Source organism: Alosa alosa, chromosome 14 (assembly GCF_017589495.1).
Source record: "Alosa alosa isolate M-15738 ecotype Scorff River chromosome 14, AALO_Geno_1.1, whole genome shotgun sequence".
Classification (NCBI taxonomy): domain Eukaryota; kingdom Metazoa; phylum Chordata; class Actinopteri; order Clupeiformes; family Clupeidae; genus Alosa; species Alosa alosa.
This window is the reverse complement of record NC_063202.1, coordinates 27,867,014-28,008,174: the sequence shown is the minus strand read 5'-3', so window position 1 is coordinate 28,008,174 and position 141,161 is coordinate 27,867,014. Positions and strand designations below refer to the sequence as shown.

At 42.2% G+C, this 141,161-nt stretch overlaps 10 protein-coding genes across 19 annotated transcripts in view; 6 read left to right on the top strand and 4 right to left on the bottom strand.

Annotated features, from left to right (window-relative positions):
• gatm (glycine amidinotransferase (L-arginine:glycine amidinotransferase)) overlaps positions 1–2,649 on the top strand; it is a 4,296-nt gene extending 1,647 nt beyond the window's left edge. The window contains exons 5-9 of the mRNA XM_048262652.1: positions 108–245; positions 380–544; positions 1,216–1,279; positions 1,405–1,521; positions 1,642–2,649. Coding sequence (XP_048118609.1) covers positions 108–245; positions 380–544; positions 1,216–1,279; positions 1,405–1,521; positions 1,642–1,754 — 597 coding nt within the window. The 3' untranslated portion in view covers positions 1,755–2,649. The remainder of the gene's footprint in view (positions 1–107; positions 246–379; positions 545–1,215; positions 1,280–1,404; positions 1,522–1,641) is intronic.
• A 2,947-nt stretch (positions 2,650–5,596) lies between these two features.
• pde8a (phosphodiesterase 8A) lies at positions 5,597–41,221 on the top strand. The gene is made up of 22 exons (XM_048262650.1): positions 5,597–6,875; positions 22,896–22,952; positions 25,225–25,415; positions 26,595–26,651; positions 26,938–26,992; positions 27,438–27,526; positions 28,305–28,383; positions 29,067–29,207; positions 30,050–30,138; positions 30,264–30,315; positions 30,425–30,467; positions 30,757–30,834; positions 30,972–31,042; positions 31,162–31,326; positions 33,104–33,152; positions 33,378–33,513; positions 33,966–34,164; positions 34,643–34,860; positions 35,358–35,490; positions 36,297–36,461; positions 36,807–36,936; positions 37,613–41,221. Exons 1-22 carry the CDS (start codon positions 6,714–6,716, stop codon positions 37,717–37,719), a joined length of 2,466 nt encoding a protein of 821 aa, XP_048118607.1. The 5' UTR covers positions 5,597–6,713; the 3' UTR covers positions 37,720–41,221.
• Positions 41,222–45,700: 4,479 nt separating this feature from the next.
• LOC125306977 (KH homology domain-containing protein 4-like) lies at positions 45,701–51,449 on the top strand. 2 transcript variants are annotated; one of them, XM_048262649.1, is made up of 14 exons: positions 45,701–45,848; positions 46,954–47,260; positions 47,363–47,482; positions 47,585–47,661; positions 47,747–47,799; positions 47,893–48,119; positions 48,511–48,719; positions 48,809–48,869; positions 49,122–49,179; positions 49,344–49,579; positions 49,849–49,962; positions 50,054–50,133; positions 50,382–50,473; positions 50,957–51,449. In XM_048262649.1, exons 1-14 carry the CDS (start codon positions 45,832–45,834, stop codon positions 51,085–51,087), a joined length of 1,782 nt encoding a protein of 593 aa, XP_048118606.1. In that variant the 5' UTR covers positions 45,701–45,831; the 3' UTR covers positions 51,088–51,449. The 2 variants fall into 2 exon arrangements, with proteins under 2 accessions (XP_048118606.1, XP_048118605.1); XM_048262648.1 differs by having other exon boundaries at positions 50,954–51,449.
• Positions 51,450–58,918, bottom strand: LOC125306976 (fibronectin type III and SPRY domain-containing protein 2). Its single transcript, XM_048262647.1, has 13 exons — positions 58,721–58,918; positions 58,072–58,530; positions 57,905–58,000; positions 57,586–57,819; positions 57,471–57,493; positions 56,874–56,995; positions 56,181–56,339; positions 55,731–55,865; positions 55,479–55,632; positions 55,008–55,141; positions 54,397–54,529; positions 52,573–52,749; positions 51,450–51,950 (listed from the first exon to the last, which is right to left on the bottom strand). The coding sequence occupies exons 2-13, from the start codon at positions 58,513–58,515 to the stop codon at positions 51,698–51,700; spliced, it is 2,064 nt and encodes a 687-aa protein (XP_048118604.1). The 5' UTR covers positions 58,516–58,530; positions 58,721–58,918; the 3' UTR covers positions 51,450–51,697.
• A 178-nt stretch (positions 58,919–59,096) lies between these two features.
• Positions 59,097–75,353, top strand: LOC125306975 (WASP homolog-associated protein with actin, membranes and microtubules). Of its 2 annotated transcripts, none has more exons than XM_048262646.1 (10): positions 59,097–59,754; positions 62,963–63,136; positions 64,247–64,397; positions 65,033–65,202; positions 70,433–70,598; positions 71,503–71,687; positions 71,943–72,029; positions 72,272–72,367; positions 72,701–73,136; positions 73,868–75,353. In XM_048262646.1, exons 1-10 carry the CDS (start codon positions 59,182–59,184, stop codon positions 74,188–74,190), a joined length of 2,361 nt encoding a protein of 786 aa, XP_048118603.1. In that variant the 5' UTR covers positions 59,097–59,181; the 3' UTR covers positions 74,191–75,353. The 2 variants fall into 2 exon arrangements, with proteins under 2 accessions (XP_048118603.1, XP_048118602.1); XM_048262645.1 differs by having other exon boundaries at positions 70,433–70,607.
• Positions 75,354–77,195: 1,842 nt separating this feature from the next.
• On the bottom strand, positions 77,196–109,519 carry homer2 (homer scaffold protein 2). Of its 2 annotated transcripts, none has more exons than XM_048262848.1 (9): positions 108,803–109,519; positions 99,328–99,484; positions 88,948–89,079; positions 88,699–88,791; positions 83,688–83,827; positions 83,144–83,300; positions 82,702–82,812; positions 80,739–80,819; positions 77,196–79,334 (listed from the first exon to the last, which is right to left on the bottom strand). In XM_048262848.1, coding segments are annotated over exons 1-9 (1,062 nt in total). In that variant the 5' UTR covers positions 108,805–109,519; the 3' UTR covers positions 77,196–79,145. The 2 variants fall into 2 exon arrangements, with proteins under 2 accessions (XP_048118805.1, XP_048118804.1); XM_048262847.1 differs by lacking the exon at positions 108,803–109,519 and adding an exon at positions 108,065–108,605.
• A 319-nt stretch (positions 109,520–109,838) lies between these two features.
• Positions 109,839–110,986, top strand: LOC125307079 (RNA guanine-N7 methyltransferase activating subunit-like). The gene is made up of 2 exons (XM_048262849.1): positions 109,839–110,029; positions 110,295–110,986. The coding sequence occupies exons 1-2, from the start codon at positions 109,851–109,853 to the stop codon at positions 110,473–110,475; spliced, it is 360 nt and encodes a 119-aa protein (XP_048118806.1). The 5' UTR covers positions 109,839–109,850; the 3' UTR covers positions 110,476–110,986.
• A 5,782-nt stretch (positions 110,987–116,768) lies between these two features.
• On the bottom strand, positions 116,769–121,310 carry LOC125306895 (BTB/POZ domain-containing protein 1-like). 2 transcript variants are annotated; one of them, XM_048262498.1, is made up of 8 exons: positions 120,733–121,310; positions 120,090–120,246; positions 119,715–119,820; positions 119,359–119,556; positions 118,382–118,574; positions 118,113–118,200; positions 117,718–117,864; positions 116,769–117,597 (listed from the first exon to the last, which is right to left on the bottom strand). In XM_048262498.1, exons 1-8 carry the CDS (start codon positions 121,140–121,142, stop codon positions 117,439–117,441), a joined length of 1,458 nt encoding a protein of 485 aa, XP_048118455.1. In that variant the 5' UTR covers positions 121,143–121,310; the 3' UTR covers positions 116,769–117,438. The 2 variants fall into 2 exon arrangements, with proteins under 2 accessions (XP_048118455.1, XP_048118456.1); XM_048262499.1 differs by having other exon boundaries at positions 118,382–118,511; positions 120,733–121,307.
• LOC125306896 (transmembrane 6 superfamily member 1-like) lies at positions 120,514–127,361 on the top strand. 3 transcript variants are annotated; one of them, XM_048262501.1, is made up of 11 exons: positions 120,514–120,633; positions 122,083–122,166; positions 122,284–122,387; positions 122,494–122,591; positions 122,701–122,804; positions 123,363–123,445; positions 123,536–123,654; positions 124,125–124,229; positions 124,906–124,998; positions 125,129–125,248; positions 126,713–127,361. In XM_048262501.1, exons 4-11 carry the CDS (start codon positions 122,571–122,573, stop codon positions 126,899–126,901), a joined length of 834 nt encoding a protein of 277 aa, XP_048118458.1. In that variant the 5' UTR covers positions 120,514–120,633; positions 122,083–122,166; positions 122,284–122,387; positions 122,494–122,570; the 3' UTR covers positions 126,902–127,361. The 3 variants fall into 3 exon arrangements, with proteins under 3 accessions (XP_048118458.1, XP_048118457.1, XP_048118459.1); XM_048262500.1 differs by lacking the exons at positions 120,514–120,633; positions 122,083–122,166 and adding an exon at positions 121,586–122,082; XM_048262502.1 differs by lacking the exons at positions 120,514–120,633; positions 122,083–122,166; positions 122,284–122,387 and having other exon boundaries at positions 122,548–122,591; positions 122,701–122,912.
• Positions 127,362–127,782: 421 nt separating this feature from the next.
• On the bottom strand, positions 127,783–138,912 carry hdgfl3 (HDGF like 3). 4 transcript variants are annotated; one of them, XM_048262495.1, is made up of 7 exons: positions 138,853–138,912; positions 137,450–137,586; positions 134,512–134,588; positions 134,118–134,256; positions 132,274–132,423; positions 131,257–131,403; positions 127,783–129,332 (listed from the first exon to the last, which is right to left on the bottom strand). In XM_048262495.1, exons 2-7 carry the CDS (start codon positions 137,531–137,533, stop codon positions 129,306–129,308), a joined length of 624 nt encoding a protein of 207 aa, XP_048118452.1. In that variant the 5' UTR covers positions 137,534–137,586; positions 138,853–138,912; the 3' UTR covers positions 127,783–129,305. The 4 variants fall into 4 exon arrangements, with proteins under 4 accessions (XP_048118452.1, XP_048118451.1, XP_048118453.1 ...); XM_048262494.1 differs by lacking the exon at positions 138,853–138,912 and adding an exon at positions 137,750–137,967; XM_048262496.1 differs by lacking the exon at positions 138,853–138,912 and having other exon boundaries at positions 131,257–131,400; positions 137,450–137,966.
• Positions 138,913–141,161: the final 2,249 nt, after the last annotated feature.

The window sequence follows — 141,161 nt, the reverse complement described above, 5'->3', positions numbered from 1 at the left end:
ATTTGAACCTTATTTAGATTGAGTTGTCATTGAAATACATGGCAGTTTTATGAAGATTCTTATTTTTGTATTTACTTTATCATTTCTTCCTACATCATTGTGCATAGGACTACCCTATTCGCACTGTGGAGGACAGGCACAAGCTAGCAGCCCAGGGCAAGTTTGTGACCACTGAGCATGAGCCCTGCTTCGATGCTGCTGATTTCATAAGGGCTGGGACAGATATCTTTGTGCAAAGGAGTCAGGTTTGTAAATCAAGCATGATTTCCTCTACAATTATGAGTAAAGGGTAACCTATTGCAATGTAAACAGCTTGCACTAATTTCAGATTTGCACAGTTTAATATGATGAACTGATATGGCCATTTTTGTCCTAACAGGTTACAAATTACATGGGTATTGAATGGATGCGTCGTCACCTTGCCCCGACATACAAAGTGCACATCATTTCCTTTAAGGACCCCAATCCCATGCACATTGATGCCACTTTCAACATTATTGGTCCTGGCCTGGTGCTGTCCAATCCTGATCGCCCATGTCGCCAGGTGGGTACAAGTGGAAATCTTGGATGATATTTTGGCTGATTGCCGATGTTAGACTGCAGACATCATTTTTATTATTATTATTATTATTATTTTATTATTTATAGGAATTAGCCTATTACTCTTATCGTAATAGCTTCCTTTTTAGATACAGAAAATACTTCCTCTGATTATACCAGAAATGTATTCTTTAACAAATGTAGACATTATTTCAAGAAAATAATTTTTAAAAAGTCAAATATGCCACATTTTTAAACTTACATTTTCAAATGAAAATCTCAGTCTTATCCTACTTCAACAGGGTTGTATGATGCCTGCCTGAGACCTTGTCTGCGAGAGCTAGATTGGCAGAAATGTTCATTATCTGCTAATGCAGATTATCACATTTCTTCAGTAATTGTTAGCCGATACCTTTGTTTTGCCGATATTATTGTACATCTATAGTGCGACACATTAATATTCAATCTATGGCAGATTATGGGGCCATTGAGAGCATGTGTAATTTATTTTCTCCTAGAATTTTGTGGTGAGAGATCTCCCAGAGGTGGAAGCCATTGCTTACCTCACATACCATGCCAGAGCAAGGCTGTTTGGACATGCAAATGTGCTGCCCTCTTGTGGTATAATGTTGCAAGACTTTACAATGGAAGCTAACAAAAACTTCTCTCTTTCAGATTGAGATGTTTGAGAAGGCAGGCTGGACAGTGGTAAAACCCCCAACACCTCTGATTCCAGATGGTGGGTTTATAACGTGATTATAAATAATCCAAAGTTATCATTTACTGTTGAGTTTGAAGTAGATTTCTATGATATCCTGTATATGTCTAAGGGATATGGTCATGTAATCGTTACTCCCTTGGTAGATCATCCTCTGTGGATGTCCTCAAAATGGCTGTCCATGAATGTCCTGATGCTGGATGATAAACGAGTCATGGTTGATGCCAATGAGACCACCATCCATAAAATGTTTGAGAGTCTTGGTAAGTTTAAATGACTTCCCTATGAGCCAGACTTTACTAAAGGTCTAACACATTGAAAAATATAGTTTAGTGAAATGTTTTTGTGGTTCTAAAGTTTTAAATTCATTTCTCCTCCAAAAGGCATTAAAACAGTCAAGGTGAGCATCCGTCATGCCAATTCCCTTGGAGGTGGCTTCCATTGCTGGACAACTGATGTTCGTCGTCGTGGTACCCTGCAGTCTTACTTCCATTAGCCATGCCAGAAAGTAGCAGTTGTTATTGAGCTTTGAATGTTATCTAAAAAATAATCAATGATACATTTTTTTGCTCTTACTAAAAGGCCTAAACTACTGCAAGTTGATTTCACAAAGCTGTGTGTGTTGAAGCTTTTGCAAAAATTGACGTAAGAAACAGCAACAATAAGACAACCACATTACTATTAACATCTCAATAATTACTGCATTTCTGGCCAGCTATGGTTTAACATCTATTGTAAGCGTGACTGCTGTCATTTGTAAATTGGGCAGGGTACATTTTTGGTATGAATATCAGGACAAATGAACATGGGGGTCGTTTTCTACCTCCTTTGCAAAATCCAGCAGATATTACTGAATGTCTTAATGATTATACAGTGAACCTCTTTTTTTAATTTTGTATCTATTTTCTAAAGTATTATTTAATGTTGTCATAGCAGGTCATAACAATTTTCACTGTAACCTTATTTGAAAAAAGAACACAACACTAATGTAAATATTTTATATTGTTATTGGCATATATATCCCCAAAATACTTTTTTATACATTTGCATAACAAATTGAAGGTCCATATCAAATATACCTTTTGCCTCAATGGTCATCTGCAATAACAGGTCTGAGCCAGGTATAGTCAATCTAACCATGCTTTGCTGCAGTCATAGGGAATTCTTAAATCTGCATGCGCTTATTAGGACTATTTCCTGAATATAGTGGATTTCCTCTTTGCATTTAAGGTAATACTGTCATTTAATTCTTCCATGCAATCATTCAGAAGGCCAGACAGTGGTTTTCAGAAAAGATTGCGTGAAAGGAGAGGATGGAATATGTCAATGGCTTTAGGTTGCTTTATGATGTTTTCTAAACAACCAAATTAAAAACAAACTTATAAAAGTTATCTGTGGCTTTGTTTCTTTGGGGAAAATGAGTACAGACCAATCTTAAAGGAATAAGACATTTGATGGGAATTTTGGTGAGAAATTTGTGGGAATAAACGAAACGATCCAAAGTTGTCTATGGGATTTTCCAGGACTAATTAGGCTACTTTGGGAAACCAGGTAAATCATGACGAAATCCATGACCACTCTGTGCTCCTTACAGGATTACAGGATATGGACTGAATTTTATTCACTGTAATATTCTTTCAACATCAGTAGTAAAAATGGGTGGATTGACGATCCGTACACATATATGTGCCAATCACGGTCTCTTGTTTAGCAGGCTTTCTTAATAATGTCTGTGTCAAAATGTGGCACAACATATGATAAAACTGTATTCCTTACTGACTCATTATAATGTCAAAATGGGTTCAATCAGATTCAATGGGTTCTATGAATCGTCACAGATGGGTTTTTTTTTATTCAGAGTGGCTCACTGCCTTGCTCCCACAATTTTGTGTGACTCTTAAAAGTGAACACTGGTTCATAAGAACTAGCAATGCAGGCAAATTTCAGCTACACACCATTCTTCATCACTGAACTTTATAACTTTGATGTTTCACTGGGTCATCTGATGTACTAAACTCATACTAACTTCAGTCTACCACACACTGTCCACTAGTGTGATCAGGACAGTGGCTGTACCAATAGGTCTGCCCACTACCTTCTGTGGTAGTAGATGTCGACCAGGAGCATGGACACTACTCAGGCCTGAGTTGCCCCCTAGTGAGGCATCAGCAGCACTGGAATTTTCCATCTTCATCACTGGCATTTGTGATCCAAAGCTCTGAAGTTCAAAATGAGTTGTCAGTTTTGTTCCAGTCTTACAAAAGCATGAATAGAATGGCTCTGCAGCCAATGAAAGAATGAACGTCTACAGAGTAGATCACTACATCTAATATTTTATGTACATTTTCCTCGTCAGACAACAGGTTTTAGATAGCTGCAAAAGTCTGTTAATCATTTACAAATATGACAGGGCTAAACCACCATGTGCTGACTAATATATTTGCATAGCATAGGTTATGTTATCAACATCATCAGCAAAGACTGGCATGAGGTCACCAAGTTCAATCTAGTATTAAAAAGGAACATGTATCAATTTATATATATAAAAGTATATGAAAGTATAACCAATGTTCAATTTAAGGTGATTGTTAAAGCAAGGAATATCATGAAATGCAAGAAAATATTAGGTAATATTGTAATGAGGTTTTGTCACATTAAAGCCTTCAAAATTTGTATGTGATGTTATGAACTGTGCTTCATTATCTTCAGGACACTAAATTCAATTGTATTGTACCAACAGATGTCATTGCTAGAGTTACATGTGTGAACTTGAAAGATGAAGCAGCTGAAAGATGGTGATGCATAATATACATTGAACCCACACTCTTATATCACATGTAACTGCTGCCTATTATCATTATCTGTTGACACACTGGAACACATAGCTATAATAGAAGTTAACACTCTCGAAATAGTTACAGTATACAATAGTTGTTCCAGTTGGCCCACCACTCCCATCTACTGGTGAATAAAACACACCATGACGTGGAGGAAAAAGAGGAACAAGCACTGACAGCTTATACCCGTAAACCAGAAAATGATTAATGAAGAATGAGAAAATGCCCAATAAAACGTTATCATAACGATACGATATCAAATTAATCTGAAGACTGTCACATGTTAATGTACCATATTTTAAAAGTGTGCACTCCATGGATGGATGGTACATGTGAACATTTACAGTAGGCTATGCCATGTCCATTAGCCCTGACAAGCCACAGAGGTGCTGCTCTAGGCTTTGTGTCCTGCTGGGCCCATCTGGGTTAACTGGTGTTTAGGGAGCCAATAGGAGTCAGTCAGACATTCACAATCTGGTTGGAGATATCTAATAGAAAACTATTCTGGCCTTTCCATCTTTCATCACATAAAAGGGGTGAGAAAGATGAAACCCCCACCCCACCCCACCCCGATGATCATGCAGCAGTGATTCAATTGGCTATTTGAAGGGGATGTCAGTCAGAGAGCATTGCATTAACCAGTGCAAGTATTATAATCTTAACTCCCTGGGCTGACCTAGTGCCTATGGTGTGCTGTTTGTTTATGTGAAGAAGAAAAATGTCGACCTGAATTTAATAAACTAGGTGGATATATAATTAATGGCTATTTTTAGCAATGTAAGAAACACGTGTTTCCCTAAGTCCTGAATAGATGAAAATGTGTGATATTGGTAATGTATCTGTGGGGTGAAGAGTTGGTTGTCTCCTTTGCTTTTTTTTTTTTTTTATTAGGTGTTTCTGTTCAGCAGTTTCGTATATGCATACTCTGTGTTGAGCACTTGGCAGTGAAAAGACAAGAGTGAGCAAAAAAAGAAAAGAACAAAAATCAAATAGCCTACATCCCCATCTGATGGTTTTGACTTGGTTATCAAGTCTACCTCCCCTGTTTGGCACTTATTTGGCACTTGTGCGTCAAAGTAGGTAGAATGTGATTAGACTTGCGTAATTTATTTGGAAGCACAGCTGTAGACATAAACGCTATGACAATATATCTGTTGTTTAAAGGGATAACGTAAGACCGCAGATACTGGACTGGACAAAGGTGAAAAGGAAGTCACGTGAAAACAAACGATCCACACCATATTTACTCAAACACACGAGATCACTATGCAATTGAAACACAAACCTGTGCTCGACGCATCCATTAAATCGCGATGGAATGGAAAACGTTTTTAACGACATGATATGTGTCGAAAAAACGCAGTGACAGTATCTCAAACGTTAGCAATTGCAGTACATTTTCAAAGTTCCCTCGGAAAATGGGTACCTCCCAGCTGCGGGCTAGCTGTCGCTGATTAGCTCCGTTCAGCTCATTTGCATTAACGTCAGTAAAGGCTGGAGGTCAATCCTTGCGGGTGCTTTTATTGGATCTGCTGCTGTCAAGCAGTGCTGAAGAATTGGAAGGGCAAACGCGAGTAAGGCAGAGAAAGACTAACAGAAGACACAATTATGTGGCTGATTTCTACCTTTACGTCTAAAAATGACCAACATAAGATTTCCTTTTGGGGGACCTGAAACTTACCGCCGTATATCATTTTCTGTTTTTGTGCGATTGCATTAGGCAGAGGTGGTACCACAGATAATTTGACAGCCTCTACATCTTTTTTTTCAAAAAGAGGAAAAATTGTGGGCCTTTGATTCACTGCTGCCCATTTTACTGCTTCAACCTACTGAGGATTTTTTTCTTTCCACGTTGACAATGGTTGCTTGAATGAGGTTTTACGCAATGAATTATATTTTTCGTAATAGTTATTTTTTTGGCAGATAAATGGAATGTTTTATTGGACTACACGCATTTTGTTGCACGGGGGAGCCTTCAAGTCGGAGCGAATGCCGGAGGAATAGGCTTAGTGAATATTTGAGCCTGTTGATGATGAATGGCACAGAAGTGGAGCAAACTGTCGTGAGAACCGGTTTGTGCCTAATGTCTTGAATTGAAGTGGGTAACCAGATTGTGAAAGGAAAGGAGGACATCCCACTAAATTGGATGTTTTTGGGTGGAGAAGGCGACATAACCCAAAGGCACGGACGAAAATGGATAAAACTATTACATAAATCGAGGAGGACTGGCATTCACTAGTGAAGAGCAAAGTTAAGAATGTGTAAATGATGTGGTACGAAGAGGAGTGCTGCGAGTGTGATAGATAAATAGCATATGGGATTGGGCTGTCGAATTGAAGTGTAGCGGGATTAATGTTAGCGAGAAAAAAATCGCCACTTTGAAACAAAATATACTGTCTATAATTTACTTCATGTAAAAGGCAGAAAGGAAATCTGTTTCCTGGTTGGGGGGGGGGGAAGGAAGATATATTATTCATGGTCTCAGTGAGGGAAGCGGTGGAGAGAATTTTGCATTAAGATTAAAAAGGAAAAAAGAAGACGTCAAGGAGAAACCGAATAATTGGAGGGCAGAAGCAGAGCACTTAAGCAAAATAAATTGGTTAAAGTGGCGTTGAAGCATGGGCTGTGCTTCAAGCATTCATATCTCTGATAGGGTGGTCTATCATAGTGGAAAAGAGTCCGAGGAGTCCCACTCGCCCCAGCAGACCAATACCACTCAGCAATCTCAGCAGCAAGGAAATCCAGCCCAAGGATTACCAATTAAACCCTCAAGTTGCAAGGTGAGACTTACACACGTTGCTTCTACTGGTGAACATGGTGTAAATACCTTTCTTTCTCTCTCTTTCATGTGTAAAATGTGCACACATCAATATATTATAGTCATCGAACATCATCAGTTGTGTAGACTGTCCAAATAGCGAATCCCTTGGAATTTTTCGATCTTAATACAGCCAACTGAGACCTACCGAGCTCGGACTATGACATATCCATATTATGAACGATTCTACCTTACCCCTCCCCACATGGGTTTGGTAATTGTTTGCAAAATCTCCCTTAGTTTGGCGACATTGTGACGCATGGTTCGTCTCCACCTATCAAATAGTTCACAGCCGAGTTGGTCCACAGGATCTTGACATCATCATTAAGCATCCCTTTCAGTTTCGTGTGGGTGTTGCTGATGACAATCTGTGGACATTTATCTGAAAATATCGTAATGTCTTGTGTCTAGCTAACTTCAAAGTTAATAACTTCAATGCTCAGTTCCGAGGAGGTCTACATTTTAGGGAATTCATTTCATAATTCCATCTCCCATTGACTGTTTTATCTACTGAGAATCAGGGACTAACTCTTTACCTATGTCTTGCTGACATGACATATAACTAGCGATTTTACTGTCTGGAAAAATCATATTTGTAGCTGTAATCCTGCTGACAATGGAAGGAGTTTGCTTGGAATGCTTTCTTTACACCCTGGAGGTTTAAATGGTGTACATATTCTCAGATTTACAATAATGGCACATCATGTCACATACTATACTGAGGAAAAGCCCTGCCAGAAGAGACATGCACTGCAGTGTAGGCCCACTTGCACATCTCTGACAACAGGTCAGTTTGGCCTTGGATACATGGTCACATTTGTTGCCTTTTGTGTTGAAAACAGATTTTGTTGCAATTTGCTATTTTATTCAGCCTCCTTTAGGTGATCATAATTTCAGAAGCACATATGTACATGCATACAGAAGTATCCTCAAAGTCAGACATATGCTAGGTGTAGGCTTGTGCAGGCCCTAGTCAACTGATTTTCATTCAAGGAATAATGCTCTCCTGATATGTCATAGCTGTGACCAGTGTGACTGCTTTCGCACATTGCATACATGTTGCTATTGCTATGATTGCATGCATGTTGCACAATAATGAAATTGCAATGATCTTTAGGGCGACTTATGAGCTGAGTAAAAACATCAAATCTAGGCTCGTTGGGCTGTTTGTGATTGGCCTTTTGGCATAAACTATGGGCTGAGCTCCTGCACTGTGAGAGACCTTGTGACATGGTGGTCTTAGGTTAGACATAGCCGTTAGTGCTAAGAAAATTTCTGGTATCTTTTTACCTCCTGAAGGTCCCATGAAATATCAGTGGTGCACACATTCTGATGACCAAACTTGTAATTGATGTGGTCTTGGAATGTGTCCAACTATAACTGTGTAAGCAATTAAAGGAAAAGTATCACCTTACAGTTCACAAACATAAACATGGAGAGAGCTCATTATCATTCCGTTATGCTTTTTGAAATCTCATAGCAGATGTACAGCACAGAAACAGGATTTCATACAATAGACTATATATTTTTAACATATGCCATTACAGTGTAAATGAGTGCATCTTTAGATATAAGGATCATAATATCCTTCTTTGTTAATTATTTGGATATTAAAATATCATATATTTTCGCATGACCATAATGATGGTTACTCACAGAAATTATATACTAAATGGGGATTCATTCAACCAAATGGTGATAGTGTTGAGCCCAACTGTCTTGCAAAATGTGGGCATTCCTACTCTGAGATAGGTTTGGTTGTGTGTTCAGAAATGAGGTTGAGGATCTGTTTAGTATGTGAAGTGAACATATTTATCCATATAGGTACTGTATTAGGTTTGTATATCTGAAATATGTGTTTTCACATATACACAGCATTTATGTCATTTTAAAATGCATTCCTATCCCTCCGTGTTATAAAAGCACTGAATTCTGTGTGGAAGCCCATGGTGATCGGCTGTATTCTTGATTTGTTTGCAAGAACAGGGTTGTGTGAGTGTCTGACTCACAACTCTGTAACGTTACTGTCTAAAACTCAGTCGAACGAGTTAATGCAATGTGTCTTTTGCCAATTGTTTTGTATTATTCAGTGGTGCTTAAATTATAGAATAAAAAATTGCCAGGGAAGGCTTTTGTATTTATTTTTGGAGTGACTATTAAATCACATCCTGGTAAAACAATGAAGTGTGACTACCAAAGCAGATGCTGGAAAAATGTGAAATATATATTTCACCTACTCAGCTAAGGCAGCAGGTGATAGAAAACATGGATATATTTCAGCATGATGCAAACTTGGTTTGGTAATGTTCATGTTACTAGTCACAGTTTTTTGTTTAAATCTTCGTCTAGGCTATTTAATAGCCATACTGTTGTGGCATTTGCATAGCATATTACGCAAAAACCGAGGTCACGTAGCCAGTGCAATATTCTACACTTTTGGCTGCATTGACATTTAAGAAGGCTGCGTTTTAGCACCGTGTAAAGGGCCTACTAGTTATACAACCATGTCCCATGTAATGTTTGTTTACCTCTGCAAGAACACCTACACCAAAGTCATGGAGTCAATCCTTGCCCCAGGCAGGCAGGCAGGCAGGCAGGCGGTGTCCTAGCCTGTAATGGTGTGTGGCAGTGCCAAACTTTACCTAAAGGATATTGAAGAACTTTTGTTCAGCCAAAGAAATGCATTCAGGTAATTATAAGTTAGACTACCCAACCTCTAAACTGTTGTAGTGTTTCTTGAGGCTGATGAAGGAGCATCAACATTTGCTTCGTTTAGTAGTCAACGGCATCTAATTTAGTGAAAAATTAGCTCATCCTAAGTTTACGTAGGCCTATATATTTGTTTTTCAGTGGTCTTGAAGTTGCTCCTCTTAACACTTCTCATCAATGTAGAACAGTAGAACCTATGCTAGAATAGACTGCATTACTTTTGTTGTCTGTACTGATGGCTAATTGTGTAGAAATTGAAGGCCACATGGTTTAAGTTGTTAATACTGTGTGTCTCATAGTCCTAGCTATTGGAAATAGGCTACTGAGTCTATACCTCAAAAGTCATTTATGTCTTTTTTTTCTCAATGACTGCATGTCCTGATAGTGCTCATGTAATCAATAAGAATTTTATGGTTGATTAAACCCTGCTCACTGCCATGGAAATGAATCTCAGTAATGATTAGGGAAAAGTAGCTTGGTAAAGATGCAAAGTGTTTTTTCTTTCTTGTCTTGTACTCACTGGTTTAGTGATGGTTTGTGTTGTGTGGTGCAAATGTGTCATTGGGTTAAAGTTCCCGGTTCCCATTCAGCAAGGACCACACTGTGTGACCGAGCTGATCTGGGCTCCCTTTAGAGCATATGACATTTCAAATGCTGCTGTCAAGGCTTAGTTTAGCCCCACAACTGTAGGCTTCCTCTGCCATTGGCAGTGTGCTGTGACCACCACCGCGCGTTAAATGCAACATATTGTTCTTAAATAGAGTGCTCATTTTCCCCATCTGATAGTCTTAAGGGTGTAAGCGTCTGGCTGCTGCCTCACGTGGTTCCCTCTGCAGTATGTGTCAGGATTGCTCTTATCAGTCTTGGGTGGTGTGTGTTTTGGCCAGAGCAATAGCCTTTGTTTTGACAGTTGGTTTGCACAGGCAGTTATTTCAGTTGAATGCAGGGGCTCTCTCTGGCCACAGGTCTACGCCGGCTTGCCTAAATGCCTGAAACCGGAGAAGTCTTAGCAGTTGAAAGTCTGTGTCAAGGGCACAGCACCACTGGACAGTGATAAGAGTCAAGTACAAGGTCTGACGATGGGTTTTCTTAGTCTGTCTGAGTGCATTCCTGCCAGCGGGCAGAACTCTGTGTTGGGATGGTCCGGCGCTTCCTCTAAAAAGACGCGAGTTTATCTAGCCTTGATGTCCAGTGTCCCTCATGGCTGTTCCCCTTTGAGTGTCCTCTACCTTTATCTCTTGGGTTATTTTAGAGATCCAGCAAAGTTTGAGGGGATCATGCCAAGATCATCGGAGTTTACCTTTGTACCTCTGGACCCAGCGATTGATGCATTGATTTTCAGAAGATGTCCGTCTGCAGCTCTGAGCTTTACACTCTAATTCAATTGACAGACCTCGCCAGGGCAGTGGGGAGCTCCTTCACATTAATTCCTGATCCTTGCTCTTGTGGGCTCTCATGTGCTGCCCAGTCGAGCCGAACACTGTGATGAATGCCTTTGTGAAAGTCTAAGTTGAGACTCATTGGATAATTTATTCCAGAGTAGGGCAAAGTCTTAGTTGGCTGATGAATTAATCCACTGTGTTGCTCCTCTTGGAGCTAAAGGAAAGTAAGAGGAGAGGCCACCCGGCCCCACCACTTGCCCTCTCACTCTCTCACTCCCTCTTTCTCTCACTCTCTCGTCCTCCTCCCAGTGTTCCCTCTGTTTATCTCTGTTTCCCTTTCTCTCTGTCTCTCTTTTACTCAATGTGGTTCTCCTCCCATCTGTCTGCTGTCGTAATCATAGCCATAACGAAGGAATTGTTTCCCAACTGTTGGCCAATGAGTTTGGTTGACAGCATTTTGACCATTCTTGCCATGTTTTGCATGTCAACCTCCTTGGTGGAGGTCATGTTTTGGTGCAGTTTGTCTGTTTGTGTGCAGGATTAGAGATCATAGGGCTTGATTTTCATGAAACTTGGTTGAAAGATGTCGTATGGGTCAATGAAAAACCAGATACATTTAGGAGCAGATCCGAAACACGGGGCGGATTCACAAATTCTTTTTCACTTTCGTTAATATTGGAAGATGGCTATTTGGCCTTGTTGGAGGTCCGCACGAGTGCCCTTCTAGTTTTGAAATCGTTTTGCTTTTCAAAATGTCATTTCGGACCAGGTACAGTTGCAGCTAGATGGTGCATTTGTTTGCCAATGTGGCCTTCAGATCCCACATTTGTCTGTGGTGTAATCAGTTACCATCTTAATATTTGCCATTTTTCATCTGTAATAATTAAATATGGCACAGTTGATGAACATTAACCATGAATCCAAAACTGGGTCACCTTGTTCCTTTTTAATGTATAAACAGTGTTGATTGCACAATTGATTATCCCATTTCTTACTTTATCTCATTTCTTGCTTCTCTTCATTCAACAAACCACACTGTGACCTCTGCATTTCAGAAACCCAGGCCCAGATCACTAATTAAGCATATAGTAGCAAGTAGGGTATTGGGCCTATTTTTGGAACACCCTTCTGCTTATATTGTAGCTCTTTGTCCTTGATAATCTGACTGCTAGAAAGTCATGTAGTCTAATAAAGACTGGCCAACCATTTCATTACCACAACATGTTCTCAGAGAAAGAGAAAACTATTATCTTGACAGTAATTCATTTGAACAGGCCTTAAACGAATCATAGAATCATGGACTTTGGACATTGTGTTGAATTATTTTAAAAATAACCTTCTATGCTCTTTACAGTTAAAAAAAAAAAACGTGACAATTTACATCCTCAGTGATGGCATTTCTGCGCCTTTTCTATGACGTCTGCTTGACTTGTGTACTTCACATGAGCTGCCCGTGTGAACACTGGAGGCCCCTCTGTGAGGGGAGGGGAGGGTGGTGCAGTTTTGCCATGTCATTCTCAAAGTTTTATCTTTGCTGGCAGTGAGGTCGAAGGACGTGAAGAAAGGAAACTTTGCGGCAGAGCTGAAAGAAGCGTGGCTCAGTGACCCCACCAGACCTGAGTCAATTGTGCATGGTGTTCAAATGGTTTTAGCTCTAGGTTGTCTGAAAGTTAAGCCGAGCATAAATGAAAGGATAGCATTGGGGGTCTGTATAGAAAAGAAAATATTGTGGAATACACTATGTTGAGTGGAGTATTTAGATGTTATTATGGATCATGTGTTGTAACGTCTGTCTTGGATCCTGTCCAAAATTATGCCAAATTTTTCCATGCGGGGGATTTTGGTCAGGCACATTTACTGCTGAACCTCTTAAGTACTGTATCTGCAGTGTTCAGCTGTAACGCTGGCTGGCGGTGCTATAAATGAACATTGCATTAAAGTTTAATGTTGGTCATATTAGTTTTTTAGACTTGTTTGTCTTGTTCTACAAATTGCTGTGACTTTAGTTTCCATCTTGATATGGTCAAGTATGGTTCTCTTGAAAAATGGCCATTTTACTAATCATTATATTCAGAAGGAATATATATATATATATATATATATATATATATATATTTATATATATACTTTTTTGATCCCGTGAGGGAAATTTGGTCTCTGCATTTAACCCAATCGGTGAATTAGTGAAACACAAACGGCACACAGTGAACACACACACAGTGAGGTGAAGCACACACTAATCCCGGCGCAGTGAGCTGCCTGCTACAACGGCGGCGCTTGGGGAGCAGTGAGGGGTTAAGTGCCTTGCTCAAGGGCACTTCAACCGTGGCCCACTGGTCGGGGCTCGAACCGGCAACCCTCCGGTTAGCCCAGAGTGCTAACCAGTGGGCCATGGCAGCCCCAAATGAATGTGCAGCAGTGTACATTTTAATATCTAGAATTTTTGCCATTGCTGTTAAAAATGATTGAGATCATGGTGCTCCATCAAAGCGAATAACATCATTTGACTTTGTTCCAGTTTTATGTTTTCCCCCCCTGCTCTCTCGACTATTACAAATGCTCATTTGAAGGGCGCAAAATGTTTCGTACTGCACCACAAAGTGCTTGCTTCGTTCGAATGATTTCTGAAGTGTGAGTGTGTTTGTTCTGCTCTCCAGGGGCTCTCCTGCCTTGTCTCAGTCCAGTTATGCTATTTAGGAAGCAAACCTGCATATAGATTCCATTTTACTGTGACCACCCTAATGAATGTTAAATCTTAAATACTACAGATTTATCTGAATATTTTAGCATGCATTCTTTATTGGAAGGCTAATCAAACATAGGGTACTGATATGCTTTTTCATAACTACTTATACAAATGTATATATGTATCTTATAATATGCACATGTCTACAAATAAATACAGTCAATGGTATGATTGCAAAACTATGAGAAATAATGATTCCGTTGTGGCCATTTTATTTTTTACAAATACCTTGACGTATTGATGTCCTGTGAACTAAGAGATTGCTAAAATGATAAAAACTACCAAATGAATTAAGCTATGCATTCTATATTCAGTTGTCTTCTCCTGCAAATGGGCCTCAGTGCCTCTGTCTCTGTGGCCTTTCAGTGGGATTCTATGTGTCTATGTACCGCTGAGTGTATTTGCAATTCCACTTGTTTGGCTCTTGACGAGACTATGAGGCCCTGGCTGTCCCTGGTGCAGAGATTCACTTAGATGCTATTCCAGTTACCGTGGCCAAGTTTCAATAGTGCTACGTCATAGAACACAGTGCCTTATTGAACACTGGGGTTTGCTGGGTAGCTGTTGAGTGAATTGAAAATGAATGGACCTAAATGTCATCAAATGAAAGGATGTCTTACATAGTGATGTTGGCACATACAGATGTCAGTTCAGTGTGGATTCTTCTGTCAAATTTCTTTTTCCTCCATGCTACCAAATTTAGTTAGCATTTCAATGATTATATTATGGTTTGCTGTCACTGGATAAGAAAGTAGTTCTCACATCAGGACAGAAGTGTGTTGATTTTGAACCCCAATGAAAATAATAATAAAATGCTGAGAATATCAGAACAGAAGATGATGTGATCTACAGCAACCTTCATTAATGTGTTTCAAATTGTCTTAGACATATTTTCCACATTTGATGAAAACAGTCAAAAGTCAGCAGATTGATTCAACATTCTGTGCCTTCATGCCTTAAAACATTGTACTGGTACCTATTGGCTTTAACATATTGGTTCACTTACTGAAGTCAGTTAAGGTGAGTACAGTCCAGGAACAGACCTTTCCATTGTAGTTGAGCTTTTCAACTGAAATAAGGCTGTATTCACGGAGTTCTCCCTGAAGGTTCGACAGTTTGAATCATGGGAGGGCATGTGATGGCTTCTTTAGATTGTCGAAACCAGTATTATTCCAAAACAAGGCACCATAAGTGTTTACTCTTCAGTCCAGCCTGTGTTCTTTTTCAGAAGCAGGCAGGAATGTGTCTGACATAAATAATGTCGTTGTAATCTCAGGTCATAGTCATTTGCAATGTATTTAATTGCAAATGACTATGAGTTTGCAATTTGATGCCATTTGAGAAGTTACAGAAGTAAATGAAAACATATTTGCTGTTTTGTCAGTATTTGAATGTTTGCATGCAAGCAGTGCTAGGTGGAATGGTGGAATAATCCAGACATTTATTGAAACCCAACTAATAACTGTTAGTTTGGGCAGTATCCTACACTAGTGTAAACTTAAATGTGGTTGTGGTTGTAATCAGTTCCAATCTGGCATGGAATCAAAATGAATGATATGTTTTAAAATGTGAAATTTGTTTTCATCTATAGCAATGTTAGAAAGAAAGAGCTGACTGAGACACATCAACATTAGTTTAGAAATAATGTATCTGAATGGGACATAATGCTAATGCAAATCCATCTGTCATTTTAATTTGTCACTAACTCTACCAATCTTACTCATACACATTACACACTTTCATCCTGAAAAACCATAATTAGGCCTGCATATTTAAATTTAGCTGGACATATTTACATTTCCCTCTAATACATTTTTCTGTGTTTATTGATGCATTTATTTCTTAATCTATTTTCCACATTTAACTGGTGATGGTTTTCATGTCTGTAACCAATCTATACATGATAATAATCAACCAATAGCAAAGAGCAGCCGTTGGCTTGCTATACAATACTACTTATCGTCCGTTGATCTGTGTGAGCCAATAGGTGCACAAAGTAGTTCTGCCTATGACTATGTACTAGCTTCTGGTTCACTTTAGATGTTAGCATGGCAAGCTGGTTCTAATTGTTATGTCTCCAGTCCATTTGAAGGGTAGCAATTCCAGGAAGGATATGACTTAGAATGGACATATTTGGGGACCAAGCTGTGAAGGCACCCACAGGTTTTCTACCTTTTCTTCTTCTTATGCATCTTTCTTCCACCAAAGGGGTCTATAACAGTCCATAGAACCATCTGGTAAAAAGTTTGGCACACAGATTTGGGACAGTCTAATGATGTTTGCGCGACCAATATGCATTCAACCTATTTACCCTCTAACCTACCTTCAATTTCCGCCATAATGGATCCCCCCCCCCCCCCCCCCCAAAAAAAAAAAAACACACACAAAACCTTCACAGGTCACAAATTTTGCCCCTTCATGAAATTTATCCCAGATGGTCTTCAGAAGTAGCCTCACAAAAGTTATTCGATGAAGTTACGAAAGCAGTCCCCCGTCACAGCTGCTGTTGAAGCTGTCAGCATGAAATGAACTCTATATCTGCAATGGCAACCTAAATTGATCTGGATTTTTCCAGAAACACAAAAAATCTTTCAATGGCCACACATTTTGTCTTATCTTCGATACATTTCACACAGATCTTCAGGCCATGCCTCACAAAATTACCAAATTCCACATTTTTCATATTTGAAAGCGGTTGACAGTCAGCCAATTGATGGAAGCCAATTGAAGGAAGCATCTCTGCCAGTCTTTAGTTGCTTTACATGAAACTTGCTGTGAGTGCTTACGGCCATGTGTGTGACATAATAGCGTTGAGTTGCTGATCCTCTTGGCCCCCTCATTGCTGCATGCAGCTATATTTTATATATCATTTAATTTATTGATATTTATTGTTTATTGAAAGTTTATTGAAAGTTTATTGAAGTCCTAGTTGAGTGGGCTTGTACGACATTAGAAGCCATCTTTGCTAGCCCATTCTTACCATGCAACTTCTATAACAGTCTGCACCAATCACAAACGTAAGCATTTCTATATTGATGAAGAGATACAGAAATATAAAGGGGAATATAAAAATGCCCCTCAATATAATTTTGAATTGAACTTAAACTTTACTTGTGAATAGTCTTTGAGTGACAGACAAAAATGGGTTTACCTAATGGCTACTTATGTTATTAAATATACTTAAGTAATTTATTATCTTAATGTAGGTAAGATACATTTCCATACTTAAATTTATTTCACAAAAGTTGAATTGGTCACTACAAACTCAGTTGACCACCATCCCATTGATGTGTAATTCCTGAAATGACTCTATAGGCCCATTCTGTTTTAATTGCCTGCTTTCCCCTCATCTTCTGCTTTGGGTGGCGTGGATGGAGTAGGCATAGTCATAAGCATGCTCTTTTGTATCTCTTATATTCCCCAGGCACACAAGCCAACTCTTCTGTTTGAACATGGTGGTGCTCAGCATCCCCTGAACTCTGTGCGAGGAAGCTTAGGCTTGGGTTGGTATTAGGGCGGATTGATGCATAATCTGGATAAGGCCAAAAATACCTTGAAGAAGACCATGAAAGAATGAGCGGGGCATGCAAAGGATTTGTTTACAAATAATGTCATTAATTTAAGTGCATTGGTCTTGTTTAATTGTGAGTTGATTTGCGTGATGCGATACATATGTCTCGTATAGCACAAATATGTTCACATTTAGCTTTAAACCCATCTGTACATACTAACAAACACAGGTAGTGACCATAACTTTTAGTTCACACATAACCATATTCCTACTATTTCCATTTTCGTATATAATTCGCTCAAATTCTATTTGTTTACCTGTTGCTTACACTTCATTCTACCTCGTTTACTCATTGAAAGGGTTAGATGGACATAAGGGTTGTTGCAGACTGCGAGGAAGTGGCCACAGCATTGGACAGAGCTGGCCCATGTTGTGGCCTGAGTGCAGTTGGCATTGTGACAGTGTTATGTCTGTGCAGTTTACCCTGTTAGCTGAAGCAGGCTTGTTGGACAGTGTTGTGCAATCCCAGCATTCACCTGACCCAGTGTTCCTTAAGGTGGATTTCCCTTAACCTTATTATGTCATTCATTCTCAGCAGTGTGAATTGCAGTGTCAAACTGTCAATTACAGTATCAGGAAGCCTAATTTCATTTGTTTGGTTGGGGCAACCAAAAACTTCTTTAATTTGCAAAATGTTGTCTTCATTTGTATTGCAAATGCAATGGTTTTAAAATCTTTCCAACTGGGTGTCTGATTTTGTATAATTTTTGTCAAGTTATAGAGTGCAGGGCTCATATCAATGAAATATATCAGTGGATAGCACTGAAAACATAACCGTTCTGAAGCATTGAAATAATAGAAAATGTCCCGTTATGTAAAATATGTGAAATATAATATAATATAATATAATATAATAATATACTGTGCCATCACAAATCTTCCACTAAGTTGCTCTCGGTGTACGTAGAGTAAGTAGAAAAATGCTTATTCAAGACAGATTATACTGTGGGACACAGAAGAATCTATGTCGTGGCTAAGTGCCATTTTAGTTATGTTCTCTGGTGTGTAAGGCTCACTTTTTATGGACATCTTTGCATTGTAACATTATAGCAGAGACGAGAGCCTTCTGGTGTGAAACAATGAGGCTGTTATATAGGTATCTGTTACCTGATTCAGATTCTGAACACAAATTATATATCGGTAGACATTTTGAGCCCATGTCTTGGAATGATGTAGTGTCTGCTGACTGTGTGTAATGAGCATCAACACAATATGTTTGCGTAGGCCTATGCTTTATCTTGTGAAGTGAAAGATAAACTGGCAGACAGATTTGGGGTCAGAGTGTTCTTGCTTAGTGCACTGTAACTGAGCACATGATAAAACATAGGCCTGCGCTTCTGCCATTTTAAAACAATCCTCCATATCTGGAAATGGCTCTGGGAACTGAAATCTTTTTTTTTTTTTTTTTTTTTTTTTTTTTGGCTGTTCTCAAAATGTGTGGAATGAATGTGTGTGAAGACTTTTTGACGTAATATAGTGTAAGCACATTTGTGTCCTTATACTTCTCATTCTTCATAGTTTGTTAAGAGGCCAGGTGCTGGTAAGTCTGCATGCAAGGGAATGATGAAAGTGCTTTCGCAAGAATGGCTTTATCCTGGATAAGGATTAAGTCATCCTGGACCAGACTGTGTTCTCAATAGAAAGTCTACATCTCGGTGCTACACCCAATCCTTGATATGTGTAAATGTGTAGACAGTCAATTGTTCTTCATTTATACTAAGGTGAATATTTGTATTTGTAGACTAGCTAATTCAATAAGTGCTAAAACCACTCTTGAGCCAACAATAGTCTATTTTAGTGAGTCAGATCACGTGACGTGTATTAAACTCAGTCCTATCGGCAGAGGATGTTGCTTTAGTGAGAAGGCATGACAGAAACATTTACTTTGTTGCCCTTTCGCTTTATAATACCTTCACTGTTGACTGTATAGCAGTTGTCGGTTTGACATTTTCTGCAGTATTTAGGGCACCAATCCATGGTGGCCTACTTATGGAAGCAGTGACTCACCTAAAGTCTTCTGCTCCATCGGCGACATACTTGGTCAGTGTATGTAATGCGTCCGGACGGAGGGCACGTACATCACCCAAGGTTTTCATGCCATGTTGGTCAGCTTCCCGTTATTTGTGACTTTCAGATGGTCAACTAAAACCTATCAGAGCTGGTTGTGGTTGGGGTTTCATAATGAGTGTGCTTGTTCATTAGGTGCAATGCAAACATGGGGCCTGCGTGACTAGCATGATTACGGTTCTGTAAGGATTGCAGTGCTTGTCTGGGTATTGTTTGGCCCATGCTTCTGTTGTGTCTGCACGTTTGGTGTTTCACGTTGGCCATTGGATGGTATGATGTTTGATCCTTCCAGGACACTCAAGAAAGCCTTGCTATGTGACCAGGGGGGCATTCCAAGTATGTGGTTTAGTGACAAACCTGGGTAAGTGGCATTGTTTTGTTAGGAGAATGAAGCCATATAGCTCTTCTATTAGGAGGCTTACCCCTTACTCTGAGTTAACTTACCCAGGTTTGTCACTAAACCACATAGTTATAATACCCCCCTGGTAATTAGGACCGTGTTACCTTAGTCTCTGAGCTAATTTGTGTAGGCTACCAGATCTGAATAGTGCTATCTACACAGGGTCTGTGAGGGGAGTACAAATAAATATATTTTGATTTATTTGTCCATTCTGCTCACATAAAATATATTCAGTGTTCTGAAAGTTGTCAGCCTTACTTGGAACTTGAAATTGGTCAACATTGGTGGCAAAGTCAAAACTATGTCAGTTATTAGCGGTGTCCTCATCATATGCATGTGACTTTCCCCTTGTGCTTTTCCAAACAAGGCAAAACAAACAGCTGAATATTGATTCATGTCCGTTCACATCTAGTGTGTATGTTTTGTCCAACTGAGTCTGTTCTATTTGGCTATAGATGCATCTCATCTCTTTTAAAGCTAAATTACTCTGGGCTGTGAAACTGCACGCCCGAAAGTTTACAAAAACCACTGAACAAAAAAAAATCCGAGAATAATTTGCTGGCTGGCTTAAACGGGGCCAATGTGGAGCCCTCCTCCCTTTCTGCTAACACATACCAGCATACGTCAGTGTGCAAGAGCAGCTTGCCAGCAAGCCTGCAGGTGATTGGCATTTTGCGCCCAGCCATGCATGTCCCCTCCACCCAACAGGGGTTAGTCCGTGCTGCCCCGCACAGGAGAGAGCAGTAGCCGACGTCCCAAGATTCCAAACGTGCCGCTCCCTCTGCCACGGCGAGGAAACTGTTTACCCTTTTATATCTGTCTCTGCTGACGTCTGCTCACTGAACAATGTCATCCAATTTCCTGTTTTTCACTTTGGTGGAAAGCCACTCTCCCAGTTTATATGAAGGGCTTTTGTGGCGAGGAGATCCATAGGACCGGATGCACCCAGTAGACAGGATGCAGGGTTAAAGGCAGCATTGCTAGGTAAATACAGTAGGTGTATGGAGCTGAACTCTGCCATCTGCATCCAACAACGGCGCATGCTAGTCCCCCATTTGTCACCAGAATGAGCAGGGCTGGTACGTCACGCGGTTGTGGAAAGTGTTTTGGGAGAGTGAGGTGAGTGGCGTGGCGTTAGCAGCAGGGGCTGCTGGACGTTTTGCCAGCACTCTGAGCATTTCTCCTTTTGTTTATGTGTTCTGGACTGAGTGCTTACTGAGTGGACACGGCCATGTACATACACATGTCACTGGATGAGATGTGGGCCAAACGGGAATATGCAGTGTGAAAACGTTACGCTGCGGGCCTTGTGTTCTTTTTTTTGAGGCCCGGGAGGTTCTCCGATGGTTCTGCCCTCTTGCTGCTCGGCAGTGACTCGAGATGATTAAACGCACAAGTATACATTTTGGTCTGGATTTGATCCAAACATGCAACCTTTGGATGTCTCCTCGTAATTCTGTCATCATTCGATCGAGTGTTGCTCAGATGGCACATGCATACTGTATATTTTCAATCAAAAGGCCTGTCTAGGGTTAACACTAACAGCAGAGGACCCGTCCGTTACTGTTAGCTCATCGTGAGGCTGTTGTAAATTAGGTCAAGATGTTGCTGCCTGTGTACGTTTACATGAGTGTGTGTCTGTGCGTGCACGAGCGTGTGTGTGTGTGTGTGTGTGTGTGTGTGCCTGTGAAAGAGTGACTGGTTCTGTACTGTATGTGTGTGTGCCTGTGAAAGAGTGACTGGTTCTGTACTGTATGTGCAGATAAGAGAGTATATGTGAGCATCCTCATGTACCCTGGGTTCTGTTGTGTGTGTGTGTGTGTGTGTTGGCATTGGTAGGCTTGTGGATGTCTTGTGATCAGTTTGGAGTAGTGCCGATGGTGAGGGGCATATATGACATTTGCATGGCAGGCTGTATCTGTGCAGTGTAACATGTCCATAGCATGAGGGGCTTTTTCACTGCCTCTGTCTGCATCAATTAAGCAGGAAAAAATCGCTCCACTCAACCAGAGCACGCCGTTCTGCTTGGCTTGGCCTGGCCTGTGGCAAAATTCAATACGTCACAATTTTTACCATAGCAGTAATGTTAGATTCATAAATAAACAAAGTAATAAACACAAAAAACACAGGTACAAAATGTTACTTGCCTTGGTACAGAAAAGGAAAGTATTTAATTTATAGACTTATAAATAAATAAATAAAAATATATTTTATTATATTATATATTATCTTATATTATATGTGTATGGCTTTAAATTAGTACACTGCACATTACATGTCCACACATTTCCACAAATGTATGTAACTGTACTGTAATTGCTGTACTTAACCATCTAATATTAGGCAACTTTATTATTGTCATTATTTTCAGTAATAAGTATTTACAATTACCATGCATTCCCACTACAAGGGGCTGTTACAGTCTTTTCAAGATAGTTTTGGAGATGACCCAACTGCTGTAAGCAAATCAGAAACACCTCTTTATTGCCCTTTTGGTCAGTAGTGGGGCTTGTTGACATGGCATGGCAGGATTACAATTGTGCTAAGCAACTTGTTAAAGGGGCTTACCTTTTTGCATGAAGTGATTTCAAATCGGACCTTAATTTCAAATTCCACTTGGTGCGTGTCTCACGTGCACAGATTGTTTACTGAGAAGTGGAATTCTGGAGGGGTGGCTGTCCGTAGAGGGCTTGGTTGCCATAGATACTAACCCCTGTGTGGAGCTCCATTAGGAGGAAGGAAGCTAAATTATTTGCAGAGAGAACTCTCCTCTCATTTGGAGGAAAGTTTGAATTTGCTTTGTTCAGAGTTCCATTTTTTTCCCATAAGAAGGCATATTTTCTTCTCAGTGCAGTGTGTTTATACTATCCATTCAGCTTGGAGCTAAGGTGTCCCCCTGCACACATTGCATCTAAACTGCATCCGAAGCAAATCAAATATTATTTCATGAATCAATGTGATATCCCATAGTTTTACAGTTTTTGAATGGTATGATGAACTGTTGTCTTTATACAGTGTATATACTATTACTACTTTTATCTTATTAACTTAAAATGATCTCATAATTGAAAAGCTAACATCGTTCTGATTGTTTTGTTCCATTTCAGACCACATTAACAGAGGTGCAGTTTGGACCAATGAAGTTATACGAAGATCAGCTTCAGGTAATGTCCAGCCTTTTCTCTGCTTTTAAAACACAATGGACAAATAAATATCCCAAAAGGTACCTTCCTCCTAAGTGCAACAACTAAGCATTTGTTTTCCTGCAGTGGAGCAATGGGTTGAGGTCATTCTTCGAGAACCAGAATGTTCTTGCCAAAATACAGTTTGTGTCTACTGTGTGTAAAACAAGAGCTTCCTTCATGGATTATTTGCAGTGTCACTTCAGCACCAACACATCTGGATGCGACCTCATTGAGCACACTATCACTCTGATAGCTTGAAGACAAAAGGCCACAATTCTCCATTCAGTCCAAAAGAGCGATGTGTTAATGGGAGGATTGTGAGTGCCATACCCTAAGGTTGCCATGGCAACGGCGTTGTCCGTGTGCAACAATGAGCATACCATAAGAGACAATCAATCTCATATGAGGCGGACATAGAAAGCCCTTGGATCCACATGTCTGGCAGTCTCAGACATTGAATGGTTCATTATAAAGAGGCAGCACTGCACTTGGCATTTTCTCCTTTTGTTACGTGTGTTGAAGGATTGACAGTGCGCAAGAAAGTGATGTTCTCATTCATGGGGTGGTTTGTTTTGCTCTGTGCAGAAAATGGGTTGTGTGGTTCATATTCACATGTTGTTGCACCAACAATTAAAGTCAAATCAGGATGTTGCTTATGCAGCATAAGATAAAGGTTTGTGATTCATACAGTTAAGTTCATATTTTGTTGCTTCCTTGTGATTGAATCACCCACTTCACTGGTGCTTTCATGGCTTTTGTAAGTCATACGTTCCCCTCCCAAATAAGAAGGAGTGAAATTTAAAGCTTTTGTTTAACGTTTAATATTTAACAATACCTGTCAGTTTTGCATTGATGCGCTTCAGTTGAATCACAGTAGGAAAATGAAACCAAGAGATTTCCCTTTCCTGTTTTTGCCACTCTGGACTCACAGCTGATCCTGCCATTCCTTCCTTGCTCACGGGACTTGGCCGCATGTTTTTAACAATGATGTTTTCTAGACATTCAGTTTCAAACTGCCAAAGTAATTCTCTTGTGTAAAATTACCTCATCAAACTGCATGTGTCCTCTTCTCCTGCCCTATGTTTCCCAAGCCTTTTTTTTTAAACTAATTTCTGGTGTTCTTAATCACAGTCCTAATTCATTTTAGCTGAGTTAAGGTTAGAGTTTCGTCCTTTATGTTGTGTATATACTGTATGTGAGACAATCTGGCACGAACTTCCCTGAAAATGGAACATACTTCTTGGCTCAGTGTTACTGGGAAGTTCATGGTCAGAAAGAATGTGGACTTCAACAGCATGTTGATGTGGAATTCTGACATAATTCTGTACAAGCACTGCACATACTTGTGTGAGTGACTTGTGTATTTATAATGTGTGCAACTCGTATCGGTATCTCCCAGAGCTTTAGGTTCATGGTTTCTGTTAGCTCGCAGCAGTCCAGATGCCTTTACTGGGTTGTGATTGGTCGATGAGGTAATGCTTTTGGAAAAAAAGAAGGGCTGACACTTTCAAGAGAATTCAAACCATAATTATCCCCCCACAAAACTTAACCCCAGAGGGTCTGTCTGTAGGGCTTGTTCCAAACACAGCTTTTCTTTTGTACCTTTCCTGGCTGTTGTGTTACACGTGGGGGGAAAAAGACAGAGAGAAAAAACCCTATACTCTGCTGAACAAACTGCTCATTCTTAATGTTCACTGTCTGCGCCGCTGACCGGATTCAAGATGACGTCTGTGAGAGCATGAATGACTCATGGATTTGGTCTTAGTGTTGCAAATTCTAGAGGGGGGCCTCATGGCTCGCCTCTTATTTACGCAAGCACAGGAGTTACATTAAAATGCCTTTGGCAGGCCCTGCGCTCTAAATGGCTGATTTGGCCTGGGGCAGCAGCACCTTGTTGCCCGGCCGCGGTGGTTCAGCGGAGGGAAGCTGATGCCAGTGTGACCAACAGTGTAAATCACAGCGCTGGACTAAAGAGCGGCTGACGCACGAGACGTGACGCGCAGCAGAAAAGGAGCCGCAATCAATCTCCAGACATGCAGTGTGACCGATGGCTCTGCGACTGCTCATGCCCTGTTTATTTTTACTGGTGTCCTATTGAGCTATGCTGTTCCTTATTTCGGAATAGATTTCATTTCATAAACATTGAAACGTTTTAAATCCCCTAGATCATTTTGGTTTAATCACATGATCTTTGAAAAGCTTGTGGTTTCTCTGTGAAAACGGTGTCTTTTTTGTCTGCCGCTCTCAATAGGTACTTTTAGTGTTTGCCAAAGAAGACAGCCAGAGCAATGGCTTCTGTTGGGCCTGTGAGAAAGCCAACTTCAAGTGCAGCATAGCCCGAACGCCTGAATCTGCACTCGAGTGCTTCCTAGAAAAGCATCATGACCTCATTATCATCGATCACAGACATTCCAGATATTTTGATGCAGAAGCACTATGTCGGTAGGTCCCCTTTTATGAAGATTATTGCTTTGTCTGATTATGAATTATGTTTCATATTACATGACCCAGATTCCATGCTGTTATCTCTCAATGATTGTTACATGTCCTATATTGTCTTTTCATCATTATTAAACAGTGCAATCTACCATAGAGAAAGTTGCTCATCATTACCCCATCCTTATAATTCCTTATAGTCTTATAATCCCAGGTGCAGAGACTAAAAGACTTATGTTTTGCCCAATCCAAGTGAACTGTAATACCAATGCACTTAAATGGATGGTTAAAGGAATAGCAAAATCATCTAATTTAAATGGTAAAAATTTTTTTGAACATGACAAATTCCACATTGCTAAAATTCTTAAAACAAATGCTGTACCTAAAACATATCATTCCACTACAAATTGTACTATATTCTTTAAGCTTTAAACATAGCACTACATTAATGTCCAATTTTCAATGTGGTCTTTTTTGTCTTTCATTGTCTGTATGGAGTTTGACATAAAATACTATCTTACGAGGTATTCTTTGTCGAGTTATTATGTAATTCCACTTCAGTACTTTATAGTGTTTATCACCATTATTCTCACTAGATTTATTCCACTCATGAGTCGGTAGCCCCAGCAGTTTCACTAGAAGAAAACATGTCATGAAGAGAGAGAATCCCCACTGCTTTTGTTCTGTATGAAACATCTCAGGAGATACAGCCAACAGAAGTCTTGCCTTCTGGATTTCCCTGCATAGGCAAACCAGGGATTTCTCCAGCTCAACTTCTGTCAGGTGCTGGTGAAGTCATGTCCCGTTTAAATGAGAAATGCACACCCCCCTCCATGCTATCTTTAGCTCAGCCCTAAACCAAAACACCTTTATAAACATTCATTTAGCTTGCCTTCCCTGTATGTTAACCCTATTCATTTTGGCCCATCTATACTCTCAGTGTATATGCAGTGCTGCCGGAGAAAGAACCAAGGAGGCTTTATGGTGAAAGGCTTGGGCTAACTGCTAGCTGATGACTGCCCATGTACAGTGCATTCTTTCAAAAGCGTATTTATTTACAGTGAGCTGCACAACTGGGATCTGCCTCTGAGAATCGGACCATGAATAACTAAACCAACATTGATTTGATGCCACTGCGTTGGCCAGTGCAGCTCACGCTAAATAGCTCTCTCTGTTTAAATACAGGTCAATTAGAGCGGTGAACTCATCAGAAAACACTGTGATTGTTGCTGTTGTGAAAAGGTAAGTATTGCAGTTGTGCACTTGTGCGCTGCCATCCTTGAGCATTTGCCCTCACTTATTCATCTGCAGCATTTTAAACAGAACTTAAAAACTCAAAATTCATGTATGGTTAAGTTGAATAATTAAGAGGTTTGTGTGTGTGTGTGGCGGGGGGTGTTAACCTAGCTGCACTCTTCACATGAACTGTTAAACTAACTGTGTGTGGATCAGGAGAGTTTCGTGTGCCTGTGCCAATCAGTGAGACTGTTTTTTTTCTTTTTCTGATGCCTCTAAACTGTCATTCAAGGCCGGACCGTGAAGAAGCCACTCTGATGTCTCTGATAGCTGCAGGATTTAACAGAGTGAGTAAGACTTTGATGTGTCACTACAGTGATGGTATTCAGAAATGATAGTTTTGCATTTGAAACCAAGCCGTGAGGATTTTGAAATGCACAGTACAGTACACGCACAGTCCTTTTATTTAAGCTGCGTTGGCTGCTGCTGTATTGCGGCATACACTCGGCAAACCTGACCAATTGTGCAATATATATACCTGATGTAATCCTTTGTTTGAGCTATCCACCAGAGGGGGAAAAAAATGCATAAATCACGTTTACGTGCCCGTTGCTTGCGTCAGTGTTTAACCCTTGATTGACGCAGACATATTTGTGAGATTAGTATGTAACACTAAAACACTTGTTTGGCCTGTAATGAAAATGCCTGATTGTCAAGCCGGTCTTATTGTTAATGTTGGTGTTGGACCACGTTTTTTTTGTGTGTGTGTGTGTGTGTGTGTGTTCCCATTAGCGGTATGTGGAGAATGCCAACATGATGGCCTGCTACAATGAGCTTATCCAGCTGGAGCATGGAGAAGTGCGGGCACAGTTCAAGCTAAGGTGAGCTCTCTTTCTCCCCGTTAGCACTCCACTGGCTTCTGAAAGAGCTACACCAGTCACACAAGTTCCCCAGTCAAACAACAAACAAACAAATTAAACACGCATTTGTTGAGACATGGTTGGGATTCCAACCTTAACTCTTGCCAGAGGTTTGACCAGTGATCTGTGTGGTCTGGTAAGGTAAGTGGACGGAGCAGTCTGCATGCTTCCCAGGTGTGGACTGCAGGCACTAAACTGGTTCTGTAGCCAAAGGGGAGTGGTTGTGTATGGGGGTGTGGCTTGTCTTGACGTAGACATGATAATTTAGTTTTTTTGATGGGGCAAATTCCTAAAAAAATGCATTCATTTTCTTTTTCAACAGAACAAACAGCTCTTCATCTGTTGTAAAATGAAGAATTGTAATGATGAATACTCTAACAAAACTGTAGTTTACAAATTCAAGCCATAATCTCAAGTAATGATGTATGCACACACTGAATAATTGTTAATAATTTCTAGCTCTCTAATTGGGTCATAGGTCAGTAGTAATGGAGGTCAGGAAGGTAAACTCATGAATAGTCTGAGGTCTGGATTTGAAAACAGTTATAACCTCTTACACCATACAGAGCTGAAGGCTCTTCTCACACAATTCAACGTTGGGATGCTTAACATCCCTGTTATTGGGAGCAATTGTGCCGTTCTCACCAGTCTCATTTGTTTCGCCTTGATCGTCTATCCCACACCAAAAACCTATATATGTGTATATATTTGTGCCAATGTCCATGTTTCCCTTTTCCAGAGCCTGCAATGCTATTTTCACCGCTCTGGAGCAGAGTCAAGAGGCCATTGAGATCACAAGTGAAGATCAAGTGATTCAGGTTCGTTTGGAGAGAATCCTGCTCTTTTCCTCAATGGAACTCAGTCACTCCAAAAGGACTGGTCATTATGTTGGCATTCCATAGTGCACCCATTTAAGAGAATGTGCTCAAAAGAGCTCTCCTGTAGTGTGTGTGTGTGTGTGTGCGCGTCTGCTTACCCATAGGATAGTGTGATAGTGTGTGATCGTCTTCACCCCTTCTTTAGAGGCTTGTTTAGAAAGTCTTGTGACCGATGATATCAATGATGATATCTGTGTTCTCCCTTGGTTGAATGGCTTCTTTTGTCACAGGGCAGTTGAAGTATTTTTATCATGTTCTTTTTTCATATAAAAGGAGCGTTTGTGTTGGCCAAGGAGGGCCGGGATGAGTGACGAATTTGCTAACGGTACTGAAAACGCATTGTTTTGGCAAAGCTCTAGGGCCCTACTGAAATCAAGGACCACACTCTGTTCTGTTTTATCAATACATCACCTGATGCTGTTGATATTATGGGCCATTGTGGATGTTGTTGTTTTCGCTGTTGTTATTTCTGAATATTTATGAAACCATTGACCCCCCCCCTCTCCCCTCCCCGTTTCCACACCTTGTTTGCACAACGATTTAATCAAGTTGTCTGGAGGTATTTTTTGTATGAGCACTTCATTTAGTGGACATTGACACCGTCCGCTCATGTCTCTCTGCAGTATGTAAACCCCGCATATGAGTCCATCATGGGATACCAGAAGGGGGAACTCATAGGGAAGGAAATCATAGAAGTGCCTAAAAGCGAGAAAAATAAGCCTGATCTCCTTGAAACTATAAATTCTTGCATACGGAAAGGAAAGGTGAGTACAGTGTATCTATACGTATTTTTTTTTTAAACATATTTTCTCCAGATGTCAAAAAGTACCATGTCAAGGCATCAAATTGTAGTTGAATGTTCTGCCAAGAGTAAGCATTTATAATTTGCAAGTGACTTTGACTGCACACAAAAGGTGGCAATGTGTGTGTGCCTATATGAGGCATGAGGCACCTGTGCCACTGTTACGATTCGGGCTCTCGGCATGCCGCAGTGAGGAGTGCTGGTCACAGACCTGAAGAGCCTGAGCCTCCCTCTGTGGTCAGACACCAGCCTGAATACCTGCCCGTCACCCATGGCGACTCAAGGCATCAGACACAACAAAGGGCCCGTATTTATTTATTTTTTTGAAAGGGGACAGATAGGGGGGCTAGCTGTGCAGCGAGCGCTTACTTCAGAGAGGACGAAGGTCATCTGCACTCAGGCTAACAGTGGGAAGGTGCTTTTGAACCAAGCCAAGCAGACGAAGGGTGGCTGACATAAAAGGACTCGACTGGACACAGCTCTATGTCTCCCCCCACTCCCTTTTTTGGCTACTGACCACTTTGATATGCTTCACAAATGCATTATTTTTGTCACCACCATTTTCTTTTTGTTATTGGTCCAGTGCTTGGCAAAAATGCATTTTATTGTATACTTTAAAATATTTGTATGCCTGAACCTGATTTTAGCTTTGGTTTGTGCTACTTTGACTTATCAATAATGTGTCATGCTGTAAAATGAACTGATAGCTCTGTTAAATAGCTTGTGTTGGTTTCTGATTATAGGCAGTAGCCTATGCTAATTTATTTATTTTACTTGTAAGTCATATCCATATTTATATTTCAGGAGTGGCAAGGGATTTATTATGCCAAAAAGAAGAATGGAGACAGTGTCCAACAAAATGTGAAAATTACACCTGTTATTGGACAGGGAGGGTGAGTGTGCAGTTTTTGTTAATTTCATTCCTTTTTTTAATTCTGTTACACTGTTTATCTCTCTCTGGGAATTAAGGCAGATTCTCTCAAGTTCTCACAGTTTCATGTCTCTCTGCTCTTTTCAGAAAAATTAGACACTATGTGTCTATTAACAGGCCTTTAAATGATAATAATAAGGTAAGCTATTCATAAATGCACAGAATGGCAACATTCACATCTACAGGGACTATGTTATTTTATATTTAATATGATAGTCTTGTAAAATGTTTTCTATTTGCCTTTTAAGACTGAGAAATCCAGTGATCGTGTACAAGCTGAATCTCAGACAGGTAAGACAAGCTGTCAGTTTGTTTTCCTAAGAGTACAATAGAACAGACAGTTTTTCATCTCCACTTGTGTGCTAACTATTACTGTGGAGCTACCGAGCAGAACGTATTAACACAATATATGGCTACTTAAAGAACATTTGAACAACATAAGTTGACCAAAAGGCAGTTGACATTTGATGATTAGTTGAGCCCCATCCATAATGTATACATATCCTGAAGTCTCCTGCATAGTGTGTGTGTGTGTGTGTGCATGTGTGTGTGGCTCAGTGGTTTAGTCTTTTTCTCTCAGATATCCAGTCCTGCAAACACAAGGACAGGAGGAAAGGCTCCCTGGACGTCCGCTCCACTACATCACGAGGGAGCGATGGTGAGATGGACACACACACACACACACACACACACACACACACACACACACACACACGCTCTCTTTGAACCTTAGCGAATCTCGGGCAGCAACGGGGCCTAACGTGCCTGCATATGTGTTTGTTTGATCTGTCACAGGAAGCTCCCAGAGAAGGCACTCCTCTATGGCCCGGATCCACTCCATGACCATAGAAGCACCAATAACGAAGGTACTGTAACTCCCTCCACTCCCCACCCCCGTCCCATTGGCTGGTATTTGTCTCGCTGTGTGCTGCGGCTCCCGCTCCCCAGTGCTGAGGTGGTCTCCTGTGTGTCTGTGCACACCCAGGTGATAAACATCATCAACGCAGCGCAAGAGAGCAGCCCCATGCCTGTGGCGGAGGCCCTGGACCGCGTGCTAGAGATCCTGAGAACCACCGAGCTCTACTCCCCCCAGCTGGGCACCAAGGAGGAGGACCCCCACACCAATGACCTTGTCGGGGGGCTGATGACGGTTGGTATCCATATGTCAGCCACAGACCCAGGAGACCCAGACCCAGATCTTTTCTGGCTCAGTTTTGTCATTTCATTGGATCGAAGACGTTACAGTACTGGATGGGGCACAGAATATAATAAGTTATTTATAGAATCGTCCTTTCCCACTCTTTGCCGCTGCATGTCTAGTTGTTGACTTTGAAGACTGCAAAGGGATTGCATGAAGGAAGCTGCCTAAGTTGCCTTTATCAGGGAGCCATAGATGGACTAGGTGGCAGCCAAGCAGGCCTCAGGTGAAATGGCGTCATTGCTGGGAAGTCACTGATTGATTTCATTAAATGTTTCTCTGCAATGTGATTACTTTATGATTGAAACATTACAGGCCTTATTTAATTATTCACGAATTACAACAAATGGCACCATGTCCGCTCTAGTATCTTATTCCCCTTATGAATTGGACTCGTGCTGCTGACTTCCACAGAGAGAAAATTAAAGGAGAAAATAGTTGCTGCATGCAGAAGTCTGTAAAAATCTGCGGTACTTCTATGCCTCTCCTCACTGATTGCTAATTTACGTGATTTCTTATTATTAAACCTAATTTGACAACATCTATTTTACAAAAGTAATGCGTTAATGCATTGGTCATTGGTTTTTTTGGCTGTTTCAAATCTTGATGACCGACAAAAATGCAATGTTTAGGTGTGTAGGTGTGTGTGTGTGTGTGTGTGTGTGTGTGTGTGTGTGTGTGTGTGTGTGTTCATGTTCATGTTCATGAACTGTAGTCAGCCCTGCCTGGTTGAGGAGAGAGAGTGAGGGGGGGGCAGAGAGAGATGGGGGGAGCTGGAGAGGGAGAGTGCCAAGTTGGCAGTCTTGGCCGTGGCCCAGAGGAAGTGTTAGATTGTCCTCCTTTGTGCTCCCGTGGGCTGCAGAGGAAAAGCCGGCCGCTCCGCTCGGCACCACAACACCCTCTCCAGTGAACTTTTCCTCTCGGTCCGAGTGGCCTGGAAACATCCTGTTCTTGGAGGATTCGATGAAGAGCCGTGACTTGCGCTCACATGCCGACTCTTGGCCACACAGCAGGCTTGGCCTGGCCAGCAGTCGACCTGCGTTAGCCTCCCTTTTACATAGAGAACACCAGAGGAAATTACTCTGAAATTCTTGATCAGTATCTTGTTAAAGTGACCTTTTTCTGTGTTGCCATTACATAGTCATTCTGTTTTTTTTTTTTCTTCTGGGCTTTATAAGTAATGTTGTTTGTAGGTATATCTCGTCTGGGTTCTTGGCAGACATGATATGTTCAAAGTGGGTTTTCTGTCTCTGGGTTGACTCTGAGTCCACGTTGCAGAGAGAGAAGGGCTTAAAATAGCACGCGTGTGTGCTGGAGCTGATGCGCGATTAGACAATGTGCAGGTCAAAGATGAGCCTTGCTCGCTTTCCTTTCTCACTCCTGAGGTAAACATTCACTCCAGTTGTACACACACACACACACACACACACACACACACACACACAGAGGCACTAGGGGCAGGGCTGAAGCCAGCTGCCCCATGGGAGAGTGTGAGGGTGGGTTGGTGAGTTTGTTTTGATGTGTTTGCTTGTTTACACGTTAATCACCAGCGCAATGCCATTCTGTCGCCACGCATGCCTCTGCTGTTTCTCATGCAATATGCTGGAAAATTAGTTTCAAATTTGACAGTGCAAGGGTCAAGAATAAGGGATATTTATCTCCAAAAAATACTTGAACCTCATAATTCCTGTTGTGAGTCGGTTGTCTGAATATGGTCTTTTTTCCACAGGATGGCTTACGAAGACTATCTGGAAATGAATACATATTTTCAACAAAACGTGAGTACAGTCTAGGCTCATGTTTTAATGCCCTGCTTAAAAGACGAGAGAATTTCTTGCAACACAGCTTTGAGTAATACGGCGCGATCACAGCGGGGGGCTTCTGTGCTCTTCCAGTTGTCCCATCCTGCGTCATGTTTACCTTCCAGGCTAATCCATTTCCAGCTGCCTGTTCCCAAGCCTGCTGCTCTTGATGCAAGCTGACATGCCTCTCTGTGTCCTCAGAGCCTCATCACATCCCCAGTCACCTGACCACACCACTCTCACTCAACGACATCCCCCCTCGGGTGGCCCAGACCATGGAAAATGAAGACTCATGGGACTTTGACATCTTCAACCTAGAGGCAGCCACTATAAAGCGGTAGGGGAGTGGGGAGTGGAGGAAGTAGGCCATATCTTCCGCATGCTCCAGCACCCTACATATATGTGCTAGATGTTTCTGTGGCTTTCGTGTCTTTCCTACGTTGAGATTACAGATTTACTGTTCACTGATGATCTTTCTGAGAAAACGAGTGAGTCATGATTAATCTTATCGTAAGCCACCTGTAAGGATCTGAAACTTCATGCAAACAGTGAAGGTCATACTCCCAGTAATATAGTCTTGGCACCAATGCATAAATTATTTTATATATTCAGTCCAAACATCCCTGAAGAAAATACTTTATTCTATATTTTCTGGGTAATTATTTTGTTGTGAAGTGTACAATCTATTTGTTTAATTTTAGTCCGCTTTAACCCTCTCCAATGTAGAATATGATTGGGACGCATATAGGAGATCTGGTCAAGTGATCCGGAACTCTTTTCCCTTGGCAGGCCTTTAACCTTCTTGGGTTTAAAGATCTTCTCGCGCTTTGGCGTGTGCGAGTTCCTAAGCTGCCCCGAGGCCACGCTCCGGTCATGGCTGCAGGTGATCGAGGCCAACTACCACTCCAGCAACTCCTACCACAACTCCAGCCACGCAGCGGACGTACTGCACGCCACCGCCTACTTCCTCTGCAAGGAGAGAGTTAAGGTAAGCAGTGCGGAGCGCAGGGGAGCACCGGTGTCATCACCAGAGGGAAGGTTTCTTTTAGCCTAAATGAATCTCTGCCTCATTAGCTGGTTATGCATGTGTGCTGTGGAATGTAAGCTGATTATGAAACGTTCTATTTTCAACCCCCGTGGCAGCCCTGCGCTATTAGCTTAGCCAATAGACAGCGGTAAATAGGCTATGCACTGACTCTCACTCACATACAGCTGGGGGGCAGAATTTGTGGACTGTTTGTCTAAAAAAAATTGCACTTTATTGAATTACCGGTAGCCAGGCATGAAGGACTGCTTATGACACAAATTAATTAGTGGTTCTGCACTTAAAGTTCATTTGTCTGGCCGTGAGATGATTAGGTGGTGACTAGACAATGCGCTGAGGGCCGCACATACTGTACATGCAGCATCAGTGCAGTCATAAGAGCGCCCTCACACATACACTGCTATTCCATGTTCTTCAACAGCAAAGCCTGGACCCCATAGACGAGGTCGCAGCCCTGATTGCCGCCACAGTGCACGACGTCGACCACCCGGGCCGGACCAACTCCTTCCTGTGCAATGCTGGGAGCGAGCTGGCCATCCTGTACAATGACACGGCTGTCCTGGAGAGCCACCACGCTGCCCTGGCCTTCCAGATCACTACCAGGGACGACAAGTGCAACATCTTCAAGAACATGGAGAGGTGGGACAGGGGGCCTGCCCTTTGGGTCTTTGCATGTCAAAATTCCCTTTTGTGTTTAATATGATTTCTGGTTAAAAAAAAAGACATTGTCCATAAATTGGCAAGCCGGCCATGTGTTGCTACAGATGAGATGTATACTTGGTTTGGCTTATTTGAATCATTGCATTCAAACCTGTATAGAAACAAGAGGCCAACAGCTTTGTTTCCATAATAGTCACCAACCCTCATGAGCACTCCAAAGAGCAGGAAGACACTGGATAGGGGATTGTCCAGACAGTTGTGCCTGCATGCTGTAGCTGTTTGCTGTTGCATGTCCTTGACAGGGGTCTTACTTAAATGTGATTTCAGCTCCAGCACAGTGCCCTTCACATGCAACAATCCCCAGTGATGGGGGAAGCCTCAACAATGCAGCCCATTCATTGGGCTGGTGACCGCAATGCATAGCAGACTCATCACATTTGAACCCGTCCTGTGTTCTCCCCCTCTGCTCTATTCAGAAACGAGTACCGCACACTCCGGCAAGCCATCATTGACATGGTCCTGGCCACCGAGATGACCAAGCACTTTGAGCATGTCAACAAGTTCGTCAACAGCATCAATAAACCCTTGGCAGCCTTGGAGGAGAATGGGGTAAGAAAGTTTATGTGTCAACACAAATTCACAATGCTTATGTTTAGCCGAATGGTTCTGATCCTTAGGATCTATGTATATTTTTGATAGATATAGATTTTTGAATAAATAAGTGTATTATCAGGAAGACTGTGTATGTCTGCAACTTTCACCACATAACTTACAGATTCAGCAGAAACTGTCCACCATGCATTTGGTAACACCTAGCCAAAGCCCTGAAGCTGTTCCAGTTGCCTGTAAAAAAAAGCTGTACTTTTATGTTCCTCTCCACAAGTGACTGGGATTTGGGTTAAAGTGAGAGCCACTGCCTGGATATAGCTTTGGCCCATGAGACAGCCGCCAAAGACAGCTGCGTAGGGTGAAAATTTGACAGGCTGGTACCAGCTTTCTCAACCCAGTGTGGAATGCCCTACAGAGCCATTTTAAAGGATCCTAGAGCTTTTTAAGGAAAATGGTGGGATCTGCCTACCTTGCCTCCTTAAATGTCTCCCCTCTCCAAACTGGCCAACCAGCAAACAGTCAGAGCATTTGTGTGTGCTCATGGAACTGAATGGATTTCATCCTTTGGAGTAATTAATTTAATTCAATTTAGACACTGAATGTAACCTAGTCCAAGCCAAGTGATTTTCTGGGGAGAAATAAAGTAACGTGAGTTTCTTTTGGAGGCCAGTAAAGGTGTAATGGTGCTTTTCAGACCAGATTGTTCTCATTAAAGCCTGCTAATTCTGTTGATTTTGTATTTCTATTTCATTGTCTCTCGCTGTTTTTCTTTCTCTCTCTCTCTCTCCCTCTTCCACCTTTCCCAGGGGAATGGGGATGAGGAATCTGTCAAAGGCATTTTGACAACTCCGGAGAATCGGATTCTTGTGAAACGCATGCTCATTAAGTGCGCCGATATCTCGAATCCCTGTCGACCATTGGAGCTGTGTATTGAGTGGGCTGGCCGCATTTCAGAAGAATATTTTGCACAGGTAACACGGATATAATATTATAGGGGCAATCCTGATGAGATCCATGTTGCATATATATTTAGCCTAGGGCTTTGGCATAACTTTAAGTGATTCATGTTGTCCCTTACAGTATCTGAACATATTTGATTGACCTCAAACTCCTTGTCAACAATGTAGGGCACTATATTTAAATCAATCACTGAATATAGCCCTGTATAGATATTTAATTATACACTTCATTAGACAAAAATGTGATTTAACATTTGGATATACACTTTGCCACTGAATTTTGACTGGGATGAATAGATCTGTCTGTCTCACTCTCTTTCTACACTCTCTTTCTATCCCTCTCTCCTGTCTGCACAGACGGATGAGGAGAAGAGACAGGGCCTCCCAGTGGTCATGCCCGTGTTTGACAGGAACACCTGTAGCATTCCCAAATCCCAAATCTCCTTCATTGACTATTTCATCACAGATATGTTTGATGCCTGGGATGGTAAATTCTGCACTCTGTTTTCCCAAAACTGCAATCACTTTGAATTGTTTTCTATTGTCCTTTTCCTAGAATTGTAAAAGTAATGCACAAGCTCAATGTTACTTTTGTAGAAAGCTGTCCATAACCCCTATAGGACAGTGGTTCCCAAACTCCTCATCACAGAGCCTCTTTGACAATGAAGCCCCTCTCTCCCCCACACCACAGCACAAAGTTTGAGACACTCACATATTACCTTCAATTTGAGTTTCGACTTCAGAGGCCGATCAGCAACATGGCTAACAGCACATGGGCTAGATATTGTCCCTACGTTTTAAATTTCAGCAATTAGTTGAACTTAAATATTGTACCAGTTAAACTTAATTATTGTATCATTAAACAATTTTTTTTTTATTTGATCTGTTGTATTAATTATTAGCATGTAGGCTAAAAGGTAAGCCCTGACCATATTTTCCAACGGCAAAATAGGCTATAATTCGGTAATTATTGGCTACTTTGCTGTAAGTCATATGAAATCCATATGAAATCTGACCTATTCGTTGTTCAAGTTTCTCATTAAGTTTTTTTTATTCATTATGCCCACGTTGGGAACCAGTCCTATTGGACAAGTTGGAGCTCTCTTGCACTGTTTTCTATGGCCCTCTCACTGGATTTGTCTTGTGGTTTTTGCGGTCCGCAGCATTCGCAGACCTCCCGAATCTCATGCAGCACCTGGACAACAACTACAAGTATTGGAAAGGCCTCGACGAGCGGAAGCTCCACAGCCTGCGCCCTCCGCCGGAGTAGAGCCCTCGGCGTTCCGCCCCTCCTCGCCACAGCGCTGCCGCCTGCTCCAGCCACTCCCCAGCAGGCCTCCAGGCAGTGTCTCCCCGGAGTCTGCGCACCGCACCGCAAAGCCCCACCCCCCCAACTCTGCCACAGCGCACACTCTGGCACCGCGGCCCTGGTCTGGCCCAGCCTGGCTCGTCCCAATCCACCTGCCTTTGTAAGCTTTAGTCCAGCTCAAAACACAGACTGCAGGCCATCGACCTGCTTCACGGAGAACGGACAGGCGACATGATGGACACGCACGAGACTGGAGACACGGGAGCACGAAAAAAGAAAAAAAAAGATACACACACACTTGTCCTCTGCGCACCAGTGGTGGCTCAGCTGGACTGGTGATGTCTGGTGACTCTGTCTGGGCGAGCCCCTCTTGCCCCTCTACAGAACAAATGGGGTCTGGCCTGCTCCTTCCAATGCAAGCATGGACGATGTTTGTTAGACTGCACAGCTGTAGCAGAAGGAGAGAGATGGAAAACAAACAGACCCTGAAACAAAAGATGCTTAGAAACCTTTTAAGAGGCATCTTTCATGAGAGGGGAGTGAGGTGTTGGGAAGTAGTGTAGAAAACTACGGGGAGTGACTGTGTGTGTGCATGTGTGTCTGTGTGTGCGTGTGTGTGGTGATGTTCACCCAGACCCTGGCACCGCGACAGGACTGCTCATGCTCATTCTTTCAGAAGAAAGACTGTAGAATCACACTCCACCTGTACTGGTCCTTGCTGTTGTATTTTTTTTTCTTTGATTTGGGTTTTTTGATTTCCCTTTAAAATACGTGTCTACTATGCTAATCCTTGACTTTAAAAGGATATGTGGCAAATTCCACAGTCCTTCTATGGCAGTCCTAAAAAGCAAAACCAACGCTTATTTAGGATGCTAACTGAAGACGAAACAAATGTAACCATCTGGAACAAAGGTCACTATTACAGATTGACATTGATATATTTATTTTGTTTTTTTAGATGTTCATTATTTTCTATACTAAAATAAATAAATGAAATTATTAATTAGCTAATGAAATGGAAGAAAGAACAAAGTTAAAAAGCAAAGAAAGCCAAAGCTGATTAACAGAAATTATAATCCAGTAAGTCTTGTCCATATTTAATACCCGTAGAGAAAAAAATCATTCACATAAAGACATTTTTATTTTCTTATTACAAATACTAGTTTGAATGACACATTTATATTGCACTGTAAACAATGATGGATATGTAATATTCTCTCATTTTTGTCCAAGGCTGGGATACTGAATTTGGGAATAAGCTCTTAAGTTGTTGTTCACTTGGGTGTTTGGTTGTGTGTGCGCAGAGACACCACTGCGAGATGATGCTGTATATCACACGGCACTCGGCGAACAGCAGAAATCTGTGAAAAGAAAAGAAAAACATATTTTGGACTTGAAATGATTTTTCTCCCAGAATTTTTTGTATCTGGTTTATCCTACTGAAAAGACTGCCTTATTTTATACAATATTTATACAGTACATCCCACTGTGTATCCACAAAGGACATTCTGGAGTTTTTAATAACATAGTAAGAAAGTTATGTTCACGTAAATCTCAATATTTTTATAGACTATGAATTTTACACTGGAGCATCAAAAAATGAAACCGCTATTAGCATTTGTGGAAAATGTTTGCCCACCAGAATGGCATTACATTTGGCATGGAAACAATGAAGTCTTTGGGAAGTTTGGTAGCATTGTGAGATACAGAATGGTCAATCACTGTTACCATCTCCTCTCGTTGCAGATTGCCTACTTGGAGGGGTATGAAATATTGGCAGTTCCGTCAACTTTACACAAAAAAACAGGATTATACTTGAGCCTCTGTCGGGCTTCTAATTAGCATACTAATATATGTTTAAGAACTTTCCTTATTAAGAGAATTTCCTACTAAAATATATTTAAAAAATGCCATACTACCAAGCAAACACTGGTCAACACGATATTTTGATCAAACTGTTTCTCTCTGTCAAAACAGAAATGTTATATAAATCAGGGGATTTTTTTTATGATTCACCATAACTTCAGGTCTGACAGCACCACAACAAATGAAAAAAAAAAAAAAATAGAAAATGTTCAATGGATAATAAAGTAATATTGTATTATGTTTCTGAAATGCTCACATTACTTGCCAGGAAGAAAGTCCCTTAAGGCCCATAGTCCAGCCATACAGGTACCATGTCTGTTGTGTCCTATGTCAAGTATCTCCTGATGTTATATCTCCCACATCTACGCACAGGTATCAAGCTCAATGCTTTATGTCACAGCTTTAAGCCTGTCATTAGATTTTTGTGTAATTCTTCAAGAAATTTACTCATAACTACATCAACAAGAATGACAAAGGTCACAGAGTTTTGCTGGGATTGTGTTGTCTGGGCTTATTGTAGCATTTTAATGTTTTGATAAAAAAAGAACTATCGTTCAGTCTCCAGGTCTATACCAACATTATATCATTCATGTTACACTGTTACGGCAATGTTTGTTTCTGGAGTCTTGTTGACTTGAAAAGGAGGGGACGATAAGTCTGGCTGACAAAAGGAATGTCCTCTCACAAGTCTGTGAGATGGGTTAAGGTCAGTCCCTCACTCCCTCGCTGGATGGAGAGTGATGTTTTTTTGTGTGTTAAGGCGACCATCTCGCCTTTGATCAGGTCTTTTCTTCATCGTGTGTGTGTTGCATCATGTTGCCATCTGCACAGCTTTGAGTATGATGAGATGACCTCATCATGATCATTCCTTGCCCTTAAAAGGTCAGCACACTTGCCAATAAGCAGCCAAGCACTGAGGTACTCCGTATTAACCCTAAACTTATGAAATTCCACAGTCACTTGCTTAGTTTCAGGCACAATAATAACCTCTAGTATGTAAACTCCAGTAGTAGTTTCAGTTCAATGGTAGCCTTACTACTTTTTATCAGAGGTTGTGGCTTCAAAGGATATGGTTTGCAGAGGACCTCCATCTCCTAGGTTGTTAATGTAGCGTGGAAATGTTATGTGCAGTGGAATCAAAGTGGGACCACGCTACACCACATGATCCCATGTGGAAGATCTGGTGTTGTCTTTTGTTTTGATGCTGATGTCTATGATCTGCCATCTAATTAGAGTACATCAAAAGGTTTGTGCCTAAATTCTGATGTTTGATGTGGGAATCAGTAAAATGCTTTCCAGTCAGCAGACCAGCCCATTCTGGTCATTAAAATGGTAGCCTGCTGTGCATGACCAGCCTTTAAGTGAAAAGAATGTCATTGCAAAGACTGTGGCTTATATCCAGACATATATATTTTAATGAATTGTGTTCCAGGATTCTGTGTATCTATCATTTTCCACCGATATAAATTTATCAAGATGTGTTTGACTTGACCATTCTTAATATTGTATTATCCTGCATAAGTACAGTTCTCACACTGTAGGACCACCAGTGCATGGAGACAGACATCCTTTAGTTAATAAAAGGACCATGATTGTACTGATTTGTTTTGAAAGTCAATAATTAAGCAAGCAGATAGTATGTCATTGTGAAGATGACAGATGACTCATTATTCCTCAGATATTTTTTTTATATTCAGCAAAGAATGGTACTTCTAGTAGGCCAACACAAATCTACAGCGATATACCATGCTGGTGAACATTATCCATATTGAGGCCTGAGCTTAGGCATCACAGATGCTGGTGGTGTTCACTATTAAACTGTTGTTAAAGAGTGATCTTAGAGGCAGGTGGTTGTTTTGGAAATGTGCATGTTTTGATTGGTGTTGATTGGCTTTAACATGTAAAGTAAAATGCTACACTAATGAGTGAGTGGTCAACATAGATGCTCTGCTGTTTAGTCAGTATCCAGTGTTGACCAATGAAGTAGGTCTCCTATGGGTTAAAGACAAAAAATAGTTTCAATTCTTGATACAAGCTATTCCTAAATTCAAAAATGCATGTAAAATCAATGCATTGTTAAGCAAGCTATTGGCATATTGAATAAGAAATGTCGAAATGTGGAGTCTCTAAGACAAATAAGCCTAGAGTCATTTCCAAGGCTTGATGTCCGGCCATATAATAGCATAAAATATGTAGAAATAGTTAATCTCTGCTGAATGATCTGACTCATCAAAAATGAGGGCCTTATCCACCTCAAAAGGCTCCTTTGATCTGTATTAGGGACCGTTGGGAGGGTCATGTCTTTTTATTCTTTGTTGAGGGGAGGGTCACCCAACTTTTTTTAGTCTAGGAGGGAGGGTCACCTAACTTTTGTATTCATGGAGCAACATTTGGGCCGTCGCCCAGGGGCTCGCTTATGATGGGCCTTGCACCTGGCCAAGGATGACATTAAAAAGATTGAACGAAGCTTCCCTAACTTTGAAATTGCGATCAGTGACTGGCATCGGGTGAACGAAGCTTTTCGAAGTTGAACAGGCTATTAAAAACTATTTGCGCACCTTCATGTCACAGGAGAGACTATGGGCTTGCTCTTGTATGAATTGAAGACGTTAGGCTACCTGCAAGCTGGCCTATGATTTCATTGCTGAGTTTGCGGCAAAGTAGGCTAAGCAAGATTTTTTTTTTCAGGAGTCAGGATATGGCGAGTCAATGTCATTTATTTGTCCAATGTTAGCCTATAGACCAGTTTCCATAGTGCACAGTTTATCTATAGTTTGAATGTCGTGTGTGTTTCTGCTCATTGACAAATAGCGTTCAGCACAACGATTCATGCCCAATTAATTGCCCTGTTAAAGTGTTCGCCTTTGTTACAGTTTGATTTCGTGATGTAGCCAATGATAAACACCATATGGCCAAATATGTGACTCAGCTAAAGTTATAGGCTATACAATTTCCCCTCTTAAAGACAAGCTGGTGTAGCTTATTAGACTAGGCTACTAAAATGCACCGACGGTAGCCTAGGCACCAGCTACCGCATGATTTCATGCACGTAGGCCTAAGTGAAAAGGGCCTAGCATCCCGCACAGGGACTCGCACCCCCTTGTGACGGCCCTGCAGCTCCTCCCTAGCCTGGCGGGCCATCCTATACCATTGAAATGTATAGTCTGGAATCGACCCATTCACCTTTTAACCAATCCGGCGGGGCAGAGAATTGTCTTTCAAACTGCCTAGGCATGCAATAGGCCAGCGCTTCGACCATATCCGTTATCCGGGTTGGCAAACGGCAAATACATCCTTCTTCGAAAGGAATGACTTCAAAGAAAAGCACAAGTCCAACTCCTCCAAAGTTGACGGCAACGCCGATTCAAACAACCGCTCTTCGTTCGCCATAGCCACCTTCCTTGTTGTTCACCGTTGTAGGACTGTTGTCATCCTGTTAAGCCCGCCTTAAGACTCTAACAAAATAGAGTGCTGTTTCCTATGGTTTGCTACTAGACGTACAGGCTGAGCAAATTAATTTGCTGCCGCTAGGGTGCGTCTAGATTTCTAGGCTAGCTCCTCCTAAGACAGCGGGAAAAAGTTAAAATAGGCCTACGCGATAAACCCGGGAAAAGTTGACCGGTTGTTTCGGTCCCGGTGAGTATTTGTGAAATTGTGCAAACGACAGCCTTTCCAAGGCATTTCAAGGAAGGAGTCGTAGCATGCAAGCTCCCAAATTGACACAGTACAGAAGGCATCAATAAATTGTTGGGACTGGGGAGGGTCATGCGTTTTTTCTCAATCACTTTGGAGGGTCATAGGAAAATGTCTTGCTGGCGAGGGATGGTCACGTCTTTTTTGACCAACGCTCCCAAAACTCCTCCGGTAGCCTCTTAAATAAATAACGAACAGTCCCTTAGAGTCAGCTCCATATCAGTAGCCTATCTGCCCACACAACAAAACTTAACATTTCACGTATGTCAACCAAATATTGGGTAGCCTACAATATTTACAAAATATTGGGTGAACCATAGGCCTAAGCCTAAAAGATGCTTCTGCATGGGAATGCCATAACATGTCAGACATTCTTTTTTTTTCTTTTTCGCATGTCCAAATTTCCGTCAAGGATTCCCGGGACACTGTAAGACCGGGGTACACGAAACTTGGTGGGCATGTAACCCCACATGGATAGCATGGAACCTCCTGTTTTTAGTTTTTTTCCTGTAGCCCCCCCGCTGGACTGGACCCCCGAAAGGAGGGTAGGGCAGACACAGTTTTCTGTGAATATCTCGAGAACCGTAGGGTTTAGGAGGACCATTTTTTTTTGTATGTTGATCTCAAAGGGTCATGTCAACCCATTCCATAACCACTCATTTCATGTATAGCGCCACCTAGTTAAACACAAAAAAGTAAAAATGAGGTGTTGTAATCGCAGGTATCTGTGACCTAACATAGTCAAAACTGCATGAAATTGGAAGTGTATGATCATTAGGACACCCTCTGAATGCACGCCAAGTTTTGTGGAATTCCGTTCATGGGGGGGCCACACAATAAATTAATTTATGTTACAATACACCAACTGGCCTGTAGGTGGCCGGAGACAGTTTTCTGTGTATCTCGAGAACCGTAGGACATATTTTGTAAGTTACTAGGAGGTCCACCTTTTTTGTATGTTGGTCTTAAGGGGGCATGTCAACCTATCCCATTACAACTTATTTCATGTATAGCGCCACCTAGTTACCCTCCGAATGCATGCCAAGTTTCGTGGACTTTCGTTTATGGGGGGCCTTACAATAAAATAATTTATGTGTACATTTAGTTACCTTACACCAACAAGGATTCCCGGGACACTGAAAGACCGGGGTACACGAAACTTGGTGGGCATGTAACCCCACATGGATAGCATGGAACCATCGCTTTTCGTTTTGATCTGTAGCCCCCCCGCTGGACTGGACCCCCCGATAGGAGGGTAGGGCAGACACAGTTTTCTGTGAATATCTTGAGAACCGTAGGGCCTAGGATGACCAATTTTTTGCGTATGTTTGCCTCCAGGGGTCATGTAAACCCATTCCATATGCACACATGTGCATAAACAGATACACACGCACACACATACATTCACAGTCATCCTACGTATGACACATACTCACACAGTAGACATATATACGCATGCATGCACATGCACACACACATGCACACACACACACCCACCCACACACACATAAACATAAACATGTACACGCACACATGCACACAATTCAAGAATTTCTCAGAATTATGAACAGGCAAGATGGGGGTGGGGTTGTATAAAATCTATATGACATGTGAAATCTATGAACTAATCATGTTTTGGTACTTGTTGTCTAGCAGATACCAGTGAGAATTGAGTGTGCATAATGCAATTCAGTGAGACAGTTAGAATCATATATGCCTTTCAGCGTGACTTATTTTTGTGGAAAACATGTGCTGGACTGGGCGGCGGTCATATTTTGTACCGCTCTGCGGTACATCTAGTTTTAGCCTAGAAATTACAGATGCAGCCTAGGGAAAGCCATAGGCTACTGCTGCTTGCAGTAAGTGACCCCTTATTTTACTGTCAATGGCCCGGGCCTAAATGGCTAATCATCCTATCTGGCATTAACATTTTTTGAGAATGGCAAATTATAAGTGGATTGGTTGTAAAGAAGCTAAGCCTGTTTATATAGAGAAGGCATATTCCATATGAGGACAGGCTATTCTGGACTGAAGGGAAAGATGAGCCCAAACTCCCATGGGACGAAAGCACCACCCGACTCAATCTGAATTCATCATGGAGTCGACCCCCCCACCCACACATATTTGTTACATGAGGCTCAACTAGCCAAACTTCCCAAAGATTCTACCCTACACAGACTCCGTTAAGAAAGAACGATTATTCTGACCATGCACATTTCAGACATTTGATATACTATCAGTTGGGCGTAAGAGTAACCCGTTTCTTTTTAAATGAGTGAATTTGTCATATTTTAGTTTCTTAAAAAATGAGGACTTCTATTCCGCATGCTATCAGAGTCTTGCTACAGAGATAAGTGGTGCACGTTCGTGTTGCATAAAAGTGTGACGTATTTCCGCCCGTAGTCCACTTTTTCCAGTGGCCTTTTGTGCCTTTCATGTAAATTTGAACGTATGCACTCGATGAGAAATTTCAAGCGAAACGTTTAGCTGACGTGGGGGATATTTTGACCTGAAATGGCGTCGGGTACACCGTAAGTTTTTTTTGTGTACATGTATATTTTATGTCAGATGTTTCTCTTAGAGCACGTATTTGAGTAAATCCATTAAGTTACCATGCAAGCTATTGCTAGCTTGCTTGTTGATCATTGTCTAACTAGTTGGCCAGCTGCTAACGTTACATTCCAATAAAGATAAATGACGTTAGCCTGTTTTGTTAGGTTGCTAGCATTCAAGATTACCCCAGCTTTGTCATTACGGATCAATGTCCGATTTAACGTTAACACCAGAACGGCACCATATCGAAACGTAACCGTTCTTAGATACTAGCACGCTAGAATGTAGCCTACTCGTTAGCAAGTTGGTTAGCACTAGCGTGCTAGCTTGTTAACTGCTTCAGTTGGTTGTGGTTTCCAAGTCATACACATACGTAGCCAGACGTGCTACTTGGCAAATATGAGCAAATTAACGCTAGTTAACATTGAGCTGCAATGTGAGGTTATTTTAATGGGACCCTATTGTTTTTTAGATTGCCACACGGGCAGCAGATACCCTGGGTATTAATAATGGAATTATCCACTTAGTTGTGTTGTGGCACTTGTGTATAGCTGCACGATGATGGTTAAAAGCTTTTCGTTAGCTAATATGTTATTTAGCTAGTTAGCTAATATTGCTGCATACGGCTAACGCCAAGTTGCGTACGTTTCTATTGAATTGCGCTCAGGAGCTAACAAACAAGGTAGGCCCCTCGTCCATGGTTTGGCCTACATGCCTCAACCTTTCATGCAACGTTAGCCATGAAGTTATACCAGCTGCTAAAAATTCTACATTTGCATATGTAACTAGACGTTCGCCCCTGCTTTTCTTTACTGCATTTTTACTCCTGGAGGACAAGAAGGCAGACTTTCAAAGTCATGTAGTTCTGTCGATACTATCCTCCTATAAAAACATGTAGTTTGAACAGGCCACCACCCGAGTATGTGGTGAAGGTCTACTTGTACTACAGACATGATTTGCTTTTTGGAGTAGGTAAAGATGTCTTGTATTGTAAATGCTGCAAACACACAGTGCCAAACTAAAAGTTGTATTGTGAAGATATAGCATCAAACTAAAAACTGGTCTCATTCCATTCTCTCACAGATGCTTAAGTAGATGGGACCAACCCAAATCGAAAGCTGACATGCGTCAAGGCTGCAATGTCTCTCAGACTGCACCAAAACTCTCATCCACAGCAAATCACATGGGCGCCAACAACGTCACTACAACTGCCAGTGCATCTCAAACATCTAGTGTTCCATCAGCTGAGTTGAAAATGCCTCCCACATCTGGGGGTCTAGAAGATGCTCCTCAGGGTGGTGTTGAGATGGCTGCAGCTATGGCTGCTAAAATAAATGCAATGCTAATGGCTAAAGGGAAACTGAAAACACTAGAACCTTTACCCAGTAAGGTCTGTAAAGTATTTTTAAAAGTCCTCTAAAAGTGTTGTAAAGTGTGTTTTGCTAGTGTTTTATGTAATACAATGCCACTGACGTGTTGTGTGTAATCTCAGATTGCACCAAGTGTGCCAGTCTCAAGTGTCACTGATGAAGTTGTGGTGACTGAAGTGGATATCAACGATGTGCCCATAAATTGCAGAAACCTGCTCACAAAAGGGAAAACTCAGGAAGAGGTAACTTTCATTTGAGTTTGCTCCTTTATTTTAAACTTTGTTCAGTGTTTACCTTTTATAAGGAAAGCTTAACTGTGATGACTGTTGGGCTTTTCATTGCAGATTCGTCAGGTCAGCGGAGCTGTAGTTTCAACAAAAGGACTGTACATGACCACTGCTGACAAGTCCACTGCTAAAGGGCATGTATTCACCTTATAACATGTTCTGGTAAAATGACTACCCTGTTGTGCAAGGCTTGTCCTAATTGACTCTCTTTTTGTGTAGTGAGAGACCTTTGTATCTCCATGTTCAAGGACGGAGTCAGGAGGAGGTCAACAGTAAGTAGTAAACTCTGTCTTGTTAGAAAGACTTTGTATCCGTTCACTGTCCTCCAAAAACAAAATCCACAACCAAGTGTGTTCCTGCCTCAGAGGCCGTCCAGCGGATAAAGGAGATCATTTCAGAGGACCTGATGAGGGCAGCCGCCGCATCAGGAGGACTGCAGCGCCCTGTGATGCCCACACTTCCAGTGTACCCACAGCCGCCGCGCCCTGCCGTCCCACAGCAGCCCACGAGGCTCCAGATGCCAACGATGCCACGGCTGCCCAATGCACAGCAGAACCAAAGGCCCACACCCTCGCATGGTGGACATTCAGGGGTATATTTGTTTAAAACAATACTTTTTTTTTTTTTAACTTAAATTAATGAAACACTTTCCTGTCAGATTTGTATAGAGCCATTACTTATTCCTAGTGAGCGAGCCCATTGGTTCTGTTTCTACTGTGCAGTTCTATGCTACATTTGTGATTGTTTTGTCAATGACTGGAGGTCAATGAAGGCAAGGCCAATGAAGACTATATGGCTCCTGCTGATACCCACCTCCTAAAACAAAATTAGCAGCGAGAACAACTGTGGCCTTCAGACAGAGTCCATGGTGTACTGCTTCTGCTGACAGCTTTCCCTTACAACCTAACCTGGTCATGGACAGAGATCTAAAACTTTTACTAAGTGTTTTTGTTTTGTGTGTGTGTGTGTGTGTTTATTTACAGAGTTTTGTCCATACCAAAATATTTGTTGGTCTGGATCAAGCACTGCCCTCGTTTAATGTGAATGAAAAAGTGGAGGGCCCGGGGGGCACGTATCTAGGGCACATCCAGACGGAGACGGGTGCCCGCGTCTTCCTGCGGGGGAAGACCTCTGGTTACATCGAGCAGGCGTCACGACGAGAGTCGTTTGAGCCGCTCTACGTGTACATCAGGTACTGCTGCTTGGCATCGTAGTAAATTTCACAGATGTATGCACATGCTGGTATATTATGTTTTATTGATAATCCTGCTATCTTTGCAGCCACCCAAACCAGACTGGACTGGAAGCTGCAAAGAAGCTAACAGAGAGTCTACTGGAAACGGTGAATGTCATTCTCTTTCTCAATAACTGTCATATCTTGTCAAGTGTGGAGGTTAAGAAGGTGACGCTATTGTAAGCTTTATAGCACTCACTGATACCCACCTCCCAGAGAAACAGTGACCTGAACTGCCTGACCTCCAGAAATAAGTCAGAGTGATTCTACTCACTTACATCAAGATCTGCAAACCAGGGTGTGGTTAGTTCTTCAGAAATGTTACTAAATCTATGTTCTAATTGTCCTTGTGTTCCCCAGGTCAGAGCGGAGCATTCTCGGATGGTGTCCATATACACGGCAACGGGGTCTACTCAAGGTGTGTGCTTGTTCTTTCTGTGATGCTAGTTGAGGTATAAGCCAACAAATAGCAGCTTTGATTCATGGTCTTTGTTGTAGTGGCAAGACTTGGGGTCAGTGTCAACCTGGGAGTGGTTGATGGCTAACTATGATGTTAACATTATCTCTATACTTTCATTTCAGCATACCCAGCTCATGGATACCCAGCTAATAGCAATTACAGTAGCCAGGGGTCCTGGTATAACTACCCAGCAAATGGGTACCCGGGCGGCTATTCAGCATACCCAGGAGCCACTGGTTACTGGAGTAGTGCAAATGGTCACCCCAGTCATTCTAACTTGTCGACAACCCCTCAATCTTCCCAGGCAATGGTTCAGTATCCAGTGTGTCCTAGGAAACCCCCACCCTATCTAGTACAGGTATGTTCTCTCAGTTTAGTTCCCCTAGTCCGCCCCCCACACACACACACGCACTTAATGGGTTTTTGAGGGGCACCTGATTCTTGGCTTGGCTTATCTTGATGTCATTTATAACTCCAGGTTCATAATGGTGTTGTATGCAGAGGCATTCTCAATAACCATTTGTATGTGTAGAAACACAAACGTAAATGAAAAAGTAACTTCCCAAATGTTGAGTTGATGACCTACACGTCAAGACAGCGGTAGTCTATCATTCTGCTCTGTTCAAGGACCAGGGAGCTGGTTCCGGTGATGCCACTAGCAGTCCATCCACCAGCCCCCCGCAGCCTGCCAGCCCCAAGCGTCAGTTTGTGGAAGACACCGACACGGCTAATGAGGCTGAGGTACGCTAGCTGAGCGTAAGCTTAACAAACACATTGCTGTTTCCTGGTGGAGTGTCAACACAGGAGTCTTTGTTTCTGTCCCTGTATGCAGTCTGAGTCCAGCGCAGATGTGAAGAGTGAGGAACAAACATCACCACCGGTTTCCTCTGCTGAAGGGAGAACTTCAGAAAGGTTTGTTTGAGCTCTTTTTTTTACCAACACTGCACACCAACTCTGTGTAGGATAGGGACTACCCTTCTTGTTAGGTAGGTCTCTGTGGGGAACAGTAATTGACCAATTTGCACTTACCTGAAACGGAGAAATGGGAGGAAAGTGTAGTGGTAATGTGGGTGTAGGATTAAAGGCTGTGATCATTGTTGGCGTGTGCTGATAGAGTGTGCGGCTAGAACCCAGATGACCAACCCAGTGCTCTCTTGCAGGTTCCTGATGCCGCCTCCTCCCATGCCTTTGACGGTCACTCGCAAGAGACAGAGGGAGAGCCCGCCCAAAGAGGAGCTGTGTCCTGCTGCGGGTAGGCGCTACGCTTTCAAACGCTGCCCACCTCTGCACTAATGCATGATGGCTCCTCTCTGTGGAGTCCAGCTTCACCTCAGTCTGCTCTGCAGCAGAGGATTTAGAAAACAAATCCAAACACTGCGATCCTTTTTCTCCCCCAGAGTAAAGGAGACCTGGATGGCCCACCCCAGACGAACACAACTAACTTGTTGTTCTTGTACATGTTCTTTTTCTCTGTTTCTCCCTTGTCTCTTCTCTTTTACATGTTACCATGGACGTGGCTGTTGCTGAATGTGTGGGTGCCCGCCTTGTTATGGTGACCGATCTACTCCCCTCTACCCTCCTCCCTCTCTGTGGATCTGACATGTTCTGCGGCTCACATGGGGCTCTACAATTTCTGTCCTTTTTTTTTTTTTTTTTCTCTCTCTCTCTCTCCTCCCACCCCTCCTTCCCCTCTCCTGTGTCTGTCTCTCTCTATGTTGTGACCTCTCTTCAGCAGGCCCAGTGGAGGTGGAGGCGCCCAAGAAGCTGAAGCTGCCGGAGGATGGCTCAGGGCTCGTGCCCTATGGAGGGGACTCTTCCGACGAGGAAGAGGAGCGGACTCGCTGCAGTAAGAAGGCTAACTCCTAAACTCACTCAAACCCCCTCCGCTCCCCCAGGGTCTTGCTTACAGCAAAGCCCGGCCAAAGTTCAAGCACAAAATTACCAGATCTTCACCCCACATACACACCATGTCCATACATAAGAGTCCACCAGGACAAAGACTGCTACATTTTGCCATTTATGACAAACCTTTTTTTTGTGATGGATAATTTTAACAAAACCAGGAAAAAAATTAAGCTTAGCCTATACCTTTGACATCCTTCCTGATTTCTTAATCGCTCTGCACCAGTAACTGATGTATGCTGTAAATTTCAGTGATAACTTTTCTTATTTGGAAAATGGTGCAAGTCTGTTCCCATGGAATACTGTAATAAAAGTATTTGAAACAATTTACTGTACATATTTTTCATTTATTTTTTTCCTTGTCTTGACACATTTGGGGGGGTTTGACTGGTTATAATCACTTTGATTTCACTAAGTGACTAGAACAGTGTACTGTAGCTAATTAAAAATGGCCATATGTCCAAACTCTAATACCCTCTTAAGCTATGATGTCCCATCCCCCTCCCCTGTTGTGCTACACCTAGTGCAGCTGTTATGGAAAAGTGGGACTGTTTGAACACTTATCTTTAAAGACTTAAATCAGACTAATGTAGTGGGGTGGTGTAACGCCATTTCTGAGCGAAAGTCCTCCTGGGTTGTCTAGGGCAAAGCAGGGATGAACGTAATGCAGGAACTGACAGTCAAAGGTGTAGAGATGCTGGCCCAAATCTGCATTGAAGAAGGACAGCTTCCCCTGGTCGTAGTCTAGCGCCACACCGATTCTCAGGGGATGGCTGGTGATTCTGATGTCTGGTGTCCAGCCACTGTGCAGGAACTCGTACTTGTGCCTGAAGGAAAAGAAGCAGAATGTTTGGAAATGAGTTCCAACCTATATAGCCATTTCAGCAGATGCTCTGCCGTGCTCCTTGCCTACACAGCGGTGCTTTGTGATTTGCAGTGCGCTGCAGTGGCTCAGGAAGACTTGGCAAATGCCGTGCCAGTCAGGAGCTGCCCTGGTTTGTGCTGAAAATAGGTGTTTCCATAGCAACAGAAATACGTTATGCTATGGGCCTTTCACAATTCCATTTCTTTGCCTGATATAAAGCTAAATGCAAGAAAGCAATGGGGAGATTTGCTCTTTCCTTTGATAGAAAAGCTCTATTTTTTTCTCTAAGCTGACTAAAATGTTCAAAGTGGGCAGTGTTTATGGTAGGCCTGGTGGGTGGATGGAAGCTTTTGTTGGTTGTAGCTAGCTACTGTCATTTGTATTGCCAGACAGAAAGGCAAATGACTGCTTTTTACATGCTATACTTTTGTCATCATTCATCCTGTCTATGCGAGTAGCCTACTAATTAGAGCTACCCAAAATAACCAGACTTAAGGCCTCACTCACTGGCCACCACTGCCCTTGTGAGATTCACAATGTACTTCTACAACCAAAAGGTGAGGAACTGCAGGTGTGTGTCTTACCGGGACGGGGTGAGGACATGCCTCATGCACCACGAAGTGTTGTTCCCTCCAAAGTAGGCATTTCTCTGGGTGTCTTCATATGCCACTCCAATCCTGTATTCAGTGTGGGGGTCCACCTCCACTTCCCAGTAATGCTTGGTTCGCACTGGGATCAAATCACCAAGCACTGCCACACATCTGAACAAGTGACAAGTCTTAAGGATCTTCAGTGTACCAGTGCAAGTATCGTACAAATGGGGTTCAAATTATAAAGAAATAGAATAACTACGGTAATCTTGTAGGCTGAGAGTGCGAGTACTAGGTTTTACATCTGCACAGGGGTTTCCTTAGGTTTATAAACTTAACAATGACGAGATTTGATCTGTGATATGCATAAGACAAATGTTGCTTGTTTTCACTGATGTGAATTGACCATCTGACCTCGGTTTCCACTTAATAATACAACCCCAAATCAGAAAAAGTTGGGACGATGTGTAAAATAAAAACAAATGTGATAATATACAAGTCTTGTAAACCCATATTTAGCAGCAAAAAGAACAGACAACATATCAAATGTTGAAAATGAAAATTCTGACTATTTCATGGAAAATATATGATCATTTTGAATTTCATGTCAGCAACATCTTTCAAAAAAAGTTGGGACGGAATGTTTACCACTGTGCTGGTTCGACTCTTAATTCTGTAAATGTTTGGGACATGAGAAGACCAGTTGCCACAGTTTTTTCTGAATTAAATGTCCCATTCCTGCCCGACATAGGATTTCAGTTGCTCGACAGTATAAGGTATTCTTAATAATGTTTTTCATTCCATGATGCACCTAATCTGACAGGTCTGGACTACAGGCCATTTTAGCACCTGGAAATATGTGCACAATTCATTTTGCCATTGTTTTCCTGAAATATTCAAGGTCTTCCCTGGAAAAAAGCATTTCCTGGATGGCAGTATATGTTGCTCAAACCTGTATAAGCCTACATCATTCCGAATTGATTGTGCCCAGATGAGTCCATGATTTCCAAAAAGAATGGCAAATTTTGATTTTGTATAACCAAATCGTTGGTATAACTACAGGACCTTTTTCCATGTTACCCAAATACTCAGTATTTTCTGTATCATGTCTCAATACAATTTTGGCTGCAGTTTTTTTAATTGAGTATCAAACTGTGCACATAGACAATGGTTATCAGAGGTTTTCCTGAGCCCATACAATGACAGGTCTGGTTTTGATGCAGTGATCTGAGGTCCAAAAGACCAAGGCCATCCAATTTGTTTTTCAGCTCTTTCCCTTGTTTGCCAAGATTTCTCTGGATTCTCTGAATGTTTTAATACCGGTAATATTATGTCCTGTAGATGATTAACTTCACATACTTCACAATTTCATGTTAAAAAGCATTACAATTACATTGTTTAATCATTTGTACAAACAGCTTTTCACAGAGTGATGAATACCCCTACATCTTTACTTCTAAGAGACCCTGCCTCTCTGGGATGCTCTTTTTCATACCCAATTGTGTTGTCAGTTACCCTAATTAGTTGTGAAACACTCCTCCTTTTGTTTTCTATATCATTACACAACTTTTCCAGCATTTTGCTACCCCCCTTCCAACTTTTTTTGAAACATGTTGCTGGTATCAAATTCATTAACATATATTTTCCATGAAATTGTCAAAATTGTCATTTTCAACATTTGAAATGTTGTCTGTGTCCTTTTTGCAACTGAATATGAGTTTAAGATCCTGTCTTATCCTGTTTTTATTCACATCCCGTACCAACTTTTTCTGATTTGGGGTTGTACTGTATATGTATTGCCATAATATTCAGGCCCACCTTGCAAAGGTGTTGTCACTGAAGGCCATTTCACTCAAAGGCAGTTCCTCATCTGTGTAGAACATGGTGAAGCCATCCTCTGACACACTCAGACATGGATGGGCTGTGTCCTCCAGAAGGTGAAAGAATGTTCCTGGAAATAGTAATTGGGTTAGTATTTCAATGGCACAAAAGATTTACAGGGATTTCTTCATTAACCTCAAATAGCCTTAAACAAAGTGGGGGCAGCCTGTCCCCCAAACAAAAACGAAACCCTGTGTGGAGTTTCTCTGGAAATACTGAAGGGAGTGATGAGCTACCTCTCTGTTGTGTTTCGTTTGGTCCATGGTTAAAATATAATATACGTTGTTTTGGACAAAAGTGTCTACTAATAATCTTAAATATAAATATAAACAAGCTTGACTTCCTGCTCAATTGCTGACTGCGCCTTTAATTACAGCATGCATGAGAACTTTGAGTCCTATAGAAAGTCATTAGACTATTCAAAAAATAATTAATGCAGTACTGGGCCTATTAAGATGTACGGATTGTTCCCACATTTCATTTGATACCTATTAAATGTGTTTACCCATAGTCTGTGATGATGAATGAGCACAGGTATGGGATCTCACCTGTTGTTGACACAGTAAACGACTCACTTCTCTCACTTGGGCCGCCAATATTCACAGCCCTGACATAAATCAGGTAGCACTTTCCTGGCTGCAGCTGAATTAAGCACTCACAAGTAGGAATGGCCACAATGGACCTGTTCAGATATACAGAAGAATGTTATCAAAGCTCAGGACAACTTGGCTAAGTATAGCTTTCTAGGACACTGGGCTATTATGCCCACTGGAGATTTGAAGTGCTGACTAAAAACCAAGTTTATGGCTTGCACACAGCAACCCCTAAGGCTGATAACACACAAGTTAGTAGAATTTGTTCCGTGTAACCTTTAAAAGAAACACATTAAGGCAATTTTCCACTCACTATTTTTGCAATGAAGTACAGAGCACACTGAGATCTGAGATGACTAAGAATGTACAAAATGCTCAGTCAGGGTTGCCCATCTGTATTTCCATAGTGGGCTATCGCTTGCTTACTCTGTCACACCAGCTCTGCCTGATTCTGCGCCCATCTCAATCAGCTCCAGTGTGTAGGAATCCACAGGGTTGGAGTTCCCTGAGTCCCAGCGAATGAGGGCAGCATCCGGACAACTTGTGCACTCTCGTGGCTTGATGACGGGAGGAGAAGGCACTGCAGAGAACAGGAGAGGTGAGGTCTCTCGAGCCCAGGAACCGGGTCAGAATTAGATCAGTTGTATCTGCACCAGGCCTAAGAAATTTTATTTTTACCTGTCATGTACACAGCTTTCTCACTGGCTGGGCTGATGCCTGTGGTATTGGTTGCAGTGACCCAGAACTCGTACTGTGCATTGGGCAGTAAATCAGTAACAGTGTAGTGAGTCTCCTTCACCTTCAACTTTGATGCTACACAGGGAACAAAAACGTAATGAACCATAATAACACCACTGAGAAGCCTATGCCAATCATGACTGATAAAGACGTTTCAACTGTAATGTAGGGACGAGCTATAAATAATCAACAGTATATGCCTAAGAAATGCCTGTGAGGACAGACTAAAAAGGCTTGTCACTTCACATTGCAAATCAGGGAAGTTAAGATAATGTGTGTACCTCTATCCCATGTGTCATAGCCCAGTTCTGTCAACGGATTTAAATTCTTAATGGTGGAGTCTGAGATTATTTAAGTGCTGAGTGAATGCTGACGGTTTCCTGGTGTTACCTTCCAGATCAGACTCCACCGTGATGTCCTCAAAGATGGGTCTGCTGTAGAGCTCATAGTACTCCACCGTGTCATCAGAGAACAGGCTCCAGCACACGCGCACAGACGTGCAGGTGGCAGAGTTGGGAACCTGTGGGTTCATGACTGGAGCCGAGGGAGCTGCAATATAGTTTAGAGAACAACAACATCAAAGAAACATACTTATTCTCCCACATCTGTTTTCCTTGAATCTTTCATTTTCTTGAATAGTAAAGATTAACCCAATCCATTGTTATATTTACTCTGACTTCTCTTTTTACATGACATACATTATATTTAGAAATCAGGATTCTCTATACTACTCGGCTAGTGGAAAGAAATGGCAAAGAACAATGTTTAATATTATTTCCAAACTGTTGAGAACAGCAGGATTAATACTATAATTTATATGTCTTACATACAAAAGCACCATACACAATTATTGACAACTGAAGGATTAGAGAAGGGATGACACTCAAAGCTCTACAATGAGCATTCATGGTTACCACCATTCTTCTCTTAGTGACTAATATGGCACTGTAATTAATGTGTGGATGTAAGTGATGTGTCATTGGCCTGTATGGAACCTCTATGGGGTAATCAGAAGATCTACTATTTGTCACAAAGATAAAGGTGGTGATTTTTGTGTGTTCATTAAGACGCAGAGATCAAAACCTGGGACAGCATTGATTGAGTCCATCATTTGTTTGACATCAGACAAATTAGCTGTTTGGGTGTCAAACTCCAAGGATGTAGAGATCTTGAGGTCTGGTTCCTTTTTAGCATGTTCCTCAATTCTGTTTTGGACCAAACACAGAACTGTCAAGAATAGGCCTAAACAAAATGTTGTTCCAGTTATAGAAAACCACTCAAATTTTGCAAACCATTCACAAAGGGCACCATTAAAGCAAAAGTTCACTCAATCACAAAAACCTCAAAAAGCACAGGCATGCAAAAATACTAGACCTACATAAAATCGATCTACATTGGGGCTTGACCATATTCAGTAATATGTGGTTAGTCTACAATGCTTCTGACAAGACAGAGATGGAATAAATATGTGAAAACATTCTGACACAGTAACAATCAACACAGCACATCTAGCATTTTCAGGCTCATTTCCAAAAAACATCAGCACAGTTAGTCAAACATTGTTAATGCATGAGATCTTGCAGAGAGAAAATATTGTTCAGATTATATTAATATTAAAACGGTAGTGGTAATTATTTCCACTCCTTTGTCAGCCATTGGAGTAAATCGGAGTATACATACCTCTTCATGACGGGCATTACCCTCTGTCGAACGTAATACAAAATCATATAGGCAACCAACCAAAGTGATTAAGTATTTAAATGTATGACAATTAATTGTTGGCAAATCAACTCACTTGAAGGAAAGAATACTTGTTTTCATTTCTGTAGACCATTTGGGCTTGCTCAATCAGCTCTTTGGAATTATCCAGCATTTTCCCACAGTCAATCAGCTGACTATAAAGAGACTCAAGCTTCATTTTCTTCTCATCCTCCAGAGCTGATGCCCTCTCATCATAGCGATGGGCCAGCGTCTGAAGGACATCATTATAGTGATGCTCCAGGTTCTGTTCTTGCCTGCCAAAGTTTTCCTGCAGAGATGCAAAATATCTTGTCTGTAATCTTGGCATTCTGTTAATCATTAATGAGACAGCTGGAGACAACTGGAAATGATACCTCTACTGTTATAAATATCTCCTCAAGGTTGCCAGCAAAATTTTCCATTTGTGTAATCTTTTCTTCCAACTTGCTCCTTGTTTTATTGATGCTACTCTGTAAAAGTAAAATAAGATTTAATGAAAACTGCACAATATGGAAGTATTATTTATTAGCACTGAGGCTACCTTAATTTCTTGGGCTGCTTTCTTCATTAGGATGACCCTGTGGTTCTTGTGAGGCCCAGTAATATTTTGGAATACGTAAGTCGATGTCTGGCAGTCGGTGCAGTAAGCATCAGGAGGGTCGCTCTCACTCTGAGCGGTGCGTCCCTCCATTAATTCCTTTGATTCATCAAATACACTTTGATTTCCCGTCAGAAACACGTCATCATTGCCCAGTGCATGCTCACTCTCGTCTCCCTCAGGTATGTAGGGTTCAAAGTGAAGTGACTCATTTGTGTCCACAGAAAACCGTTGGAAAGTGGAAACCTGCGGTTTGGCTTGTGCTTCTGTATTTTCTAGACTGTACATGTCCATTAATGCTCTGGTGCGATCTTCAACTTTGTCTTCATCATCACTAACTGTCATTTCTTCGTCAATGACATCCAGTATCCCTCCAAACAGATCCATATCGAGTAGCACTGGCTGTGAAATTAGTAGTGTAATAAGAAAACAGAATACAGAACGACACCAACATCTTGTAGGCTATCACTAAAGCTGAGTTTTTATGTTTCAGACCATAGGCTACTGTATGGCTGATTTACGCGTGCTGAAGCGCGCCCTCTATTTCAGTTTTGCAAAACAGGCAAGTTTCCATAGTGTTTGCGTCACTTACAGATTTTCGAAGGATTTCAATCCGCGAAAATGTTCATGTCAGTGTCCTGTGTATGCTAGCCTAGGATGGGCTTGACTTAACCACAGCAACCTGGCTAAACGACATGCAACTTTGTGACAAATATAGACGAAGTCAACAGCCAAGTCAGCTGCTCATGTTTCACCCTCATTCCTTTAAGTGTTGCGTTTAACTTTGCGCATTTGACACTGTTGTAATAATGTGGCACTTGTTTACATACAAACACATTTTTTCTGTAGTATTTTTTAATGGTTATGAAAGTAATATAGCGTATAGTCTGTATTAATATATTTTACATCAGACAACAAAGCAGACATGGAATTTCCCGAGCATGTGATCAAAAGGTCAAAGTTGAAGGTAAAAGGATATCTACGTCATGCATATGGCGGACGGTGTAAACACAGCAGCTAGCGCTAAACTGGAGTTGTGTATGTTTACCCAAAATGAATAGTGTAGACTTCGATCGCTTGGATAGTTTAGATGGCTGGGTCGCGATTAAAAGTAATTTGTTTGATGAAAATGAGACATTTAAATTGGGGTTTATCGTTCAGTGGAACGTAATCGAATCCAAGTTCGCTGTCACTTGTCACAACAGAACACTTCAGCGACAGAAACGAAAAGAAGAGCTAGCAATCGGAGATACACAAACAAGCTGGGCCGGATTGTTCTCTGTCAGTGATCTAAAAAATGTCCACCGCCAGTTTACATGTGTTGGTGATGTATTGGCCCCATATTTCCCCGATTTGTCAGACTTCGAGGATGGGAATATATGGGACCTTATATTTTTTAACCGGACAGGGAACCAAGAGGACCAAGAAAAAGATTTGGATACCCCCTGTCGTCAGCTCGAAAAATACTTTAGTACTGCGATTGACGTATGTGGCCGTAAGATTGTTTTAGATTCTTTATTTAACAACGATGAACGAGATGTGGAAGAATATTTTGAAAATCTTCAAGAGTTCAAGAGAAAAACCATGGAGGATGAAGTTGCCAGGGCCAAAGATCTTCTGCGAAAGGTGAGCTGGGCCTATCATGACAGGTGGCTTCCTACAGATGGTGGTCGGTCAGTAACGTAAATGGCTTGGGTGTATTTGAAAGGCTGCAAGAAAACATAAGCTGTTGTGTTGTATTGGCCGGTTGGGATGTAGGCCTACAAGATGGGGTCTCTGATGTTTCCCAGCAGATCTAGCATTGGGCCTACATTATAGGCAGGATTACCTATAACATCCTTTCAGTTGGTATGGCAAGGATTAAACAATATTCATGATACTACCAGTTGTAGGATTTTATATATAAAGCCAAATTAGTGTCCCTTTATGTCTGTATAAGAAATGTCCCACTTTATTAAATGCAAAAACAATTCAAACAAATGATGACAGATGGCTGCTTGTATTTTGGCAGGGAAGTATAGCCTATGGCCTAGTCAACTACAATTCTGCAGATTGAAACCTAATAATAATTAGCAACCATGAACAAAAACACAATTCTTGTCAATTCCTATACTTGGTCTTATTTTCTTCATTTGCTGAATTTGTTTTCAAAAGCCTGATATGAACAGTTTGAAAATAATGTTTGTTGAATCCTGAAGTCAGCATCCTTTTAGGACAATGGCCAACATGCCCACAATCAGGCAGAGAGATCTACAGTGTACTTAACTGATGCAGTGTTTCCCCCAGAAAAAAAATCAAGCAAGTGGGGGTTGTTATCTGGAGGAAATTTTGGACTACTTTTACAAGCTGAAATTGAATCTGTTTTTAAGTTTCTCAAAAAAAATGTCTTTGGCCTGAAAATATACAATTAAGCAGCATTCAATTGCAGTAATTTAACCTAGTAGGTATTAGCCTGTCTTCCATGGTACACCAGCAACAAAACTAAACGCAAAATAGCACAATGCTATAGCATATTTCTTGTTATAAAAGTTGTTCGGCTCCTTTAAGAACAACTCCGTCTGTGTGATGAGAGAGAGAGAGAGAGAGAGAGAGAGAGAGAGAGAGAGAGAGAGAGAGAGAGAGAGAGAGAGAGAGAGAGAGAGAGAGAGAGAGAGAGAGAGAGAGAGAGAGAGAGAGAGAGAGAGAGAGAGAGAGAGAGAGAGAGAGAGACTTACAAAATCTGCTCTACAGGTTTTAAATATGCTAATCTACACATCTGTCATACAGTGATAAATCTATTCTACAAGTACAAATACTTTTGAGAAGTCCACTGAAAAGGGAACATAATCATGGGTGGTGATTAGCTCTTTAGAAAGGCTGTTAAAAATGGGCCAGAATTCATACACGTTACTTGAATCTGGTTTCTGTAGTGTAACTTCAGCATCACACAGGAAAGTTGGAATGGAGGTCATTTGTGTGCATTTGTAAATTCTATTAGCATGTAAAACATTTTCACGTATGCACAAAATAGTTCTACAGCTATAAAACGTATTTAACATGTGTAAATCATATTGATTGTACTGGCTTAGTCTGTTGTCCAGTTACTAAACAGCATGAAAAAGGCAGAGTCTAATAGTTGACTTACACTATTAGTTTAGGTTGCATCTGTCCTTTTGTTGTCTCTAGGAAAGTATGCAAAATAAGCTTAAACATTTGGCCTGTGCATCTTGGGCTGTTTCAATATATCTGAGCTGAAGATTTCTGACAAAGAGAGAAACTGAAAGAGGAAAAAGAAGCAAGTATGCGCTCATTCCCAAAGCTTGTGTGGTGTAAGAAAAAGGGAACTGAAGGTCAAAAAGGAAAAAGGTCTGACTCTGTATGGCTTCAAAGTGAAAGTTTTTTATTTATATATTGAAGCTAGTGTTCATACTTTCTTCTCTTTTTTGATAAATGCATAAGGCCTTATAAATAATATTGTCCTTAGCTACTGAGGTACAAAGACCTTATTTTTGACCAGTGACCACACATGATGTCTCATTTAGCCTATTGTCTACCCCCATTGTTTTACTCTTTAGGCCTGTTGGCCTAGTTATGAGGACGATGATGACTACCGGTAAATCAGATCTTAACATACTTAAACAGAATAGACAACAAATTACATTGAAAAAGCAGGTTGGTTTTGTTTTGGCCCATCACATTTTTTACTCAGTACATTTGTCTCACATGCCATAGAAAAGACTATCTGTCATCAATGTCAGGTGTTGTGATCCCATTGCCCATCTGTTCTATGTGAAATGGATTTCAAATGGCCAACTGGTGCTTACCCTTTTGAGTGAACTTCAAAACCAGGTAAAGGCTAACTGCTAATTGTTGCTGGTTTCCCCCCCTCTGCCGTGTTCCATCGCCACTCCAGTAATTCCTGTACTATTTCTTGTCAATATGAAGATGGGGAAAGGGGGCAGGGAATACCTGTGTGTGTATATGTACTGGCCCTGTTCTGGTGGGCGTGCTGTGGATGTGGTTTCGGACCTCCGTGTGAGTGGGAGTCATGTGGGTTCTCAGCACCAGGTCCTCTCTCTGTGGTTTGAGTCGATTACAGGCCAGCCGTGGTGGGTGGCACGGGAGCACTTTAGAGAAAGTCCGCTGTGAAACTCGTTTCCTCGTGACTCATGCGGACATTGTGGACCTCCCTCGCCAACATGTCTAAGGCTCTCTTTAACGGAGCTCTGCATCTTTGTCACCTCTGTTGACATGTGTGCCTGAATCTCATCCCTACTGTGTCTTCATTGCAGTGCTCCCACAGAAACACGTGCTTTGTATGCAATGACATAAACCTGAAGAAGGAGAAACCAACATGTTGAGCAGCACTTATGTAATGGAATAGGCTTTCTGCCTGTTAAAAAGAGTAGGTAGCATTAATTGCAGTGATGATGATGGTGCTAGTCATGCAGAAGACAGTGGAATGCTTGTAGTGCAGAGCATATGAACTGAAGCCTCTATTATGAGACAAGGACTTTTGAGGAGCACAAGCATGTGCTCACACTCACCCACGCAACACAATTGTCATCAGCCAGTCATATTGATGAACATGTCAGATCCTGCATATGGCTGAAAATATAGTGTGCTGTAGATATTTGGCAAATTTGCCCACATCTATGGTAATTCAACATTTGGTATTTCAACATTCAAATTTGAATGTGTCATTATTCTGTGTGATTCAAAAAATTGTATTGGACTGTATGACGACTAAGGAGCTTATTTATGTATGTTTTGTCTCATTATGAACTGACTGAATATTTGAACCCCCATGAATTATTGCATGATGTAACAGCTCTATGACAAATATTTCTTTCAGATGTTCCAACAGCACAATGGTGCCGACAGTTTGGTCCGACTGTTAAAGATTTATGAAGAGGAAGACGAAGCTTACAAGGAATTAGTCACCGTGGCAACGCTCTTCTACCAGTACCTGCTTCAACCTTTTCGAGATATGAGAGAGCTGGCTATGCTGTACAAGATGGAGATTCTGGTACAGTCTGCCCTTCCTTGTTTCAAAGCATGAGCATTTTGATAGATGACTGTTAATGAAATGATTGAATTGAAAGCTGGAGTTTGCCATGTATGGTTTTGTATATTTTGCTACTATGCTATGACAACATTTCTCTCTGAGACTCAACAAAAAACAGCAAGGTTCTTTGACACTGTCTTTTTTTTTATGTCCTTTCCTAAAGGTGTAAGTGATGTAAAAAGTGAAAATGCCTCTGAATTTACAATGATAACTATTTTTTTTCCTGATAAATGTTATTGTTGGTCTGGAAGCATCCATTACATTACATTTATTCATTTAGCAGACACTTTTATCCAAAGTGACTTAAGTTACAGCTAGAGAATCCTTTATACCACTAACTGCAGCTTTCAATGATAAGGTAACGATGAGAGGAGACTTGTAGTGAATAGATCAACAGAGTAAAATGGATACCATGATCCCTTGAACATGATGTGCTCAATTGTATCTATCAAACCACATAGTTGATGATCTCGCCTGGTCTCAGAATGTATTGTTGTCCCTCACTAATGACATTGGTGCCCCCCTCCCAACTTCCGTAGGCATAACTATGGTCCTTTTTTTTTTTTTACGTAAATAAGATTGTAGTGATTGCCTAATGCAATCATGAGCTTCAGTGGATACCAGGTCACCCTGACAAAAGAGACCTATTAGACTTACAAAAGGGCCACTGCCATTTCCATCACCCCCAGCTATATTCTATATACGGCCAAGAACAAATAGGGAGAACTAATGGAATTTGAAATTATTTGGACATTTCTATTCATGTGCTGCTGCAGATAGCATGGCCTAAATATCAGAGTGCAATTCTGACCAGAGAAACAAAATAGCAGTCGTCTATTTATTGACATGTACAGCTCCATTCACACTAGCCAGAATTGTATTTGAGAATTGTATCCATATACCTTCAGTGTGCTGTGATGTTATTGCCCTTTAATGGTCTTCATTCAGACATCCTGACCAATGGAAATGTCAACGCCATTTTCACTGTAAAAAAATAATGTAGTAAACGTCTGAGTTTTAGTCAGAGTAATATCAGTGCTGGTTTGTCTTTCCTGGCACTGAAATGTACAGAAATCCTTGGAATACGAGGAATTGGGCCCCAAAAGGATTGCAGCTCTGCAGAAGGAGGCCGAGGACTGGAGGAAGAGAGCGGAGGATGCGGTGAGCTCCATCCAGGACATCACCGTCAGCTACTTTGTGCAGACATCAAAAGCTCTGGCAGGTACTGCACTGCTGTTTCTAACCCGGCTTACCTGGTTTCTCGCTGAGTGCTACTTTGTGTGAGCTCTGTTATCCAATTTTCCCTGAGTTCAAATTGGCACGAGTATCATCAATATACAGATATTTTCGAAAATTGCTTTACAGTGCACTCTCTTTACTCGTGAATGCGGCTGTTTCCACTGTCAGCTACAATTTGACTGTGCAGTGTAAAATGGACTGGATCATTATGACATCATGCTGACTCCTTTGCTCCCAAACAGCCCGTGTGCTGTCAAAAAGTCCATAAGCACTGAGTCACGGGCCATGTCAGCTGAGGAAAACATCATCTGCTTTACGCCCATACAAGCACATACTATTCTGCTCTCCAGGCCATTTTATATCAGCATCGCTCATCTCCTTTCAATAGTAGTGAATAATAGCAACAGTTCTCGCGTGTGCGTGTGCGTGTGTGTGTGTGTGTGTGTGTGTGTGTGTGTGTGTGTGTGTGTGTGTGTGTGTGTGTGTGTGTGTGTGTGTGTGCGTGTGCATTTACAGTATATATATATATATATATATACTGTGTGTGTATGTGCGGGTGGGGTCCTGGTGAGGGTTTTGAGCAGCTGGTCGCGGCAGTGACAGGAGTTGTGTTCACAGGGATGCTGAAGCAGATGGAGGAGGATAAGAGGAGGTTTGGCCAGGCCTCCTGGGCCTCTGCCTCTCCACGCCTGGAGAGGCTCAAGTTCCTGCTGGCCAAAGAGACACTCCAGCACATGCGGGCGAAGGAAATGTGCCTGAACCGCAAGAAGGCTGAGATCAGGGAAAAGGTGAGGGGTACACGTTTGTGCTGCTTGCACTCAACCTCTTTTACACTGACATGACTGAGTTTTGCATTTGTATTGATTGGCCAGAATAGAGAAGAACTGAAGAAAAATGAATTATCATCATCATTAGGAGTCAGAGCACTGAAGGTGCTGACTATATCTGTGTTGATTCTTCTTGCTTGGGAGAATATCTTATTAGCATAGATTTTAAGAAACATATTTAAGTTTCTATAACACACAGTGCTCTGGCCATTAAATAGCCTTAGTTGCGGAAATGGCCTTAAATTAAACAAACAAACAAACAAACTTCTTGCTTGGGATAAAAAAAAAGTGTATGGTCAACAAAAAACATAAGTGACATGCATCTTAACGCAAAGCTTAAACTTTGTACAGCCACACAAAAACATAAGTTTGATATTGACAGATGGTGGCAAGCATACCACTTGCATAGCCCTTAATTTCACATTCATAGAGGTCATAGAGGTGGTGAGATGTATTTGACTGGCGTGTTAAATCACAGTGTATTATGTCCTTCAAGTGACCATCCCCATTACCTCAATGTGAAGATAACTTATCAGAACAATGACACATGGACACATACTTACAACCCCTGGAAAAAATGATGGAATCACCACTCTTGGAGGATGTTCATTCAACTGTTTTTAGAAAAAGACAAATCACAGATGTGCCTAAAATTGTAGTAATTAAAGGCAATTTATTTTTCAGATCATGTAGAGGAAAAAATATGCTATCACTCATTACTGAGGAGAATATTATGGAATCACAAACCTAAAAAAACAACATAACTAGTACTTTATTGCACCTCTTCTGGCTTTTACGACCGCTTGAATTCTGTGAAGCATAGACCTCAGTAATGTAGAACAGTATTCTTCATCAATCAGGTTTCAACTTTGTCAAGCAGTTGCCAGATCAGCTTTAGGATGGTGCCTTGTCATACACCATTTGCTTTAGCTTCCTCCATAAATGTTCAATGGGATTTCACTGCCTGGCCTAACTGAATATTTATGAGATATTTGAGGAAATTTGACATTCAGTACCCACACACACGCCATTCAGACATTCTTCTGTCCTTTGTCTCCACATCCGTACGGCCCTTCAAGCACTTTCTAATTGCTTGATAATCACGGGGTCACAGACCTGTCCTGCCTCTACTCTCCTCTTCATAATCACGGGGTCACAGACCTGTCCTGCCTCTACTCTCCTCTTCATAATCACGTGGTCACAGACCTGTCCTGCCTCTACTCTCCTCTTCATAATCACGGGGTCACAGACCTGTCCTGCCTCTACTCTCCTCTTCATAATCACGGGGTCACAGACCTGTCCTGCCTCTACTCTCCTCTTCATAATCACGGGGTCACAGACGTGTCCTGCCTCTACTCTCCTCTTCATAATCACGGGGTCACAGACCTGTCCTGCCTCTACTCTCCTCTTCATAATCCCGGGGTCACAGACGTGTCCTGCCTCTACTCTCCTCTTCATAATCACGGGGTCACAGACCTGTCCTGCCTCTACTCTCCTCTTCATAATCACGGGGTCACAGACGTGTCCTGCCTCTACTCTCCTCTTCATAATCAGGGGTCACAGACCTGTCCTGCCTCTACTCTCCTCTTCATAATCAGGGGTCACAGACCTGTCCTGCCTCTACTCTCCTCTTCATAATCAGGGGTCACAGACCTGTCCTGCCTCTACTCTCCTCTTCATAATCACGGGGTCACAGACGTGTCCTGCCTCTACTCTCCTCTTCATAATCACGGGGTCACAGACGTGTCCTGCCTCTACTCTCCTCTTCATAATCACGGGGTCACAGACCTGTCCTGCCTCTACTCTCCTCTTCATAATCACGGGGTCACAGACCTGTCCTGCCTCTACTCTCCTCTTCATAATCACGGGGGTCATGGCGTGTCCTGCCTCTACTCTCCTCTTCATAATCAAGGTCACAGACCTGTCCTGCCTCTACTCTCCTCTTCATAATCACGGGTCACAGACCTGTCCTGCCTCTACTCTCCTCTTCATAATCACGGGGTCACAGACGTGTCCTGCCTCTACTCTCCTCTTCATAATCCACGGGTCACAGACCTGTCCTGCCTCTACTCTCCTCTTCATAATCCCAGGGGTCACAGACCTGTCCTGCCTCTACTCTCCTCTTCATAATCATTGGGTCACAGACCTGTCCTGCCTCTACTCTCCTCTTCATAATCACGGGGTCACAGACCTGTCCTGCCTCTACTCTCCTCTTCATAATCCGGGGTCACGGGGGTCACAGACCTGTCCTTGCCTCTACTCTCCTCTTCATAATCACTTCACAGACCTGTCCTGCCTCTACTCTCCTCTTCATAATCACGGGGTCACAGACCTGTCCTGCCTCTACTCTCCTCTTCATAATCACGGGGTCACAGACCTGTCCTGCCTCTACTCTCCTCTTCATAATCACGGGGTCACAGACCTGTCCTGCCTCTACTCTCCTCTTCATAATCCTGGGGGTCGCAGGCGTGTCCTGCCTCTACTCTCCTCTTCATAATCACGGGGTCACAGGCGTGTCCTGCCTCTACTCTCCTCTTCATAATCAAGGGGGTCACAGACCTGTCCTGCCTCTACTCTCCTCTTCATAATCAGGGTCACAGACCTGTCCTGCCTCTACTCTCCTCTTCATAATCACGGGGTCACAGACGTGTCCTGCCTCTACTCTCCTCTTCATAATCACGGGGTCACAGACGTGTCCTGCCTCTACTCTCCCCTCTTCATAATAATCACGGGTCACAGACCTGTCCTGCCTCTACTCTCCTCTTCATAATCACGGGTCACAGACCTGTCCTGCCTCTACTCTCCTCTTCATAATCAGGGGTCACAGACCTGTCCTGCCTCTACTCTCTCTTCATAATCAGGGGTCACAGACCTGTCCTGCCTCTACTCTCCTCTTCATAATCAGGGGTCACAGGCGTGTCCTGCCTCTACTCTCCTCTTCATAATCAGGGGGTCACAGACCTGTCCTGCCTCTACTCTCCTCTTCATAATCACGGGGTCACAGACCTGTCCTGCCTCTACTCTCCTCTTCATAATCACGGGGTCACAGACCTGTCCTGCCTCTACTCTCCTCTTCATAATCAGGGGTCACAGACCTGTCCTGCCTCTACTCTCCTCTTCATAATCACGGGGTCACAGACCTGTCCTGCCTCTACTCTCCTCTTCATAATCACGGGGTCACAGACCTGTCCTGCCTCTACTCTCCTCTTCATAATCACGGGGTCACAGACCTGTCCTGCCTCTACTCTCCTCTTCATAATCACGGGGTCACAGACCTGTCCTGCCTCTACTCTCCTCTTCATAATCACGGGGTCACAGACCTGTCCTGCCTCTACTCTCCTCTTCATAATCACGGGGTCACAGACGTGTCCTGCCTCTACTCTCCTCTTGTGTGGACAGCCTTGGTTCCTTGTCCTCGAAATGTGTTCATTTGCTTCACCAATACTTTCCATGAGCAACACATCACATTCACGACAGCAGAGAGAAGATATTGTAAATGAAAACCAAATGGAAAGACCCTGTTCTTGGTGTCAGTCCCTTCTGTGTCCATACTGCATCACTTTAGCCATTCTCCCCTACTAACTGATACCTGCAGTACACCCTCTCCCATCACACACAGAAAACCTCAATAGCTACATCTCTCCAACAGCTCATCTTTTGTGGTGAACTACAGTTACTAGGCTAGTTTGATTTTTTTCCCCTTTTCAGTCCAAAACACTTCAGCATGCAGTTTGCTACTCAAGTGTTTGAATTTCTCACTTACAACAATCTTAATGATTGCCGTCAGTCTGCTGGTTATTTTACTGACATGGTGTTTGTGTAGTTTTTGGAAGACTTGCAGGCTTGCAGCCTCTTCATCCACTTCTCCTGACTTGTCCTGATGATATGGGCGTCTCAGCACTTTTTTGTCTTCGCTCCTGCTGCTCAGAGTAGTGCTTCAGCATGGCATGGTGAGAACTTGGTGTCCTAGTCGCCTGCCATTTCAACCAGAGCCTCTCTCCTCACCATCTTACCTTATTTGGGCTAGTCATCAGCCTGCATGTTTTTTTCTCCCATCGCTGACATCTGTTTTTTCCTTTTTCTCAGACCACTCAACAATCTCATCACACATTTTTGCATGTGTCACAGTTATTTTAGCTTGGGGTGAGGGATTGATGACTATTGACGATTCATCGTGATGGATGACTTGCGAACCTTCACTGCCCATATTTCATCATGTGAAGATTCCCCCTGAACAACAACAGGCAGATTAGATCCTTATTGTGCATGTGTGCCCCACACACACATGCCATTTTTTCATCTGATGTCTAGACTACTGCAATACCCTCTACTCCCAGGTGCGCTAGCACGCATGTTTAAATCCTTTCAGACAAATCAGAATGCAGCAGCACGTCTTGTCTTTCACCAGTCAAAAAAGAAGAATATCGCAACACTTTTTATTTTTCCCCTTTGGCTTCTTCTAGCTGCAAAATTAAATTCAAATACTTGATTTTTGGCCCATCAGAAAAGGCACACCACCGAGTGAACTCCCTCACCAGATTTATCCTCAGCCCCTCCCTTACTGAGATCTGCTAGTGCTCAGTGTCTGGTGGTGACTTGACACTGTGGATAGGCCCATGTTGGTACACGCTACCAAGCTCTACAGGTGCTGTAGCAGCTCTGTGTAATCTACAGGAGGCCTGTATCCAAGGTATTGGTAGGGAACTGTGGAATGACAATTTTCATATGTAAAAGTTTGTTGTGTAAGCCTAGTCGATAGCACACACTACATACACACACACATACCACCTGGGCCTATTAGCATTTTAAGTGTCACCCCACTGCCTCCATCAGGCTTGGCAACAAGCATGACTTAATATTTCTGCCCCCGTGACACGCCTACAAGAAAATCTCCAGAGACATGCTTGCATAATGTCTTGAACACCTCATAGTTTGCTCTACACCTCCAGCACCTTGTACTTGCCATGCTGTTTTTCTGCTGGTGTTTTTTAGTCTACTATTATCTGTCCAATCTCAGTCTCACTGGTAAGGTAACAGTTGTTGTTTCTGGCCGTCTCTAGGACACAATTGAAGGGCACAGCTGTAGCCCCTGTGCTCCATCATTTTTCTCCTCCAGATCTTGATCTCCCTCACTCCTAATAGTACTAGAGATGAGTCATAGTGCACTTAACCCCTCTGTGTACTCCTGCAGATGGGGGGTCTGGCGGATCACAAGGGGGACATGCTGACGGTGGACCAGCTGGAGTTGCTGTATTACGAGGCTCAGTTGGAGCTCTACGACATTAAATTTGAGATCCTGAAGAACGAGGAGCTGCTGCTGGTCGCACAAATCGACACCGTGCGCCGGCAGATGAAAGGTACTAAAGGCAAGATATGCACTATTCACACACACATACACACACACACAGATGCACGCACTCACACATCTGGACATGTTATGCAAAGAGACACATCTGCTGACTGAGTCACGGCTCGGGGATAATCTGCCCAAATAGCCCGATTTTCACACACTTGTCATTTCTGTGTGCGAGTGCCGTCTTGGGCTGAGCACCGATGCAAGGAGGGGAGGAGGAGGAGGTCTCCAGCAGGCAGAGGCGACGGCTCAGCCCTCAGCAGACAGGCCCACATATTTATTTCCACAAGACCAGGCTTGAAACGGTGCCACAAAAGCATATTTACAAGGGATGATTTATTCATGCAAATGGCCCCTAATTGCAGCTCCGGGGGAATAGTTTGTTTGTTTCTGTGTGCAGTTTTGGGACCAGCTCGCAGTTGGCTTTGTATTTATTTATAAAACATGAAAAGCACCCATGAGTCGTGTGTGATGTGAATCTCCTCTTCTGGCAAAGGGGAAAAACTGGAACATTGGAATGAATGAATAAATAACAGAAAAAAAGGGATGCATTGCATGGATGTGGACCACAGACCAGAGCTGGCAGTGTAGGATCGTAAAGGTGTATGAGTGATGGCAAGCCAACCCGACAGTGATCCAGTGATACATAGTGCTACTATGCTTTTGATCTAATTGAAAGACTGACCTGACATGATATTCATTGGATGTAAGTGAATGTATTATCAACTGTCTAATAAATGAATAATTTACTAATTTACTTTAATCTAAATTAATGTAAAAGTAAATGAATGATTTACTTAATGAACTCTTAATGAGCCAGAGGATAAAGGGAGGGATCCTATAGATACATAACTATCCAACGCAGACCAGGGGATGGACTGGACAATGACAGAAGTGTCTTTACACAGAGCTGAAGGAGGAGGTTGTGTACTACGACACGTGCGAGGATCTCGAGGAGCTGCACAGCATCATCCAAACGTCGAGTGAGCATGAGCCCAGCCATCCTGCCAGGAACCTGAGTAGAAGACTCCAGCAGCTGGAGAGCAAGCGAGGAGCCATCTGTGCCAGAAGAGCTTACCTGCGCAATAAGAAGGTCTGCCTCATTTCCCTTTCCTCACCTGCAGCAGGGGACAGAATCACACTCTCAGCACTGTAACTCAGAGAAATAAAGTTCCCACTCACTAACTCTCCTCCGAGCGAGCTTGTGTTTTTATTAATTTCCTAAGTCATGTAGGTAAATTATATAGATATTTCCTCAGCCTCATACATACTAATATAGCAGCTAGATATTGATAATAAATGTCCATTTTGTGAACGCATGCCGTTTCAAATGTTCTGTCCTCATTAGGATCAGTGTGTGGATGCTCATGAACAGAAGGATCGCTTGGCCCAGGACAGGACTGTTCAGTTTGTTCAGCACCATAATGTCCAGTTGGTGAGTATGTAGCCCACCTAGGCTTTACCTGACTTGACTAGCCTTGTAAAAAAAAAAAGGGTGTCACATGAGGGATTTGTTTGTCTCACACGTCTTTGATTGCCAGTGCGCCATGAGAGTCTGAGAGAGAATCGAGTATAATGAGCGCTTATACAAAGCTCGTAGGGGATTGGGACTCGTTTACATACATTAGCTCTGAAACGGCGTTCCCCTCAGCCATTAGCCTCGCTGTGTGATTGCAGAAACGAGAGCGGCGGAAAGAGGAGGAGCAGAAGAGGAAGGAGTGGGTGGACCTGGAGCGGGAGAAGACCCTCAACCGGCTGCGCTCCTTTAGAGAGGTAATCTCGTCTCCCCCATCGCCACCGCTGGCAGCACCACACGCACACACACACACATAGCCAGACTTGATGAAGAGTCCCCCAGGTGGTCTAATCAGTTTCTTCTGGTTTCATTTCGACGGGATCACAGCTCTCTGAGCTTCCTGTAATGAATCTGACTTTTTGTAAGAGCTCTGAGGCCATCTCCTAAACACGTTCAGCACAGCTGGAGTGGAGTTGTGTCTACTTTCATGAATGTGAAAGAAATTGTTACTAGTCATGCTAGATTCCATGCCATGATTAGGTATGCTTTGAAGTTGGCAATGTGATTTAATTTATTTTTTGTTTTTCCAGAAGCGACAAGGCCAGTTTGTTTTGAAAACTCCTCGGACCAGGGCCATCCCGAAGGCCTCGAGTGTCTATGAGGACACCTCCCAGCCGCTGTCCATCATCAGTTTACCGCCGTTAGGCGGGGGTGCTGTCGCTTCATCTCTCGCCTCCCCCAAGAAGAAGCAGTCCAAACCTAGAGACATCCCCGTCCAGATCTTTGTTTCTCCAGGACCGGGAGCTGCCGCTCCACCACAGGCCTCCACCCTGCCGCCGCCTCCACAGGCCTCCAACTCGCCGCCTCTGCCACCTCCTCCTCCACCTCCTCTCCCACCACCTCCTCCTCCACCTCCTCTTCCAAGCTTCCCCACAAACCAGCCAAAGAAGCTGGATTCCCCCAAGCCCCTTGATGAGAAAGAAGCACCTCCATTTCCTGCCAAAAACACCCTCAAGCAAAACATAGGTGAGACACCTACTGTACATACATACCACATTCAAATTCTTCTTCAACTCTCTGTGAAGTTAAACATGGCAGGCGGCTCTCTCAAACAAGCATAATAAACAAGTGTCCAAGGCTTAAGGTGCATTTCCATCGAAGATGCTCCACCGAAAGTCAAGCGTGGTCTAAGACTAAGCCTAATTGCATCCTGGGAAACGCGCCCATATTGGTAAACAGAAAAGACAGGTCTTGTTTTTGTATGGTTTCACATTGGGCAGTGAAGCTCTGACTGTCTGCAGAAGATTGTGCTCAGCAAACAGGCAGCCGAGACGTCGACTCCAGTTCCTGAGTGGAATACTGGTGCAGTGTCTGGGCTCCAGGGCGATGGTGAAAGAGAGGTTTGGACTGAGTGCTCCTTCAGGAAGTCACTGCTTTACTGTCTCTACTGTGCTTCCCTCCGGTGTACAGCTAATGGCCACCGTAATACATGTTTACACTGCTGGGTCATCCTGTGCCACTCTAAGCACAGTCACTGAGGTGAAGTCTTCTGCCAGAGGGGAAGGGGACTGAAGTCTGAGTCCTTTTCCTAAGCTAAAATGGGTTTCATGTAGAGACTAACTTTGACAATTGACAATTGTTACATAATATAATTTTTGTTTGTTTTATTTTTTATAAGAAGCAATTTGCACCAGAAAAATATACTCTACTCGGGTAGTTTACATTTGAAATTGTTTGTTTGTTTGTTTAATCCATAGGCTCCATGGACGAGGTGCTGGCGTCCTTACAGAGAGGGCAGATCCAGTTGCGGAAGGTGCCCCCGCCAAGCTCCAGGCCGGCCGGCAGCCCGACGGAGAACGTGAGGGACAGCATCCTGACGGCCATCCGTCAGGGTGTGAAGCTGAAGAAGGTGGAGAGGCCGGATCCGTCGGGCCCCTCCCCAGGCAGCAGGGACTCGGAGCTGGAGCGCAGCATCAAGGCCGCCATGCAGAGGATGAAGAGGGTGTCCTCGGACTCGGACGATGAAGAGGACGAGTCAGACGACCACGGAGACACCCAGTCCGAGGAGTGGTCCAGCTGAAGAAGATCCGGGCTTCTCTCTCGGCGCCAGAACCAACAAAAATCCCAAGTATTGTGCAAGGCCAATGGTATGCATTCACATGCTAGCTTTCTCTGAACAGTTACCTGATCAATAGTGTTTTTCTTTTTTACTTGACACTGAGAGAAAAAGCATAAGCTTAAAACGCTATGTTGGGGCTTCGTTCACACAGGTAACCTACCAATGGTCCCCTCTTTATGATTTTGATAGTAAGGCACTTTGATCAGAGAATCCAAATGTGACTCTTTACTTGTCCAGTAAGATTTCTTGCTGAAATATAAAGTCTGCTCTTATCTATGAAGTCTGCTATGATCTACAATCTCAGAACAGGAACAGTCCAGTCAGAATAAAACATGAATGAAGGACAACTAAAATTGGGGGATAGAATTCATTTCCAATGGTTATCATGGTTTTGGTTACAGAACTAAAGAATTGTTAAAGGCAGAGAAAGCCCTTAGAAAATATATAATACTAGCCTGTATTTAGATATTTTCATTAAGACACTAAAACCATGAACAACAATAAGCAGGAAGTGGCAGCCTTTGCACTTTGATGGGCACAGATTCTGGCTGCACTTAAATGCACATAAACATGACCTTGTAGCCTTCGAAAATGTCTGTTTTATGTTTGTGGGAGTTCCTTAAAAGGAATAGTGTGTTGCATGTTGACGTGGTGCATCATGATGTTGGCACCATACAATTTACTATTTGTGTGTGTGTGTGTGTGTGTGTGTGTTTTTAAAAGTGGCAATATTTGGTAGTGCAGCAAAGCAATGTTTAAGGCGTGCTGACATGAAATAGAGGGATACGTGCGTTTACTTTTAAAGGTGACTTCATTTGTAAGCAGTCTCTGCCATAACCACAGAAATCCAATAAACATTGACCTTTGTCTCAAAGCAGAGTACTGCTCAAGCATAAATGTGTTAGTATGTAATCTTTGATTTACAGCCCTGTGTTGCACTTGATTTAACCCGACTATGTTACCAGAAATTGAAGGCGTGATGTCATGCACTGATATTTTTCTTTGCCTTTTTTTCTCCTTTCAGTTCAAATTTTCTTTCTTTTTTTGCTTAAGTACTTAATCAGTTTTTATGGAATTACAGTTTGTAAAAAAACACTTTAATTAAATATGCAAAAGTGCCTTGAGGATTGTGTTGTTCATTACCAAGTGATTTTTTTTAAAGACTATTGATGTATTCCTCTACAAACAAGTTCTAGATAAATGTGTATAGCCCACAGGAGAATAGAACTGGGATTGTCGCGATCATCCAGTCTATTTGAGGAGGAGCATGTGTGCCATTTTGTTTTTGATAATGATGAATGTGTAGCTCTGTGAAAACCTGTGAACTCTAAAACACGTCACACGTCACATCTGACGCAGATGCCATGTGCCTGAGTGCATTTAATATCGCTGCCATCTAGTGGTCCTAGTAAAGTTCCCTCCCTCCTCAGTGCCAGAGGCCTGTTGCTCCAGTGCTTCCCTCTTTGAGGCTGGGACTCCCTGCATTAGGCTATTAAAGGGATCTTTATGTCAAAAATGGATGAGTGGCGGTGGTGCATAGCTGCATAACTGTTCTTGGCTCCTATTCAATAGGTCTTTATGTGTCCTTACAATATGACTGAGGGATGTCTTGAAAGATACCTCTTTCAAGCCTTATACGCCAAGGCCATATGACTTCTTTAAGCACATTATAGGCAAGCCAATTAAAAAAATGTCTTCATCCTGATTTCTGATTGAGCTCTGTAAACATCAAAACGCAAAGACTCCTACTTGATATTTGACATAGCCGGGGACACAACAGAAGAACGCAAAAAACTGGTGTTGAGAAAATCCGTGCTGGAACCTTAGAGATGATTCAGCTCCAGCCATGAATTTTGTCTAGACGGGACCTGCAAGGAGGTTACTACATGTTTTTCTGAGGGTGTCTTCCCTCTAGCCTGCAGGCACACTTTTCTTTTGTCAGAGGTGTGTGCCGGTGACATGCTGGTGCCTGGGGGGACAGGGTGGGGACACCTGGGGAGGAGAACACCGCAGGCACCAGGAAAAACCGCCAGGGCAGCGCCGGTTCCTGGCAAATGGTGTTACTATGGCAACAGGATGGCTCCAGAGTGGTAGCCTACGGTTATATCGCAGCAACACTCTTAATTATGTTTCCCCCAACTCGCCCACTCATCGCCGATCACACTGCGGACTGAGATACTACAGCAGACAGGGAGATAAGTCACTGGTGTAGCCTACGTCTAGTGACAAAAGACGGCACAAACACCAGTGACAAAAGACGACATAAAAAAATGAAGATGACAAAATAGCAAACTCTTCATTGTTCTGTGAAATGATAGTTTAGACCATAGGAGGCATTTTACTGCAGGAAACGGTTCAGCCTTTTCTATTGGAGAAGTAGCTACACCTGTGTGTGGGTGTCAGTCTCTCTAAAGTTTATTGGTACTCATCATTCTCCTCATGCTGTTTTTATTGGCCATCACAGGGACCAGGTGGTGGCTGTGCACAGAAGAAGACATCACTTTTGAGCGTCACGTGCCAGGATTAGGCACGCACTCACACTTCCAGCTCTCCCACTCCCTCACTCCCAGCCGTTTACATTAGCCCCCTCACAAAGACGGCTGAATCAATACGAGGAGTGTGTGGGATCAAGTTGCCACGGCAACGTGTCCTCCTGTGTGGTTGCTGCAGCCGTTTGCACTGAGGGATGTGGGAGACTGGCGCTGACTTCACTCCCACTTCTCCTGTTACCTACGCTGAACCTACCACCCCTCGCAAGCTGCCAGTGCTGCATCAGTCTCACACTGGCTGTGGGTAGTCTCCCACAATGCTTTGCATTACAGAATATTACACAAAAGCTGTTGGTATGAGTAAATATGAACTGAAATGTGGTTACTGCAATACCTACTCAGTAGCTTGATGCATATGAATGAACATGAGAAGTGGTTTCAAATGATTCTTTCAAGAAAACACACATGAACATCCCATTTGTAGTTAAACTATATTTGAACAGTTATCAACTCTATATGGTACAACTTCGTTCAGAAAATCACAAAAAGTGAAAAGGAGTCAATTGTCTCAGGAGGAAAAAAGGTCAAGTGTTCTCAGTATACTATTTAGCAAGGATTCCTTCCCTCACTTGGGAGGTCTCTTCAGTGTGTGGATTTACTTGGTGTGGCGTCCCCCAGGCGGCAGCCTCTTGAGTGAGTCTGGGCCAGATGACACCCAGATGAGGGCCGGCCTGGGATGGGAGAGTCCACTCTGGAGAGAACACCATGCGGGGTGAACTCCAACAGTGACTTACAACTGAACATTTACAGCAACATTTCCCAACAGCGAGTCTATAATGAGATGTTTGTCCCATTCCCAACAGTCACAGCTAGCAAACAGAAGAATGTGGCTGTTGTTAGAAAGGCAAGTTTCACATTTTAAGTTTGGAAAAGACACAGAGAACATGTGACATCACCATCCCTTGAAAACACATAATTCCATATAAAGTCGGCACCCAAAAAAAACCAAACAAAAAAACAAGTGTATCTCAACTTATCAATAACATAGACATTGTTTTCATATGCTAGTTTGCTGCTAGAAAGAGTCAAACTGAATCTTTAGGCACCAGCACAGTTTGGAAACTGAGTTGCAGCATTGGACTGTATTACAGACCTGACCCAACTCCGGTTGAAGAAGTACACTTTCCATGTAATCCCCAAAGTCTAGCAGCAATAGCACATCCCTTGAGCCCAAACACACCATCATACAAAAGAGAAAGAGAGAGATTGAAGTATGGGAAGCACATCCATTACATAAACTACAAAGTGAAAGACGGACATTTCTTCTTAAAATGGATGAAATCGGCACCACCACATGCAAAAATCCTCTGAATTTAGCATTCAAACAAATGGGTTTCCTAGCATAGTTTTGGGGTAACTGGTAGGTATTGTATTTTTCCCAATTCTACTGAGAATGAACAAGAGCTCCCTTGATTATTATGCACATACACTTTAGCCGACCAGGCACCTGCATTTCTTAATGCACTGTTTGATCTTACTGAGGCAGGTCTCATGCAAGTCTGCGTGCCACAACATCCATGGGATGTGCTCAGCTTTCATCAACTGCTCTCCAGTCTCACTGGCTCTACAAATGACTCCCTAGATGAGCTAGTACCTTCGTAAACAGAGGTAAACTACTCCAGGAGCCTGTTAGACTCTGCTTTCATAGAAATATCAAAGTGGTTATTAATTTAATCCTCGACGCTCTGGCTTTGGGAAGCTCCAGAGAGCTTTGCCAGCTTAGAGGAACTCCAAGCTGAGGCACTTTTGTGACACTGCCGTTCATGTATGTGCATATCGAATGACCAAACTGTCCCCCCAAAACAACCTGAGATCATTTGTGAAACCGACGCGTACAGGTTACGGTTTCACCCCTCATACGTACTCGAGGTCTCCAGTGTAATTGTGATCTATTATTACTTACATGAATGAAGCTAGCCGTCTACTCTATCTCACCGTTAGCCCTTTGAGAAACCCTTTGCACCTCCACATCTGGTCTAGGAGCGTGGACTGCGGCAAACACGCACACAGATGTCACAGCAAGACATGACAGGCAGACTGACTGACAGACAGACAGACCGATAGATTGACAGACCGACAAAACCCTCCACCCTTTAACCCTAGAAGATATGGCATCGTAGCCACATTGCAGGACTGTGCCACGTCTCAGAAGATGCAATGCACACTTATCAGCAGGAGCATTCTGGGTCGTGGCGCTCTCCCTCTTCCTCATGGCCATTGTTTTATAGCTGTTACTTTTTCATTTATTATTGTGATTGTTCTCCATTATAAGTGGAATCCACTTGGGACATGGTACCGTGGTGATCTATGCTGACAACTTCCCATCTTCGGTGTTTCCCATAGTGGCGTCGGCACAAAGCGGGTTTCCTAGTTGTCAAGGCCCAGTTTGGACAGGCCCTGCCTGACCTCGTGCAGCTCGTCGATTTTGCCCTCCAAAACATCCATGAACTTCTTCAGCTCGCCCTTCATGTTCCCTTGCTTTTGTTGGCTTTCATCAACATCGCTTTGGAGGACGACCATCTTCTCAGACAGCTCTTTATTTGCCGTTTCGGCAGCCTAGAAATAAAAGAGTGGAAAAATAATACATACATTAGTACCATTGGCCAACTGTGCCAGAATGTAGAGCACTCGAGTGAAGTTCACACCACTTCCCCGGCAAAAATAGGGTCAAATTATGGTCACAGGGTCCATCTTGACATTTATTCTGGTCCCGGAGGCAGCAGTGTTTAGCGCCCTGCGGAATATCTACAGCTGACCCCTGACCCTACTCATAGGATCCCATTTCTAAATAGGCTCAAGTGACTCTATCTAAAGTGGTTAGGTTTGCTGCGTTTCAGCTGGGCGTAGTGTGTGGTGCCTGCATGACGGCATCTTTTCTAGGGCATGATTGCTGTTGTGATAAGGGTGTGGAGATACTCAGTCACTGTGCAGCTGCTCATGGCCTGAGGCCTGCCGTTTAGATCATACTGGTTCCACAGAAACAAGGACCCTCCCTGCATTGAGCTTCACTGATGTTATAAACCTTTACATACATACCACCGTGTTTTTACAGTTGAGTTAAATGTTGAGTGTATAAAATTACATTGTGTAAATTAGTATATAAAGAGCCACTGCATTCAGCTTACATTTTGGTGACAACCAGGGAACGCTTGTGTTAGAAGCTAAACGGAAACAAACTATCTATAGGGGGTGGAGTAGAACAAATGTCAACAATCCATGACGGCATGCAAATGTCTGATAGTGGAGCCGTTACTGTTGATGAGCACAATTCTGATTCCGTTGACATTTGGGAGCCAGCCTTTTGCCTACAGCCAAATCACAGGCGTGCTTCCTGTAGAAGAGATTTAGTGAGATAACACAACGTTGTTATCATAATGCAAGATGCCCCTGAAATTATTCCATACATGTCTGTGGTGCTACATGCACTCATTCGAATAAAATGAACATGTGCTGAGGGCAACATAAACAGGTGCTCCTGCTGTCTCTGGGTAAAAGGGTGGGGGTGGGGTGGGGGGCTCTTGCCGTGCTACAATCCTGATGACCGAATGGAACACTCATCTCACACGCTCCAGCTCCAGGATCTCATGTAGGGCCAGGGAGCATGCAGGGCTACTATCTGGAATGCTGTCACTAATAGTCATCACCTAATAGTGTGTAAATAGAAACAGACACAAAGATGTCATTAAGTACTTAGGTGTTCAAGAATGAACCATCACCATGGCCAAAGTGGCGCTAAACTCTCTGGCTTGTGGAACCAGTTTGCAATGTACCAAAAAGAAAAGAACGTCATTCACCACCCAGAACACAATCATCATCATGGCATGCTGCTAGAGGACTGTGGTTTCTTTATGCAATATGCCTGAAGTGATTCCCTTAAACGTCACGCATGCCACTCGCCTCATCATGTCCATTGTGCAACAGAACACATTACGACCATATAACACGCTCGATGATGTGTACCTGTAATTTTCCAGTGATGCTCTCACATTCAGCCATGAGCTGTGGGATAATCTCGGCTTGCTTTCGCAGGTTCTCCAGCTCCTGAAAGAAAGACACAGACACACACACACACACACACAGACACAGACACAGACACAGACACACACACACACACGTCAACGCCCAGCATCATGCTAGCTCCACTTCAGGGACTCCAAGAAATAGATCTGGAGAATTTCCAGCATGGAAGACATGACATGAGATTAAATAAATAACTGTGGGGCTGTGTGTGCAGGGGGCACGGAGGAGTGTGAGCACCAATAAAAAAATGAACCATCAAATTTTCATGCAGTCATGACAAAGAGAGGCTGGAGAAGTCTAGTGCTTACACACAGCATGCCGGCGGGTGGAGGCAGCGCACATTTAACCGCACGTCACTCACTGTGACTGCGTGACACGGCGCCATGAAACTTTCATGCGAGGCAGGCGCATGGGGGCAACCCACTGTGGGGGAGCCGCGGAGGAGACGGCCCAGCCGCTGCCACCCGGCCCAGGGGCCGACGCTGACATGCATTCACAGAGACGCTGTCACTCAAAGCCCAGGGCAACATGGCTGTCAACACTGGCTGGTAAAAACATGGCCCCGCTTTGACTAAAATGTCTTCCAGGAACATCAAAGGGGGCTTCACATTATGGGCACCGTCTTCCTCACACATTTTCAAAAGGCAGCCCCACTACTTTGGATGTTGGTCTAAATCCTCTTTTCACTAAGGCTGGGCTCTGCTGGTGCAGTGGAGAGGGGTGTGTGTCAGGACCCAAGCTGTGCGTCAGGCAGGCTGCAGCTGCCTCCATCTGATCCTCCAGCGCTGAATGCCACATTAGCCGCCTGCCGGCCCCCGCAGGGGGGACCTTCGCTGACACGCCAGCGGGGAGGGGAGGGGAGGCAGGAAAAAGACAACAGCGCCGAGCGCAAACGTCAATGCTAATGAAATACTTGTCTGCAGGCAGGAGAGCGGTTAGCCATTAACAAGCACAGGTCAGGATTTGGCCCTTCCGCAATGTTCTCAGGCTTAATTACAGCTAGCAGGCGCGGCAGTGCTGCGAGACCTGAATATCCCCCCGCGTCCCCCAGCCTGGGATGGTGTGGGAGGAGCACCGAGCCGATATGGGACCACTGATGGCAGTGGAAACTCTTCACTCCACACACTCTCTTTGTCTTCCCTCCATTACTGACACTAAACATGAGCACACGCTGATCCAGAGAAGCAGAGTTGGCTGTGTGTGTATTTTAAAATCCCTGTGATCCTCTCACCGAGTAAACATGTCTCACATCACCTTTTTGAGAAGCACAGCCCATAATAGCTTTGCAAGGGCAATTTGTACAAAATAATAATAACACCGAAAAAATGAAAACACTATTATTGTGTCAAGCAAAGTGTTTTTTCAATGCTCAGCAAAGGAAATCAGCTAATCAGACACACTCTGCCTTCAAAGGCAACAAGTTGAGCGGCGCGTATCATTTCCTCATGGTAAGTAAACACTGCTGTGGGGCCCTGGGGGGACATATGAGGCCGCTGGCTGCACCTCCCCGCTGGCCCCTGGTCCCTCTCGGGCCTGGGCCGCCCTACTGCTCCCTGGGTGAACCTGCTGCTGGGGGAGGGAGGAGGAGCCAGTTGTGGCTAGTCAGTCTGACCTGGCCGCCAGCAGGGCTAATTCCACCCTGACGCATAGCTCAGGGTGCAGCTCAGCACAGGCTGTCAGGTGTCGGCAGGTGACGACAGTGTCACTGGAGACTGACTGGGGTTAGGCATGACTGGTGGAAATGAGGCCAGCTTCCTGTTGACCAGCCAGTGAACTAGTGTGTCCATCAGCAGGGTTTGAGGGCGTGTGTGTGTGTGTGTGTGTTTGAGGGCGTGTGTGTGAGGGTGTGTGTGTGTGTGTGTGTGTGTGTGTGTGTGTGTGTGTGTGCTGGGTGTGATCTCACCTGTTCTTTGTCCTGCAGCTCGGCCTCCAGCTCCTGTACTCGGAGTGCGAGCTGGGCATTCCTCTCCTTCTCCTGGTTGGCCTCCTTACACTGGGCCTCCAGCTCTGTGATCTGGGAGCAGATGGCCGTTCAGCACGTTAATCACAGCCAACAACCCCCAAACAATATTGCTCAATGCAGAAAACTGTCCTCTACAGTCTGAGTCACAAGACTGCTTGTGTTGTCCATGTGTTTTCCAACTACAAGGACAAACGCTGAGTAACCCTCATGTGACAACATCATAGTACATAAGCACACAGGCACACACACATATAGTGGATACAGAGTTTAACTGGGTTAAGAAAAGTTCTAAACTTTAAAGTTAACGGCTTTTCAACTTTCCTTTTGTCCGTGACACAGCTACTGTGGTGCTAACTGGCCATGTCCAGTTACCATACGCTACCTTGCTCCTGAGCTGATCACCTTCTTCCTTGCAGGTGGCCAGTTGTTTTTTCCACGTCTCAATATTAGTATTGGACTCTTGCAGTGAGTCAACCAGACGGGCATTGCTCTCCTTCAAGGTCTGTAGTTCAGTCTCCCACTTCTTGGCATTAGTATTACTGAAAGACAGTGAAACAACAACATGAATATGAGACATGGATTGGCTACTTCAGACATACTTCTAGCAGTGTCTGGCATACAAGACATTCTATCGTATCCAGTCCCCCCCCCTCTACACACACACAGACACACACATTTATTTTTTTCTCAAAGGACATGGTGACTAGAGGAACTGCGCATGGACCAGGGAGGTAAACAGACATGTCTGAGCTCCCTGTGGAGGGTTGCCCATGGAGCTGAATAGCACGTCTTTGTCAAGGTGTTGATGGCCTGGCTACAGCAAGCCTACAGAAGGCCACCACAGAAGATGAAAAAAAACAACAACGACTCAGTGGTCACCTCGGACACCATGGGGAACTGTGACAAAACCGCCATGTCTGGCGTACCTTTGCTCCACGGCAGTCTTTAGTCGGTCGTTCTCGCTTTGGAGTAGTGCCGTCTCCGGGCCCCCATGAGAGATCTTCTCGTCGTCGGTGCCGTTGACACTGGAAGCCTGTGTGGATGAGGGAGTCTCCCGACCAGACTCCTGTCAGAGCAGAGAGAGAGGTGGTGACAAGAATGCAAAAATATCCTCCATCTCATCACATCAGAGAGAGAGAGAGAGAGAGAGAGAGAGAGAGAGAGAGAGAGAGAGAGAGAGACAGATACAGAGACAGAGAGAGAGAGAGAGAGAGAGAGAGAGAGAGAGAGAGAGACAGATACAGAGACAGAGAGAGAGAGAGAGAGAGAGAGAGAGAGAGAGACAGATACAAAGACAGAGAGAAAGAGAGAGAGATACAGAGACAGAGAGAGAGAGAGAGAGACACAGAGAGAGACAGATACAGAGACAGAGAGAGAGAGAGAGAGACAGAGAGAGAGAGAGAGAGACAGATACAGAGACAGAGAGAGAGAGACAGAGAGAGAGAGAGAGACAGATACAAAGACAGAGAGAAAGAGAGAGAGATACAGAGACAGAGAGAGAGAGAGAGAGACACAGAGAGAGGGGATACGAAAGAATGGGATTATGGTACCACTATTCTACACTTCCTCCCCTCCAAACCTCCTCAGAGAATACTTGAGAATGTTGCCTTTACTCAAACATTCAGGAGACCCATGGTTCTCATTTCTTTGGCATGAGCATTTGGAGGACATTCATTGTGAGGGCCCAGACTGGGCAGAAGTAGGTTAGACCACTAGAAGAGTGTTTTCTGGGTGCTAAAATAGCACAGGTGGCATTTCACTGCCAAATACATCACAACTGGTCTCATAGGTTGTACAGGTTTGAAATATGTACTAGATACATACAACCAAACTAAGATTCATAAATATTTGATAAATATTTACAATTCACATACTGGCCTGAAGGAGCTCTAATAAGGCGTTATTATGAGCCACGCAAAGCCAGTGTTGTTGGATTACGTTGTGCGCCGTCCGAAAAGAGAGGCAAATGGGCCCTCTGGTGTCAACCCGTCGGCATGAAAATGTCAATTCGTGTACTGTCCTACAACTGCTGTGGCCTGCGTCTGGGTCAGAGTGCAGGGGATAAAGCTCGACGTTCTGTGGTGGACAGTTTGCTCGCAGAATGTGACATTTTATGTTTGCAAGATACTTTTATTGCTAAACAAGATCTAGAGAACACTCTTAATGAAAACTTTCTTGGAGTGGGAGAGTCAACGACTGATCTTAGCAAGGCTATAGTCAGAGGCAGAATCCCAGGCGGGGTGGCTGTGCTCTGGGACAAAAAGATTGATGCTGTGATAAAGCCGATCAGGCTTGATGTTGACTGGTGTATTGGTATACAATATTCTCATAAATGTAATAAATTTGTCATTTTAAATTGTTTATACTCCATTTGAGTCTAGTGAGAATGAGTTTGAATATCTCAATAGACTGGCTTTTATTAATGCTTTTATCCAAGACAATAGCATCTGCAGTGTATATGTTGTTGGGGATATAAATGCTGACATCAACTCACTATTTGCTAAGCGTCTGACCTGCTTTAGTGAAGATAATAACATCACTCTATCAAGTAGAGTACTGTTGCCTGCAGACAGTTATACATACATAAGTGAAGCCTGGCACTAAACATCATGGCTTAACTATTGTTTTAGTACAGCTGATGGACATGCAGCCATAGAGAATATGGGTATTAAGTAATGGGTCACACTAACAGACCATATACCTTTGGCCCTCACAATTAACATTGAAGAATTACCATCTACAGCCAGCAACAACAATGCTATCAATGGCAATGTGTGTACTAAATTAGACTGGTCAACTTTTTCTGAAGAGGATTTATTGGCTTATTATACTAACACAGACCAGTATCTGAGTAATGTTTATCTGCCCAGAGAAGATATTCTGTGTAAGGATGTTAACTGTCAGATTGAGGAACACAAGAGTAACCTATGTGCCATGTATGATAATGTTGTGGCTGCCCTGTTTGAGGGTGGCAAACCTCTTCAAAAACACAGGAGAAACAGGGCCTATAATATTAGACCAGGATGGAATGAGCATGTGGCTCCATATCATACTGAAGCTCGGGAAGCTTACAAGCTTTGGGCCCTGGCTGGGAGACCTAGGCAAGGCCCTGAGCTTGAGAATAAAACAACTTTCCAATGCCAGATATAAGTATGCTGTTCGTTTAATATCTAGAAATGAGCAAGCCATGAGTGCTGACTCTATGGCCAGTAAATTGATGAGCAACAATATCACTGACTTTTGGAAGGAGGTGAGGTCCCTCAATAACTGTAAATCTTCCCTTCCTTGTACTGTTGAAGGAGTCTCTGGAGAAGATACTGTTGCTGAGCTATGGAGACAGAACTATAGCTCCATCTTTAACTGTTTAAAACATGATCCATATGTGGAGGACTCTGCTATCAGTGATGAATCAATAAGTATACTGACACATGAGGTATCTGATGCCATATGGAAATTACCGAACAAAGCATGTGGTATGGACTCAATAACTGCAGAGCATCTGAAAAATGCCAGTCTCAGGCTTGCTCCCCTCCTAGCAATCAACTTTACTGGTTTGATGATCCATGGCATACTACCAGATTCAATGCTATCTATTCTGCTTGTCCCAGTTATCAAGGACAAAGCTGGAAAAGTTGGTTGCCTGGATAATTATAGACCTATAGCATTGGCCAGTATCTTATCCAAAGTAATGGAAAGAATCCTCCTTAACAGAGTGAGTGGGTATATCTCTTCCCTGGATAATCAGTTTGGATTCAAGCCAAAACATGGCACAGACATGTGTATTTATGCTCTTAAGGAAATTGTGAATTTGTATAAGGCTAAAAATTCCACTGTTCTAATGTGTTTTATTGATGCCTCTAAAGCGTTTGATCGAGTGAATCACAAACAGCTCTTTATTAAGCTAAAGCAAGGGGGAGTGCCTGGGTATATTGTGAGGGTTATTGCCTATTGGTATGCCCACCAGCAGATGTACATCAAATGGGAGGGGGTCATATCTGCCCCCTTTAGAGTGTCAAATGGTGTCAGGCAGGGAGGAATTTTGTCCCCTGTCTTATTTAATTTATATATGGATGAACTGTCTAGGAGACTGAATGGTTGCAACACTGGCTGTATGATTGGTGGCATGCTGGTGAGTCATCTTATGTATGCAGATGACCTTGTAACTGTTAGTCCAAGTAGTGCTGGGCAGCAGGAGCTTCTTAATATATGCTCTGACTATGGTGTGGAATTTGACATAAAATATAATTCCAGCAAAAGTGCCGTTTTAATATGCAGAACGAAACAGGATAAATGGCTTAATTTCCCTGTGTTCAAACTAGACAATAATTGTCTTGAGGTCTGCAAAAAGATTAAATACCTTGGTAATTTTATTACAGATGATATGAATGATGATGATGATGACATATACAGACAGTGTTGTAAGTTATATGCACAGGCAAACACCATAGCACGTAAGTTTAACTACTGTTCCAGTCAAGTTAAAGTGGCTCCGTTCAAAGCTTACTGCACACCACTCTATACTGCCCATCGGTCTTCTTACAAAAAATCCAGCATGCAGAAGTTACAAGTTGCCTACAATGATGCAATGCGAATTTTACTCAAGGTTCCCAGAGGAGGGAGTGCTAGTCAGATGTTGGTATCTGCAGGAGTAAGCACACTGAAAGCACTTTTAAGAAATTTGATGTTTAAGTTCATGCAACGTCTGGATGAGTCCACCAACAGTATCATGGTGGCACTCTCAAATCCATCTGTGAGCTGCTCCAGGTACACACCCAGTCTGAGAGTGCATTGGCTGCTCCAGGTACACACCCAGTCTGAGAGTGCATTGGCTGAAATGTCTGTATGTATTTGAATTGTTGTATTTGTTTTTCTTCTTGTTTGTCTGCTTGTTTTTTTTTTTGTTTGTCTTTATCTGTTCTGTCTTGTGTAGCTTTTGGACATGAGTCTGGCAAATAAACTGAATTGAATTGAATTGATATATGTTGTATAAAGCACACTTTGCTGTCCAATGTAGTCAAAATGTGGCTCATTGACTAAAAATCTTAATGTCATACTTGTGTCAATGCCATGTCTGTTTCCAAGGTTGAGGTATCCTCCCTCATGTAGCAATATAACCGTGTGTGACTAATATAAATCCCCAGATTTGACACAGCTGTTAAATAATAAAAGGCAAATACACCTTTCAGTTGTTACAAGATGTAGGCTACAAACGCTGATGAAAAAGAGACCAACTTCTGAGACGTCTGTCTATGCTGAGATTATTTCTTTATTTCTGCAGGAGCTGGAAAATATCAGACAAAATGTCTCTAATATCCAAGCTACACTGGAATCTAATCAGAGCACATCAACCCTGAAGTCAACTTGTCAATTGGGCAATAGCCTAGAGACAAGATTGCATTGGTCTCGTACCAAGACTGACAAATTAGTCTTATTTACACATAGCTGTTTTCAGGTTTGGGAGATTAATTTGCATACCAGCTCCTGGTGTACGAGGAGTGACCCTTCACCTTTGGTTAGCTGAGCAGCACCATTAATCACTAACTCCTCCGTAACCTTGGTCATGCCTGGGCTCACAAACTGGATACACATGGCACATCAGAGCTGTTATGTCATGGTGAGAATTGGAGCCAATTTTCGCTGGCATGGTATACACTTAGGACACTTGGTGTGTGTGTGAGAGTGTGTGTGTGTGTGTGTGTGTGTGTGTGTGTGTGTGTGTGTGTGTATATAAAGTAGCTAAAGGGTCCATCAATGCTTTAATTACATTTTCTCTGAATCACACTGTGCTTGGGAAAAATCCATTCATTTGTTACATATAATGAGAAGCGTGCTCTATTACACAACACTAGATATGAGATTGCACACCACACATCAGGGCAGATGGGGGAATGAAGGCCTCAGTGTAATCTGGTAGTCTTGCCATCTGCAGAGACTGACCTGGGAATGGTTACTGGAGGTCTCCATCTTTTCCTGAGACTTGTCTCTGGCAAGTTTTGCAGCCTCTTTTACCTCCTGAAATTTCTCTGCAAACTGTTGACAAAAAATAAATAAAAGAATAGTTCCTCATTCAAACAATTTTTCATTTATACTGACAGCACAATGAGCTTGGTAAGTAGAGCATTTAAATTCTTCAGAGTAATTGGACCCCTGATGCATTAGATCACTGGCCTTGGGACCTTGACTGACCTTTGTGAGTTGCTGTTCTGATGCGAATCCCAGTCCAAACACGGTGTTAGCCCTGCTGTCCGCCCACTGGCCAAACTTCTGGGAGGTCTTAGTGAAGGTCATGTTGGGTGTGATTGTGCTATTAATTATCACCTGTTGAAGAGGGCAAAAAAAGAGTCAGTTTAACTAAACTAATGGGGATAGTCCTGAAGAGTTATGTCATGATAAAACAGCTCATAATGTATTCACATAATGACTTCATAGCTCTGTCTAGAGTAATAGCAGCAGGTCTACCAAACACTCTACAAAACATTTTTGAATACAATTACAAATCAAGAGCCTAAATACTGCTCAGGTTTGACCTGATCAAAAAAAAAAACCTTTATACATTCTGAGCCCAAAGCCATAATGGTTTTAGATGCACAGAAGATAGCAATGCAAGTGTGCAGGAAAAGCAAGTAAAGTGATTGAGAACCTATATATTTCAAAAGAAAAAGTTGTAAAAGGAAAGTGCACTTTATGCTTTGAACTTCTGTTTTTACCAAACATTAGGTATTCCAAGAATGCTAGAGGACTCTTATCCTCTGTGCTTCACCCTATAGGGGCACATTTACAGCCTTTGAAGGACGGCTGGTCTAACAGGTTGGGCCCAACCTCCGTCATCCATCACCTAGAGAAGTATGTGATGGTGCAGTGATGATGACACAGGCAGACTGGCTCAGCTGTGGCCCTGAGCTGAACACACATTCATCTGACCAGGGAACAATCTGCTTTTGTGCCCTACAGCCCTGTGTTTGTCTGATCCGTCTAGACCGAGCTGAACACTGACCTAAGCCATGACCACCACCACCACCACCACCCTCAAGTCCCCCCTTCCCCCGACCCACTCCATCGTAACCGTGACTGAACAGGAGACAAGAGGCCACCCGTTAATGTCTGTCAAATGCGATTTCTCCTCAGTAATTTAAAGCAGCAGACTCCCCAGCTAGGCTACTGCCTAATCATGACTCTGCTCACAGGAAGTGAGGAATCAGGCCAGTGCAGAGGCTGGCTCCATTCTCAGACATCTCTGTCATTAGGGCTTCACTTCAACAATACGCTATTTCACTGGCAAAACCTTTCCCCACCACACCAGTGCACGTTAATGCTGTCCTCAATGGGACTGTATAAGAAAGCAAATGACTACCTCATTTCCTTGTAAAAGGGACCAGAAATCCACAAAATACTAGTAATAGCTATTTGTTTTCCATATTGGGTTTAATTACCATAATTAGCAATAATGAAATAATCTAATATGTACCAGAGTAGGGTATGACTGGAGCAGACCGAGGGCTGAATTGTGTGCTCATAAATCCATCTCCTGTCTGGTCTATTTTATCTATCTATTCATTTAAGAGCACAGAGGACAGCGGCTCTGACCATCAAGCTTCTGATTAAAAACAGACTAATCTTGCGCGTTTCTCCTAGACCGCGCTTCAGAGTCTAAAATTACATCTCGGCAGAATCTTACAGGAGCTGTTTAATCTCAAATATTCATTTAGATTAAGAATAAACAGACATGACATAGCAGCTCTGATAAAATGTTTACTATGGCTTATATGACATATACATACAATACATATAACTACAAATCTCAACAATCCATAGATTAAAAATATTAAGCTTAGAATGTCTCTCTTTGAACATACAGTAGAGTTTTTACCTTTGTGAGCAGAAGATGATTAAATTGAATAATATCTTGTAGAGTTTATATTAGAAATGGAGTGAAAAAAATTATACAACTGCCATGATAATCATTAAACTAGTTCAGGATTTCTAAGTGTTTGTTATTACAGTGCATGAAAATGCACTGTACTGTTCTTCCTAGGCTTCTTCTTATTATGACCACCGCTAGCGAAGCGGTCATATAGGGATTGTCAAAGCCCCCACCCCCCAGTCATCTACTTCCTGAATTTTTGGTCAACGATACCCGGAACACCGAACCACCGGGGCACATGAAATTTGGTGGGTATGTAGCCCCACTAGACTTTTACGGAAAAATTTTGTTCGTCCCCCCCCCCCCCTCGTGCTGGGCCCCCCAAACTGCAAAAAAAAAAGCAGTTTTTCCTAAATAACTACCTATACCGTGGCACTGAGGATAAAGAATCTTTTATGGTATGTTGGTCCCAAGGGCCCATGTCAATCTGGCCCATAATCACTCATTTGTGATTTGCACCCCCCGGGAAAAAATGAAAATGCAATATTATTCTGCTTTAATCGCCCCGATCTTCAGTTAAGATGTTCAGAACTGCACCAAATTGTATGTGTATGATTGACCTGGCATTCTCTGGGGGTATGCCAAGTTTCGTAGAATTTCATCCATGGGGGTCTAAAAAAATTAGGTTATGTGTACATTTAGTGACTGTACACTCATTGGCCTGTAGATGGCGGTGCACACAAATACACATGCACACACATAGGCACCCACATACTATCGGTATTAGAACGGCCGATACATAATTACAAATTCAGTAGGATTAAAAGAAAGCCAAAATAAATATTCATCATCATCATCATCATCATCATGGCTGCATTTCCAGTATTGGCGATAAGTAGTCGTTTGTCCACTAGATGGCGATCGTTGCAGTGAGGCGTAATTTTGTTGGAAGTTAAAAGTGGGTTGGAAAAACAATGGGCGCTTCCTACAAGGACTGTAGTTTACCGCAGAGAACGCCTAATAAGGATGGGATGATGTTCACATGAAATGTAATTCCCATTTCTTCTTGAAGCGAAATAAATCTGAGGATGTTTATCGGACATGCTTGGTTTTACTGCAGGCAATGCGTTAATCTTGTAATATCAATAAGGACCTAGGTAATGTTACCGTTAAGCGTTGGTTGAGTGATGGAGGCCCATTTGATTGATTGCATTTGTAGAAAACTATAAATGCGGTTATACCAAGCAAATTGATAGCAGCACTGTTTGTATCTTTTCGACTGTCATTTATTGCACGTGCTACAAAATCATTCTGTGCAATGGAAGATTTACCAACGTTACACCGGTCTGATACAGTTTTGCCTATACATGCGTGAGACTGAGGCGCCTGTTTATTTTGTTTTTTTTTAAGTGCGTGCAGGGTGTGAGAGGGGAATCGATGTGCTTTGATTCCAGCTTGGTAGTTGTAGTCTGTGAAATTAAAAAGCACGTGTGTGTGAAGTATCCAAACAATGACACCTTCATTTCATTATGGCTGCTTTTAGCAACACACCTTAAGTACTGTGTAGTGGGTCCCATTTAGAAGTGGCTACTTCATTCGCGCTTTCCTTGACTCATGGAGCTGCGTGAATTGTATTACAACTTTTCGCCACGATATGGCAGTTTAAGTCCGCTTTGATACTGTAAGGGCGTAAGCCATTGGTTTTCAAAGGAGATTTTATTTGTGTCGCCAGCATAGCCTATTGACAATTTATGTTGTAAATAGGCCTACCTTATAAGCCTACCTGTAGCTTAGGGAAGCTAACAGCTTTCTATTAGGAACTAGTTTGTTAGTTACAGTTTTGTCATAACTCCCTGATGCATTTTTGCATTTTAGAATAGCCAGAGCGTGGATATCTCAATCGGAAAATTAAACAATATCGGGTGCCTATGGACTAGGCTGGGTGAACCCAGCCTGATCTGCCCGTTATTTATTTTTTGATTTCTTAAAAGATTGAGCTTGGTCTGGTGAAAGCCAGACTAGCCATGGACCTCAGTTACACAATGCAAGAGAACATGAAATCGGCCTATATTTGCACGAACAATAACGGACAACAGCTCTTCAAGATTGGCCCGTTAAAATGTGTATGAACAGTCTAGCGACGCATTTCATCAAGGCCCATTTGGACATGTCAGTTATTTGCACCACTGGTTAGATGTAAAACAGCATTTGGTTTCAGACTACTGTTACTTAATTTGTGCATTAACAATAACGTTTCAGACTACTGTTACTTAATTTGTGCATTGACAATAAAGTATTACATGAACTAAAGATGACTAAAATCCTGACCTTTGTTTTTGATAGCTGTTGAAAACGGCATGGAACTGACAGAGATGTTTTTGTTTATAAATAAATGAAACAATAAATAAATAAATAAATAAATAAATAAATAAATAAATAAATAACATTATGCTGATACCTTTTGCTTTTCCCAAATACAATAGCCTACAGGTGTAAGTGACCTTTCATCAATCCAGTTGCAATGGATGAACTGTGATGAACTGCCCTACTTGTGATTGTTTAGAGATTTTAAAGGTTTTATAACAATGCTACATCTTCTTTGGCTATTCTACAATCTATTCACCTTTTCAGCACCAGTAGGCTACTTTCTGTGCAGCCGCACACACACACTCAGGCATGCCAAACAAGCATACACAAAAGTTTCAAGAGTGGGGGATGGAGTGAAACATGGAGACAAATTGAAGTGTGATTTATTTTCGCGGAACGGATGTACAGGACTGAGCGGCGGTCATATTTTGTACCGCTATGCGGTACATCTAGTTATTATAGTGCAGGAAAATGCACTATATTGTTCTTTAGTCTTCTTATTCTTCTTTTAACGTAGCTAATGCAGCTTCAACCATTTAACATAGAAACTTCATTCAAACTGTTACGTAGGTCTTACTTAGGACATGTAGGCTTTGTATTTTTCATCTTTGTAACTTTTATACTTTTTAAACTATTTATTAAAAACTACTCAATTTCCCCATAGACTTAACATTAGGCTGATGACATCAATGGACTAATTAACTTGATTTGCACCTGTATTAACTTCCAGCTGCTCATCTAGGCCCCATCAAAGAATCAGTTCAACTGATTGCACCTGTATCAACTGCTTTCTGCTGAACTCGGCCAACTCTCTCTGTGTCTCTCCATTCTACAAGGATAAGTCACATTTCATCCAACTTTCTATCCATTCATCCTCTTCAAACCATTCACTTATCCACCCATTAAACTATCCATCAACATCCATTAAACAATCTGCCTATCAACATCCATTCAACTTTCTGTCTATCAACATCCATTACACTATCTACATTTTTTAAACAATAGACTCTGTCTCAGGCTTTAAGCATACAATATGGCTCTATTAAGGCTGCCGTTAAGCAATTAGAATCCTAGGCCAGGTGGCCAGGTTATATTAAACCTCATCCACCTAGTTCAGTCATTCCAACTATTAAACCTCATCTACCTAGCAAATAATTTAACCTTTTAAACTATCCACCTATTTAACTGGTCAGTCATTCCAACTATACTAAACCTCATCTACCTAGCAACCAATATAGTTTGTTTTTACTCTGTATGATATTTTACATAATATTTTTTGCATTTTCATGCACTGTATTTCCTTCAGGAAATGCTTTTCTAGTTAAAGTTCTTTATGCATGCCTGCTTCATCACAAAGGCATCCTTCCTTCAAATCATATGCAAGCGGCGAAAGAATGGTTTGAGGGTCCTTGAGGGAGCAGATCAAAAACCCATTAACACTACCTACACCTATACACATAAACCATGTGAACAGCAGACTTATATGCTACTGACTGCGTGCGCACGCACGCACGCACGCACACCCCTACACCTCGAAATAGCCGCAAATGAAGTGACACAACGGTTTAATTGCGCTGCATCCTTTGTCTCATTAGGTGTGCATGTGAATTTGAGGGTCCAAATTAGTGGCAGCTCCTCCAGAGTTCTCCATCAGCCCTGGCGTGTGGCGGGCGGCACAGCTCGGCGTCTCCCCGCTCTGCTCCGTTAAACGGGAGGCGGTCAGAGAGCGGCTGCAGCCCCACGCTCCACTGGATGAATCAGCCCTTACACAACGCTGGAGAGCCGAGCTCCTAATGGGCCCAGAGAAAAGCGCAGGAAATCCAGCAATGCACAAAAGCATCAAGAGTTTTGTTTTCTCTAAACAACTTGTTGTTGTTGTTGAGAGATAATGGCAAAGCAAACCCTGGGGCTGTTCCTAAAATGTGTCTGATGTCATTTGGGCCATTTGTCAGACATAAAATGAAGTAGCGAGATGTTTCCTGATGCGATGCATGCATTCTCGATGACAGGTTGTGTGACTATAGTAAATGCACATCTGGGTATGCATTCTGATTTATCTGGGGAGCTTAGGTTACATCTGTGTACAAATATCATAATAGCTGTGGCTGTGGTTATCACCACAACCATGTGATGCATCAGCGCTGATGACAGCCATGCACACACCCATACAAACAGGAAGAGCTGTTGGAGATGATGCTTCCGTTGATCCTGACAGCATCTCCCCATCCTGTGGTGTATAATAGGATAATCAACAGGGCTGACTCGGAGTCTGGGATATAATCCACTCCGCACCAGCACGACCACCAAAGCCTCGATATCCTTATCCGCTTTCTCCACACACTCTGACTTGCGCACAGCTCTCCACTATAATCTTTTAAAAGCTTCTGGGATGCAGCTGCAAGTGTGTGTATGTGTATGTGTATGTGTGTGTGTGTGTGTGAGTGAGTGAGTGAGCAGACATTGATGGTGGAAACTGGAAAGAAGTACAAAACAGAAAAAAAGTTCTGTTCCAAAAATCAGTAGCCCTCCAATAATCTAACAGATATCCAGTCATTATTAGACATTTTCTGAGGGGGAGGGAGGGTATCTGGAAGGGAGTTGAGTGTTTATAAATACAAGCACTTTGAAATGTACAGAATGCATTACAGGTCATAAGTATAAGAATTATGGTTTGTGTCAGCGGCATTAATATTCCTCCCGTGAGGATTGAATGTGGAGGCTTGGCGACATCAAACAAGGGCACTAGAGAAAGTCTTTTCAAACTGCCACCCACTGCAGTCATGCTTATGTCTTTAGCTCACAGGCACGGTCTGCAACGCCACTCAGCCCAGATGACTCAACGCCTCATCACCCTCACCATGACAGCAGCTGAGAGGATCACATGACCACATGGAAACATTCGCCGCTGAGAGCTGCGACATCAGACATGTTACTGAAGCTTCCTCTGCCTTGACAAAACCATCAGGTTTCGACACTGACAAGATCATATATGTATTCTTTTTATTGACCAGGGTTTTTAACAGTGAAGACTGACAAGACAGTCACACAAGATATCCATTTCATACAATTCATATATTAATATGTACATTACGTGTATACTTAAACCTAGTGCTAATATGCTGGGACTTCTTTATTTAACTAGGGAACTTGAATTGAAACCTTGTCCAGAGTGTGGAGTGGGGGCTGTGGAGACAGATGTCCTGTCATAAGTGGGCCACGGGGGTGGTGGGGTCGGGTGGTATAGTGTGTGAATGCAATGTTGGCATTACCCAGCGTCAATGCGAGTTATTGACAGGGCCAGCTGTAGGGCAGTATACGCCACTGCCCAGAGGGACAGAACTGGGATCAGATAGCGAAGGCGGCAAGGTCACGCACGAGCAATGGCCCGGACATCCTCCTAGTTCAGACCAGTCAGCTGACTCCGGGGAATCAGTGATGGCCACTCACCTGATAGTGTCGCCACAAAAAACCCTCCCCGAATCCAGAACACAGACAATGTGCCAGGAGTTTTTTTATATGGGGGATTAGAGCCCATTTAAATATTTTCCTTCTGAGAGGTGACGTGGAGAGCCAGAGAGCCAGAGAGCCCCCACTCTGCTGAGTTGAATGACTTATGCACCGAGTGTAATTTGATACCAGATGGAGAGTGGGGAGCCTATTGAGTGTAAGCTTCTTCTCCTTCAAACCAGCCACTTTTCTGCCTGATTCGTAATATATAAAAACACAAAAAATTAAAGCAGCACATTTGAAGTGGAAGTACGGCACAAACAGGTGTTTCTTGGTGTGGAACCCAAGGCAGGATTATCTAGAGCAGGCAAGCTTCCAAGTTGTGAAAGATTACACGCACAGCGAGAGGCCCTCTTCCTTGCCTGCCAGATGCCAGCCTGGCGGAGCAGACAGACGAGCCATGGGCTGACAGAAAACATACGCCATGATATCATTCTCTGTCACTCCACTTAATGTAGGGAATAGCACACTTCTTTTACAATACAACAGTATTGCAAGGACTGCACTTTTGTTTTTTATTTGTTTAAAATTTGGAAAAAGTAATTTGTTAATCATTTAATGATTAACAAATGACTTTGGTTTCACATATTACCCCAGCTTCCTTGGAATATTTGACTTGGGGAAAACCTTACTGAAAGTGAAACAGAATTGTTTTGAGGGGGATCCTGTGGCACAAGGAGCGGCAGCGTCCATACCACATTTGGGTCCAAGTGCCCACGGGTTTAGGTTCAGGTTCGACACGCAGCTGTTACCCGATCCCACCCACTCCCACACCTACCCACTCGCTTCCTGTCACTCTTCTATCTGTTCTGTCTAAGTAAAGGCAAAAGGCCCCCCAAAATATAAAATATATGAAATATGAAAAATCTGATCCCTATATGGCAACAATCTGACTTTCAAGATGAATTTCTTTGAGAAAGTATAAACCATGTAAAATAAGCAAATGTAAAAATGGATGATTAATTACTTTGTATGAGGTAGGTTAATCACAAAAGATATGTGACACATACTGTACACACACAGAGACACACACAGACACACACAATGGCATTTTCAGACTTCCAAGGCCACGCTGAGTCAAAGATGCCTGATGTAATGCAGATGTCTCAGTTTACTGCTCTTAATGCAATTAAGCACCTCCTCTCAGAAGGATGGGCCAGGCACCTAAAATTAATTAACACCAGCACAATGATAACTCCCTCCTTTCAGCACTCTAAAGACCACTCTCTCCTTAAAGCACAGCTCAGTGGATGGCTTACTGTTCTACATGCTTGATTGTCTCAGATAATCCTGACTGCAATATGAACATTTAAAGTGATGTATACAAATAACTGCCGATGATAAACAGGTGGCCATTAAACTCCATCAGTGATTCTGTGGAGCAGCCAGAGTGTGAGCTTCTGGCCACAGCGGTTCTTGAATCAGAGCCATAATAAAACTTGAAGTGACTTGACAGTGTACTTGTGATTGTGGCCTTTCACTGACTGCCAAGTCACCTTTGGACATGAGTAATATTAATGTTTACCAGGTGCACTGCAGTTATGATAGGAATGCAAGTCCTCAATGGCTGCAAACAGGTGAACATTTGAGACATCTAAACTATTTATGTCAAGCGAGGTACAATATTCATCAGTGACACAAATGGTCACAGTCTGTATTCTTCTGTATGAATAATAATGGGAATTAAATTGTCACCCATCTGTGCTGGCTCTGAGACAGGAACATACAGGAACACAAAGCCAGTAGCAGGGCAGGCTACTGCTCTCTCCACTCTCTGTCTCGCCTGGACAGCGTTACCCACACACACACACGACACACCGGCCTGCTGGGACAGCTCTGAACTCTGAGCTCCACTATCAGTCATGCCGACTGACTGTGACACGAGGATCTTGGCGTAATCAAACAGCCCCGCAGCCAGGAGGCCACTAATCTCCATGGAAACGCACAACATAAAGCTCTGGCGAGTGGCGAGGGGGAGAGATAGGCAAAAGCTTGTGAGGGGAAGGGGAGGGGGAGCGGCAGGGGGAGGTGGGGTGCTGGGTTGTAATATCTGGATGGTCCTGTGAGACTATTGGAATTAACAGCACTAATAGCACTTTTAAGTGCTCGCCTTGTTCGTTTTTATGGATCAAGCCTGACCGACTCCCGTGCAGTTGATCGTGTCTTTGAGTGGCCGGGCCTCTGCAGCCGTTTGGCCTGCTGGTATTCACACAGTGGTGAGGAAATGTGAACTGGTCTTAATTTAGCCGTGCCGGGTGAGGCTGTTGGCTGCATGTCACAGCGGCGCGCCTGCTCCACATGTCCTTTAAAGGGCCGCTCTCGGGGGGTGGTGGGTAGGTGAAGCCACTAGAGTCAGTCAGAAGGGACATGGACAGACTTACTCCACATTCCTCAACAAAGTAGCTGACACATCATCAACTTCACTGGGCTCCTTGGGGGAAGCCATCTGGACTAATTTGTTAAGCACCGATGCCTGACTTACTGGGAATTTGCGGTCTAATTTGCAGCCGAACACTTTCATAATCAAGCACAACACAACAAAGACACTAATCCACCTTAACAGTGTGGTCAGTTGCAGCAGTGATTATATGAGACTCCCTCCCTCACGATAACTGCAGAGCAAAGAGCAGAGTTGGGCAACCCTGGGAATCTACCTGATGCTAATCAATATTCCCCACTTCTCTCCAGCTAGCTACATCTGGGGGAGTCAGGGCTGCGCTTCCCAGCAGCAGGCTGACATCATGTGGGGGTGTGTGTGTGTGTGGTGGGGGGGTTATATGAAACACCATTTGAGTCGGCTCCATCCGAATCCTGTTCCCGTGGGCGCTCACCTTGGAACCGTCCACGCTGATGATGCGGTAGCTGTTCCGCGTGCTGTCGTAGAAGTAGGAGACGGTGACGGCCTGCTTGCTGGCCGGGACCCAGTTCTTCTTGGTGGTGGGGTCGATTTGGAAGACATGAGCCCTGGTGGTGAAGATCGGCTGTTCCCTGCAGATCAGCAAGAAGACAAACAAAAAAAGAAAACAGAGTGAGTGAGCAGGGAGAATTCCAACAAATACGGAACAGCGGGAACAAAAGCAACACCTTTATTGTTTTCTCTCTCTCTCTGGATACAAAAACATCTCCCTACTGAGATGCTGGTAAACAGCGAGCACGTGCAACTTCTTTACACCTTCCCCACATCTCCCATTTCAGCGAGAAGACAGGCCCTCCCAGAAAACACAGTCTGCAAGCCAGTGATAATATAATACGACTCCTAATCCTGCACGGCAAACCAGAGCTATTAACACATCAGCACCTTTTTTTATCCTCTGGTCAATAGTGCAGGCTCGGGAACACCTTAACAACAACAGCCATGGATGACGCCAGCCACCCCATGGGTAAGTCTAGTTTTTAAATACAAGACTCCACGTCATCGTACACAAACGTCACCTGTCCAGGCTTTTGAGTGAACAACATGGCTGTGGGGCTCTGGGGGAATAGAGCATCTTCTGGAGGCCAGCAAAGGCCATTGTGCTGACCACACACTTAATATTTATAATACAGCTGCTGACAAGAAAGAAGGAGCCCTTAGAGACAGGGCATCCGTGATGCTGCTGAGAGCATCACGTGGGACTCACTCCGCGCTGAACCCTGAATTACAATACAGTGGACATGAATAGATAGGCTTCCGGTGTGGAGCCATTATACGTAATGATGTTTTGATGCTGCTTAGGTGGATCCAAATGACGCATGCTACTTAACATGGCAAATTGAAAAGCAATGGACCTAATGGTTTCATTTCCACCCAAACAAACAGCAACTGTGCTGGGATTTGTTGTCGGGTCGAATTTGCAATTGATGCCCTTCAGCAATTGTTGCATTGTTTGGATGAATGAAGACATTATCGCAAATTGGAATGCAACAGAGGTCAGTCAGATAATTGAAAAAAGGGCCTGGGTCTGCTTATATGATGCTGGCTTTTTAGCACATATGGGTCCAACAGCCTCTGGCGAGCATTCTATGCACCTGACATTGTTGCTTTGATTTCCGACGAGCTCCGCACAACGGCGCAGCTCCAGTCCCAATGGACGCTTTGTTCTTAGTCAACACTGGCTTAACACGCAACGCTCAAGCACTCAGGCTGCAGGGAGTCATCCGCGTGTGCCAGGGACAGACCTGCACCTCAGGCTAAAAGCAAAATGACAAAAGCAAGCTTTCTTTTTTGCTTTTTCAATGTGACCTTGTTGCTTAAACATGCACATGTTAAACATGCTGCTACATGCTGTAGATTACAGCAGATATTATTTACAGTTAAGAACAGTGTAACTGTTAGGCACTATCATTCAGACACACAGGCTTGCATTAAATCTGTATACATTTAGTGAATACATACATACATACACATACATACAGTACAACGCTACATTTCAGCAAGAAAAGTGTGGGTTTGGAAAGTGGAGCTGGATTATTTAATGCAGGCATTTAAGGAGCCTTTCCTGATTTAGAAGGGGGCTTTGATCAGCTTGAGCCAAATCCCAGTGACAAGGAGCCACATTACAGGGAATGCAAAACTTCCCTCATCCAAGCCCAAAGTATTGGTGCGGACGTGTGACTCCTCCTGAACATCCTGCTCTGCATAAACTCCTCATTTACCAGTCAGCAGGAATAACTACACCCCCGCAAACCAGCGAGCAAACCTCACACAAGATTTGTGTCAACTGTGCCTGCTTTGGGAAACAAGAAGGCTTCGGTTGCACAGGCTCAGAGACAACATCTTCACTTCTCCCCCGCAAGGCTTACAAGAGACAGCAAAAACATACGGCAAGAGGCTCATATTCCTGCGACTGTTTGAAAGTTTGCAGAGTCAACTTTCTATTCCCTCAAAATTTTGGGACGATTTATTTTTGTCGAACAGGGTCTCTATTTCTTTGGTTTGGATTTGACTAGTTTGAAAGGTAGAATACAATACACAAAATCTATCATGAAAGCCTTAAAATCCCCAAAATTATTTTACCGCAAGTCGGAAAGCTAATCATACTGAGCCATGCCTGAAATAAATGAATACTTTCCCCAATACATTTTATTCCCAAAGAATTAACTCTAATCTCATGTCATAATCTGCTTTGGCAATAAAACCCTTGGTGCAGATGACAGTGACAGTTTATCAAAAATCCCACGACCAGACAAGACTCAACTGTTCATTCACTGCCTGGCTGCCTGACAGCGCCTGCTCCAGTCACACAGTGGCCACCGTGTAGATGCCATTCAAACCCAATCAACAAAGCGACCACATGCAGTGTTGATTTCCCAGCAATCAGGAGGCTGCCTGATTGATGCTCAGGGGCAACATTTGGGAAAGAATATAAAATGTCCTCACGAGCACTTGAAATAACCACCCTTATATGAATTGCTTGTAGTGGTGTTGAGATTTGAGATAGTTTTCCAGTGTCATTTTGATTACAGGCACTGCATGTTTGACTACTACAATAAAATGCAGTCTAGTGCTGCGCTCTGAAGGATGGGGAAATACAAGGTCACCTGCTTTCTTATGAGACAGATGGCAAAAGTATTCATGCTCTGGCTTCACATAAACAGGACAGCATCTTGCCAAAAATCTATTCTACAGAGGGACCTGAAATGTGCTATATGCTCTGCGAGGACAAAATGCTGTTCTTTGTTTTCTGTGTGCGACTCAAGACAAGCAAAAGCTCTTGCAGCTAATGAAACCTAATCTCAGGTGACCATCTCCAACCTAATCTCAGGTGGCATTTAAACACAGAGATTTCACTTCTTTTGGACACACTTCAAAAAACCGCAGTCGGTCAATAAAATGACTGACAAAAACCCTGACGATAGATTGTCTGGCAGTCTTCCATCTCAGTCTCCTCACAACCGGTGCTGTTGGATTTGAATAATTCACCGGTGGGTGGGAGTACTCTGATGGACTCGAGCCTTCAGCTCATCGGCGAGGGAGAACAAAACACTGGGGAGCTTCAACCAACCAGGATAATTCTGCTGAGCCTCTCGAATTCTCTCACTTATGATTGGCTGCTGTTCAACAAATGAACACATACATGTTAAATGTCATGAAATGCAAGGGTAATGCTCTTGACCCGTTCCCCTTTTTACAGAGCTCACCGAGCGTCACAAGCGGTGATAGGGAGTGTGCTGGATACCTCTGCGGAGACTGGTATGATCATGTGATGCATGACTGACCTTGGCATCTCTAGAATGTGTTCAATTTTTTAGGCTTACTTAGTTCCCTCCCAAGTTTGCCTAAAAAGCATTTTCTTGATGACATAACATTCTAGTCTGAGGGACAGGAGTGGCAACATGAGTCATACAAGTCTGGGGTCCACTGGGGCATGTATTCAGAGCTTTTAAATGGATCCCAAAAACTCACCTTGCCCCAGAAATGGAAACAGAAGGGAAGTAGATGGCTCATATGAGCTCATGTGTATTTCTGTTTAATCGAGTTTGACCCAAATGCATGCCACAAGGAATATAAATAAAGAGATCAGTCTCCTTTCAGACATAATATTTGAGTTTATAGCTGCAGCTATCATGAAGTCGTATTCAGATTTGAAATGACTCTAAAGGGTTATTTATTATTTCTAACTGTTCACTAACAAAACATTTTTAAGAAAGTCACACACTTGACAATATTCCAATAACTTAATTTAATTCAGCAACTGTGATCATGTAACTTCAATCATGCATAAATAAAAGGTAACCTTTAAGAACCTGTGTGCTCAGTCTCCCATCCTACTCTAAGCTTTAAGTTGACACAAGGTTACATGTCAGCAGTACAAATGTCTTTCACAAATGCTCTCATTATGGGTTGAAAGGCTCCCTGTGTGAAGTAAATCAATGTGCTCTATAGAGTCTAGTGATGACGGCCTCTAGAACCTTGTGAAAGGCACACACTGAGGCCACACCATTGGGCACATTCCCCACATTCCTGTGAGGAGCGAGAAAAAAGAATGTCATTGTACCTGTTCTCCTGAGCTCAAAACTAGATTTCTCCTCTGACAAGCGAGCTAAACCAGGTGTCCCGAGTGCTTTTCATAAATCGTGAATAGTCAATTTTATGATGAGATAGAAAACCTGTGACAGACATCAGTACTGCAATTGCGAAACGGGTAAGAGGGGGAAAAACAACACCACGCGCAAAACAACAGTCACACGTCTTTTTTCATTGCAATTTGACGGTACACCTGTGCCCTATATTTCAGCTGGGTCTGATCCACGCACTCCGTTAGGATGAGCTCGCTCACAAGCAGGCTTTATTATTGGAGTGCTCTGTGGGGGCGACTCACAGCCAACACAATGCGAGTGCACACTGTATAGCACATAACAGCTATGTGGCTGCTCCACTCCTCTGTGCTCTTCTGGCTGACAGCAGCTATACATTAGGCACGCAATAGGAAAGCAGAAGCAAAGCTGGTTGTAACTATAGCACTTTGGAAAGAAAAATCATAAAATATAACTATGTAGCTATATAAAAGAGAGACAGAGAGAGGGGCCAGACAGATCAAAACAAAAACAGCATGTGCGTAAAACAGCTGATTAAGCACCATGGCCTCCTGATGTTCCACAACCTTCTCTAATCAGGAACTGAAAGGCTAATCAGATTCTAATCGCCACACAAATGGCACACTCTATCCATTGTTTATGGTGACTAAAATATTACAGCAACATAAATATTGCACCAAGCTTGCACCCAAGTATTAAATCAGATCATAAAGACACAACCAGCAAGCTTGCTGAAGTGTTTGAGTAGCAGATTTTGCAGAGGTTGTGGTATTCCCACCATACTGAAGACACACAGGAAAATAATCTAGTGTGTGCAAACAGAGGATCAGAAGAGAGGGGATGGTTTTTGTGTTTGCAGTGGGAGAAAGGAAGAATATCTCCCATATCTAGGTCACAAACACTTGAGCAGACACTTGGAGCTCTTCATTTACCTCAACTCTCCATACAAACGCTGAAACTTTTTCACATTATGTAAAACAATGGCCTAGCTGTGCAGCTAGTTGAGAGCTGTTCCTCACACTGATCACAGTTCCCCACCACACAGTGTGTCGTCTACAACACGATGCTATCCAAACACACATTTTGGAGACCCAAAAACAGTTGGGACAACACTATCGATCCTGTTACACAACAGCCACATCAAAATTGATGCATGAATTAGATAACATCTCTGATGTTTCTATATACTATGACATTTTGTATTTGATAACAGCAGACATTTCGCGTGATCTGTTGTGATGTTGTGGGATGTAGTTCATGTGGGATGTAGTTCACTAAAGGGGAGACAACTACACTCTTGTTGCGTAATTTTCAGAGTCGGGGAGAATGCATAGTCTGCAGCCTCGTGGACAGCCACAACAGATGGCCAATGGCCCCCACCATCTGGTAAAAACTCTTCCAATCCCCACCGGTCTGTCCCTTTCATTTACCAATCTTCAAGTAATGATGTTTACCATAACACAGACAATTTCATTCTTAGGTTCAGACTGCAGGAGATGCAACATATGCCAGTCAGTGGCCTGAACCTTTTACCTTGGCTGCATAGACCAGGCATCAGAGCGGCATCTCGGCAGCTAAATCAATGACACTTAAGCCGGTTACAGTGCTTGACAAGAGATTAGGATCAGTCCCCACGCTGGGTGCTGCCTTTTCTCCCATGCTTACTTTAAATAGCGATCTCTACCCTCACTACCCAACCCCCCCAAAAGTACTCCTCTCCCTTGCTCACCTTTTAAGCACCATCAATACATTTCTGAGCAGGTGTGCCCCTGAGACTTACTAACACTTAATACAAGATGTCCTACACTAATTGACTGAATGTTGAGTGTGAAAATGATTTGTTTTTGTTCTTGAGGCTGCGGATCTGTATTTGGATTGTTATGTCAAATCGGTATTGATGTGCACCCGAGGCCAAGCTTTTCCTCTTAATCACCGACCCTCCATTATTTCAGCTTTTCATCATAATCACTGACCCTCCATTATTTCAGCTTATGGTATGGGCAGATCAAAGAGGTCCTAAATGACCAGCATCTGAGTTTTGTTTTTGTTTCAATGTGAAGTTTCAGACAGTCACAGGGTGACAGTCAGTTCAGGTAGATTTACTTCAGACACAGAATAAGATGTTCAAGAAATCAAATCAGAGGAAAATGCATATTTGAATTATTTGACACTATTATTGACACACAATATTGCTGTGTTAGAAAATGTTTCTCCATCATTATTCAACAGTCTCCAAGTTTCTCAGTAAAATTCTCTGTGCAGCAGTTGTGCTGTCTGACTAGTATACCCACAGATCCAAGTAAGACAAATGCCTTTTGCAGCAGCCATTGTCACCAAAGGCTACATATTTGTTCAAAATATATTCCTACTGAAAAGAGCAGCATTCTGCAGCATATGCCCATATTGCCCAAACATCCTTAACCCATAACGAAAGCTAATGAGAGAAAGTTTGATAGATGATGCTGATTGGCTCAACTTATCATTGATCAGAGAGAGGGTGGGATGGGGTGTTCATTACCAGAAAACAATCTGAACTGTCAACCGGAGACTGCTAATCAACTTTTCCGCTTTGGCCTCTGGGTCACTATTTGGGTGTGTGCGAAACCCTAGCAAGCGGTAGTTTGAACCAGCAGGTTAATCTATAACCATCTCCTGGACATGCAGCAGCCAAATGGGCTTCAGACAAAACTATCAAAAATCAATATGCTTATGCTAATGACCTCGACTGTATTGGGTAGTTGATGAAATTGCATTGTGCGAAACTATGTGGCCATGCCTTTGGTTACATAATGTAATCATTTTGACAGAGACAAATTATGATCATTATTTTGTGTCTTAAATCAATTCAAGAACATCATAAGCATTTCCTGAATAGTAAATGCTTTAGAGTACTGCTGAAAAATCCCACAATTTTTTGGATGCATGATTGCTATGATTGCCATATGAGCAACCCATCATACCAAATTGGCCTGGGCACAGCAAAAATTCAAAACTCAAAATTCAAAATACAATTTGTGCCGTGGCTTCGGTATTGTGTTGACCTGTCTGGACCACTGTAGTATTACAAACATCGATAAGCTATACAAGTCGGTCCCTAATGACTCACGTACACACCCCGAAACTCTTTAGGAAAAAAGGGGAAAAAAATATCTTTGATTGAAGGAAGTCTTCTCTTAGGAAAGAATGCTTTCAATAGCTGAGTGTTGTGCAAGGTGACTCTCATGAGGCACAAACTGGTCAAGCAACTTGAAGACAGACAAGAAGGTGAAGGGATGCCAGAGCTGTTTAGTAGTTAGACAGGTTTTTAGCAAAGTTGTGTAAGTGCCTTCAGAAGAGAAAGGGAGAGGAACAGCATATTATATTCACAGCAAGCATATGTAGGCTACCATTCGCTTCCAGTCTAATAAACATTTGGTTACCAAAGATAATCAAAGTAAATGGCTTCAGGCTCACTATAGAGGGGGGTTTAGTGCACTTGAGATGAACCAGAACTGCAGCTAAATGAATTGGCTGATATATGTGACACCACATCCACTGTGTTATGTGATTAGTCCACGTTCCAGGCCTGTCCATGCAAAGTAACCATGCTGTCACACAGAGAAATACACACATGCCTTTGTGCAAACACAAAAGAACAAGAGAACAAGGACAGAACATTGATCTTGAGCTCAAATGAGAGAGCCATGATCGAATGGGTAAAAAGACCTCTTCCACAGATCCAGTTCACCCCAGCTCCATCCCCTTCCCTGCGCACTGTTTGTCAAGGCTTGCTCATGCGTGGGTTATGTTGACTCTGTCCCTGACGTTCTCACCGCTCTCTTCGTGGTTCTTGTTAAAGGAAAAAAGAACCCACTGGATTGCAGTTGGTGACACTGATACAGCAATTTATCTTCACAAATGAATCGTAATTATATTCCAGGTAAATTTGAGGAATTTAAACTATCGCCAGCAGTACATTACTCACGGAACTATTTGTGACAACTGAGCCTCAAATATCAAGCCTAGATCATAATCGACAGTCGAAGTGCAATCCACTGTATCTTCAGTGCTTCTGTTATCTTAACTTTGTGATAAACACAACGCCTACATGTTCATTATACCTCCTAGACCATTGATACATTTAATGGAAATTGCATTACATGTGTGTATAGGTAGTCTAGAATGCTTCAGACTCTGGGTGACAATGAGAGTGCACAAGGGTTATGCATTACAAAGACCCGAGAAACCAATTAATCAACTTGGGCAACGAAGAATGTTTGAGAAGAAAGAATGAACGTCTCTTTAAAATATTAAGAATGCATTAATTCCAATAACGATGTTCAGATAACGAGACAAAATATACGGTATGCGTAACGGAGAATGGTGAGGTTAGTTTGGACACTTCACCTACTATAACATTAATGACTCGCATTTCCCTTGCGCAGACATGAGGAACATGTATAGGAATTGTATTAGTTTGCATACATAGTTGAAAACTGAATTACGGTTAACACAACAGGCACTTGGTTTCTCAAAGCTTATAAGGAGAGTAATTCTATAACCCACACTCACCCCATTTCCACGGACTTTTCAAACAGATCCTCACGGAAACGAAAATGCGTATCAAACAACCCGGCAGAATGACGTCTTCTATGTTATAAACTATTTTCAAAGTCCACTTGACATTAGCTCCTTGTTAAGTCCATACCAAAGATCCACTTCAAGCAAGTAAGCGATTGACAGACTGAAATGTGATAGTCTTTACTCTCATGAACAGAGCTCGGATCTCCCTGGTACGTCTTGCATTCGCCAAGCTCTTTCCATTTGAAGTTTTCAGGCGACGCTCTTTTGGGGATTTTCCTTTGGTAACTGTGGCATTTAGAAATACGGTGACAATACAGTCTTACAGCGTGGCATACATTAACCGAGCGTTCCTAGTGGAATTGTTTTCGATGAGTCCGTTCCCCAATGGGCTTGAATTACAAGTGAGACCTACAGCTACAGCAGCGACACTGAGCGGATTCCACCTGCTCAGAGAAGCCTATCAACCTCCCACATTCTATCTCTTAGGCTATCTCAGTAGCCTACACACACAAACCCCAGGCAAAAACAGGGAAGACTAACGAATAAAGGGGCTAACGCCGGACAATTGGCATAATGTTAGATTGTGCGAGGAAAAGACCAAGACCAATTCTAAAACCTCTAATCTCTTTGCGGTAACAAAAATAAACAATACTTGCGAGGCTTCTTAACGTAGATTTCTGAACTTCAATCTGAAACGATAGCCTGTATGATATAATGTTAACTTACATTTCATCTGTTAGTCCGAAATCTGTTTTCCCATTCAAATCAGATTGCCTCTTCAACAACAACCAGGGTTAACACAATTCTGGATAGCTTATGCTTGATCTGTGCCTACTGCACTGTGTATCCTGAAGTGATGGGTGGGCTGATTGGTCGATTTCAATTGGTAGGCTTGCTATATCAGATGAGTTAGTAGGTAGGCTAGGCTATGTGAAAGGCTGATTTGGCAGGTGACTTTGACTTTGACAATTAAGAAGAGAACTAGTGCAGGAAGTGGGTGCAATTTCCAGATAGTAGGCTATTCCAAATAACCGAGTGAACTGTCGTCTTTTGAGACAGACAAATTAATGTGCACAACCATTATAATATAAACTTTTTACAAATAGTCGATATGCCTTTCCCCTTCCGCAATAGGAGATGCCGCAGGTTGACATAAATGGGCGACAACCCAAACAAAACTTTTTTGAGAAAAGGAAACGTTTTCTATCCTTTCATGGTGACACCACTATTATGTGACTATTAGTAAGATGGCAAAAACCAAGACAACCTGAAAAGTTCATCCTCTGCGTGTTTGCAAGAATGTGGCATGTTATCCTAGTTGAATACCCATTCGCTGCGCCAAGCGGAACTACTTGCTAATTTCACCGAACTCTCGGGACTCATTTTGTGATGCACGTGTTTGTGTTCCTGTGGTGTTGATGTTGCGTGATACCAACCCGCTGAACTGATTTGACGTAAGTTTCTTATTCCAAATAAATAAGCTAAATAAATACATTTCCAAAACTTCACGTTAACACCTTACAGGGGATCTTAGCATCACTGGAAGCGTAAGACACCGTTTGACTTAACTTTGTTCACAGGTTCATCACTATGGCAAATAGAAGCTAACCTAGCCACCATAACATAACATCAGTATAACGTTGATCAGTTTTTATACCGTCTCCTCCCTTAAAAATATGAGCGGCATGTAATATATACCACTTATTATTTTAAAGCTGAATATTAGGCCTACGTGTTTTTTATTTTATTTTATATAGTGCAACACAACTCTAGAATGACGGACAGTTCCGAAACGCTCCAGATCCAGAAGTATGAGGAACAGTTTGCTTGTAGGTTCACATCACAGGATGAGGAATACCAAAGATACCTTCAGCAGCCTGTTAATCCACCACCAATTGTTGAAGATTGGAGAGGTCGTGGCGCAGGGGGCTTCCAAAGAGGCAGGGATAACCGGTATGCACACTACGTTACATAGATCTATATTGTCTCATTGGCAGACTATATATATATATATATATATATATCTCACAACTGTATTAACTTAACCTTGGGTCCATATCATCATTTCATACCCATGTAGTGGAAGAGTAAGCCTAGCCTATGCTGATAATAATGCCATGCATCAAGGCTGTGTAGACACTATGTAAATATTGTGCTGCTGTATGTTGCCTTTCATGATATGTTCATATTAGATTAAATTTTTACTGGACTTTTGCAGTTATCAAGATCAGAGACCACACAGGGGCCGGGACCGAGGTCGTGGTTGGGGATGGCATGAGCGCGGTCCACAGCAGTGGCAGGATCGACGCTGGGGATCAGGAGGACATAATCAAGGCCAACACAACTCCTATAACCAGGGCTACAGTTCAAGCAATCAGAGACGCTATGACCGTTACTGATAGGAGATGATGTTTATTTTTGCTCGGGTGGTGGATGGAGGCTATTTTTCATTATATAATTTCTTTGAAAGGCAGTATTGGCTTAATCTAGTGAACAGATGATTCCAGTTGTCACCTGTATTCTTAAAACTAAAACAGGTTTTACCCATACAGTTGGGATAAATCTGGGATGAAGATCTGCAGAAAATCAAAATGTTCTGTTATTGCATTCAGCTGGCCTGGATATCTACCCAAGCACTGAGAATGAAAGTTACAACAAAATGCAACAAATGTCAGAGATATGTGGTTACAATAAATGTTGCTTTGCTGTCCTATTCCCTTTGGTTGTGAATGAAAATGTAAACTGTCTGTATCACAGTATGAGTAGCCTACAGTACATGACATCTATTAAACGTGGTGGGACCTTTTTCAGGACGTTTGTGTTGTGAAAAAGCTTGCATCTGGTCTTGTTCTGTAAAAGGGACTGTATGGTCCCATTTAAATAACATGCTTTTAAAGTATTGCTGGTTAAGTGTGACAGTTCTGTTTTTACTTGAAACAAGTTGTGTTGTGTTGTGTTGTGGAAACGGTTCCTGAGGTCATTCAGTATTACCATCAGTCTGTCTTGGTGGGTGTGAGAGAGTGCATCCTTTGGTGTGAAATGTGGGAAACAATCATATGAGGCAATAGAACTCACAGCATGACAGAAGCACCTTAAAAAAAGGTATGACCTTGAAAAAAATCGCCAAACAAGAGTTGATATTGGTGTTATTTTCGCTCATATAAGGCATCATTAATATAGAACAGTACTTTGCACTGAGTGGTGAATCATTGGTAAAAGAAGTTGTGTTGCTGCAAAATGGTTATTATATTATGTGTTAATCAAAGTGCTTTTTAATGAAGCATTCAGGTCGGTTGGATCTTTGCCCAACATCTGTTTTCCACAGCAGTTAATTTAATTAATCACATGTCCTTATAAGTGCTGTTATAGAATAGTTTCATGTAATCAAATGCTGTCCAGATTGAATTCATTGAGGGCAACTTGCTTAAAACTCAATGTATTTAGATTTTGTGGTCACAGTTTAAGGTATTTAAAGGTCTACTATTTCCGTCCAGTGAACTGCACAATATCCATTGTATCTGAATAAAGTTAAGGAAAAAAAATATATTTTCAGAGACAAAAATACACTGCTGTGAAATGAGTCGGAAATGATTGTGACTTGGGATGTGTGCAAAGCTTTTTTTAGAGAGAGAGAGAGAGAGAGAGAGTTCCTCCTGGAGGTGAATGTGTTAACTGCTCTCCCTGGTTCAGGCGCCTGTGCAGTATAATCAGCTGTGCAGGCAGGGAGACTGGGCTGGGGACTGGGGAGCGCTCACAGCAGCCATGCTGCTGTCATCATAATCAGTTCACATTAAGCTAACTTTGCCCAAGACGTCAGCATAGCAAACACACACACACACCCCATTGTGATGCTCACTGTTAAAGCGTGAGCCATATAGAGCACCAACTCATTGATGCAAATACTGAAATTTTGTCCAAAGCCGCATGACCTTCCTATTCACTGACCCTCTATATTGTTTCTGGCGCAGGAACGTTTGACAGCAAGAAATATAACCCAAACTGTTTTTTTACTTACCGCTATGTATTAAAATAAATTGTGTTTTTATGTGTCTGTGCATGCGCATACATATTTTTTACACAATATTTTTTCTATTTTTTATTAACTGTTCGAGCTGTGATTGTGGTGGTTGGGGGGGTCGGGGAGAGCATGTGCCTCTGAGAGAGCCGTTCATGTGTCAGGACTCGGCTTGTGTGTTTGTTGGGATGCAATGTGACAGGACTGGAGACTTGTGCTGGCGGCCCTGTCTTACACACTCAGCCACTGCACAAGAGCACACACACAAGCATGAGTGCACCCTCTCTCTCCTACACACATACACACACACACACACACACACACACACACACACACAGAGTTCCCTGCAGCACACAGCGACCTACATCTGGTGTTAGTGGGCGTAGAGATTGAGGGTGGGCCACTGCAGTCTTCTTGGGGGCAGCTGAGCATGAAAATGTTGCCTTGCACATTAGACGGCTACACATGTGACCAGGCCTAACTCGGCAGCAGCCCACTGAATGAAGCCTTTATTCAAATACACGTGGCTCGGAGAGGATCTCTCTCCACGGCTGGCTGGAGGGTCAAATCCTCACCTGAGCTGTCCATGTGCAAATCAAAGGATGACACAAAATGCCCTTGACTCCTTCCTGGTCGCTGCCTGAGAGTGTAGCTGCCCTTACGTGAACGCTGGCTGTTACGTAAGCATTCAGCACCACATCTGCAAACTTCCTAATTTCGCTGATTATGTCTGGGGCAGAGATAATGACAGCTTTGGTTGTGTGCTAATGTAAGTTTGCTTTATCTCTGTGAAGCGAGCATCCAGTTCTGCCCTGATGTCCTTTTGAGTAGGAAGTGATATGTTTGTGTCTGCCTTTTCTTCCATTCTATTCTATTTTTATCCTCCAAAGCAACACTTTCTCCCTCAGGCGAGGGGTTTGCATGTCAAGTATATTCCTGACAAAATGCAAGAATGATTCATCTCATGAGAAAATGGATGCTTGTGAATATGAGATTAAGGAATGGAATTTTTCATGAAAAGATGTGCATTCATGATGTAGCGTGTTTTCATTTATAAATCTATAAGACCAGATCATTGACAGCATTGAAATTTGGATATGTTGGACACATAGACTACTGAACAATGGTTCTGAGCACTTTTTGCATATGCAAACTTTGTACCATGCTATGCTATAATCCATGAAACTAGAAGGAATGGAATGACAATAAGGTGGCTTATTATGAGTATTCCAACTGAAACACATCTGTTGGCCACAGTCTGGGTCCAGTCAGTGATATTTACAGGGATTTCTTCATGACGTTGCTAATACCAGTATTTGTAAAGGTGCTATACAAATAAAGATTATTATTATTGTTACTGATCTGGACCACCTGTGAAAAACAATCATGTGTTGTGTGAATCTATGTAGGATGTTTTTGAACTTTTGTGATTTCTAAACGCTTGCATTCTAAAGGTTTGGGCTTTAAGACACTCAGCAAAATTATAGAGGTATGAATAGGTGCAAATACTCATGCATCATACTTGAAAAAGGACTAAAAAGACCTACTAAAGTAGAAAACAACAAATTGAAAGACTCATGGTTTCATTGCCTCATTGGTGAAAAGAATGTCTATACTATATGGGGCTTACTGTAAATTAGATTACTGTGAATTAGATGACATGTCCCGATTACTTGGTCAGATTTCTTGGTGCATATAGGAGTGTCATAAGTACTAGCATAGCCTAGAGCCTGGCATCATTACCATGCAAACAGTGGTTATGCAACCACATCCAGCTGGCAAAAGCAACAAAAAGACGAAAGCAGAAATGGACCCGCTTGCAGTTATTTGTTCCAGGTATGTGTGTGTGTGTGTGTGTTTGCCTGTGATTGATAGAGGGGGGTGAACAGGCCAGTGGCAAAATGCTACTCCACCATCCATGAATGCTAGAGGTTTCTGGTTGGTGAACTGTGTGTGCAGAAGGTTATTATACACATGAGTAAGTAAGACAGCAGCAGCACTTTCAGACATGATGAGGGGACTCTTTAAAGTAAATGGGATTACATAAGACTGTAAACATGGGCACAGTTTAGGAGAACATCTGCCAATTTTTGCCTCTAATAACTTTACTACATAAATAACGTGTCCACATGATGCCAATTACTGCAAATTAAATCTTGTTGCTGTGCCACTTGGTTTATATAAGAATTCAGCAGTCAGATGATGTCTCCAAGATTCCTGCTGCCCTTTGTAGCAGACTTTGCAGCACACTTGGAAGTAGTTTGCTACAGCACACAGACATCGCTGCTGAGCTGGAGGAGAGAGCCAAGGCCAGCCAGTGCTGCACATCCCTCTGCCTGCGTGGGTGGGTGGGGAGGCAGAGGAGGAAGAGACGAGCCTTGCAACCCTGCCTTCCCACTCTCAGCCAGTCATCTGTGGGCAGGCAGGGGCTTTCAGATGTTGTCCTAACACACACGCGGCTGGAGTTCCACTGCAGGGCCGTGTTTATCCGTCTCCTCGGGAGGGGAGATACGCAGTAATGAGTTTGAAGAATCACAACACATACAATGATTCCGAATGTGTCAACAGCAACCTCAGCAAGTGGTCAACAGTCTGTCCCATTTATGATTGCATGATTAATGGAGGGCACCATTTTTTTTACAGAAAAAAATCTGACATTATAGCTGATTACTGTTTGTCATCATAAACATTTGTGTTCCTCCAATCAAATCAGCTGCTGTTGGAGGCATTCAGTTCAAGCCAATCACAATGGATCCATCATGCTCAGCTGAGCTTAATTAAAAGGAAAAATTTATTTTAGTCATGAATCATTCGTTGGGGAATTATGTTGATTGTGCTGTATTGGGCAACAAGGACAACACAATTTTTGCTACCCATGTAAATATGAGGCTGTCAGCTGAGAGTTCTAAATGGGCTTTTAGAGTATTGGTACAACTGTGCGTGAGAGCAGCGCTATGCAGATACAGGGTTGCAGGGGGATATGTGGAGGGAGGATTTTCTCAGCCCACACAGTATCAATGTGACAAGACAAGCTCAGCAAAAAAATCCCTGTGAAGTAGCTTCTCAAAAGGTGCACAGAATAGGATTCAATAGTTGCTACAACAAAATGTCATACCTGCTTCTTGTTTGAAGACATTATATAATCTGTAAGACATCATTAGTGACAGCATGCTGATGAGAAGTCTGCATAATGACACAAGGTCAGCCATTTCTGAGGTTAGTCATCTTTCACTGTTTAGGCCTGTTAAGGGTGATTGCATGAACCACAGATTTGAGTAATTTTTTCTTCATATGAACTTTGCCTAATAAAAACTGAATTATTCCAAAGATTCTATGATGGGCACTTAGGTATATGCATACTCAGATAATATGTAGAGAAATGACTGAGTGTTCAGGTAAACATTGCATGCTCCTTTAATAGACATTTCAATAGATCTCTCCTGAGTAATGTGTGTCTTGTGTAATCACATCCCTCTGAACATCATTTTTTCCCCATTTTGGCTAGACATCCAGCTCAAATTAAATGTTCCATTCAAAGGCTTCTCAGTCAGTTTATGGCAAAAAATCTTGCCATGGAAACTGGTGTTTTAATTAATTTTCGGAGTCATTTTAATCAGATTCCTTTGATGCTGGCTGATGTTATTGACAGAGCTGCAGTATTCTGCTGTGCCACTGAACAAGTCCAACATTTAAAGAGATGACATAAGCAATGAAATTAACTTTTAAGAAAATATAGTTCCTGTTCCTAGTTCGGCTTTAGGGTTTGATGCATTTACCCCAGACAAATTGTAACTACATATTCTGATATCTCTATCCTTGGTTACATTTTGGAGCCAACATTGTCATTTAGTTTTCAGTGCTATTGTGTTAAACCTCCTTCCACAATTCAATGCAACATATTAATAACTCATCTAGTGAGACTGTGCGATTTGGAGTGAGTTTGACTCCCTACTCAGCGCACAATTTCACATTTTGTGTGCTTGTCCCTTTAGACCCGAAGCAACTGATGAATATGAAAGACTCAGAAATGCACAGGCACACAAGGAAAGGAGTTCGACTTCAATCACTAAGGGCCTGAAACCAATGAGACAGATAATGGAGGAGCCTGCTCACATGGCAGTGGCCCAGCGGTGTCGGTGGCCCACTACTGCCTCCTAGCCAAGGAACAAGGAAGTGGCAGGAATTAGTTTTTTACATTACTCTTTTGATCCTGAATTTTTTGAAGCCTTGACTATATGAAAATATGTACTGAGGCTCAAGTGGATCAACTTGACAGAATGATACTGTCTTTGCCCCTGAACCAGAGCTGAAATTCATAAGGGAATAAAAAAAAATCTAATTTGCTTAACCACACTGTATTTACATTAAACAGTGGTTGTTTAACCAAGTATTTATGTGAATAGGTAATACTACATTTAAGTGCTATGGCTTTTAGAGTTCTTTTGAATTCAGAGTAAATTACTTAAAATATTTTGCTACATGGACCATAACCTATACGTGTGTCGGTGCTGTTTCGGAAGACTAAATGATCTTACATTTAATTTTTTGGGCTTCTGTATTTGATATCCTTTTAAAGAAATGAATCCTCCACAATTGGACTTATAGATATGTCCATGATGTGAATGTGACTGATTTAAGACTATAGATATATGATACAACACAAACATCTCACTTTGATCATGTTACAGCTCTTATATTTTTCTGGAGAAGTGCATGTCACAAAAAGACTTTGAGCATTCAGAGATGAGATTTAACAATATGCAATATTATTCACTGAAACAGCTCTCTCTTTTGAAAAATACCTGTCATCAATGGTGCAAAATCACTGACTGCAAATGAAATTATTTTAATGGCATGTCTAAAAATATACCTTCTTCTCTGTAAGGTAAATAACAAGCAAGGGTTTCTGTGTGTCCCTTAACTCTAGTGATGACATGTCCCGCAAATCTATACAAAATCTCAACACGTCAAGTTGGCAAACATTCATCTCTGTGCAGATATCCAGTAACACAATGTATAGATATATTTTCAATGCGCGTTGCTTTAGGAAACTAGAATGCAAATTAGCATTGCAGCTGGTGTTAGATGGAGAGGGGCTTTGGCATGCCTCCTGGGCGATGCTGACGCGCGAGTCATTAAAGGTGAGATGTGACCTCTGGGACGTGCACACGCGCCAGTGTCGTGAGATGTTTCCACGTGCAATGATGCTGGTAGCCCCAAGAGGCAAGCGCAGTGGAAGCGCCCCCAACAGCCAAGATCGGCCCCTTGGGGCGAGAGTCTGCGACGGTACATGACCGTTCCATCATCACGCAGTCGTGACTCTTGGGCGCTGTTTAGTGCTTGTGGTTTAAGTGTAGAAGATGATTTCAGGGATCTGTCCGTCCTCTATGGAGGTGCCATTGTTATTGCCGGGGGAACTGCAGAAGAAAAATGTCGTCTTGGTCCCTGTACCTGACTCATGAGTCACTTTCTTAAGTCCTTTTGTTCCATAATGGGAATCAGGCCCCTGAATATCACAGATAAAAGACACAACATAAAGATATAATTTGATGTGCAAGATTACAAATTAATTACTTGGAGACTACAAAACATGATCTAATAATTGTCTGTGCATCAGTAGTCTCACCTTTAGAGTTGCACATGCAGTGTAGCTAACATTAGGTAAAATTTCAATGGGCTCTTTGAACATGACTCTAAATGTGGTAGCTGTTCCATCACAGCTAAATCCTGTGTCATTCTGTCCGAGCATGTGATTCCGGTCACTCTCCATGATCTGTTTAAAAGGAAGTGAATCAGGACAGTGAGTGACCATGTACCATTTCTATATAGAACTCATTTGTCTGTGATAAAGATTCACGCTACATACAGGATGTTTCATAATCATATACACTTAAACTGCAAAGTCATTCATATTTAAAATGGGGCAAAAGTGACAAAAAATGCTAAGATGATATCAAGCTGTTGCAATGCAATAACTGTAAGCATACAGACAAAAGAGCAGCTCCCAGATCAGATTCTCACCTGTATGTTGACTTGGTAATCTGTTGGCCCATGTATCGATCCGTACAAACCAAACCCCACTACTGATATTCGTCTATTAACATTAAACCTGAGGTGAACAGAGACATAGCTGTTAGAACTATTGTATAACCTACCAACACCCCCCTCCCCCCAACACACACCCACCTAGCCAATACAGTAGGCAAACATGCAGTATTGAAGGACTGAAAACTTAACTAGTAGAAAGCTCTACTGCAACTGAATAGATCGTAGGCATGTAGTAAACCCACCTGATTCGGTCACTGGTTCCACTGTATCCCCAGCGACTCTCAACCTGCTGGAACCTATTAATGCTGCATTCCTTGCCCCTGAGACAGCACCTTGGTCTGTCGATGTAGTCGACGCGGGGTTTGGGGTTTACTGTAAAGTGTAAAAAGAGATTTACCACCTCCCGATCGCACATTATCCCAGACTGGGCAGGCCCTGTTGCACAAGAAAGAATATCAAACTGGGTTTCTATGGTTGGTTGTCTCAGGATACAGATTACACAGCCACAGCAGAGGTAACACAAGGTCACAATGCTGCAGTAGTTGTACATGATATTTATTTATTAAATATGTGGTTGCAAAGTTAGTTCAGCCACAAAATCACCATTGCTTTGTTCAATCAAGTAGAGGAAAATACAGTAATGAAAAACATGTTTATGGCCATGTAGCATTATCAGCCATTTGCAGTGTCAGCTTTCTTTTAATGAGATCTACAGACAAATGAACTGGAGCTGATGGCCTGGCCTACGGAAGGAAGCTAAAGGCTGTTTGGTCTTCGTGACTGTAGCAGATGGCTCGGTTTCACACAGACCATAAACATGTTTGAAGGTGACGAGGATGATAAGGAGCACATTTGTGGATTCAATCTGGGTTTGAACAGCCTCATCATATTTAAATAGAGCTGAACAGGGTTCCGGTCATAATTACAAAAGACCACTTGCTACTATCAGTTACATATATTCAAACAAATGGAAGGATTATTTCTAAAATGTATGGGGAGAGTTCACAACACAGTCATATTTGGACATTCACTATCTATGCAGTACCGATTAATTAAGTAATTAATTGAGAGCAAGAAATAACAACACCACCACCACACCCTGTTGTCATTACGCAGGCATCATACAAGCAGTGGAGAATAACAAACAGCTTAGTGCATTGGAACACATAGGAAACATGGAGAAAATGTATTGCCCACAACCAGGAGTATTTGTCCATACCTGCCGCAAACTCCTCCACAGTCATGAGAGGGAAGCGAATGAGGGAGAGAGCTTTGCCCAGAACCTTCTGTTTGTTCTCCGAGGTGAGTGGCAGCTGCTGCCTGTGGCACTCGGCGTCGGCCCAGCGAACCACAGCGCCGAACAGCCGGTTCTCCCGGATGCCCAGTGTGTCTCTCTCCAGTACCGCACACAATGTGTCTGCACAATGAGCACAGGTGAGCCCACATGAAATGCAGAGATAGAGACAATCCAATGAAATCATTCAATTCACTGGAGTGAAGTCAATTTGAACGGAGCAATATGTACATAGCTGATATTGAGTGGATGGTGACACAGGGAATAAACGTGACTCTCACCTAAATCGATGTCAGTGAACCCCTCTGCATTTACGGCATCAGCAGTGCTTTTATCTATGGTATCCAAGCAAAGACTGGCAAGTTGAGGTTCATCAAATAATCTGGCCTGTAATAACAACAATTATTATGTGAAAGCTCTCTCTAAAAGAAAGACAATAAGTTGATTATCTGAATACAAAAACTTTTTTTAAAAACTTCCCCTCCATAATGTATGCACTATGATTTATGTGTGTGTGTGATGTATTGTTCCAGTTACTAGGTCTACTACCACAGTAATTGCAGACAACCTTTTCTACTTCTCTTAAGGTGTTTGATCATAGTACACGACTGTCAACTTCAAACACGTTTTAATTTATGGGGATACATCATTCTTACCTGAGTGAGAAGCATAAAGGCATTGTCAGCCCTGAGGTGTTTGGTAAGAAACTCGACACAATGTGCCTCTAAAGCAGGAACAGCATACTTTTTGGCTGTATAGAGCGTGGTCATGACAGTCTCTGGTCCAATGTGGACCTCGTCGGAGTACAGAAACCTTTACAAACACAAATAACATCATTGGAAGAACATGGCAAGTAATGAAATGTTATGACATATTAGGACAAAACAGGAGAAACTTTCCCAGATATGGCACAATGGGTTAGTAGTCCAATCCAATCAGTGGACTGTTAGGGATGTAACTTCTACACACACTCACGTTTGCTTTTTCAAGTACTGCCCACTGATAACACTTGATTTGGACTTTCAGTTATACTTCCGGTTAGCTACGGAAGTTCCAATTACTGTGAACTGTCTGCGCTGAGTCATGTGTATGGTTATTGTCGCTCTTGTGTAGCAAAGACTTCTAATTCTAAATGTGTACGTTTCTTAACCGAGGCTCCAAACACAATCACGAATAAAACAAAGCAGAAGGCGTTGAATCGTAAGTATAACGCTGTAAAGAGTCGTAAAAACAATACCATTGTGACTGAACATGCAACTTGCAATAACCATGACGCCAAATCACGGCAGCGCAATTTACCTTAATAAAGCGAGAAATGCTGCTGGTTCGACATCAGGTAGCTCAATTTCAGTAGATGTTGTAGCCATACCACCATTGAACATGGCGTCAAATACTGCACTTCCAGCAGCCAACACGAATTTATGAGATGGGATTCTCTGAGCCTGTCTACCCTTGCCCACAACAAACCTTACATCACTAAGCAGCTCGTTATTGAAAAGGAATGCAAATCGTTCTTTGACTGAGCTCTTTGTAGCTTGCCAGTTGTAGACGGGCTCTCTGTGTAGGCCCACTGACGGCGGAGGAGTCGGCGCAGGAATTCCTGCGACCGCAAAATTTGAGACTGCTGCGTTCCTTCCCGCGCCAGACTGGCTAAAATTGAAAGCTCGTCCTTCGGCTCTGGGTGCCGCTTCACCGCCGCCCGTAGCCATGTTATGTTTACGGGTTACGTCAGCTTATCAACCGCGCGTCCGAAATATCAACGAAACATTTTCGACTGCTCTTCCGTGTCCACAGGCATGGCCTGGCATCGCTGTTTACAACTTGCTTGCTTTCTAGATCATCATTGCGACGATTCTGACGACGACGATAATTAAGCCACACCTCCCCTTTCCGGCCAAGTTCTTCCTCTCAGTAGGCTATGAACCTATGACCGCAAGAGGGCGGTACCAGACTGTTGAACAAATCATGGAGATGCCCATCGGGCTGACGGACTGTAGAGCGCCCTATGCCAAGACCTTACGACATACGGCTGGCTTGTTTTCAGCTGAGTTAAATAGTCCTTATTTGTCAGTCGGTAACCTATCTTAAAAGTATTGATGACGGTATGAAAGAACAACATTTCATTAGAACGTGGGCCTACTAAAACGTTGTCTGATGGCTTATTGTTTTTGTTTATTTAATGTCACTGTCTTGAAATGCAAAACAATCATTTACAGACTACTTATGGCTATTATTATTATTGGCGTGTGTGGTGTTGTGTCATAGGTTGCACCCCCAAGCTATGCCATGCCTAAAATTCCATTAAAGTTTTGGCTTGACAAGTCCTGACAGAGACAAGGAACAACAGAGGAGAGGCATTCATGTGTGCACGCGCGTCAGAACTCTTTCAGCAGGGCGGAACAGCTCCCATCTATTTGTAGTTCTCAGTATGTCTGAATGTCACAGTCCACACATGGAGAAGGAATACAAATGCGAGTAGATCAGCCTACTACTATAAGCATGTATGATTATACAGCGTAACATTGTATAGCGACAGTGATTGCCTTGTGTTGTCACCATGAATGCCTCGGCTGGAACAGGAGTGTTCGTCTTGTCCTTGATGTCAATACCCATCTCTTTTTTATTTAATTTTCTCATATATTCGAACAGGTGAGCCACAAACTTATTACTTTGGGACAAGTGAAGAATTGCAGTTTTCATACAAAACATTGGCCTACATTATGCTACAACAAAGTAGGCTATCCTTTATTATTGATATGGTTTGTGTAAATTGTGCTTTCATGCTGTGAGCAGATGGAACCTCTTGCAAATAATGACAACTCTTTTTCTTGATTCCTTTCCACTCTGAAGTATTGAAGCCATACTTTTTGCTGGAGCATCAACCTTAGTAATCACAGCAATATCAGCTCGCCTTGTACTAACAAAGAAAGCGCCTCGGGATCCACTCTTCTATGGTAGCCTATAGACTATTATATATTTTTCTTCTATTTTTTAATGTAAGCAAAACGTAAAATCTTTTATAATGCTTCTTCAATGTGATCTATTAAATCTCTTTCACAGTTTTTGCAGCCTACGCCTTTTTGAGTGTTGTGAACCTTATCATAGGTCTTGAACAGGATGGCATCATCGATGGATTCATGACCTTTTACTTGAAAGAGGTAAATATCCCTGTTTTTTCAACAGTCATCTTAAGGAATATGATTGTTACATAAGAAATAGTGTAGATGATCAAAGCGTCTAATGTCTTGTTCGTCATGTGTGTTTCAGGCAGACCCCTACATTAACACTGCTCATGGACATATGATTTCCTACTGGGATGGATGTGTACACTACCTCATGTACTTACTGATGGTAGCGGCAATAACCTGGGGGTATGCACATCGATCACTATGCGACTGAAAGTGGCAACAGTCTTCCTCAGCAGATGGCACAAATAATTCAAATGTGTTTGAAGACAGTGGAGTGAAGTAGTTGCCAAGGTTTGAACATTCTTGGGCTTGTTTAACTGTCAGAGGTAGTATGTGCACAGATATTCTTTTGCTACCTCAAAATTGCCCTTAGAATAAGCATTTAACGAGTGTAGGACAGACCTTTTCAACAAAAATGCAGTATGTGGGATTGTCAGTGACATGTAATCAGAAATGGGGAAGAGGAAGTTTCTACTAGTCATTTTTGCAACGGAAGGTTACCTAATGGTGTGTTTAATCTTACTGCTATGCTGATATAGTTGTATTGCAGATTTCATTATCCATATCATGAGTATGTTATTGGGGTATGAGTATATTATTGTATCAAGGATTCCTTTTTTTCTCTTAAGGTATTATATACTACGTAATAACACATTTTCAGTCTAACAGTGCAAAATATTAGTCTATGTTCCATCCATCTTCATTGCACGCTGAATTAAATAATTTTCTGTTTGTGCAAAGGGAGAGTTATAGGGCTATTGGCTTATACTGGGAGGGATCCTTCTTAATGAGGGTCATAGTGTACATTCCTGGCAATATTGTGGGTAAGTTAAACTATCATTAGGACAGCAGCTATTTCATACAGTGTATTTTCTTGAACAACAGAAGACTCCAGACATTATTCTCTTTTACAGGAAGGTATGGAGCTCAGCTGAGCCCCTTGTTCCTCATTCACATGCTGTATGTGCTGGTGTCCATATGGGCCTGCTTCAGGGTCTTCAGTCAGCCTGTAGTGCAAGGTGCTCCGCCGGAGGTGAGGCTAGGTTAATCATCTGTTAGGTGTCATGTGCAAATGGAGGTGTTGTCATACTGAGCAGTCTGCTCTACAGCAGTGGCTTACACATGCGACAGCCTCACACTGCTGGAGGACTTGCAGAGAACTGAAATAACTAATTAGATTATTAAAAGTACTTAACATTGAAAGTGAACAGACACTTATTGCAAGTGAGCAGACACTTATTGCAAGCCTTCATAGAGCCCAGGGCCTAAACCCACTAGGCCAAGCACAAGAGACAGTGGCCAATGCTATATGCTATTTGTACTGTAAATATATTGAGATTGCTCACTCATTTAAATAACTATACTGTACTTTGAAGTACTTTCACTGATAAGTTATTTAGGCTCATACCTCCATCAATTTTGTGAATACATCACAAAGATACAGTGGGTTATGCATTTGTGATTGTTACTCAGTACTAATCTGGCAGTTATGTTCACTCACAGGATATTGAGGATACCCAAAAGAAGAGTCTATTGCAGAGACCTGTAGATTTACTGTTTGCAGCATATCTACTGTTTGCAACTTCCTTCTGCTTATTCAGAGGTCTGGTAAGTGGTCCTCCTTGTACTTAGTCAGAGGCCAGGTCAGATGCTGTGTGTGTAACTGAAGGACAGGTAGATAAGATACACTGACTCATACTCATACTGACTTGCTTGAGCTCGTCCCAGAGGATGTCGGTTCTTGTGGCCGGGAATGAGTGCCACAGAGCTTTGATTTGGGCTAATGATTGAACTCATCAGGGCCATTGGCTGCTGCTCATTTGCTTGACTGAGTTGGCCCGCAGTGATGTGTCCTGTTCCCTTCATTTGGTCCATTTAAACTGGTCCTATTGTCTGTTGGATAATTGAGTAGCCATCGCTCTGATTTGTTTACAGACCACCACCAAAAAGCTAAAAAAAGCTATAATTGCCAGCCTTTGGAGAGAGCCACCAAATGCCCATCAGACAAACTCTTCCTTACAGTGCAGTAGCTGACATATTACACACATGCATCAACAGATAGCCAGCTGTATCATTAGTTATTTGTTTTATGAACGTAAGGGGCTAAAAGGGATTCCAGGCTACTTTTTTGAGAAGAAAACCGTGTTCTAGTGGTTGACAGAAGAGATATGGTATTGCCTCTGCTGTCAGCTTCTAGGACAGTAAATAAGATGTATGTCCCACTCCCAGTGAGTGGGTGTTTTTGAATCTTTATGTACCATAGAGTGTGTGTGTGTGCTCTTAGGTGGCGCTGGATTGTCCCACCGAATGTTGTCAAGCCTACACTCAGTACTATGAACCGTACTTAAAGGACCCCTCTGCCTACCCTAGAATCCAAGTGAGTTATTGTTTATTTATTTCATTTTCGCACCAGGACTAGACTGGTTGCTAATTTGAAAACCTTGCACATATTGCTTATTTGCTAGATGATCCACTGGGCCATGCACTCTGGGCTCTTTGTGTTGCAGATGATAGTGAACATGCTGTACTTCGTGCCATACTATGTCATAACTCTGTATGGTTTGGTGGTTCCTGGTTGCGAGTGGATCCCTGACCTCACACTCATTCATGCGGGTGCAGTGGCGCAGGTAAGGGATGGAGGTGAACAAGCATTATAGATAACAGTGAAGTATTAGGATACTGCTTTAAACTTTAATCACTGGGCAATCTGTAATGGTCTCAATGTTCTAAATATTCTACTCACATTTTGGGCAATGTCACATTCTGTTAAACTTTGTTTCTGTGTCTGTTAACCCCTAACGTATGGTTATATTTGCTTAGCAGACACTTTTAAACATTACCATAATTGTGCTTAAAATTTAATAAGTATACACCTTAAGTATAATCAATTAAGTATACACCTTAAAGATTCACAGAACTTAGCCAAATAACCAGTCAAAGTAGTCTGGTTCAGTTTTAAAAGTGCTTTACAAGGGTCTTCTACCAGTTAAGTATAAGGGCAAGTTTTACTCTGTGTTACCATCGACATAATTTGATCAACAAGTATGTTTCTGAAATCGTTTCTCGAAATTGACATAGAAATATTTGGAGATAGTGGACGTACAACATATATTTGTCCTTGGTTTAATTACACTGTCAATCTGACTGAAACCAAAGCACACACGCCAGTGCATGGTTAAACAGGACTTATGTACACCAACTCATCTGCTCACTTCCAAAGATGGAAGCACCACAGTGTTAGCTGTCAGTACACCATACACAAATCTTAGACGAACATGGCTGTTGCTTTTACACCAGAGCCAGCCTGAATGCCTGGTGACCATACTGCAGGAGACAAAAGCAGGGGCTTACTTTAGACATGGCAGTATGAAGCTATTCTCCCAATGGCAGCTGCTCACACTATTAATAGTAGCAGTGAATTGTACAGTGGTGGACCAGAGGGTTGCTATGCAACTACCTCATCCATCTTTTTTCAGTGTGTCTCCAGTAATGATATATTATGAAGTGGGAAAGTCCCTTCTTTAGTCTATATTAATAAAATGTAGATCTGTCAGTGGTATGTTTCTAGTTAGAGACAAGTAAAAAAAATGCTGCCTTGAGCAGGATCTTCAAGACACCCACAGTCACCATGCCAGTATTGTAACGTTTTGTACGAGCATCCAGTCTGCTGGAGTCTGTGGTTAAGGGAACTGGCTTTTGAGCTTTCACACAGTGGAATTTCCTGTATGCTATAACTCAGACACGTCTTGTTTTAAAGCAAGTCAGTCTGTTATAACAAGTGTATTTACCAGTTTTACCTATATTCACTGCTACAAGTAACTGTTGAAAACTCTTGTAAACGCCCTCTAGTGACTTTTTGATGCATTCCAATCATTTGACAAACAGTGGCATGAAACAATGTAGTCTGTTGCATCAACACTGTCCTATGTGGTTTAGAAAGTTCTCAACACAGGCCACTAAAGTGTGCAATTCAGGATTAAAAGGAGTTCTTAAATTCTTTATTTTATATGGTTATATTATGGTATAAAGCTGAGTTTCAGTTAGTGAAGATGTTGGATTGATTTCGTTTTTATTTTGTGTGACGTTCTTAGGCACAATTTTCTCATATTGGTGCCTCACTCCATACACGGACGCCCTTCTCCTACAGAGTGCCAGCAGACACTCAGCTGCTTTTCCTCACTGTCAACATGTTCTATGGCCTGGTGCCACAGGTGCTCAGCTACCATCTTCTCAGCAACCGAGCCTTCTTCCTGAAGCGACTGCCACAGAAGACTGAATGAGCTTGGTCAGTTTCTATACGATGATAGACATACTAAATGTCATGGCATTTTGAAACTTTACTTTGGCTGCTGTATACGTATTCTGTTAAATTGAGGTTTATATATATATATATATATATATTTTTGCCAATGGTGTGGATTACTCGGGATGTGTAACCATTTGGGTGAAAGGTTCAAGGACTCTCAATTCATGGTGTTGCATGACACATGATATTTGTGTCACCAATCATCAATCTCCGTTGTGTCTGATTGCATAACATTCCTGTGCAGTGCAAATACTTGTGTGCATTCATGCCTCTCCTTCTCTGGAGATTTTGAAAAATCTGTGCCTCAGTACTGGACACCTAGTGGGCAGCCGTGGCCTACTGATTAGCACTTCGGACCTGTAACCGGAGGGTTGCCGGTTCGAACCCCGACCAGCACAGTTGAAGTGCCCTTGAGCAAGGCACCTAACCCCTCACTGCTCCCCGAGCGCCGCTGTTGATGCAGGCAGCTCACTGCGCCGGGATTAGTGTGTGCTTCACCTCACTGTGTGCTGTGTGTGTTTCACTAATTCACGGATTGGGATAAATGCAGAGACCAAATTTCCCTCAAGAGTATATATACTTATACCTTTATTTCCAGGTTAAGCTTTCTCTCCCATGCTGTTTTTCAGTGATATAAGTTCAACACATCTACACATGACATTTTACTAGTAGTGGAGACACACATTTTTGTATTTCTTGGTATTTTATTTACAAAAGCAACTTTTAATAATTACCCAAGAGTTGCTGAATAAACAGTGAACTCAGCATTTCATTGTTTAATGTATGTCTAGGTAGTGAAGTTCACTACAGGATTTTCTCTGTATGTACTGTGTTTGATAGCAGGTAACCTCACACTTTGCATTCCAATGAGTTTATTCTGTAAAATTCTTGTCAATAAACAGCAAAAAACAGTTTACATTGAACTACAAATATTGAAAATGTAAAACTTGTTCCAATTACAAGCATAACAGAGGTCAAAAGGTGACGGAATAAACAAAAAATGATGGGACTACATTTACCACAGATTTCTTCAGTTTACTCATCAAAAAAATAAATAGAATATATTCTTTATATAAAACAAAGAGGGAAGCAAAACAGGTAATCCTTTAATGGGGGTTATGTTCATTTTAAAAAGAAAAACAAATCTCAAAAGAATATTAAGGTTTACCCAGTGCCAACAATGAAACATACAGTTCAGTGTGCTCCTGTAATGTAACTGGCAGAGCATGACAGTGGAAATGCAAAGGACACGGGTTAAATTCTCAAGGAGAATAAGACATGATGGTAGATGTATACCTTTACTGTTCTGTAAATTGCTTTACACATAAGCATGTGCTGAATGTAATGTACTATCAATGTTGTAAGCACAACGACTGGACATTTTAAAGTAGAGAAGTGCTTTGTTCTCATTGGTGGGGGTTGGAAGTCTTTTTTATGCCATTCTTAGTAAGTGCAAATGTAAAACTGCAAGTAATTGGAAACCTTCAAAAACCAGAACAACCAAGACTATCTCCATCTTATGATGTATACGACAGTTGAGCATGCCACTAAAAAGCGTAACAACATAATCCATTCCACAGACACACAGAAACGAAGATTTCACTTAGCCATAAAAAAGATGAGCAGTTACCTAGAGAGCATTTCGGTTGGATAGTGGTCCTAGTTTCTACAGCAAAATAAAATATATAGAGATAATAGTGAGTTACAATGTGTAACCCAGTTTTGTGCACAATACTTCATACATTTAATCTACTTTTTTCAATACATTTTTATTTTTCGGTTACATAAAAGAGTAACATATAGCGGTATGGGTAATGCTTTTTACAGACAAATATTCCAGAAGGTAGTCCATCAGCCTTTTCCTTTTGTTTAAGAAAGCGATCTTGAGCTACAACATGTACGACTATGAGCGACACACTGAATGGTCTGTTGTTTTGTGAGGAGCGAGAGAGAGCAGCTATCAAGAAGTCTTTGCAAACTTAATCATGGAAAGTAATCTGGTATTATGCTAAAACTGGTGCATTGAACTGGAGAGCTTAAGATATGAAACAGTGCTAATATCAATGTATGACTACTGTTACCTTTCGCTATAGATTTTTTTTTAAAAAAGGGTTATTTTTGAAGTGTATCAAGGTTGAGTTTGTGTACAGGCTGACTAATTTTTTATGCATACCCTACTGGACTGAATTTACACCCCATGATATAGTATAGTTGCACTGTGGTCGAGAAGATGGTATAAATGCACCAATCACTTAAAATGTGATTTCCATACTAGCTTTGTGGGGGTTCCTGGTGTTGAAGATCAATGAGAATTTCACAACTCCATAATCACAAAACAAGCACGATGAGTGACCTCCCTGATGGGACCGCCTTGACTTTTAATGTTCTTCTCTGAGCAACTGGTTCTGGCAAGGAATAAAAACACAACTTTACTTCACTTTGTTAACACTGTTGCACATCTTTCAGTCACAAGAGCAAGACCTCTTTCAAATATCGACAATCTAATTATATACTAAAGAGAAGACTGCAATATTATGTAATCATGAATTAGTGCTGTAGCTATATTGGCATGTATGAATACCTCGTAATAAAGGTCTGAATAAGTGTCTTAAAGGGTTCAAGAATAGGCTAAATGTTTTCCAGTTGGCTTTCCTGGGCTGCATCCAGTGCATGACATCTATTGCATTGCTGACCTCTGGTGGTGACATTCTTGGAACTTGCAATTGGTGCAGTTTGTACTCTCACGTCTCTATTCTATTTCTGACCAAAAAGACAGGCTATTCCAGGCAACAAATTACATTCCATGGGTATCTTTTCACTTTGATTCTCCCCTCTACATTTTTAGAAAATGTGATTTATTAAAATAACCTCCTAGCCTCAACGGCAGGGGTCTCAAACTCAAATGAGCCGGGGGCCACTTCTGCCAATGTCATCTCGTTGGAGGGCCACGTCAGTGTTAAAGAATAATACAAAAAAATAACGACTATTTCCTAAAATGCAATGTTTTTTCAAACACAAAACTACAAACAGAAAGTGCAAGACACCTGTGCTAGCATCCTTAGCTTACAAATAAAATAATGATTAAATAAATATGAATACAAATTATAAAAACAAACAAAAAAGCATAAAAAACAGGTAGGCCTATGTGTGTGTTTCACACCAAATAAAAATATTTTCTTCTCATAACTGTTTTAAACCTGGCAAACTAGGTGTCAGGGTTAAGAAAGCAACCATTGGATTTTTAAATACTGGATGAACATATTTGAGCAGATTTAGGCTACTCTCTTTTTTGTCATATTACCCACATAACAAATTAACAGGAAAACACCTAAGATGTATACCAACAATAGTAAACTATTACTAGCCTATAACCACAAGACCTACAATAAAGTATCCTGGTCAAATCAGTTCCTATATCGCGGGTGACTTTGTAGTTCTTCAGAGCCCTATTTCTACAACCCCTGCTGTCTGTACCACGTCCATTACGGACACTATCATCATGATTACCACTGCAACCTCCAAGCTATGTTGGGCAGAGGGTCGAAATAAGCGTGGTATGCTTAGTGGACACCGTGGTATACGCGAAAAGACGCACCTCCATTCACACCGTGACCATCACTGTCAATGGACGATCGATCATAATCTCCAACAGGATATTCTCCTTCAAAATCAGAATAGGTGAATAACATAGACTACCCAAGACTTCATCACACGTGAACGTTTTTCACCATTTGGTGTAGGCCTGCTATGTCTGCTTCAATTTGTGCAAAACTATTGCATCGCTTCCGCATCATTACAAATGCACGTCTTAGTGTGTCTCGCGTGTAATACAAGTATTTCCTGAAAACTTTGTGCAGCGATTTTGGGTTTTAATCAAGCACTGGATGTCTAGCAAATAGTGGAGCAAAGTACAAATGAGATTTGTCACCGTACTTGGATCTATCGTCTATTTTAATCAGTATCGTTGTTTGTCGCAATTAAAAATACCCTCAATGGCCGGATTACATTATTATTTTGACATAGGTCGCGGGCTGGAATTGGGCCGGACGCGGGCCGGGAGTTTGAGACCCCTGCTCTACGGCTCACAGTTACATTGACCCATTCATCTACAGTAGTCACTCACATAATATAACTGGACATTGTTAGTGTCTGTTGACACGATTCAATAATATATATACATTATTTTATATGGGATACTCCTCTTTGAATAGGACTTCAAATGAAATGGTGCACATGGTCCTCTCCATGGATCAGAGCACCATCTCACCATTACATTACCATACTCTGTGACTTCAGAGGCTGTATACTATTTGGAGATCATCAGTTTACCCCTTGACTGCACGTCTTGCCGTCTGAGGTGTTCTGGATGACGTTGTCTGGGTCTCCTGCCTCAGACCCGCTCTTGTGGTCCTCCTCTTTGCCGTCCTTGTCCAGGTCCTCCTCCCCAGAGGACTTCCTTGACAGCTTGGACGACTTCTAGGACAAGCACAACAGTGAGGACCACCTGAAGACCAAGTGCTGTGTGACTTACAGTTCCATTAGAAACTAGCAGAGTGACATGCAGGTTGCCTGAACAGTGAGCCCTTGGTGAAACGTGTCAGTGAATATATGACACACACTGGGTGGTCGCACAATGTAGAAGGAGGCGATGCAAATCCCAGCCATGAAGGGTGAAGAAAAATAAATAACAACATAATTTAACATTCACCCTTATTCCCTTTTATAAAGTGGGGGGGCTTCCAATGCTACATTCCAGGGGATATAGTGCATATGACGGACCCCTGTTGCTAGGCAACAGTGGTTGCTAAGCAAGGGCTCGGAAAGCTGTAGAGAGTATGTGGAAGGCTCATTTTTTTCTTTTTTTCGGAAAAAGCTTGGATGCTTTTATCCACCAACCTGAAAACAATGATACTCTTTATTTTGGTTTGTGCAAACCATGTCTTGATTTCAAACCTCAGCAGGGACATGATTTGTAGATGTAGGCTACTACAATTCATGGTAGTACAGTAATAAAGTATGAATAATCACATTAACAAATGTGAGAATGATCAAAATAGGTTACATGAATTGTTAATATTAAACTTATTACAATAGATTTAAATCTTCAAATGGCCTCTGATTAACATTCACAGAATGTATTTTTTCTAGTAATATAGTTTGTCAGTACCATATTTTGTGGTATAATGATCATTTCCTGCAAATTTTAATTATTTAATTATTCTTGTATTTTATTATATTATATAAAATATTCTATTATATATTATTCTTCACTGCACAACAAGAGATTTCCTCATTTAGAACAAAACACCTACGGCTGGGTGTCTACGGGTGCCTTCGACTACACACCTTGGAGGAGGCTGTCTTTTTCCGCTTGGAGCCGACTTTGTCTCCTTTGCCGTCCTCCTCTATGGAGTCCCCCTCCTCTCCCTCGCTGCTGGCGTCGGCAGCATTCCCCCCTTCTCCCTCCGTTTCTGAGGAGCTCTGCTGCTGGATGGCCTGTGCACAGCAAGCAGAAAGCACCGCACGTCACAGGCAGGCTCTACCTGCCTACACCTGCCTCGTGCTGGAGGGGAGCCATTTTCTGCCATATTATGGCAGCCTCTGGCACTCAGCGATGTGTTGGGACAGACAAATGTAACATGTCTGCTCTAGTACTCGTACAGAATTTTAAACTCTCTACAATGGTATTACACTGCTGATATTGCTCTCACTGACTGGCCTGAAACAAATGTGCTTTTGGATGGCCGCACAAATATGAGGGGACATCCCAGGAGGCTGCTTATCATTTGGTCTTCATAATTCACAACACAATGAAGACTGGTGAATTTAGGGGTTTCATTAAAAAAAATAAGATTAGCGTGACAACCCTTCTGCTAACATAGAACTAACACTGCCGAAAAAGACTCCATAGTACAGCTACTGACAAAATGTTTATCTTTCTGATAATTTGCAAAGAAATCTACAAAGTAGTTCAATATAAAAAGGCAACACTACTAAATGGCATATTAAAAGACACAGTATATTGACCAGCAGCCATCAACAACATATTTATATCACTATTCTGCAGATATATTCTCCTAATCAGAACAGGAAAAATATGAATGGTGGTGTTCCTCAATATTTCAGCTCAGGCAGCTATTGGGACAGATGACAGTTTTTTCCAGCCTGTAATGTGGCCTTCTGCAAGCAGCAGATAGTGACACGTTTGCTCCAACACAACAAGATGGTCATTGGTGATTCCATTGGCCGTTATTACTGGCAGGGCTTGTCTTTCAAACTGAGATAATGTTTTCTCATGAGCTACATGGGGTTGAATTATAGCTGGACCTCTTGAAGCTGTCCCAGCTAACCTACTGCTGAGAATATCAGTATTATATTCCAAATGCATTGTTGGTTGTCATGCTTGGTTATGTATCTAAGTCTATATAAGTAAAATCTTTCCCAAAACACACGGTCCAGTGTTACTGCAAATAGAACACCCCTTTCAGAGCTAACTCTAAAGTTATTACTAAATGCCTATGCTGGAAAATCTATACCCATTTCCCAAATATTCTCTGTACCACATATACAATTTTAGGAATCACGGGTTAGAGCAGGAAATACATTTTAAAGTGCTATGAGCTCCCTCTTTATGCATCTCTCTTTAGTTTGAAATGTAGTCAGGGAAGAAAACCTCAGGCTTAATGCAGTCTTACTACCTGTAGCAATAGTGAGGTGATAGAACATCTGGAAAATAATCAAGGCCGACAAACACTTCATTCACATTCTTTGTTTTATATTTCAAGATCCTGTAGAGCCGAAATGTCTAACTAGTATGACTAATGTGGTAATGGAGCCTTTTTGCTTCCAGTCCTTAGTGATTTCTGCTGATGGCTTTCAGTTATTCAGCACACACAGCAGGGCAGAACAGATCTGGCTTGAAGACACTTGAATGATGCTTTATGCAAATCATTTCCTTCAGTCCTTCCCTCAGACATATAGCCTTCAGTAATTGTGCTCATAAATGTACTTACAACTGAAACTAGTCGTGGAGACAAAGTCACAGTCAATAGACCTGACGTGAACACTGACTGACACTGACTAAGCAAGTCTCAAGTAGTAATTTGCAGTGTGAAGGCCACTGCTCTGAATAGCTCTTTGAGAACTGAGCCCTGCTTTTGCTGAGTTCCCCACTCACAAACACAACTGACCTGATAGCCGGTGAACTTGACACCAGGGTTATTCTCAATCTCCCAAAGACCCTCATTGAATCCTTTCCTCTTGTTTGACTTTCCAAATTTGTCCTTGTACTCCTTGTATGGCAGAAGGTCTTTCGGGCCAAGGAATGCACTGCAGTTAGAGAGACACAGAGATGAGGCCAAAATGTGAAGATGACAAAACAGGCCATACACCTTTTCTGGTGATCACATGTGTCCTAAAGGTCATAATCCTTTTTCAAAACCACAGGAAACTCACCAAGAAGCTTTCCCAGCTTCCAAGAAGGTGCATTAAATCAAATTGAACAACCAAAGTCATTCAGACTTACAGCTTACTTGCCCCTGATCTAATGTAATTTTCTGACGTAGTTGACAAACTTGTGCATACGTTTCATGGGTTCCGAAGAAGAAGATGGGATATTTATTTGCAGGTGGCTTGACAGCTCCTTCTGGGAGTTCATCAATCTGTAAAAACACATTGGAGAAGAAGGGGGATGATCAGGAGGCAGGTGTGTACCTCTTATTCAGACATATAGACTAAGTTCCACACAATTGTGGGATTATGTTACAATATCATTATTTGTATCTCATATTAGCCTTTGAAGTTACAAAGACTATAAAATTACAGTTGCTATTTAATATTGCTGAAATAATGCAAATTGAGTTGAGACACAGTTGTGCTACTGTTACTGTTACAGCTGTTGGTATAGCCTTTTAATTGGTTGATATCATTTCTGCAATAATATAACTGCATTTGGGCAAACTTCACCAATGTTTGGACTGGTCTTCAGGCATAGTTCAGTGCTGTAGCTCATTTTACTGACATTACCAACTATCCAAGGCAATCCATACATGTTATAGCCTCATTATGTAGCCTGATATGTATACCCTGCATTTTTATGTTGCCTGAGGTCAAATTCTGAATAGTCCAATAAGGGCTTATATGTTACCTAAAAATGGGAAATAGATTTAAAGTGTTGTCCACTAATAACATACACTCTGTCAAATTCAGCGAATTGCTCATCACAGTCCTCTAGCTGTCCTTTCAGTGCCTGAGCTAAAGAAACTAGTATTTGTACATTGCCCTGGCTCTGTAATTGGGAAACAAATATTGTGGCTTAGACCGAGCTCTAACAATCCCAGTCAACACAGCGCTTCAGGAACATGGAAGAGAGGAATGTAATCTGCATGACTATTGAGTTAAAATACAACAAAAATACAACTATTGAGTTAAATTACAACAACACAACAATTGGTCTAAAACCAATTAATAGACTGCATGTTAATGTTTTGCACTGTGTCACATGAAATCAGAATGACTGGAAACATAGCCAGCCATCTAGCATAGTGTCTATTGATAAACAGTCTTAAGTTACACTTAATATTCAAATCTAGGTGATACTGTCCTAGTTTCAAACAGGTATGGTGGAATAGCCTTCACTGTGTTTTTGTAAAAGAGAGAAATGACTTCAGAGTAAGATCCATAACTAAAACATATGCTGTGGAAGCTGGTCAACTTCAACAAATAATTAGCTATTGGGTGTTAACAGGTGTCCAACTGGAACAAATTAAGCTCTTGTTAAGAGTCTCCTGGAAAATAAGTACTTGATTTATATGTCTTCTTGATATGGTGGGGTTACAATATTAAACATGAGCTCTCAGCCTCACCTTTGTATAATCCTGTAGGTTTCCCTGTTTAAATGGAGATTCAAATACAGAACATGCCATAACAAATTCTTATGACAAGGTAATAAATGATTAGTGCTTGTGGTGCATAGACAGAACGTTCAAAGGAATTGCCCTATGTAACCTGTTAATTCACAAGAGAGATCTGGGAGGACAGTGAAGCCTGAAGGGTGGGTCTCTACAGAGGTGACACACTGATGCAGTTTACCTGAGCCCATTTCAACTTTGTAAGACTGAGCACATCAGTATGGTACATGTGTAAACTACACTGAACAGCTGGTTGATTCTAGTGAAATATCCACACAGAGGTGAATTTATTTTCACATTAAAAAAATATAGACTTCTGCTAGGCTACTGTTCTTTAATAGTGGTCCGTGATTCACATGTATCCTGCTTGGTTACTTCACAGATCTATTTATTAAACAATTTAGCATGCACTCTGAAAGGTTGTGCAAGGTCAGAATTTTTGAATTCCAGGGGATAGTACTCAGATCAAAAAGGTACAGCTAAGGATGTGAGGAAATCAATTCATGGTATTAACTTGTGTGATGTGGCCTTTATTTTTTCACTCCATACATTATCCCCAAGTGCGGAATAGCTTAAGTGATGAATGAAATGACACCCCTTTAGCTGCTACAAACTGGTGAATAACAAATCCTACATATTCCTATTCTTCACTCCACACAAGTTCGAATAGCCTACTTTATCCGTCTATTTCATTGCCTGCTTTTACAACTTTCGCCCAGACATGCACATTTAATTTGACTAATAGTGGTAATAGTACTACTTTTGCTTAAATTTACCACATGCCAAAAATTAGGCATAAATAGCAAACAACAGCATTGGGTGAAATTAAATCCCTAATAGTCACTTATTATTTTCGCCAAACAAATGGAAATTATTTGAGAAAGTTATCCTACTAACCAACTATGTCATGGGGCATGTCAACTATCTTAATGGTGTGTGTTCTGAAATGCCCAGAATAGAGCGGACAGCAAAATGGTGGTTAAGCGAATGTCAGGATTCCCGCGGGGCACTGAAAAGTATCATTCAAAGTGGTTTTCATTCAAACGAGCAAATCCGGTACATGTAGTGACAGACTACAGTAGGCTACACTGAGCTAAAAGCTTCATGGCCAACACACATCTCAGAGGAGGGCGGTCCGTCACGAGATAGCTAACAAGCTAATTAGCTCGTTGCAACATTCGCCCACGTTCAAGTAATTCAAAATGTCTTGTCCATTACAAGTTTCAAATTATACAATGTAGATGCATGTAAAACCACTGATGTTGGTTATGAAGTATAAAAAATAAGTAGGCTACGTTTCGTTATCCTACGCTTGTTCGAGCGCTTTCAGTTACGTAGAGGAAACCAGCAAAATATCATGCTTTTCGACGAAAACACCGCGCATTTCTCTGTACACGCAACAAAGTATAATTTACACACCACATACATTATCACATTGTAACCAATAGACTATTCGTATAGAATGTTCATATTTAGCTTAAACAAACTGAGAAGCAATGGAACGAATGGGACAAGAAGGCTTCAGCAGCATCCAAATGTCCTACAACACCGGTTGTATTGTCCTAACCAACCCCGCCTCCCTACATTTCAACTCGGTTGCATCTCATACTCACCCTCGCTGGCCAGTGTGGGTATCCCTTCATTTTTGCAAAAACCAAATCTCCTGCCTTGTACTCCCGAGGCCGTGGGCGAGCCATTTTCACGGTACACCAGTGTTGTATCTTAATTTAGTTATTTTCCTTCTGGTCCCCTACACAGAGGGAAATGATCGACCATCAATGTTTTGATAGCAAGACTGCAGTTTATGAGGAAATAAATAATTAATACGAGGAAAAGGCCCTAGACACGGTCCTTTCCTCCTGTTCTCCAGGCGCAAAATGTGTGTAGATTACAGAAATTGTACGATACGAAACTTGAGTCCAGTCGTCGTCCAGTGTTGAAAATGTGGTCCTCGTTGGTTTTGGTATTTTATCACCGTGTCAACGCAAAAGTAAAACCTGCCCCAATTCTCTCCTGATTCATTTGAAACGCGGCGCGACTGTCGAGCGCCGAGGATACAGATTCTTTCTTAACAATTCTTCGACGAGGGACTGTTACAGTTTACTTCGCGACATAGCCTACCCTGACCTAATTTTATTGCGACATGAATGTTACCTTTACAACCCCATAGGCCTGCTATATTACTTCGGTGTTTACACCCCATGTAGTAAGCAGTTACTTTAAGATCTTATGTTTACACATTTGGGACAAGGTGGTTATTCGTTTTGCGAGAGTGGTAAAATAAATGCATATTTAGGATATTATTTTCAATAATTTTATGAAGAGAAATAATGAATGCAAATTAATGCTGCTAACGACCCATGATAGAAAATAAGCAATTTTATTCGTAAATGGCTTATGTATGCCAAGCAGAGACAAGAAAATGATTATCATGGGTAAAAACTGCATCTCGTTTATGAATGCAATCATGAAATCAACAACAACAGTCGCTGTCGTATTTTGATTGAACATTTTTTTTTTTTTTGATTTTCTGATTAAAACTCTGCTCTACTATTTAGGTCCCCTGGAAATATCAGGTTGAGGGTGGGAATTAATTAACGTCACACAATATTGGTTCAGGACCATTTTTATAGAATAGTCTATCAGCTATCAAGACACAATAAATGAATTTGTGCGATTTCTTGGTTTAGAATGATGTCCTTTCAGGATTGTTGTTCTATCTGGTCTTTGGTGTAGCCTAACTTTAAAATGTATAACCTGTTTGTGTTACCTCAAAAGAATTAGAGTTCATTAACGTCTTAAAAGGCCAATAAGGCCTTCTGTCATCGTATGAATTTTCACAGTTGGGGTTGCTCCTTGCTGCTCATACTTTATGGTAAGTTTATGGTCAGTTCGACGTGGGGCTGTTATCCTAAATTGTTATCCTTTGTAGGCCTATTACCAATGAACTACAATAACTCGTGCAAGCAACCTGTTTGACAGATGTTAGCCTTTACCATGCAACTTGTCTACTTACCTAGTTTCTCAAATTTAAAAAAGAATACTTGTCAAATATTTCCAATGTCTTCTTTAAAACACTGAATATAATGTCATACGTCAGAGGGAGATAGGCTACTGCGTAGCTTTCCTTGTCCTCCTGCAATGTTCCTTTTTGGACACAAAGGGGCGCCAAAGGCAAATAGTAAATATTTTAACACCACATTTACTTGGCAGCAGAGGGCAGGCAAGCTTTTTTCAGAGTTTATATACGACTTCAGGTTTTCAAAAAATCATCCAGAAAAAAGGAGGTTTTATTTTTGTTAAGGCAACAGGTTATTCATTTAATACAATCTTGACTGATGTATGTAACATCCAATAACATGATTTGGCATATAATATGTTGCTCTCCTTCCTTTTAAGGCATCGCGACTTGTAGGCATCTACTTAACCACTGACAGATGGCACAAAATAGGCTAGTCCAGTACCTTGATTAGACCTGCCAAAATATATCAAATGCGATCATTCATAAGCCATAACTGATTATTTCATTATTTCGAACAGGGCATGCATAGTGACATTAAAAGCTGTTAAAAACTTTAAAGTCATCACCATTTTCACAATTACAAAAGATAGGCATTTGCTCAATAAGAATTTATTGTGAACTATTCTGAGGTAAAAAAGAGGTGAAGTTATTAAATTGTGAGTGAGGCCACCACAGTCTAGCCATCACCCTGAAAAATCTTTGTCTAATCTAAGTTCAGTGTTCTGAATTTTTGTGGAGGGAGGTCAACATTTCCATAGTTTTATAGCTATTGTTTCAGATCATTGTGGTGTATGTCTGTATATATATATATATATATATATATATATATATATATATATATATAGAGAGAGAGAGAGAGAGAGAGATTTATACTAAATATAGGCCTAGCATTATCACCACCATACAAACTCTGGCAACTTAATTGACAGTGATGACAGCTTAACAAAAATATAAATGGTAAAGATAAATTTCATCTGAACAAGAAAGTGGTGAATACAGATTTAATAAATTTAAGAGGCACTTAAAGGCAGTAATTATTCATTTACTTACACAATCTCTGTATTAAAGTTTTACCAAAAGTGGCAAAAGTAAAACATGTTAGATATGTGTTATCACAACCTTGGAGAAATACCAATGCTACTCCTCTAAAAGCCCAAAGAAATCCTTGCACATGGATTTATTAGAGTTAACAGCAATTAAGTCATAGATGTAGACAGGAAGTTATGGCTTGGGTTTAGACATAGCATGGTCTCACAGTATAACGGAAGTCCAGAGACTTATCAAAACTTTTCCTTGTTCTCTTCCAGCCCACTGCTTGTTATGGGGAACAAAAGTCATCTGCCGCACATCTGTCCTGAGTGCAGGCAGTGGTGCCTTCCCCCCCTCCCTCCCCTCCGTATCCATCAGTTTCCCAAGCCCCCGTGGACAATCCATTCTCTCCTCCGCTCACACTCCTCCGCAGTGTCCGACCGGGATGTGGGATCCGATATCAGCACAGCACAAGGACTCTTGACAGCATGTGGAGCAGCACTAGAAGTGCTCACAATGGACCATTTTACACAATATTATCATGCGGGACAGCAACACTGTCCACACCCATAATAAAAGTCATATATTCAACATCACTGAAATATGTGTTATTTATTTAATTATCTTTAAATGAGGCATTGTATGCTGTTATGAGATAATAATATCAGTAAATCATGTTCTGGACAGGTGTGATGATTACTACAACTGTGCACTGGTCATGGATTACATGAAGGACAAGCTTTTCAGATGTGAAGTGGTAATGAAACGCTTTTATAAATGTAAATTGTAATGGTGGGTTGACTGAAACTGTTGAGTTACGCAATGCTTTCAGCCTAAATGTTATTTTTTTTTATATCAGCGCCTCTTTTCTGCATTGCATAACATTCATTCCTCCACTTCATCTCAACCTTTAAACTGAATGTTTCTGTTAAGCACTCAGTGTATGTAATGGGATAGCACCACTTGAGTCATGGGCTCTTCTTTTGGAAAATAAATGAACTTCTAACTGGATACATTCCCCTAATGCAGGGATCTAGGGATTCTCTTGCTCTCCCTCTGTGTGAATGCCTGTGTTAGTATCCGCATGTGTGTGTCTGGTCGCATTATTTTGAAAAGACAGCTGGTGGGGTCAATTGGGGATGGAGAGCGCAAAAATCATTAGCCAGGATATGGTCCAGCATATCTAAGGGACTCCCTTGCAGACCTTGGAGACCTTAACCACCAGGAGAGTAAACCTGATTTCCTTATGAACTCTGATGGTGGTGTTCACGCAC

What these genes read in the sequence shown, in the direction of transcription:
- pde8a (XM_048262650.1), top strand. Translation starts at nt 6,714, where the DNA reads ATGGGCTGTGCTTCAAGCATTCATATCTCTGATAGGGTGGTCTATCAT. An exon ending in TAGCTGCAGGATTTAACAGA is followed by an intron (nt 26,993 to 27,437) that starts GTGAGTAAGACT and finishes TGTTCCCATTAG; the next exon opens with CGGTATGTGGAGAATGCCAA. An exon ending in CAGAAGAATATTTTGCACAG is followed by an intron (nt 36,462 to 36,806) that starts GTAACACGGATA and finishes CTGTCTGCACAG; the next exon opens with ACGGATGAGGAGAAGAGACA.
- LOC125306977 (XM_048262648.1), top strand. An exon ending in CCCCACCCTATCTAGTACAG is followed by an intron (nt 49,580 to 49,848) that starts GTATGTTCTCTC and finishes GCTCTGTTCAAG; the next exon opens with GACCAGGGAGCTGGTTCCGG. An exon ending in GGAGCTGTGTCCTGCTGCGG is followed by an intron (nt 50,474 to 50,953) that starts GTAGGCGCTACG and finishes ACCTCTCTTCAG; the next exon opens with CAGGCCCAGTGGAGGTGGAG.
- LOC125306976 (XM_048262647.1), bottom strand. Translation starts at nt 58,515, where the DNA reads ATGGATCTGTTTGGAGGGATACTGGATGTCATTGACGAAGAAATGACA. An exon ending in CTCAATCAATGCTGTCCCAG is followed by an intron (nt 56,340 to 56,873) that starts GTTTTGATCTCT and finishes ACTATATTGCAG; the next exon opens with CTCCCTCGGCTCCAGTCATG. An exon ending in AGTGACAACACCTTTGCAAG is followed by an intron (nt 52,750 to 54,396) that starts GTGGGCCTGAAT and finishes TCACTTGTTCAG; the next exon opens with ATGTGTGGCAGTGCTTGGTG.
- LOC125306975 (XM_048262645.1), top strand. Translation starts at nt 59,182, where the DNA reads ATGAATAGTGTAGACTTCGATCGCTTGGATAGTTTAGATGGCTGGGTC. An exon ending in CCAAAGATCTTCTGCGAAAG is followed by an intron (nt 59,755 to 62,962) that starts GTGAGCTGGGCC and finishes TATTTCTTTCAG; the next exon opens with ATGTTCCAACAGCACAATGG. An exon ending in AGCACCATAATGTCCAGTTG is followed by an intron (nt 72,030 to 72,271) that starts GTGAGTATGTAG and finishes GTGTGATTGCAG; the next exon opens with AAACGAGAGCGGCGGAAAGA.
- homer2 (XM_048262847.1), bottom strand. An exon ending in TCAGCGTGGACGGTTCCAAG is followed by an intron (nt 89,080 to 99,327) that starts GTGAGCGCCCAC and finishes CCTCTTCAACAG; the next exon opens with GTGATAATTAATAGCACAAT. An exon ending in GTGATCAGCTCAGGAGCAAG is followed by an intron (nt 82,813 to 83,143) that starts GTAGCGTATGGT and finishes ATCTGCTCCCAG; the next exon opens with ATCACAGAGCTGGAGGCCCA.
- LOC125307079 (XM_048262849.1), top strand. Translation starts at nt 109,851, where the DNA reads ATGACGGACAGTTCCGAAACGCTCCAGATCCAGAAGTATGAGGAACAG. An exon ending in CAAAGAGGCAGGGATAACCG is followed by an intron (nt 110,030 to 110,294) that starts GTATGCACACTA and finishes GGACTTTTGCAG; the next exon opens with TTATCAAGATCAGAGACCAC.
- LOC125306895 (XM_048262498.1), bottom strand. Translation starts at nt 121,142, where the DNA reads ATGGCTACGGGCGGCGGTGAAGCGGCACCCAGAGCCGAAGGACGAGCT. An exon ending in ATTACCAAGTCAACATACAG is followed by an intron (nt 117,865 to 118,112) that starts GTGAGAATCTGA and finishes CCTTTTAAACAG; the next exon opens with ATCATGGAGAGTGACCGGAA. An exon ending in CTGCATGTGCAACTCTAAAG is followed by an intron (nt 117,598 to 117,717) that starts GTGAGACTACTG and finishes TGTGATATTCAG; the next exon opens with GGGCCTGATTCCCATTATGG.
- LOC125306896 (XM_048262500.1), top strand. Translation starts at nt 121,991, where the DNA reads ATGAATGCCTCGGCTGGAACAGGAGTGTTCGTCTTGTCCTTGATGTCA. An exon ending in TGACCTTTTACTTGAAAGAG is followed by an intron (nt 122,592 to 122,700) that starts GTAAATATCCCT and finishes TGTGTGTTTCAG; the next exon opens with GCAGACCCCTACATTAACAC. An exon ending in GTAGCGGCAATAACCTGGGG is followed by an intron (nt 122,805 to 123,362) that starts GTATGCACATCG and finishes GTTTGTGCAAAG; the next exon opens with GGAGAGTTATAGGGCTATTG.
- hdgfl3 (XM_048262495.1), bottom strand. Translation starts at nt 137,533, where the DNA reads ATGGCTCGCCCACGGCCTCGGGAGTACAAGGCAGGAGATTTGGTTTTT. An exon ending in AAAAGACAGCCTCCTCCAAG is followed by an intron (nt 131,404 to 132,273) that starts GTGTGTAGTCGA and finishes TGCTTGTCCTAG; the next exon opens with AAGTCGTCCAAGCTGTCAAG. An exon ending in GCAAGACGTGCAGTCAAGGG is followed by an intron (nt 129,333 to 131,256) that starts GTAAACTGATGA and finishes ATTCCTTGCCAG; the next exon opens with AACCAGTTGCTCAGAGAAGA.